General features: G+C 46.0%; 3 protein-coding genes across 6 annotated transcripts in view; 1 reads left to right on the forward strand and 2 right to left on the reverse strand.

Moving 5' to 3' along the window:
- Positions 1–23,217: 23,217 nt before the first annotated feature.
- On the forward strand, positions 23,218–71,655 carry PLCD1 (phospholipase C delta 1). Its single transcript, XM_009275929.2, has 15 exons — positions 23,218–23,317; positions 28,167–28,331; positions 39,750–39,978; positions 44,893–45,022; positions 49,315–49,543; positions 50,673–50,874; positions 52,681–52,825; positions 53,878–54,027; positions 61,229–61,396; positions 63,216–63,372; positions 63,684–63,800; positions 65,641–65,819; positions 66,354–66,486; positions 69,580–69,729; positions 70,107–71,655. The coding sequence occupies exons 1-15, from the start codon at positions 23,218–23,220 to the stop codon at positions 70,196–70,198; spliced, it is 2,346 nt and encodes a 781-aa protein (XP_009274204.1). The 3' UTR covers positions 70,199–71,655.
- Positions 71,656–74,529: 2,874 nt separating this feature from the next.
- Positions 74,530–110,185, reverse strand: VILL (villin like). Its single transcript, XM_009275930.1, has 20 exons — positions 110,150–110,185; positions 97,621–97,702; positions 96,030–96,104; positions 93,812–94,008; positions 92,188–92,296; positions 91,738–91,848; positions 90,415–90,614; positions 90,249–90,327; positions 88,759–88,857; positions 86,296–86,449; positions 85,162–85,262; positions 84,278–84,415; positions 83,565–83,723; positions 82,488–82,667; positions 81,589–81,734; positions 80,682–80,826; positions 79,803–79,991; positions 77,446–77,514; positions 76,282–76,539; positions 74,530–75,002 (listed from the first exon to the last, which is right to left on the reverse strand). Exons 2-20 carry the CDS (start codon positions 97,687–97,689, stop codon positions 74,889–74,891), a joined length of 2,592 nt encoding a protein of 863 aa, XP_009274205.1. The 5' UTR covers positions 97,690–97,702; positions 110,150–110,185; the 3' UTR covers positions 74,530–74,888.
- A 21,475-nt stretch (positions 110,186–131,660) lies between these two features.
- CTDSPL (CTD small phosphatase like) overlaps positions 131,661–142,320 on the reverse strand; it is an 85,224-nt gene continuing 74,564 nt past the window's right edge. For 3 of the 4 annotated variants that reach the window (XM_009275933.2, XM_009275932.2, XM_009275931.2), the window contains 4 exons: positions 139,582–139,674; positions 137,750–137,935; positions 135,681–135,836; positions 131,661–135,480 (listed from right to left, as the gene is read on the reverse strand). In XM_009275933.2, the coding sequence (XP_009274208.1) occupies positions 135,711–135,836; positions 137,750–137,935; positions 139,582–139,674 (405 nt within the window). In that variant the 3' untranslated portion in view covers positions 131,661–135,480; positions 135,681–135,710. Of the gene's footprint in view, positions 135,481–135,519; positions 135,837–137,749; positions 137,936–139,581; positions 139,675–142,320 lie in introns of all 4 variants that reach the window. The other variant, XR_657390.2, reaches the window with a different exon arrangement.

Raw genomic sequence — 142,320 nt, forward strand, 5'->3', positions numbered from 1 at the left:
TTTTTGGCTGTCTCCTGATGTGAGTCAGCCCTTTCACTTGCTTCCAGTTTACACTTCCTGACTTTAAGCTTTTCTTTGTTTCCCACGCCTCTCTCCTGTATCTACCAGTCTGTCCCTCACTAAAACATGTCAGTGGGTATTGCTGTACTTCTGCTGAAATACTTAGGCTGCAATTTCGCTCAAACTGCATGGGATCTTACAAACCAGACACACCCAACATGTAGGAGAAGCGCGTGGAAAATGCATACACAAAGGAGCCAGTCATTCCTTTCTGACAGTGTCTGGACAGATACATCACTCTCGAATTAAGCTGGAAACAGGCTACGCCTCCACGCAGAGATCCAGCTGGAGGGTGCACTGCTGGTGTGACACTGGGACTCTCAAGTGGAGCAGAACAAGGGGCTCATGCTCCACGTTCACCAACATGTTCCCAGGTCCCTGGGTCAGAGAGGGTTATTGGACTACAGAGTCTGACCTCCTTTTGTCAAAAACTATTATGTGTAGCCCAAAACAGTTTACCCAATAACGTGTTTTGTTAAAATTAGTGGTTTTCATTCTATGCTCCATGACTAGCTGGGGGTCCACTGATTATTTTTAAGGCATCTATGAAAGCTAACTAGGAAAGCAGCCTCTGGTTAGATTCACAACCCAATATTTGGCTTCTGCTTCTGAATATGCCTTTGTTCCCCAAATTAAAGAATAAGGTTAGCATTTTCACATTCCAGATTTTTTTTTTCTGTGGTCATAAAGGCTCTTCTCAGCGCTATTTTTGGTAAACGAATCCGTTTCTTGGCACATCGTCTACATGGTGGTGGACCACAGACTTCATCTCTCCAGACCTTAAAGACTTTGCAGTAACAAAACAGATTGATGCTTAATAGTGTTCTTCCACCCTTCAGTGACATCACTGGGGATATTTCTGTACCTCATACCTGCACTGCTGATTCCAGGTTTGCACAGATATACATGGACTACCTTTGTGTGAGCCTCTTGTGTCCTGGAAGCGATCTAGCGTGGCATGGCATGGCGTGGCATAACGCCACAAGAGCTAATTTACACTGCTGAGAATAACCTACTGACTGACTCTTTTCAGGAGGAAATATGGTTCTCTCTTCCCTTGATTCCCTTCTGGGTTTCAGTTTCTTTTGGAAGTTCTCTTTCTTCTTACAGAGCAGCCAGGATTTCTATAGATGCAAAGAAACCTTGAAAGAGGAGGAACTTTGGGTCTGTTCCTTCTAATTTTCTCCCTACCCTTGGGAGCTCCTGTCTGAGATCACCCTACTACTTACTTTTTACCCCCTTGTGACTTATCTGGCTGGACTCATTCAGCCAAACCATGGCTGTCAGAAAACCATGGCTTGGGCCTGTCTCGTGCTGTCCCAGTGCCTCAGTAATTTACCAGGCTTTCCCTCTTTGTCTTGAAATCTTTTGCACAAGAAATTAAACACCTTTTTTCTTACTTTTATCTGGTAAGTTTTTTCTCAGCCTCCTGTCAGCAAGCTTTCAGACACAATGTGTTTGCAGATATTCCCCTGCTCTCCTGGTTTGTGCATTGGGTGAATTAGTTAAAGGGAAAAATGCAAATCATTCTTCCATGCCTGTCTGTGCTCTAGAGGTCTGTAATGTGAAGATGTGCTGAGCGAGGCCCTCGCCTGGTAGAGGACGGGGCGAGGTCTGAATCTTTGGAGTAGAAGATGGAAAAGACCCACCATACGCCTCCTGTATGGTGCAGTGCAATGAGAAACTGCCACCTAATTCAGAAGGAAAAGGAATCCAAACACCCCTACATTTAGGGTTTTTCATGTGGATTTGTCCCCAGCTCTTGGTTCAGCTTTAATGAGAGCATGAGCAAAAATGTGTTTGAAGCAGATGGTGATCCTGACAGGCCCAGATTCAGACAGCTTACATTTAGCGTAAACTGTTGAATCCAGTGTTCCCTCTTGGTCAGCACATTGAGGGCTAGAGGCAGCCACTTGAGAGCACTGGGGATGAAGCTTATAGGAATGTCAGGCCAGGTGAGAAGGAAGTTTCTAAGATGAACCTCAGGAGAAACGCTTTTTAAATTTTACCTTAGCATTGACTTATTTTCACCTCCCTGAAAACTGCTAATTTAGGCCAAGCTCCAAACAGTATCTTTCCTGGCTATGTTGTTTCAGGGTGGTGAATGGGGTGGGTTTAAATGTATTTTTATTCCTTTATCCTCAGGAACTTGGGCACAGACAAATGACCCAGAAAGCCAGCTGAGTTTGGGCTGCATAGCTGAATAAGAACATCTTGCTTTAGTCCCGAAAGATCATCTCAAGGAGACTGTTCACTTTGGGACAACATGAATACGGAGTGCTAGAGCTACCTCCAAAGCCCTTGCAAGGGTAGGATGGGACATAAGTAATTTGATCACCGGCAACACAACGTCATCTGTTGCAAAGAGTTGGAGTGCAAGGAGAGGACATAGGTTGTACTGTCGGAGAAGGGTCTCTGACTGCCATCTTCCAGAGAAACAGAGGGCTCACAGCTGCTGCAACCTGGCCCTGGTGGCAGAAATGCAAAGGAAGTGGCTTGGATTTCCTAAGGACAGCCTGGCCTCATTTTCGATTCTTGCTGCCCAAGTTAGCTCCAAACTGTGCCCTAGCTCCTGCAGACTGGGAGGAATCTCACTGGAAATAGTGTCTGTAGGAGTACGGTCAGGGGAACTCGGTATGAAAGAAAGAATATCCGTCCCACTGGGATGGGAGAGTGTGAGAGGTAGTGGTGTCCTGAGGGCACGCAGAAAAATGTACAGCTGTGTTATCACCTCGCTTTCCCAGTGTATTATTTCATTTTTGCTGGTAGGGAAAGATAAGGCCGGCTCAGCCAAACGAGCAGGCTTGCATATGCTTTTCCATGTGAGCCCTGCAGTGGATCAAAGAAGGTGAGGAGGCAGCTTTATTCACCAGCTAGATGAACTGATACCTGCCTACAGAATCAGCATCTTCTTTTCTGCCCAGGCTAGCAGGACACGTTCAGCAGTACCCTTTACTGTGCCCAGGAAATCATGAAGCAAGGGCTATGTTGTTTCTATTTATCTTAATTTATTGCCATCTAACTGGCCTTCACCTAGGGCACTGAGACAAGGAATTACTCTAGTGGGGAGGTCCCAGAATGACTGTTTTTCCCCCATTATGCCTTGCTGTAAACCGCACCTAATAACTCTTCTATTAAGCTTATTACTTGTGTTTGTATTATAACTTGTCTCTAGGGAGGCTATTCTAGGGGCTAGTTACATGATCTTTTAACACTTCAGGGCTTATTTCTAGCATAAGAGCTTCCTTAGGGTTCTGAGCAAGGAAAGGTCTCCCAAGGGAAGGTTTTGCTCTTGGGACAGTGTTGCCTACAGTTGCCTACTTTCAGGTGCCTGTCATGTAAGACGCCCAAGGATACATAACGCATTTGCCAGAGACTGGCAGACATTGACGCAAGATCTATTGGAGACTGACAGCCTTCTGGAACACAAGTAGAAGGCCAGCTGGGACATCCTGCAGCACTTGAAATGACATTAAGGCTTCTGTGTTTAGGCAGCCAAGTACTGTTTTTAAAGTTGTTAAGTTCAAGGAGCAGCACTTTGCCCCCACAGGAGCACCCGGAGACTGTCAGTGACAGATTAACAATCAAAGTATGGCCTGGCCCTCAGTGCTATAGTTTAGCATGGAATCCATTACAGTGTTAATTTTGACCTGAAAGCAACCGGTTTCCTAATGCAAGAAGAAATGCTTGAATTTTGTGGGCTTCACCATATTTTTCGTGCTCAGCAGAAAGGGTGAATTCTTTTTTTAATTGCACTTGGCCTGAAAAATATACACCCCTGCATCTCCAGAGTGCAGCCCAGAATTATCCCTGATGCATTAGAAAGTGAGCAAAATGGTTCAAAAGCTCATTTTAACTTGGGCTGCAGCTAGCACCTTGGAATTAAAAGCATCAGGTCTGCATCCTCATTGGAGTTGAAGAATATAAGGCATAAAACAGTGAGAACATGTCCCGTCATGTCCAACTGGCATGTTCTTGTGCTGAGACACGACACGGTTGCAACACTTTTAAGTGAAACGGTTCAATAAGCAGCCAAAGTTGGTCTGTTGGGTTGTCTTCTGTTTTGGCAGAGCAGCCCTTTTCACCTGTCATCTAAAGGAGATCCACCACTGATATAAGCAGGAGTGTGTCAGCTACAAGCGCAGTTTCTCTAGAAAAATAAATGTTGGTGGGGATTCTCACCATCTGCTCCAGCAAGCAAGTGGCCAGAGAGAGTGGGGAGCGTGAAGTTTTCAGGATTCAAGGGTCACATGGTGGACACAGGGGTAGCTGCTGGCATAATTTGGACTAGGTGGATAAAGGAAGCCCTGGGGAGCTTAGGTGGGTGCCTGAGGTGCCACAAACTCAAAGGCAAGGCCCAGACCACAGCTTCAGGGTTTTCTTCTCTGGTTCTTGTACGGCTCGCAAGCTCGTAGCTGGCATCCCAATAGTATATATTAATAGCAATCAGATAGCTCTGTGTTTTAATTTCCAGGTATTGTTCCCACAGGCATGTCTGCACGCAGTTGCACAAACCAGGTCTCCTACAATCGGAGGGGGTGTGCGTCTGTCTAAAGGCTTTGCTGGTGTAGGTGCCCTGCAGCAGGAGCAGGAAGGAAATGAGTCATTTAACCTTTTTGCTTTGGCTGCACCAGGCTTGCAGAACTGATGAGGAGGCACCAAAAAATAATAAAATACTTCCTCAATGGGCAACGTTTATGGTTCTTTCTGCACCCTGATATCCCCTTGGTGTTTTCTTTTCAAAAATCCAAATAACACCACTGGCCAGAGGAATGTGACTGTATTTGATTCTCTCAGGAGCATAAATGCATGATTTTGGAAGTAGCAGTTGCACCTTTATAGATAAACTTGAGTTCTACTTTGCACTTAAAGCAAAGTTTCTTTATGTCCCTTGTAATAAAGATAAAGCATATGATCTCAAACTTACAACACTACATCTCTGAAGGGTATTTACTCTGTCTATTTTGAGATACTTCAGCATCTTAATTTGGTCCTCTTCATTCTTTTGAAAGGCTCCCCTCTCTTCAGTGACAGTTTATTGAACTGTGCTCCTAACTTTCATCTTATGAAATGAAACTAGGTACTAAAAGAAGCTAAATTAGAGGTTATGAATACTCTTTTTGAATACATTTGATGAGATTTTACAAATTCATCCTCTTATTCATTTAGGAAATATGTTAATCTAAAAATTAATCTAGTAACAAATTGTCACCTTGTCTGATCTTTTTTTGGAGGTCCTAAATGATTTCAGTATGTGTTTTTCTCTTCATCTCATGTCTGGATTTTCAAAGAGCATGGCTGATTATAAATTAACACCAAAAATGCTGGCCATTCACCAGGACTCTAGGAGACACAGGTATTCCTTGCATACTTTCTGCATAAACATCTGCTCTGGAGATGTTAGCAATTCAAGAACATTTTTGTACTCTGCATGAATTGTTCAGATGGGGGTGGAGGGAAGTCTGATGTCACTGAGCCTGTGTGAATTGTAGTTTTAACTCTTTAGGATCAGAAATAAAAATCCCTGACTTGTAACATCAGTGATTACCTGTGTTGCACACTCTGGAATCACAAGATCCTCATGTGCGGTTTAAACTTGTGGGCGATCTTATACATAATAAGATTTTCTAAAATGTAGGTGTAATACAGACTTTCCATATTTTCTGTGCATTTAAAATTCATGTGAGTTGGCTACACTGAAAAAAGCTGCAATTAGGTAATGGTATGAACAATTGCATCTAATTATTGTGATTATCCCAGTTACAGAGAATTAAGCTGACAGATGAAGTATATTAAAAGGAACCACTATGACATTAATCATCAACCCTCCTCCATACTTAACTTGTATACCCCAGTGCTATTGGCTGTAAAGAAGCAACGGTGCAAGAAAGAAGAGATGCCTGTCAAGCATTCCAGACAGCAGATGACTTGGCCTAATGACTGTGGTCTTTTAAGGTTAGAAATGTGCTTGCTAACCTGGATGTTCATGGTTGTGAAGCTCGGTGTCTCAGCTCCGTTGCAATCTGGAATATATCAGAAGAAGCCATTAATGGATAAAAGTGGCAGGGCCCTGGGACCAGTCTCCCACCGTTCTTCTTTCCTAATAGTGATAATCACTCCACGGAATGTTTTCATACCAGTAAGTCTAGTACGTTACTAGGTTCCCCAATTAGGTTATTGTTTCTCATTCACGCAACGTTAACTTCATATTAAAGGTCAGATTTACTAAATCATTCACACAGTTATAAATCATATGTAGTTGTCTAGTATTGTGTGGCTGATCTGTGCTGTTTACTGATGTACTGAACTGAGAAGTTGATGAAATGTATGCGTGACATTTTCTTTGAGCTTCTCATTCACTGTTAATAGATGAGCTTTTCATAGCTTTAAAAGAAGTCTCTGGGGTCCCCTCCCCCAAAAAAATCTTGCTAATAAGTGATTAAGACTAAATGTACTTTTCTGTACAGCTCTCTGGTAAAGACATCTTCATTATCACAAAATCAAAATATTTAAAGTCAGGGAATTCAACATTAGAAAGCTTACTTAAACCTAAATTTGTTAAAGCATAGCAATGCACAAAAATGACCCTCAGACACTCATAAATCTATCTTGTAGTGGCAGAAATTAGGTAAACAAATATGAAATAAAACTTTCAACACAAATTAAAATTAGTCAGAAGACAAAATTAGTGAGATGTCTAAATCATACCTAGTACTATTGAACAGAGGACAAATTATTTAAGTGTCTCATTTATACTGAAATTCCTAGGGTTATAATGAGCTTTTTAGAATAACTAGAGAAACGTAGGTCTTTTATTCCCAAATCTTATGCACAATCTTGCTTTTTCCTCTATTTTCATATAATTTTTCAGTCTGAAATCAATGTGAGACTTGTTGAGCTGGTAACTCCTTAAGTCTTTAATTGTGACCAATACAGTAATAGATGACTCTTTTGATTGTTTTATTGCTCTATTTGGTGGTTAGAGCTGCTCTTGATTACTTATACTAAGTGGAGGGAAAACCCCTCCAAGTACTTAAGACATACAGAGTCAGGTAGGTGTATTTCTGGCTTAGTAAGTCAAATTTATCTTCTGCTCAAGCAGAAATACTTCATTAATTTTAATGGGACTTGTATGGGATTATGCCAGCAGCAGGTTTAGTTTTACACATCCCAGCATCTGTCGCTTCTTTTTCCTGTGGCCATGTACTAGTCTCCTGAATGGGAGTAACTGTTGCAATAAATGGTTTAAATGCAGATGTATACATCAACATCATTCAGTCTGAAGATACTTTGGCACAGCTGTCTGTGGTGATAAACAAGGCATCTGGCTGCCCTACCCGTTCTCTGAACTTTACGACACTGTGTTGTGTTAATTCCATTCCAGCCTAGTTTATAAACTACAGTGAATTACTTTGTCCAGTGAGTTGTCCACAAATCCAATAATCCCACTGTTTTTGCAGAGTCATAAATCCCACTCCTGAGCCTTTTCCAATTTATCTCTTAAGGGAACCTGATTTCCAAAGGTGCTGAGCGCTGCCAGCTCCTGCTGAGCCATGAGGCTGCTCTTCCCCACGCTGCAATGTGTTTCTTGCAGGTGAAGGACAGCAGCTGCTAGAAACCTGGCAGTGTTGGGAAAATTCACCGATAGGTAAATGTTGGGTGGAGCAGTCTCAGTGGCAGGATCAGTCCTTTGAATCCCAGATCCTGCATAGGCAGGGAGTGCAGCCTCTTATCAACAAGAACTATGTCCACCTAATGAAAGGAAGTACTGATAACAAAAGAGTAATGATACCTTTACAAAAGGTGAGTCATCAGGGTGACTGGAGCTGGCCTTCCAAATTGATATATAGACTGCTTAATAAGAGCCCTGAGCAGTTCCCAAAATGTAAAAGGCATTTACATTTTGCTGTCCATCTATTATTGACTTATTTACATGGCAGTTCAATGTAGAGAGACCAGATGATCTGAGGATGGTAAGACACCCCATCTAAAACGGTAAACAGACTGGGAAAAGACATGAAAAAACAGTTCAATGAACAGCCAGACCATAACAGAAGTATCTGAAAAATTCCAGTCCCGCTTATGCATTGACATGAACTCTATTTAATATGACATTTTCTTTTGTGCTGGTTTCAGTAATCCTCCTGCTGACAAAAAAATAACACGTGGCTACCAAAGCTCCCTGCTTGGGTATGGCTTTGGTCATATAACCCTCAAATGCTTCCCACACTGCTGCTGTGTCACAGTCGCAGAAATCCTGAGTCGTTTTTGCAAAGCAAACAAAGCACCTTGCTGTTGTCTTTGGGAGAGGCGGTTGGGAACATTTCTGTGTGATGAGGAGGGTGTGTGTGAGAGTCTGAAAGGCAGAGGGAGCCAGGAGGCATCTTGTCCATAGGAAATACTTGATGATCAGGCGGTGTAGCATTCCTCTGAGATGAAAAGCTACTCCTTCCACTGTGTACAATTAAACCAACACTGGAGTCATGCTTTCAGAGTGGAGACAGGTAAACCGATTTGCTTTGGGTTTGCTGGGATTCATCGTTCACCGTTGAATTGAACCCTGCAAACATTTTTGGCTTTGAACACTGCAAATGCTCTTTGCTGCCTGGGCTGGGCTGCGTGTGCACAAACAGAGGAGAATGTAAAGGGGTGTAGGTGTGCGAGAAAAGGGAGCTCTCCTTGACTTTGCTCAACTCCAGTTCCACTGATGATTTTGGCAAGCTGTGTAGACACGTGTTGGAGGGTGGGTTACAGAGGGAGGCAGACTCCTCACCCAGCCTGGCTGACATTTAGCTCCTTTCAAGCTCACTTATATGGCTAGAGAGCAAGTGGGTTAATCAAGGTGTGTCCTGGCTTTAGGACTTGTCCCTTGGTAAAATATCATGGCGCTGACCTTGCACTCTTTAGAAAAGTGGCAGCTTTGCTTTGGGAAGGCCATGCCAACCCTACAGCCTGTCTCCAGGCCTAGAAACGCCCTGACTCTTTTTCTTAACGAGCTCAGAAAATGATGGTACGGACAAGAAAAAAGCAGGGCACCGAAAACAGGTTTTGGGGTTTTCTATTAATTTGAAATGTAATTGCCTTTGTCTGATGGTGTGCGCTTTGGTGATTGAGTCTCTTTGGCTGGAAGGTGATTTTGTGCAATGAAAAGGCCTGTCTTAAACAGCCACAGCAAAGAGCTGAGTGTGGCTCAGTTCTTGCTGTCTTTGCTGGGAGGTCTTTGAGCCCGAGTCTGGGCTGTGGCTGAGCCAAATTAAAGGGGCTGTGGAGCAAAATGGGCTTTGTGAGGCCTTTGTGCCTCCTTTAATCAGGATCTGGGGGTACCAGAGTTGTCACTGGCATAAGCCTGAAGCTCAGGACTGAGAAAAGGCCTTTTGTGATAGTCCGGGAGGATGATGGACATATTGCAATATGTCTTCTCTTCCCCTCTCCACCTCCCAGGAGCCTCATCTCCCCACCCTGAGAGCAATTTGGGAGAAGCAGCTCCTTAATTCCCGCTCCCACAGGCATGTTTGTGCAGCAAATCCATATGCACATAGTCCAGAGAGAAGCCCCAAGGAGGATCTCACAGATAACCTCTGGCCTCTTCCTTTTTGGAGATTCCTGCTCAAGAAATGCATCCTCCCTCCACCCCTCTCCGGTGCGACTGAGAAATGGGAGTCCTGGTCCCTCCTCCAGCCCTGAGAGCCCTCTCCTGCCGCCGAGGGGAGGGGAGGGCTGGGAGCAGGATGGAGGAGCTGTGCTTTCCCTCCCTCCTGGGTGCCACAGCCTCAAGGGAGAATTTCCCTTGGAAGGGAAAGGCTGAGGAGAAAGGAACAAAAATTAACAGGTTGCTTATTTTCTGAGTCATTGCCACGCCTGGGTTTCTTTCCACACCTGAGAAAATTTTGCGATGTAGACTTTGGGTCCTTTCCTATCCTCTCCCTCCTGCACTGGCATTTCTAAATATTCCCTTTAATGCATTATTCTGCATATGGGTCCCGTCCTATAGCTCCTACCCATGCAAACAAGGAGAACAAACCCTGTGCATCAAGGGCAAGAAGCCCTACAACAACTGCCTGCTCCTCTCCTTGATTTACATGCCCTTATCCTATCATTTTAATTTTTATTGGTATTCTACTTTTTCACCCCAACCTAGCCTTCCTTTTGGGAAGGTAGTGAGGAGAAGCTTAGGTCCAGGCACAGCCATGGGCAGCCAGGATCCTGACTCCAAGGAACACCGGAAAGGTGGAGAGACACGTGGCTGAGACGCCACAGGGAATTCCTCACATTCCTCTTCAGCCGGCAGGATGATCTGGGGATTAAAATCCATGACAACAAAGGCGGGGGAATAAAGCGGCTTCCGAAGTCTCGGGGAGCCATTAAATGTAATAACCTGCAGTGTGCGGAAAGCTGGGAGACACCAAGCCGGGCTCAGCAGTGAAGTCACTCATTGTGGGTGGTGCACACAGGAGCCCAGGGGGAATAAATCCAGCCCTCCTTGTAATCTATAATGTATTTGTGGAATTCAGGAAAGCAGGTTTTTCTGTTAGGTTTTGTCTTCATTGCTACAAAAGGTGTGTTCTTCCTGCGAAACAATCAGTGCATGTTAACTTGCCTGCTGTAATATCCTGGAGGAGGCAATTTTATCAAGGAATAAATAGAGCTAAGTCAGCATGGGCAGAGTGTATGCGATCACCTCACTCAGTTACCTTGCAATAAAAGAAAAGATTTTACAGTCCTGTTGTTATCTCACTGTAAAAGTTAATTTTTAAAGCAGAGAAGACAAACCTGCAGTGCCTAAAAAAGGTATCGAAATGCCACCTTATGGATGCCGGGACCGATCTGCTCAGAATAAATTGTATGTATTTAACTTCGACCCTTAGCAACAATATTGCTGCTGTGAGTAGAGACAACATGCACAAAGGAGTGCTGTTTAATTTTAATCATACTGAACTCTCCCCTTCAAATCCTGGTTTGATCTCAAAGATCAAGAGCCACAAAACTGTTGTGAGCAAGTTGGTGGATAGAGCTTAGGAGCTGTATTCAGAACAGGGAAGAAGCAGTCAGAAATTCAGACAGCTTTTAAAAAATAAGCAAAGATACAGCAACAGTCGGCTGCAGCGTATCTTAACTACACATTTTGTTCTCAAAATGAACTGCTCTCTTAGGGCTTCCAGATGAACACTGACTTTTTGCAGTTCTGTCACCAGTTTTAAACTTGCCACTCAGCTGTGAAGCTGGTTTAACTGGGCAGAGAGCAATCCTGCTTTGCACCTTGCACCTTCTGGATCTGCCAAAATCCAAACCAGGAAGGAATACAGTAAGTGCAGTGATCTAAAATGGGGATCAGAGACTTGATTCATATGACATTCTTAAACTGCTATATTATTCTTAGAATATTGTTTGTTAGTCAGATTTCTGCAGCTCACAGGAGCCCAGTAGCTCCTTATGTCACTTTGGTTTCATTGTTATTCTGGACATATATTGGTTTCAGCAATGCAAAGGAAAGCAAATCCAAGTGTATATGGTGTGCATGCAGAAATATAGCTAAAAGGACTGTTGCCTTCTGAAACAAGGCTCTGATGAGACCTGTGCTGTGCGATCTCAGCTTCTGGGTGTTTGCTGCAGGATATCACCGGCTCTGATGGTGACTGCTGTACTTTCTGATGAATGCAAGGAATGCAAGGCTGTCTGCGAGTGCCAGGCTTGCTCTGAGCACACATACAACGTCAAGCCCATCAAGGATTTAGGAATAGTGATGACTTAGCCTAGGGTGGCAGAAAGGTGTCAAAGTGCTCAAAGCAGCCAAAATGGTGATGCTTCTGGACATGTACAGAAGCAGGGAGAGTAAGTGTAATGGGGGAAAGTGAAAAATCGGGCAAGGTTTTGTGAATCCTTGTGACAGGCACCATTTCTGCTGCTACTTGCTGTCATCATGGAGAATGCAGCACGGCAAGAAAGAAGCACAAGAAATTACAGAGAGCCGTCATGAAGGGGTAAATGCAGATGATCATCTTAAAATCTGAAGGGATGATGACAGAGAAACTCAGTCTCGCTCGCTTGGCGATGCTCTGTCCAGCCTGAGGCAGTCAGTGCAATCACAGTGGTGTTCACAGCAGTGCAGGGGAGCGATGGTGACGTCTTGGTGCCATCATGCTCTGTGTTACTGTGAAGGGGTTCTATCCAGAATATGGCCTTCATCGTTTCTAGGACTAACATAGCTCTCTTACATCTCCCCTCTTTGCCACAGAGGGCATAGAGATACTGGCTGGTACGTCTCTAAGTGAGGAGCTTATGTTCGGCAGCGTGAGGATGCATTGGGGTGCGATATAAAGAAGAGCGAAGGAGTTACTATAATGCCATTTCCCATCACCACTTTCAAACTGCTCTTCTCTACTTTTCTCCCTTGTGAAAACCATAATGTCCTCATCACTTCAGCTTTACCGGAGTTTCCAGTCTGGCTGACTCATCCACCAGCCTCTTGTACACTCCCTCCAGTACTCTTCCCCATCAGCTGAAAGGGCGACCGGTTTTGGTGGTGTCCTCCGGAAATGCCCCTGCCTCGAGGCTTTTAAGGCTGTGCGAGGAATCTCTTGGGTGCCTCCAGCTGCTGTCCTGCCTGCCAGCGACTGACCTTGCTGCCAAACAGTTTGCCCCTGTCCAGGTCAATGTCTCCTTGTCTGTGGGTTTGCAAAAGGGGTGCTCCTTCCTGGGTCCTTTGGAAAGTGTTTAGCAGGAGATGAGCCCCCCCATGCCATGCGGGTGGCTGTGAGATAGAAGGGTGGGCTTTTGAGGAGTCATGGGGTGAAATCTCTGCTCTTTATTTTCTCCACTTCTTTGGTTTTGTTAGTTTTGTACTAGCACAGAGGAGTTTTGCTATATTAGGGCATTTTTCCTTGAGTGGTGGCAGCAGCCCTATTATTTGTGGACTGTAAAACCTGAGAGCAACGTCTGGGCTCTCAAAGGAGCAGCCCAGTTCCTGGCAGGGAGGGACAAAACAGTCCTAGTCCCAAAGTATTTGTCACCATGTGTCTCCCAGATCTGTCACCATCAGAGAGGGACTTTCCCTTCTGTCGGTGGAGCTGCCGGATTTACAGCTGCTGAGGAGTGAGGGCTTTGAATCTGCCAACAACTCCATCAATTGTTTGCATCAAGAGAACCTAAATAACCAGAAACAGAAATAAAAAACAGCAAAACAGTAACTAAAAACCTCCCCCAAACATTCAAGTAGAGGGAAACTTTATTTTCCCACGCTGGATTCCCCTTCTTTCCCGCTCCCTGTTTGCCAGCATCGTCTTACTACCCTTAAAAAATACCTAATTCAAGAGTAGGGGACAGAGTGGAAGAAATCAGTTCCACTCAGTAAAATCCTCAGGACAGTGCAGTTTTTTCTGCTTTCTGTCTCACTGTTTCAAATGCAGAGCAACTTTTCTTCTGCTTAAGCTCATGCCTCTGCGAGCGTTTGTGGTTATAGCTTCTATTTCTACATTGGCAATTTCTGACCTGTTTTTTTTTTTCCTTGCAAAAAGAAATATGCCCCTACCAGTGTCTAAAAGCCCTTTAGACCTAGACTCCCATCACTGGCATCTGTTTGACACCCTTTCCTTGATTTGGGGACCACGGAGGACAGATTTGCAGCACTCAGTGTCTTCTGGAAGCCTTGCCGGAAAGGAGCGGAGCGTGAAAATGTGCCAGCAACAGGAAAAGAGGCATCGTTGTCAAGCTGCAGCGGTAGCAAAAGCAGGAGGCTGGGCCAGCGGTGAAGACGCCAGATTTCAGCGGGGAGGAGCCAGGGCCAGCCCGGCGCTGGGGCTCGGGCTCTTGGCCTCAGTCGATGCGCTGGGCAGGCAGTGGCGTGCGGATGCGGGAGAGAAATAAATGAGGAGTCATAGCGAAGACGCATTTCCAGCCAAGGGGAAGGAGCAGGCCTCTCCGAAGGGAGCTGACGTTGGGGAATACTGGAGCAGAGAGCAGGGGGAGCCTTGTGGGTCTGGCTTCCACCCTGGGCCAGCGCTAACATCTGGGCACAGCTGTTTCCCGGAGCCCTTTCTGCTGCTGCACATCTGCTTGTTTTGCAGCAATGGAATCGAATGGTACTTTCCTCGCTTGCAACAGTAAGTCTGTAGAAATGTCCTTGCATTTCAGCTCTCTTATCTTGTTCGAGAGCTTTATTTTTCCTCCTCTCTTCTCCCCTCTCCTTTGCCTCCCCATTCTCTCATTTGGAAGTAATGCAGCATTTAATCGGTGTTACAGAGAGAGATGACAGATTTTTCTCTGTTAATGAGGTTAGCTGTGTTGCTAGAAAGGGTGTATTGTCTGGTTAAGTGTCTGCAAGTCCAGAAAAGTTGATCCAAATCTCCTCCCCTTTATGGTGAAACTGAGAGCGGGACGGATGCTCAACTAAGTAAACTCTCTGGGCTCTGGTGAAGACAGCAGAGCCAGGATAAATCACCTCGGCTCAGGGTGTGCCCCCAAGACTCTATAAATGTTAAGTACAAAATAAGTAATTTTTCTAAAAAAGAAATCCTCTCTGCCCTTCCAGCAAGTGAGATTTAGGAAGATTCAATTAGTACCAAGACTGGGAGGCTTGTCTGATAGACAAGGTAATGAAACATCCCTTATGCCCTCGTCTGACTTTAATATATTGCTTTGTTACCTCTTCATTGTATTTTACTTACTCTGATGAGCAGAATCGACTCAGGGCTGTGATAGCTACAGATTGAAATGGGATATTGTGATCCCACAGAAATGGGAAAAATCTACAGTGCTTATTTTTATTTCATGAGATAGGTGCTTTCTTACTATAGATAACCTATAAACAAGAATAAACTAATAGAGCAATAAGTGATTGACCATAAACATAATCAGTTTAGCATTACCAGGAGAAATGTGAAAAGATTCCCTCAGGCTCAAGAAATCTTCCCTCTGATTTTCCCAGATGCTAGAAATCTGACAGGAAGGTGAAACAGAGGTTAATGTTACACTTTTTGTAGGTATCTCATTCTTTATACAGCCACTGGGGAAAGAAAGCTAAGAAATACATCTGGAACTATTAAAATCTTTCCTATTCTGGCCTGTGAGTAATTTTTCAGTGAATATTATTTAGTCTTCTGGGATTAGGAATCAAGAAGAATGCAGTGGCTGTTTGTTAATCTATTTTCTTGTCTCAAGCAGAAAAATACACAAGTGTTGAATGAGCCAAGCTTTTAAAAAAGTATTTACTGAAATTCCTTGACACATAACACACACAAGTGCCAAAGTCACTCTGAATGCCAGACTACTTGGAGAAGAAAAGTTGCTCACATGTTGGTTTGTTAGCAGGATCAGACTTGTGCTATGTAGTTTGTCAGAAATTTCTCAGATACTGTGGTTTATAGATATGTTTTGTCTATGGCTGTATGTTGAAACTCAGTTTCTTTCCTTCAGTTTCTCTCTTTTTTTTTTCCCCCAACATAGGTAGAACAACAGCTGTATTTACCATGTCAGAATTAACCACAGGCACATGGTTCAGTCTCAGTAAAATATCTGACAGTTGGTAGGAGACACCTGAGATATCGTCCAGTAGCAGAAGCGGGTATTACTGTAGATGAGAGTTTCTGAAAAGTTTGTATAGTTTTGTTTACTCTGCATTTAGATGAGATCTGAGTCCTGGGAAGGAAACTGAGTATGCTCCCTTGTCCGCAGAGCCAGAGCAGCTGCTGTGATTTAGTGGTCTGTGCCTTTTATTTTGAATGTGTTTAATTCAGCTGGATGGGCTTCTTGTTGCTTATTTTATAAAGGGTCATCTACATTTAGTACGCAATGAATCTGCTAGTCTCTGTGGGCTATTAATAACCTTTCTCTGGCCTCATGAAGTTGGTTTGTTTCTGAACTGGGAGCCCTTGTGCTCACACAGATTATAGAATAGCTAATTTGTACTATGCCTTATTCTTACACACTGACTTTTTCATCCAAGACACTGTGTACATTGTGCAGGGAATGCCACAGCCCCATTATGGGAACGCCTTATGCCAGAGCCCAGGGTGAGAATCAGCAGGGAAGGGTTAGTAAAACCCTACAAAACAAGCCATTTCCTTGTTTCTTCTGTCAGCTAGTCCTGAGGATTAACTTCTAGGTTTAAATTTCTAAATGAATCATCTCCACCTGCCCTTCTTAGCTGGGAGCACTGAGGAGGCTCCTTCTGGGCTTCAACCTCTGTGGGTGGAGATAATGCTACTTGGGATCAGCTGGGATCTGCTCTGAAGCAGCCGGTAACTTTGACCTCCTTTCCTACAAACAAAATGCTCCAAGCACACCCCATTTGATGCAGGTTATGCCCGATGAGTTATGTGGGAGTTTTTGAGCCATAGTGTTTCCAGTAGTGCGGGAGAATTTGTAATGCTGACGCTTCTCAGTACTTTAAACATGCAACTTGTCCCTTTTTCAGACAGGAGAAGTAAAATTCATTTTGGGTCTTTTTTTATTTTGACACAAAAGCTGTTAAATTTCCAATCTGAGCAATGTCTTTTAGTAAAACTAAAGCTGCAGCTGGTTTTGAGATTGTTGCCAGTGTGCAAAGCCCCAACATCAGGCCCAAAAGCAGATGAGTCGGGGCAAGAAGATGCTTGGGGAAAAATAGATTTTAATGAGGAAATGAAAGAGGAAGAAGGAAATGCCGTTGCTTGGAAAACTGCTGCAGGTAGCAGAGATGAAAGGATACAGCCAGCTACAGGGAAAAGCAAGAGGGAGAGGTATGTGGGGAAGAGGTGGTTTGTGCAAGATCCGGAAACTCAGCTGACTGGATAGGCAGCTCTGGGAGCCAAAGGTGTCGATGATTTCAGAGCAAAGTATAATTTCCTTTACAGGGAGATTGAAATATATAAACAGGTATTTATGAAGGAAAGCTGTAGACAAATACTTGGTGATTTGATCATCCAGGGTGGGATTCAGCTGGCTAAATGTAGGTGTCTGCAAGAAATTTTAGGCTTACAAGGATCTAGACAGGTGAATTGTACCCTGTCTTCTCCTGAAGATAGGAGATATCTTGTTCAGATATCTAAATACTGTGAGACCAGCCCCAAGCCCACACATCTCCTAGGTCCTTACCGTGGGTGGAGGGTCTCAGTCCTTACTCAGTCAAGCCCACCAGAATGGAAGGCTGCAGACCTTGGTCAAACATGGAGGTTTCTCTTTTTCTTTATGCAGGTAGAGAAGATTTTGCCACAGTTTCTTCTAAACCGAGATACTTCCACACCTCAAATGACCCAGTTTAGACAATGTGTGTCAGGAAATTCTCACACCTTGGGCTGCCCCTCACAGGGGTACCTTTTAAAGCCCTGTGTTGAGATACCACACAAAAAGTCTTGTTGGCTGTTTTTGGTTAAAGTTACAGACTGCTGAAATTCCAGATAAATCATTTAGGGAAAAAAAAAGGATTTTTTCCCTAGTTTTGCATAATTCAATTGTGCAATTTAATTATTGCACAAATTTTGCCCTGCTACAGAACGGTGAGAGTGACCTGCATTTCGTCTGTGGAAGAAATTTCAGCTTGAAGAAAATGTTGGGAAAAGCTGTTAAGTGGCCTTTAAAAAATGAAGCTGGGACGCACCTACAATTGACTTTGGTTCTATGAAGAGAACATCTTCATCAGCATGTGCCCAGAAACATGACTTAAGAGTTAGGCAACTAAGCTGCATGAGTGCTCCTGGCTGTTGGTGCTGGTCCTGTCCATCAAGTTGATATCTTTCTTTTCAATTACTTTCTTCCCACTCTTTTCACACCAGCTACTGGAAAAGCTGTAATTTCCTGCAAGCCAGTGTTTGTTTTAGTGCCTCTCACTCTGCAGCCAAATCTCTATGTGCACCGTGATGGAGGGACCAGTGGAAGGACCGAACCAAACCTTCAGTGTGGCTTTGAGTTCCCGAGTGCAATGAACTTTAGTTAGGTGTTTTACCTGGATTTCATCAAAAGCGCAGGGCAGTAGCTTTTGATGGGTCACAGCCAGTGCTGTGCATGGATCCAAGCTCCCTTCAAGTGACCTAGACTGGCAGAAAGATGTATGAAGATTTTCACAAACAAAGGTCACAATTTGAACTGTCTGTGAAATATCTGAGCAGGCAGCCTGGCTTCGTCTATACAAACCAGGGCCAGGGCTCTGCACCGTTTAACTGCCAGCCACATGCCCCAGCGTGGTTTTGATCCACAGCAAGCTAGCACATAGCATGATCTGGGTGATGTCACGGGCCTGCAGTCCTTCCCAGTAGGCAGTCTGGATATAGCCACCTGTTTTGGGGAAAGATGGCTGGGCTGCGTGGACTGATCAGAGCAGAGCTGGAGGAGGGACCATTGTCCTCCCAGAGACCTTGCAGACAAGCCGAGACAGACAAAGGATACAGAGAGAAAGCGGGGTTGAGATATATTGGGCAGGGTGACAGCGCTGATCTCAGTGCACCAGAAACATGCCCATCATATGGCTTCTTGCCAGCATGCCAGTGGAGGAAGGTTTTAGGCAGTGATTTGAAGGACAGCCACAACACGATACTTGGGGAGAACTCCTCCTATATGAAACTTTAAGGTCACACTGCCCCGGCTCAGCAGGACCTCTCAGGCACCCTGGAAGGGAAGTAGAGTGGGCAAGAAAAGCCGATGTAAGGAAGAGAAGGACATTTGCTGATGCTGCCACAGGCTTTGTGGAGAAGCCCATTCTCAGTGTCACCACAAGGTGGAACTTGGTACATACCACAAGCACCGGAGATGCACCCACTGTCAACAAGCAGCAGCATCTTTGGCCAGAGATGCACCAATGCTTATGGTCTCGGCACCCACGTCCTGGTCCCCATTCCCCCGCAGGGAGCAAGAAGGGGAGTGCTGGTGTAGAGGAGCCAATGGCATTTTTTGTTGGTGGTGAGAAACTGCCTGTTCTCAAGCTCTGCTGTGCCAACAGCAAGGCCTGGTCCTCGGAGGATGTGAGGTGTGACTGGGGAGAATAAAGCTGAGAGCAGCGAGTGGTGTCCTGGAGGTAGCAAGGAGGAAAGAGTGAGGTTTCTATGGGTGGGATGTGAGAGGGCATGAATGAAGAATGGACTCCAGAGGGAAAGGCAGGGCAGGTGGGACCCTGCAGACGTGGAAGGAACTTTGCTGTCCTGTCCTTCCAGCAGGGTCTCAGCTGGAAGACAACTTGCTGTTGCTGGGACCACACTGATCCCAGGCACAGGGCTGTTAAAGAGCTGATATAAAAGCCAAGTTGGATATAACCGTGGGGTGATGGTAGATGACAAAAGGGGCCTTTGCAGAGGCACTTCACAGGTAACATCAGTGATTTGCAAAAGCACTGGAGAAACCAACTAAATCCTTGTCACTTGACAGATTTTCTGCTTTTCCGAACAGCAGCCACTGCCCAGTGCTGCAGCTGGTTGTGCTCATTTCCGAGCAGCCACTGCACTGACAATACTTCTCATACTAGGTGTGCAAAAGTAATCCTCAAACTTCATTTACCATCAGGAACTTCGGTTTCTGAGTGCTCCATCACCCTAACAAGTGATGGAAGGTTGTCATGTTAATACAGACCCGCTGAACTACAGCTTTTCCAAACTCTCTTTGATTCTGAGTTCACCTGGATTGAATGGTCTCACGCTTGCTGAGGACTGGGAATACATAGGGGCAGACATTGCAGCTCATTAATGAGCAGCAATACTCTGATTGTGCTATTACCCCATTAAAGCAGCAATACTCTGATTGTGCTATTACTCTTATTAAAATAATTATATTGAATTTCACTGTGAGGGAGCCTGGGAGGGAAGATGAAATTACAGTGTTTCTTCAAAGAACAGCATCATGTAAAATAGACCTAATTTTTTCTTCTTGGTAATGAATACAGAGCAAGGCACAACCTTTGGCCTCTTTAGTGGGAAGATCTCGCCTTAACATGACATTTGTTACTTGTTATGTAACTGCCATAGGCATTACTAGTCATAATAGAGTAATTTACATCATGTGCATGATGCAATGGGGAAGTGGTGAGGTCATCACCAGCACGGATATTTTCATTCCAGTCCTAAATTATCACAAGTCTGGGCAAATCAGCAGCTGACTTCTGTCATGTTGTTTGTGTCAGTGTGGTGTAAAGAGACTATGATCAGTATTAGGGTTGCACCACTTTTGGTGTTGCCCAAACGTGGTGGTGATGGGAGAACAGGTCCAGCCCCAAAGAGCTCAAAACCAACCTGCTTCTTCCTCTGTGAAGTGGTAATAGTGTTTCCTTAGCTCCTTTGTATAAGGATGTGATGGAGATGAATTAATTTTGGAAAACTGTCTGAAGAGCAGCCTGTGCATTAATAGTTTTCTCACATAGCCCATTTCCTACCAGACTCTACAGCCTTTCTATCTCAAGTGCCTGTTTCCTGGATATTAAAGCACTTCGCTAACTTTGGGACCATGTTCTGACATCCTCGTTCACATCGATTTCCATTTGGTCCGTGAGTAATCCAGCTGGAATCGATAGAATGATTAGCACAGCCCTGATCCTGGGCACGGGGCCATGAATAACTTAGCTCATGTGACTAGTGCCATTTATTTCAGTGGGATTGGTCATATGGGTAAAATTGCATGCTTCAGTGTTTGCAGGCTTCGTACCTAGTCAGGTGTTACCTGCAGTGAATAAGGGTTGGAGAATTTGTTCCTAAGCCATTTGCAGGAATCACTTCCTCCAGTGCCGGAGCGTGACGCAGCATCATGTAACATCAATAAGGAATGCCATGTAACCCCCAGTGTCACACTTATCCGTCAGGCTTCACCTATGAGATGTGACATTGTCTTTAAATGACCTCAAGACCACAATACATCCAGATCTGTTGTTTCCCAAAGCAGGGCATTTCTGGCCCAATGATCTCATCTTCATTTTAAAAACAAACTGATTTTAACTGCCTTACACCTCTGAAGCCCTCACAACAGCAAAACTCACACATTGCTGTTTTGGAGAAGTATCTAAACTCGGTGAATGCTGATCCCGTGTTTTGTGTGTGTGCAAACTTCAGGGATAAGTACAGTAAAATATCCTGTGAGGGCCTGGAAAGCTCCGAGCCGTGCTGTCACTGGCACTGCTTATTAGGAATTAATGAGAAAATGAAGCAGAGGGGCTCTGTGTGCTCCCAAATCGATCCTTTTGGGACTCTGGCTGCTGCTGGACAGGAGAGCTGGTGCACAGAAGCAAATTGTTTTGCTAAGGCAAGTACAGGAGACCACTCTCTTCCCTGCTCCTTTAATTAGATCAATCCTCTCCAGTACAATGTGAAATACGGGAAGTACTCAGAGACTGCTAGCTAATAAATATCATCTAGCCATTACATCATGGTGCCCACCTCCTAGCCAGGGCAAAATCAAAGCTCCCAGCTCCCAGGGGAGTGCTACAGAGATTACGGCTCCGACATCCAGCCCCTGTACGTGCAGGGGGCTCAGAAAAGGCTGGAGGTGTTTCCTCAAACACCTACTGACTGCCTGGCTAACATGTTCAGCAATGCCCCATCCAGAAAATGCCTTTATTCTCCTTCGCTGTCTGTGATTTGTAGTTGCTCTGTGTAGATAAGGCGTTATTAGTTGTACTGCTGTTCAAGGGCGTGCAATGGCTCTGCCTTGTCCCCAGAGAGTTTCTTACATGCGGCATATGGCAGTGATTAATGACTCTGATCCTGTCCTTGTGCTGGTCGAATAACCCAGTCCTCTGTGCTTATCTGTGAGTGTTGGTAGGGCTTCCTTCAAAATGCGGAGAAAGAAGGGGAATATGGCTGGATCGCCAGACACCAGAAATAGAGAATATGTTTCTAAAACCTGTGTTGAATATGATGGGGGGCTGGTGGTGGAGAGCCTTCGATTAGGTCTCCAGCAGAAACGGTAACATGTGGTTCGCTGTCAAACTTCCCAGGCATATGCTGGTTCTGCAGTAAGGGACATGCACCCCAGCTTGACTCCATCTCCCTGCAGTATCTTCACCCTTAGCTTGCCTGGCAGGGCAGCAGCTAGCAAAGACAACGACAAAAAACCCTAGTCTGTAACAAGGTCTGTAAACTCACCTAGGATGGAACAGCTTAATAAGTATAGCTGCTGTATTTCACCGCAGAAGGGGTCATGGCTAGGGGAGTGATGGATTTTAGTCCCAGCCATTGCCAGGACAATGGGCAATGGTCATGAGTTTCAGCAAAGGAAATTTATACTGGTCATAACAAACAAATTCTTCACTAAGAACATCTACGTTCTTGAACAGGGATCTAGATTGGCTGTGGAGTCTCTGTCCTAAGATATATCCAAAACTCACCTGGACAAGGCTGTGAGCAACCTGATCTACCTTTGAAGGTGACCTGACTTTGAGTGGGTGGTTGAACTAGAGATCTCCAGAGGTCCATTCCAACCTGAATTATTCTCTGATCCTGTGTAATCAATGACTTGTTTAACCACTGATGGGGGTTTATCCTTGTACCAGATTGCAGGATAAATTTCAATTACAAGAATAAACCCAGAGCTATGCAGAAACACAGGATAAGTGACTCACCCAAGTCATACGGGAAATCAGTGGCAGAGCAGACACTCTCCAGAGTCTTAGGAAAATGCTCTTCTCTAGGTGGAAAAAAAAGAGCATTAAAAGGCAGTTTCCGAGCTGCTTTTGGACTACGTTTGCCCTGGCTAAAAGGTGTTTTTAGCTTCCTCTTCGCTGCATGTCAGTGGGAACGGCTCAGAGCAGCTCTGCACAGAAGAGAAAGGGTGGAGCCAAGCTCTCTGATCCAGGCATTTGTGGGCAGGCAAAGCTGACAAGCCCTAGGCACTGATTAGGAACCACAAACAATATTTGGGACTCCTCCAGCCCCTGGAAATGATGCATAAAAACCCACTGGCATATGACTGTAGGAAAACTTGTTCCTTCTACCTGGGCAGCTGCCGGCGGGCGCCTCAGTGTAATTTTGCACCCAGTGTGTGAAGCTGGTGAGCAAAGCAGGAGGAGAGACTTCCCACGGTTCCACCCCCAGCTGTACTCTGCCCTCCCCTGCCTTCCTCTCCCTGCCTCTCCCGCTGCCTCCGCTCCCTCCTTGGAGCCCTGTTTGACACCGCGCACACCGGAGGCTCCTGGATGAGCAGGGATCCCCGCAGGGGTGGCGTGGCCCCCCGTCCTTCCCGACACCCGGCGCCTCTCCCTGAGCCCCACGCTGGATCATGCAGTGCTTCCGAAGGCAGCCCAAGCGCAGCGTGTCCCAGGAAAACATCCTACGGGAGCAGAGCCGTAGAGTGGCCGCGTTGAACGGCATCAGGCTGGGTAAGGGACAAGTCGGCCAAACCCTCGGCACTTCCACACGCTGGCAGCCGCTTCATTTCTGCCTCTTTTCCCAGTGCAGAGGCAGTGCTCCACCCTAAAGGCAACTCCCAGGTTATTTTTAAACTTCCAAGGTTTCTTTTCCTTTCCTTTGCCTGTAACCACCCGCCAGATGTGTAAACTGCTTTGTTTGAGGCATCAAAGAAAGTGGGACCTCTTTGGCAAAGGGTCAGTTTCCAAATCTCTTGCTGGGCTTTCTGAGCTGTCGCTGGTGGAGGGTGTTTGGGGAAGGCGGTGCCCTTTTCCTGCCTGATTTTAGGACTTCTTAGTGGTGTATTGCCAGTTGCTGTTAGAGCCCGAGGAACCACTCAGAGATCTGCATTCACCAGATGAAAAGAAAGAGGAAACCCAGGGTGTTTCATAACTTCTGTGTCTGGCTATGAACTCATTGCTGGTTCCTGATCTCTGGAGAGACAGCCCAAGTGGATGCGAGTCCCGTGATTTCCGTGGCTACAGCGGGCAGGTGGAAATGGAAAATCGCCATTTACCCACCTGAGTTCTTTGGATTTTCTCAGAAAGGCTTTTTGCCCTTTAAACCAGCAAACCTGAGTTATGTCTCGTCTTAAACCAGGTGGGAGAGGGAGAGCAGGCAGGAGGAGGCTTGTTTTATAGCAGTTGTAATTAACGTGTTTATATCAGATCAGCAGATTTGCGAGTAAGCAATGCAGAAATATGGATTATCATTGTCTTCTATAGACATCATTCTATCTCCTTGGTGAACTCAAAGGCTTCTACTGTGACAGCTATTGTTTGTTTTATTGTGTTTCCTGCTTGCTGTAAACCTGAGATGGATAATACAAAGGTTAACATTTTTGATGTCTTGGTGTCTAAAGCTTCATAGTGCAGTATATTAACTTCATGGTTATTGCAGTGCTGTGTGTGCTTGAGGTGCTCCTACCTTTGCCAAACATGATTTTCACTCTGAACATTACTGCACACTAAATATATTCTGTTTAGAAAGTGTGTGACTGATACTTTGCGAGGAGGGGGGCCTGACCCTTGAAACGCACTCTGCAATTTTGCATGCCAAGTATGTATTTGGTATTTCACAGAGGATGCTAAGCAAGACACAGTCTTGCCACATGTTTCAGGTAGGATTTGGACATCTATTTCAGTGTGGTGATTGTGCTTCTCATGCCCAGTGTTGTTATATAGTTGGAAACCAATATTCTTGTCCTGCTGCGCAGTGTTTTTTAATTTTTAAATGATGTAATTGTATGGTAACTCTGGTTTCTTTCATACAAGTTTCCATTGCTGTGAGATGGAGCTCTGGGCTGCAAACCTCCTCAGCTCCATGGGGTTGTTAGGCAGAAATCCTCAGGAGCCAGTTCAGGCATAAAACCTGAAATGAAGTTTCTGCTGGGAAAACGTGTTTTTTTTCTGGAAAGCAGTTCAAATGACCAACTGAGAGTAATGTCCCACTGGCACATCAGGGGTGCATTTGTGGTTCCTGTATCAGTAGATCAGAGCGTCTTCTGCTCCATCTCTGGCCTAACAAAATGCTGGTGCTTTGCAGATAGGAATAGAGATGCTAAGTGACTCACCCAAGGTCATTTAAAGAGTCTGTGGCAGTGCTTGGCCTGGGCATAGGAGGCAGGGCCCAAAACACTGGCCCTCTTTCTTGGCCAGTTTAGCTGTCTGAGCTTGAACTGCTGCTAGACAGACACAGAGCAGGCCTGAAACAGGCTGTGCCCACCCGGTTAAGGGGATGCCCCTCCTTCCTCCGGGCCCACTGTTGGGTGGTTCAGTCAGTACTTGGGGTCACCACCGGCAGAGGTCAGCTCTGGGTGACTGCTTTCTATCTGAAAGGCCTCCCACATCAAAGGAATGACGGAGCTGTTAGACACCCATGATTAGCCCTCTCGCCCTTTCCTGGCAAAACCCGCCATCTCCTAAGGGCAAGCTTGTCCCCATCCCTTTCCTGGCATCTCTCACTGCCCTCTGACTCATGCTCCCTGCCATCTTTGATCTTTGCCATGCTTTCACCACGCACCGTCCCTCTTCACCTTTCCCTCCTGCTCTTGTGAAGTGCAGTGGCCTCCTTTGCTGAGTCATTTAACCTGGCCTGGTCCTCAGGCACAGTGGCCAAGCATGAGTGGGAGGGCTGCTCCCAACCCATAGTTAGATCCTCTGAAGAGGAAGGGGAGTTTTGACCCACGCTAATGCACTGACTGGGCTGTGCCAGTGAGCAGGATGAAGGGCTCTGAGCTCCAGCTTGTGTCTGACGTGTGGATCAAGCCTGGAGGAGAGGAATCTGCCCTTGACCGCTGCATGTGCCCATCCAGATTTGCCTGCATTACATTGGTGCAGCTCTTCGGCATGTCCAGGTAGCATGACAGTTTACGCATGCTGCATACAGTGTCTGTGTAACAAAACATGCCACAGTTAACAGGGATTTCTCATTACATGCTTATGCACATAGGCACCCAAAGGAATTGATGGTTTTCCTGTTTTCCTCCCCATGTCACCCAAGGATGGCATGTCCTCCTCCTAGTCCCGTAATGGTGCCTTGCATGGTTGGAATCTGAAGAAAGAGAGAGAATGAGGCTGGGAGCCAGAACAGAAGTGTTGTGGGTGAATAGAGAGAAGGAAGATGTTTGTTTCCTCTCCAGGAACCTTGAGGGGTACCACAGCGATATTAGTGAGGCCGAAGTCTGTGGTATCTTCTCTGCGCTTGGAAGACCTTTGCCTCAGAGAGGAAGCCTCAACATCACAACTCAGGAGACCAAGGACCTGTGGTGTCTATCCTTCCTCTGGATCTGTGGTGTCTGTCCTTCCTCTGGATGGTCTGGCCTCTTGCCAACCCCTGGGTATGCTTGAACCTCAGCAAACCCAGGAGGGTGTCCCAGATCCTATAGCTGCGGTCAATCTTTCACCCTGCCGTGCTTTGCAGGAGATGGCTTTTTTCTTCTCTCCGTGAGTTTCTTTCTGAGGTTTCCAGAGGACAAAGCATTCAAATTCTCCTCTTGGGAACCTCCAGACCAGACATGAGCTGAGAGGCCCAGGGGATGCTGCAGCATGGGAAGACACTTAATTAATGAGATAGCTAATTGAATGTAGAGGAAAGAGGGAGGCTACAGCCACCTTTTCAGGATCTCAAGCTCCCACTGGGGCGCTTTCAACTCTGGATGCCTCAGCCAGGCCCAGCTCCGGGCATGCTCCTTGGCATCTGCAAAAGCAGTAAAGTGGTGTAGGCAGCTCATTGAGTGGACACTGGACACCCCTAATATTTATCTCTGATGGAGATCTCAAGTTTTCTTTGGCAACCTAAAATGCTCTCTTTAGGCCAACGTATCCCAGCTACAAACACATGGTGCTGCTTTTTGCTGCTGCCACCATGACCCACCTTGGTGGTCTGCAGCACCTGGCACTTCAGTTTCCTGCATGAATTGTCAGGAGTCTGAGGTTTTGGCCACTTGGATCTCATGCTGGGTTTTGTTTTTCAAGCAGGCCTGAAGTGATGCTTGGTAGTTTATTGCCTTGACCTGTTTAAAAAACAATTCAAGGCAGGTGTGTCTTCCAGAGAAGAGCAAACGCAATGTCACAGGGGAATGCCACACTGCAATATAAATGTTATTGCATAAATCAGTTAACTTGGATTTCTGCTTTGTGAGACCCCGCATTATGTTTACATAGCATTGGGAAATTTCCCATGATGTGAGTGTCAGGTGGCTGCAAGTGGCCAAGTGGTTATCTGCATCGTCAAGATAAGGTTAGCAAAAATCCCACTGAGTTGGGATGTGCTTGGCCAGTACTACAGAGTTAAATGCTGTTTCACCAGCTTTGAACCAGCCTCTCATGCAATGTCAGAGAGATGCAAGGTGCCTATTACAGAAAGCCCAGGATGTGTTTCTCGTGTTTCATGCTCTCACCCTCCCCAGCCCACATGCTCTAGATCTGTAATTAATGGTTGGTTTGAGGGACAGATTCTCCAAGGTATTTAGGTAAGTGGAAGTCATATATTGCTGAGACATTCAAAACCGTGTAGAATGCCAAATCTGTGTTTTCAGTCTCAGTAGATGCCTGTTGCCTCTCTAGATGTCTAAGTGCCTTCCTGAATCTAGCCTACGATATGAAATCTGAAGTTCCTGGAACCAGAAGGTCGGGTTGTTATTATTACTTGGCATTGTGGTGGCCTAGTAGGATAAGAAAGATAAAGGTCCTCTTGGATACTAGCTGGGCAATGAGGAGAACATGGTTGCTACATTATTGCTACCTTATTGATGTGATGCTGCCTGTCACCAAACTTATCTGTGTATGTCCTAAGCTTCATGACACTGATCTTCAAAATTCCCATGTGGGTAGGAGGGGACTGCTTGCCAGAGAAGGAAGGGAGATATCTTTGTGTATTCCTGTTTCCACAAAGGAAATTTGTCACAGAATAGATTTGAAATCACTTGAAAGTTCCTGACAGCACTCCAATTACAAGTTATACAAATTCCTTTCCTCTGCTTTTACTGTTACGTTGTTGGTTTTGTTGTTGTTTTTGCATCCTAACATTAGACTATATTTGCTGGGAAGAAGATATTTTATGTTTGTGAACCACCTGAGAATTATAGTACAAAAGTCTTTGGACTCAATCGAAGAAATCTATAAGGCTCCAGCCTCTTTTGTGAGCATAAAGTGTGGCATGGCAGATTTCTGGGTCTCTGCTCTGCTGTCCTCCCCAGACCTGGCTGCGCTGCAGTGGTCTGTCTATGTCTGTGATTACTGTCCTGTGGAAGGGAAGACCCTGTGTGCATCATTTCTTGAGTTGACTCTTACAACATTACCACTACTGTTTTCTCTGCAGGCCTGAAAGATGACAAGGATCTGAAGTTCCTCCTCAAAGGCAGCCAGCTGCTAAAAGTGAAGTCAGGCTCTTGGAGAAAGGAGCGGTTTTATAAGCTCCAGGAGGACTGCAAAACCATATGGCAGGAATCGAAGAAGATGCTGAGGTCTCCAGAGTCACAGATCTGTAAGTAAAGTTTGCTTCATCACAGGTGTGGGACACTGTGGGCAGAGGTGCTTGGGGTGAACCAGGACCATCATGCTTGCGGTGTGGAGGTAGGGCTTGGAGCAATGAGACCATCCTTCACACCTCCTGTAACACAGAAACTGAGTGATGCTGTCAGCTCTGGAGACAGCTGGGAGGAATCTGCCGAGCCAGGAATAGCCACATTTCCCAAGCTCATGAGCTACCACTTAAAATTGTCGTGGGGTGGGCCGCGCTGGGCTCAGCAGCCCTGCCTGGCTTGTTTCCTCCCCAAAGCAAGTATGCAGCTTACTCAGGTGCCCGAGCCCCAATGCTTGGTGTGAGACATTGCTTGAGCATCTGCGGTGTGGTATGGCGCGCTTGGGCTGTTGGTCTGAGCTCTGCCAGGACACCTCTTTTCTGCCTGCAGCCCCTGGGAAAGCTGGCATTTAAGCCTCACAAGGGAACCACAGAGATGGCAGGAGAGCTCTCTGGGAAGGAAAGCCTGTTTTCATCCTTATCTTGGAAACTCAGAATCTGCCCCATTGTAAAAACTCCAAATACGACATTCACCATTGTATGGACACAGGGAAAACCATTGTGCCAGCACCACCCAGCTTGGGGCCATAACTGGGACCAGGAGCCCAATTGTGCAGTCAAAATGGGATCAGGCAGAGCGTGTATCTGTTTATATCTGTTTATATCTGTTATTTATTCTCATTTGGTATTTTTCTGACATATTTCTCTGTCACTAATCATCAGTCTTGTAAAGCCAGAAGGTAAGTAAATAATGTGGAATATATTTTATGGCATGTTGAAATGTAGAACACGCTGCCTGTGTTATTTACACAATTTTTTTGGTAACAATAACAATTAACCAAATGAAGGGTGGGTCTTCCAAATTACCCCCCTCCCACAAGGAGTGATAAGAGGAGTAAGGTAGCAGGGCAAAACAGGTTTGATTTGTAACTCTGACGGCCACACTCTTCTCACATGACCTTGGGCACCTTATTTAATCTCTTTGGGCATCCTTCCCCACATATTTCCTTTCTCCTCCTCCATCTAGCTATAAAAGGCTTTGGATTAGAGGCTGTCCCTTACTGTGTGTTTGCATGCCCAGCACGGCAGGCTCCTGAGCTCAGCTGGGCTGTTTAGGTACCAATGCAATAACCCATGATAACAACAACAAATGCAGAGGCCTTAGCGAACATTTGGTCCCTGGGAATGCCTGCTCTGCTGAGCTCTGTCCCGTATAAAAGCAAAGTCCCAGATAATGTCTTGCTATAAAATGAACAAGGGCGTGAGTTGAGAAGAATGACTTTCAGAGCTTGCTCTCCTGTGCTCTGAGCCAGCAGTTTCCAAATTGGGGGGCTGAGAGCAACTCCAGTAACAGTCCTGACCCCACCTGGTCCTCTGAAGTAAATGGGAGGGAGTCCTTGTGCTGTGGTTCCAGGGACCTTGAGATCTGCTTGGAAAACCCATTGCTTCCATTGCTGGGGCAGTGGCACGGAGAGCTGGTGCAACTGTAACTTTTTTATATACTGAGCTGCAATAAGAGCCCTGCAGCGAGATCAGATCCTTTGGGCTGGGTGTTGGGCACAGGCTGGGAGTGTGTCCGCGTGGGTGTGGATTTACAGCACTCAGGATCTGACTGGGCACAACCAACATTGCCACACTGCTGGAGATAGAGGCAGTGCTACTGCAGGTGGGAGAACTTGCTGTGCCCTGGGAGTATCCTCAGTGCAAAGTGAAGATGGATAACGCCTCCATGCACACACTCCTTTCCCCAGAGAAAGATTCCTTTTTTTGTCATCGGGATAGCAGGAAGGGAGACAAAGCAGTTGAGGCAGAGCTTGTCCTTGCTGCTCTGAAAAAGCAAGCTCTGGCAGGGCTCCATCCAGGCTGGCTTTACACCCGTACACCCGGCTGGCTGTGGGAGCATGCCTGGTGCCAGGTTGACCTACCAAGCGTGCCGGGGCAGGCTGTGTCACACATGCTCCTGGGAGGATGTGAAGCTATGCCTGCAGTTGTGACACAAGATTTCGGGAGGGTTGGAGGGCTACCTTGGGGCTGCTTTCAACAGGTGCTCTGGACGCACCTGAACCTGGAAGTCAGCGAGAGAGATGAGTACTGACTGTATTGATGCCTGCCCAGTCCCAAGCCATAACCCCAAGGACATCCATTTTCCCATGCCTTTCTCCTCTGTTGGCTGTCCGAGACCTTCCATTCCCAAGTTTTCAGAGTGATCACTGGGTTTGAGTTTCTTTCTTGAGCTTTTAACTTCACCAGGCTGCTTTGTGTTTAGGTATAGAGAGGATTACCCCTGGTTACTGTTGTTTTCTCTGGCGGGCTCTATCACTATGGCTGCCTTCTCATTTGGTTCCATATGTGTAGGTGGTCAAAAAGCAGAGGAAGAGTGCAGGGTCATGATTTGATACTCAGAATCAGGGACTTCAAGGTGAGTCTCTCCAGAAGGTCACCCTTCCTTGTTAACAGACAGTAACTTTGCCCTCCAGTACAAAGCCTTTCTAGAACTGCAGATAAGCTGCCTTTTTTAAGAAGGAAAAAAAATGAGCAGAATGGAAAGTGGGAGGTTTTAGCAGCAGGTCTAATCTTATCTGCACCATTGCTGAGAGCAAGCAGATGGAGGCACCTCAGAGGAGCAAAGTCTGGGTAGGGTAAGGGTTATGTTTTTGTTTGGACAGTTTCCTGTTCTTCCTGTTACTGTTCTTATAATCATGGAGAAAAGCTATTTGTAAACCATTGTGTGGTGCTGCCTAGTAGATAAAACTGGGGACTGCCAAGGTTAGACAGAAGAATCTCAGATGCTTAAAGTTCAAAAAACCCAACATATCAGGGTTGTCACAGGCATAGATGTTGCCTGGATCGGATACACGGGGTACAACCAGTACCTTCCACTGTTATCTTTATTTTAAACAACTGGAAATTCAGATTGGATGCTGTCTTGATAGCTGTATTACCCACTGGGCTTTTTGGGGGATAGGCTGCCATTCCAATATGGTTTCTGCACAGGTAGAACATAATCCATCTTTTCCTTATTATCCATAATCCATTATTTTTCAGTATGTTCCATTCAGGCCCAAGGGAACAGTTTTTTTTCCAAAAGCCCTTGAAGCATCTTAAGTGGTCAGTTTTTCAACAAACATGTTATGCCCTGTGCTTACTCTCTGGTTGGCTCTCACAGAAACATAGGAGTGCTGGGCATGAAGGGCTGCACAAAAGCACCTTTAAAAATCCATTTTTCACCATAGCCTGTGTCTGAGCTGCATACTGGGCCCATAAACACACTGCTGCTCTGTTATCTTAAATGTTGTGTAGAGCCACAGTCAGGGTGGATGCTTCTTTGGCCCATGAAGCTTTTACACATGGGACAGCTTTCTCCCTGGGGCCGAGACAACAGGGTTCAAGTGGCAGGATTAACAGTTTTGGGGCAAAGAAAAGGTTTGTGCAAGGGGGCTGGTGAACAGCCAGTTCAGTCAGAGCCAGTTCACTCCTGAGCATCATTGTGGTGGGAGGGAGGGGAGCCAAAGGAGGCAGAGGGGCTTGTGTTCAAAGAGCAGCAGCCTGTCAGTAACAGTGTCTTGTTTAGTTGTGGTCAAATATCAGGCCTCATCTACGTGAAAAAAAGAGCAAAAAGGCATGTGCTGCTTTCAGTGAAATCGATTTTTGAAAGTCTTTTCTTAAACCAGCTGAAATCCCCAGCGTGAGCTCGCTTAAGCCAGACTCAATCCCTTTAAAAACTCTCTGAACTTGGGGATTTGTAGGGATGGTTGAAAACTTTCCAGTGAAACACCCTTTTGAGCGTTTGGTGGAGAAACAGAATATTCAAAGCCAGAAGGAAAAGACTGAATGAGTTGTTTAGATTTAGGGGTGCTACAGTGGAGCCCCGGAGAAGCTGGTGCTTTGCTGCCTCCTGCACCCTTTCTCTGCTGGAGGCTCAGGGAGATGACGTTTCCCATGACAGCCATGAGTGAGCTTCACACGCTGCACCAAGGATGACTCACTGGGGGTGCGTCGTTGAGTCATGAGCAGTGTAGTCAAGAAAGAAGTTTAGGAGTTTTGGCTGCAATATTTCTATTTCTGGCCAAAAGTTTTACTTAAAATCTACTATTGTTGGGTTTTTTTTCTGTATTTTGGTTAAAAGAATCAGTTCTGGGAGCAATTTACAGAGGTGAGCTAAATTCAGTTGCACAACTGAATGTTGCAAGTGATGATTGTATTATTATTTAAAGTAATGAAATCGATATTTTGATCTAATCATTAATTATCCTCACTATTAAAAAAGCACAGAATTTGTTCCAGTTCCTCTGATTTCCAGCCCAATTATAGGATATTTTTGCATGGTTTAAACATAGTACAAAAGATTTATGTTTATAGCCTACCACCAGTGTTCAGCAGAAAACTTTTTCTTTCATTTTTGAGTTCCTGTGAAATTTAGGGACACCCTTAAAATGCCATGCGATGAACATACCATACCATTTTTGTGGAAGAATGAATGATTGTCTCCATTGAATTAATGCCCTGAACTTGCTTGCAGAAGAACAGAAAGGACATGATATTGCTCTGGGCTTGCTCAAGTCAAGAAGTGAAAACTTTAAATTGTTCCTGATAAGTGCCTAAAGTCAACAGAAAATCTCAGCAACCTGTATGCACACAGCAGGCAGTTGGCTGCACTGACACCTTCCTTCTGGAGCTGGTTAGGCAGTTTCTTTAGGAATCATTGCTTCACGGTCAGACATGTATTTGTCCCTGGAAAAATATTTGCTGATGTGAATGTGTTATGCAAGGCGTTCGTCAGCTGTGAAAACAAAACCGTCTGTCTGTGGGTCTCATTAGTTTTTATCAAAATCACTCAACCCATGAAACAAGTCATTTCAAATGTAGAGCTGCCTGTTTTTTTGATTTAATTTTGAATCAGGCCACCGCATGCATTGCTGGGACAGTTTTCATCACAGGCGGTGTGCTGACAGACATTGACCTTATTCTCCATGGCATATGTTAAATGCAAAGACGGAAGTGTTGAGAGCCTTAGATCCAAATTTAACGGCACTGTAATGGCAGGAGAAGTAGGAACTAGTTACAGAAATAGTTTGCAGGGCCCTGGTTGTGATGTGTGGAGGGAATGTAAATAGAGATCACTCTATTTACATCAATGCCCCAAGCTGTGACGGGTAGATGGAAAGATTGGGTAAAGATCTTATATTAAAAGGTATTTCCAAACAACCTGTAAAATTACATATGCATTATATCACTGGTTGTCAGCTGGTGACACACACCAGCAATGAGGGCAGACTGCTGCTGCTGCTGTGCAGCAGATCTCAAGTTAAAACAACGTGCTGAGCAAGTCAGTGGAGGGGGAGAGGAGAACACATGAGGAATCAGCAGCTGGGACCAAGTCCGGAGGGGGAGAGGAGAAGAGAACACATGAGGAATCAGCAGCTGGGACCTGCAGTAATTCACAACAGGGAGATGAGAGAGCAACGCGGTCAGGACTAAGGCGGCACAGCACAGTGGGGCTCATGCTAAACCCACCCTTGAATCATTATGTTGAAGCATCCCTTAGCGATGAGGGTGATGGATAGCCTTTGGTGTTCCCGGCGGAGGGGGAGAGGAGAAGAGAACACATGAGGAATCAGCAGCTGGGACCTGCAGTAATTCACAACAGGGAGATGAGAGAGCAACGCGGTCAGGACTAAGGCGGCACAGCACAGTGGGGCTCATGCTAAACCCACCCTTGAATCATTATGTTGAAGCATCCCTTAGCGATGAGGGTGATGGATAGCCTTTGGTGTTCCCGGTCCAGGGAGCTGACAGTGCTCCAGCTCCTGCTGATTACAAAGGTCCTGATCCCAACTGCGTTTGGCCATTAGCATCAGCCACCTATGGTGAAACTGAAATCAGCTAAACCGCTTTTTCTGGGGTAAAACAAAAGAGAGAAGCAGCACGCAGTGCCAGTTTGCCCCACGTGCTCTGTGTGTTGTGCAATCCACGTAGTCTCGCTGCAGCCATCCTGGCTGGCAGGGCGGTCCTGGGGTCAGGTAGCAGCTTTCATCTGTCCTTGGCAAGATGCTAAGCCAGCCTGGCTGAGCTGCAGCTGGTGAAGGTGTGATCTCTCTGCAGACATGCAGTGTTGTGTGCAAATATGGTGAAAGCTATTAACAGCTGAGTACATTTCTCATCTGCATTTCCCGACAGTAAACAGAAGTGACTTATTGAGACAATTAGAGTGGGATGGAGTAATTCAGCGTGACTGAATGCCACATTGCAGAGATCACTTGCTAATGACAGGGAGGTAGGATAAGGAAAGGGAAGGATCTGAGGAGTATTTCCCCCAGAGTGAAAAAACTGCCCCCCTCCCCTCATGAGTAAGTCAAGGCCAGCTGTTTTGGCAGTGCCTCCAGGTCTCTATACATTGACCCTCCTCTCCCTGTTTATCAGCAAAGGCACAAGGAAGGAGAAGCGCCTTTTGGTCCTTGTCCTTCACATGCCCAGTGGTTTGCAGGAGATGTGGATTCAGTTCCCTGTTCTCTCTCTTTTCTGTAAGACTCTTGAAAAAATATCTTCTCTCAAAGGGCTGCTTGTCAGACAGGAGGAACGCAAACGGTGATTGCTGTCTGCCTCTGTTCCTCCTTTCCCTGTATTCTTTCGGATTACCACAGTGTTTTACTGTCCATGCTTCCAGCCCAGTCTGGACATTCCACCTTAGGAGCAGTGACTGGAGAAGAGATGGAGAGGCCAGTGGCCACGGCTCATCTCTCGGACAAGTGCTCTAATCATTAGGCACCTTGTCAGGCTTGTCCTTCTGGCTCCTAAACACTTGTATTTTTGGCTGCCCAATGACTTACAGTGCACAAGTGTAACTCGGATGCAGTCCTGAAGCCTGAAAGCTCTGGGGTTACAGCTTTTAGGGTGATGGGGAGATCAAATTTGTGTCCCTCTCCCTACTGCTTCCTGCAGGAATGGTTCTCACGCAAATGGCCATCACCTCTCCACGTGCACGTAGGGCTGAAATTGGGTGTGTCTGAGGGTACCTCGTGGAGGGTGGTCAGGCCAGCCCAGGTCCTGCTGGAGGGAGGTGGAGACCCTTTTGTGCAGGGGCCACTTGAAGGAGAAAACTAACTTCTGGGGCATGGGGGAGCTTTTGGGTCAGGCAGAGGCACAGGTGAGGCTCTGCACCCACTCAGCAAGGTTTTGTGGGTCACTATTTTGGACCTGGGTACTTGCAGTCTCTCTAAGTCTGGTTACAGGCACATCTGTGAATCACAGCTTTGTTTTCCTTTGAGAGGTGTTCCTCATCCTTCTGCATGAGGAGATGAACTTGCAAGTGTAACAGCAAGCTCCTTGAGAGCCATGAAGGGAGAAATCCAAATCAAAAGAGACACCCAAAAGATACATGTTGGTTGCTTGAAAACATCATGGCTGTCAAAACTGGCCTCCTGCATCCTGCGGGTCTGACTCATACCTGCCTGCTAATGCCATTGGTGAAACAGAGGGCACTGGGCTGAGAATTAGCAAGGGAAGAGCACAAGGGCAGTATCCAGTGATGAAAATTGAAAGGAGGATTAAAAAGAAAGTTCTCAACGTCTCTCTGAAACTAGTTCAGACAGGAGTAATTTCACCGGCTCCAGGGAACGCTGCTGTATGTCCATGTCAGTGGGGAGCCTTCAGCTGTGGCACTGGCCGAGCGGCATCCGCAGCAGCCAGGCAGGCTGACCAGGATGTAACCTGTTTGACTCGATGTCTGGAGGCCAGGAAGGGCACAAGCTCCCTTGTGTTGTGCTTCATGTTTTGGGCTTTACACAAACCACGTCTTCAGCAGACATATAAACAGTCAGGAGAAGTAGATGGAAACTTTCCAGATTCTCTTCTGCTTGTGGTTACCTCCCTGCTGTGGCATGATGGGGAGGGAACGCAGGGTGGTTGCAGGGATACGTGATTGATGGGTATTTGCTGTAAGTGTTCTTCTGCTGTGAAATGTCTCTGTCCCCCAGTTATTTCTAATTTCTCCTTGCAGATAGCTCAGCTGAGCACACAGTTGGTTTGGGACTGCTAATATAGTACGCTCACTGTCTGGGAGCAGCTGATAATGTACTCATGCTGGGTTAAGATTTTCCAGAAAAGAGGTAACATTTGCAGATGGCTTGGGCCGAGTCCTTTGGCTTCAGCTTTTTTATTGATAGATGAAAGCAGTACACACAACCAAGCTATGGAAAGCTTTAAAAAGTGTCCTCCCTTACCCTGCTTTTTTAACAGTTCCTGCATTGATAGTTTCTCTCCTTGTCTCTTGCGTGACTACAGTAGACACCAATCCTGTTCTTCAGCCTTGCTTGTACCTTTTCTGCATCGAGGAGCTCTGTGCCCTCTATCATCCTCTTCTCACCATACCCCAAAGAGATCAAGGCAGCCCTTCCAGACACAGGTTTTCAATCTTTTTTTCCTCCCATGCAGCTCTCTTTTCCAGTGGATTCACTTTGCCAGGTAATGGTTTCCAAAGAATCCATTCTAAATTTCCAATATTTAACATCAGATTTTCTAGTCTTGGAAACACTAGGGCGTTGCCAACCCAAAGTTTAGGGATTGATTGCACAAGCAGACTAGCTAGCCATTCTGAAGGGACAATAACTCTTATGAGCCAAGCAGTGGTGAGCAGTTGGCAGGTGATGAGGAACAACAGGATGATTCTTCCACTTGTGCTGCCATAACCAGAAGAGACCGGGAGTGGAGGAGAATCATCTACTTATGGATTATTTGCATGGCACACGTCTGCATCTGAGATGCTCAGCCTGGACTTCCGTTCTGGTCCACTGTAGCCATGGATTAAGGGTATGATTTATCCTACCCTAAAGTTTTTGTCTAAATAGGACAGAACATTTGTGTTCCAAAAGCTTCTTTTTTTTTGCATTGGCTATAAAAGGAGCCTAAGTAAACTTTACACTTTTTGACTGAACTGACTCTGTCCAAACATGATAGCATCCTTTACATTAAGGGTGTAGTTCTACCTAAGGCACAATCACTATCATTTGCCCAATGTCCTAGTTAACAGCAAAATCACCAGCAAGGCTCTCCATTAGCAGCCCAGCTGCAAGGGAATTGCAGCCCGTTTCTTTCAAGGATGGTTTTAGTACTCAGAACCATAAACTTTCACTAAATTGGCCAGATACTGTAATTCCACAGCAACCCATCCCAACCCAACCTTTTCCTCCCCTCCGACTGATCAACTGTTGGTCTTTACGAAGTGATAATAAAAGACCACACAAAGATAATTGCTCATAATGGTCAGGGAGGAGCTTTGCCAGCTCCAGGAAGGTCCTTATGGTATGTTCTTGTATAGGAACCAAACCAGCAAAGTGCTGTGGAAGATGTTTGACCACCCCAACATGTGGTGAGAATTTAAAGCAAATGTCAAGTGTTGGTTTTGGAAAGTCACTGATTTTTGAAGACTGAAGTTTTGGGTGGTGGTTTGTTTTTTTTTTCCCCCAGCAGCTGATCATTATCACAACTGCCCTGGGAAAAAAGGAAAGTTTTCAAACTCTAATGAGCATCTGATGAATTTTGGATGATCCCAGGGCAGCCATGCTAAAAACGTGCAGGGTGGATATCGAGTTGTGTTTTTCTGCAGTGTTGACTCTGAGTGAACTGGACACTTTAACGGTGAAATTGCACCAATTTAAATGAAGGAGCAGATAAAATGGATGTTTAAAGGCAGGTTTCTCCTAGTCAGCAAAACAATGGGGATATTTTACACTTGCGTACTGCTTTTCAACAAAGCTCCTTCAAGATAAGCACAAATAAAATCGATCTCACACATCTGTGACATAGGAAATAATTTTTACCTGTAATTTACAGTTTGAGGTAAGGATAAGTTAAGCCTTTTTTTTTTTTTTTAATTCCTGTAATTATATCTATTTTTTCGCACGCTTGTTATAGAAGATGGCTGAATCTCTCTGCGGTGTGTTGCCTTTTCTATGTGTGCCCTGAGATGGTATTGGTAGATGTTTGCAAAATGTTAACTGGTCTGTCTCCCACCCAAGAAAATGCAATAAGATTTTCTCCGTTATGGACTCCAACACTGCTTGCAAACATTTTTGCCATCTATTGTGTGTATCTGACCTTTCTTCAGTGTCAAGTTTCTCAGCAGTCAAATGTGATTAAGCGGTTTCTGCCCTTTCCTCTCAGTCCTTTGTAGATATATTAAGTGGCCCATCAACTCCATGAAAGACAAAAAGAGGCTGTGCATGCTGCTGGGAGCTTGCCTGATTTCAGCACAGTTTGAGGGCATCTGCATGCTCTCAGGGGCAATGTAGGGGTGTCTCCATTACTTACATTTGTTTAATAACGTAGTCTCTTGAATGCACTGCTCTTTCTGGATTGCCTTGTGTGTGCATTTTGCAAACTTGGTGTGACTTCCCGGCTCATTTCCACTAGCTGAAGGGCAGAGATGGAAATGGGGAAGGATGGTCTTGAAAGCAGTGTTTTGCTTTCTTACAGCAAAGAGGATCAAGTCCACCCTTGACAGGGGTGAGGATGGAGTATGGGTGACACCAAACTGCTCTGAAGCTTTACCTCCCTACTTTGCACTGGTGTGACTGAGAAGAGTATATGGGATTTTAAATTTTACTTTCTCACTTTTTTGCAAACTAAAGAATTACTGTTTTGGTCCCTGCCCTCCTCTTACTGAAGTCACCTCTCATTTTCCTGTGAGGTGATGTTCACAGGGAGGCACAGCTCCACTCGCCCCACTCTCAGATGGGGGCAGAGATCAAATCAGGGATGATCCAAGGACTGGAACCAAATTCTTGGCAGTGATTTGTATCTCATAAACATGTTGTCACAGTATGGCATCTAGTGCATATTCTGCTTCTTTGTTAAATAAATAACATGGGGAAAGGGGGGGGGGGTTGTTGGTTTTTTTTTTTTTATAAAAAAAAAGAGAGGGGGAGGGGGGGGGGGGGGTGGGGGTTTTTTTTTTTTTATAAAAAAAAAAAAAACCCACCAACACCCCCCCCCCCCCCCCTCCCCCTCTCTTTTTTTTTATAAAAAAAAAAAAAAACCCCCACCCCCCCCCCCCCCCTCCCCCTCTCTTTTTTTTTATAAAAAAAAAGAGAGGGGGAGGGGGGGGGGGGGGGGGTTTTTGGTTTTTTTTTTTTTTTTTTATAAAAAAAAAGAGAGGGGGAGGGGGGGGGGGGGGGTTGTTGGTTTTTTTTTTTTTAATTTCTTGCTCTTTCTGCTCCTTTTGATTTGAGCTTTCTTTAGTACCAAAGTTTGGGGAAGGGGGGAAAGAGAATAGAATCCTCCAGAGGTTGCAGAAAAAGGAGAAAGTAATTTCTTAATATCCCTCACCAAGTAGAGATAAGGCTGACTGAACCCCTGCTGACAGCAGGCTCTGCTTTCTTTCCACAGTCTCCATTGAAGATATTCGGGATGTGAGGTCAGGCCATAAAACAGAAGGTATGGAAAAATATGCCAAGGATGTCCCAGAGTATCGCTGCTTTTCCATCATTTTCAAAGACCAGCGGAAAAACCTGGACCTCATTGCGAGTTCAGAGGATGATGCCAACCACTGGATCTCTGGCCTTGGGAAAATCATAGCCCACAGCAACTCCATGAACCAGAAACAGAAACTCCAACAGTATCCTTTGCCTTATAAAGTGATTAATCACGCACAAAGATGCACTTGTCTTTCTCTGTGGGTGGAGATAGTAGACTAACCCCCTTTTTTCCTATTGGCCCTGGGCACTGGGTTTCTCTCACCCTGATTTTGCACCCAGGCAAACTCCCTGGTTTCCAATGCTTTTTCCCCCTGTTTTACAGTGATACAAGCAAGAGTGGATTCAGGCTTAACATAGCTCCTTAAGCAAAGAATTGCTTCTTTCAGGGAGCTCCAGATAAAACAATCATTATTTTTTGTATTCTTCAGGGTCCTGTTTCACTTTCATTGCCGTAAACTCCAGGACAGGCACTTCTTGGCAAGGCATGAAAAGCCCATCCTGTTTATCATGTTTCTCAGTAATACGAGGCGAGGGAACTGATTCTGCTCTTCTGACTGCCAAATTTACTCTGGGGTAGCTCCACTGACTTTAGTGAAATTACTCCTTATTTGCCTCAGCATGGGAGGAAGTTTTGCCCTGAAAGAATTTGCAATCGCTCTAGTGACAATGCAGACATTGGAAAGGAAAAGTAGCAGAGCAGGAAAGGAGAGTGAATTAGTTGTGAAAAGGAGAGCGAGTTAGTTATTGGGTGAAATCCTGGCTCTGCTGAATTCACAGGGAATTTTCCCCGGGGCTGCATTTCACTCAATAAGTTGCTTTGCAACCACAGGTCTCACATCCATATAAAAAGAGAGAATATCTGTGGGTGCAGTTTTTGATGGGTTTTCTGCAGTCCCTGTGTGTCTGAGGCCCTGACCGTGACATATGAACCTGTCACCCTGATTTGACAGAGCCACAGTAGTAATAAAATATTAAGTTCCTTTAAGCTTCACAAAGATAGGCATCCAGCTATCAGAGAGGAAACCAGATAGTGCTCTTAGTGGGAGCAGGCTGCATGAGCTTCATGCCTTGTTCAACGTCAAAGCATCTGTGGAGAGGAGATGCAAAATCCTCGGCTGGGGAAAATCACAAAGTTGGAGTCTGAGCCTGAGCAGGCATCAGGGAGTCTTGCCCTCAGTCAAGGCTTCACTGCATGTGGGTTCCCTGCTGGGTAATAATGTTCGGATGATGAAGGAGATGGCACATAAATACTGAGCTTTCATCAGGCTTTACTCTTCTGTGGATTCTCTGAAGTCTAATAAGCACTTGCACAACCATAGTGCTGTTCGTTTAAAGGAATCAGACTCCATTAGTTCTGACGTGCATGGGATGCTGTGTTTATCTCCTGCACTATGAGTGTCTTTTTGCATGGTTTTTCAAGCTCTAGGCTGTAAGGTCATTCCTCAGCAGTGTTACCAGTTGTGTGTCCGTGGTGGTAGGGAGCAGTCCCTAGACAAGTTGAAATCTTGAAACTTTGGTGCTGTTGGAAATGTTGCACCCTGGCAGTTTTCCTTTTAAATGTGAAGGCTTCCCCCACCCCACAGTGTGTGGGGAAAATCTGGGCTACAGAAAGTTGTCCCTGGAATGTGTCAAATTGAATATATTGCTGAAAAACTTCTCCATAAGAAGAGACAAGATTGCTAAGGGGGGAAAAATAACAATGACATTTGCAAGGGAAGAAGGCTGTAAATTTCCAGCGTGGAAAAGTGCCTCTCTGTCTTTGGAAAGCAGAATTGAAGCTAAATAGGGTGGGTAGGCAGGCCGTATTTCTGGAAGAGTAATTACCGTGCAGTGCTGGCTTCCAATCTGGGATTGTCTCAGGCCGTTTAACGTAACCTGGAATTACAGAACAGCATGATTTCTCATTTGAAATTTGATGATGTTTAATTAAAGCCTGGGATTTTAAATTTAGTCTGTCTTCACTGGGTTTGCTTGGCAGTGTGGGCTTACTCAGATCTTCCTCAAACCTCAGAAGCGTTCTCTGCATCTGTGAGCACAGAAGGGGAAGAGTCAGTAGATGAGGAGAAGAGTTGAGTCCCCTGCCTGTCCCTCAAGACTGGAGAATTGCCTTGCAGTGTATCTTTTCCAGCCTCCAAAACCTTGCAAAGCAAGTAAGGAATGAGCAAGATTTTGAAAACAAGTATTGAAAGCAAAAACCTTGCTCGTTTCAGATGGGATTTGTTCAGTTTATAAGATGATGGAGTTCTCTGTGGTAGCAAGGGACTCGATTTAGTGTCTTATGTGTCCTTTCCAGTCCTGTATTCCTACAAAGATAAAACTCTCACATACTTGATGAGTACTTCTGATGTTCTTATACATACAGTGCTGTTTTATTAAGCCTCAGATTCAACCCTGCAACAAGCTGGCATAGGTTATTTAGCAATTATTGCAGGTATGTGTGCAGGGAAGACTTTAGACCAGAAAATAGAGGGGACTTTTCATTTGAGTAGTGTGGCACCGTCTGCTTTGATTCTGGGATTTATGTATGAGCTTTTCTTCTGGTTGGAAATCACTTACCAGAAGTTTTGCAGCATTTCTGTTCTGAGCACATTCATGGGATATCTGCCAGATAGTTTCAGTCATCCCTCTCTAGTTTCTAATAGAAAGCTGGTAGCCCTGAAGCTGGCAGATCCTTTAAAAACAAGAGGCAGGAAGCAGGCTCTCTCTGGATGTATACAGGAATGGGAACAGCTTTTTTCTAGTCCACCCAGGCCCAAATAGGCGCATAAGGTGAAAGGAAGACCCACAACCAGGGCTGCAAAATGGTGTTGGCATCAGATGAAAAGATTTTAAGTTGAACTGCTTAGTTCATCCAACTCCTCTAAGCTCTCTCAAACCTGAGGGGTTCCAGATGCATGGGGAGTGGGGGTGTTTTGCGGACTGAACACTGCTGTTTGCTGACAAAACAGGCTGAGACCCCCGTTGTCTGTAGCCTCCTTTTTCTCTCTTTGCTGCTTGCCCTTGCCGCGAGAGGGCCCACTGTGTGCCTATGCTCTTCGTGGGCTCTCTGATTTCTCTCCTACGTTGCTCAGCCTCCCTGGGAGGGATATAACAGGAAAGCATCCTCCATTCACAGGCAGGACCCGGGCATACTCTTTTGCAGATGCATTTACTGCCCACATATTGCCTTCCAGAGTCGACTTTGGATATATGCATGACCTCTGGGTGCTCATGATCAGTGGAAATGACTGCAGACTTTTAAAAAAAGGTGGGTTTTTTCAGTGGTTAGAGCAAAAAGAGTAGTTTCTACACACAGTTAGTGTTATCAAACCCTGCTGCTCACCTCTGGCTGTGACAGACTGGATTTCCTCTTGGCTCGCTAGAGTTGCACGTTGCTCCTGACTGTTATTTTTAGGGAAGGCTGTGAAGTGGAGCCGAGGTGCGGGAGTCGGGTATGAATGGGTGGCACTGCCGCTGGTACCATGTTGACATGCTGAGGAGATGCTCTTTGGAGCGCAGCTGGTGGAGGGGGTGTTCTCCACCCTGGGGTGGATGGTGTTGTGCTCTCAGCAGAGCATTGTCTGCGCATGGGAGCTTCATGACTCAAACTCGGTTTTCTGGGAAGAATCAGTCCAAGCCAGACCCTGGTTTAGGGCCCTGGAGTGTCCTTGGGAGCTGGGGAAATGTAGCCTCTCTTTATTTTGGTTTCCGTGTCTAAAGAAGGGGAATATTAATATTACCAGGCTAAGATGGATGAGGTGTGAGGTCATTGCTTAGCACCTGCCAAGATTTTTAAAGACAGAAAGTTCAACTTTCCATGAGACAAACAATACTTACAAACAGTTTGCACGTATCTCCATAGTTCAGAAATATTTGAATGCAGTGTTAGCTGTGGTGAATACTCTGTTTCAGGGTTATGTCTACAGCCCCTAAGGCTGTCAGTTAATGCCCTTTTTTGAGGTTATTTTGAAAGGCCCAGTTAAAATGTTATGGTACTATATGCCTCAGCTGGTATTTGCTAATCCTGAGGTTTACTCTGCTTAACATCCAGATTGGGCATTTTTAAAAGATTTTTTTAGAATGAGTTTGAAGCAATGCTTCCTATGCAAGACATGGAAGGTTACATTTGTGGAGATCAAATTGTTACTTGGATCATTTTTCTATTGAAAAATAGGAGATTTTTCTGGATGCCCTTTCTTATTTGACAGTAAAGCAAATTAGAGAGAGTCAGTTCCATGATGCAAAAAGCATGTTTTTTTGTTGTTTAAAACTGCAAGGTATCTCAACTGTCTAACATTAGTTTTCCATGAGGCTGAAAGAACAGTTCAAATTAACTAGCATCACATTAAGAAGATAATTTTTTATAGTAATTACTCCAGATCCATAGATATACTGAAGTTATTACAAACCAAGCTCTTATGAACTATTATCACAGTACAATACAGTAATAGATTCTGTGCATTTCACAAGAGGAAGCCAAGACCCACAAAGTTTGGTTTGATTCTGCTCACAACGAAGTTCTTAAGACATATAGGTAGAAATCCCTAAATAAATACGGAAGCTGAAGGTGAGTCAAAAAATTAATATTAATGCTTCTTTTGGAGAATCTCTGTTCAGTATTCACCTTGATATACTGAATATTGATCAAATTTGTAACAATGAGTTTACCAGGCTCCACCTGGGAGCTCTTTTCATTCTTCCTCTATCCCCTTTCAACAATCTGGAGCAGAATGCACTTTCTGTCATAAAAGAGAAATCAGACTGTTTCTGGCTGTGGCCAGAAACTCCTACAGGGTAAAGACAGCTGATCCAGCCTCGGCCAGATGGTGGAAAGCTTCTCCCGGGTCATGATCGCTTGTATTATGGTGCATTTTGCTTCTGCCAAAGCACCATTTTGCTCTTTCAGAGCAGAAGGTGAGGTCATGTAAGCTGTTCAGTGGTAGCACGCTGATTTACAGCAGCTGGGGAGGTGGTTCAGAGTCTTTAGAAGAGATTTCTCCCCTGCCATTAGCAGCAGAAGGGTGATATTTAGGCTAGGCACTGACCTGGAAAGATTTCCTTACATCATTCTGCAGCTGGATTCATACCTGCCTGCGGAAAGCTGATAAAAACAAAGACAACAAGATGAGCTTGAAAGAGCTCAAGAACTTCCTGAAAGAAGTGAACATTGAAGTCGATGACTATCATGCCAAGAGGATTTTCCAGGTAATGAGAGCAAGCAGATAAAGTATTTGCTGTTGGCTGAGGTCAAGGTCTCCCACAGCTTTCAGCTTTGGTTCGAGACCTAAGCTAAAGTGAACTTCTAGCATCTTTTCTTGTACCGAGGAAGGACTCTCGGTTTTTGGTGCTCAGCGGATTCCCACTAACAACTAAGTTAGGCCAGCACAATGCTTTTGATGAAGGTTTGTTAAGGTCTTTCTTTACCATTGATGCCCATTTTTGCCAGGATTCAGAGAAGATGAGATGCAAACATGGATAATGTGAGAAAAAGGGAAAAGCACAGTTCAAGTGCACTTTGTGTCCCAGGTGTTTCAGGAGTTCTGTGTGCCACAACCACATGTCAATGCCTAAGTCTGGCTGAAATTGGTTTGGTTACAATTATGAACCCAGATCTGCACCTTCTCAGAGGAGGAGGGTGCCAAGTGACAAAAGTGTACAAGTTGTAAAGAAAAAGAAAGTGCAAATTAGGGAAAAAAACCCCAGATTCATGATAGGTACATAACATTGCGCCCAAGCCTGGACCAGTCTGGTTGATTTAATAGCCCAAGGCATCTTGTCAGGGACATGCACTTCTAAATTCTCAAGATTCGGCTTGCTGGCTGAGCCTATCAGAAGATAAGAAAGGGATGAAAATTTCTCAGTTGTTAAGCTTTTGTTTCTCTCTAAAGAAACCTTCCTGCTGAGGTGAGATAAAACATCTGGATAATTTCCAAACTCCCATCCTGTCCAAAGCAGGATTTGAATTCGTGGGTGGGCAGTTTCAGAAATGCTTTTTCTGATCAGCGGTAAACATGTGGGCGGTTTTGGGCACCAGGCAGTTGTTCTCCTGCTCCTTCCTGTAAGCAGATAGCAGGGAAGGTTGGCAGGATCTCACTAGGACCTTCCCTCAAAGTAGGTATAAGTTTCCTAACCCTTGCTTTATGGAGGTCTCTCTGGTAACTCTGCAAGAATTGGGGGAAGGTCATCAGCAGATCTTAAAGAATTTCGGCTTGCGAAATCTTCCAGATGTACTGCCCGCTCTGGCTAGCATATCCCATGCTTTATTCCCTGCTCAGGAAGACCCTAGAAGAATAGCAATAAGGCTGGGATTCCTCTGATTGAGTTAGATGTTTCCACTGCAGACATCTACGTTGGAAGTAGTCACCAACACTGACACTTCCTTTGCAGTCTGTGTAGGTCAAGCCAATAATGGAGACGAGGGTGCGATTCACCTCATCCTAAAGCGTACATCTCACATATGTCAGATGAATCACTCCCTCCATCTTCAAACATCAAACAACTGAAAAGACACCCTTTTTTTTTAGAGGCGCAGTCTCTTCTTCATTGAGTGAACCTCTTCTGCTATTGCAATAGTTACAAGGGAGCTCTAGGAGTGGAAACTTGATGAAGTTCCATTTTCTTTTTGCTTAAGGACTCCAAGTAATTGCTAAACCCCTCTAAATGCAGGCAGCTAGTTGAAGTACCCTCATTAGGCATGTAATTGTTATAAATTTCCTGTATAGCCACTGGAAAGAGAGGCTCTTCAGAGGTTAATTCAGATCTCTTGTGGGCTGAATGGCCTCCAGGAAGAGTCTGTCTTGCTCCTAAAGCAATTACATTTTCAGTTTACATACTGCCTAAACTTAGATGGACTGAGAGACATTACAGCATATTAAAAGGGTGATCTTTTCTGTCTTAGTGAGTTTTTCTTCATTCAGTCACAGGAAGGAAGGGTTGTCAAGGATTCAAGAGAGAGATACAGGGCATGTTCTCACATTATTCTTGCTTTTCATCACATAACTCTGTGTCCACATCTAGGTTTTAGACACACCTCAGTAAGACATATGCAATGCAACCAGAAACTATGCAAAGCTCCTCTAATTGCTCGCTTCATTTCAACCTGAATGTTAATTCTGGTGCATCAGAAAGGTTCTGACTTTTTCTGGCAGTCCAAGGATCATTCAGGACTCATGGTTCATGATCCATACAAGTGAGGTAAACCACAGTATTTTGGGTTGAGATTCTCTTTCTAATTTGGAGCTCTTGTAGCCCAAGCAGAAGGAGCTCAGTTTTATACCGTGCATCTGATCTGTCCTGAAATATGACTATGATGCCAAAGCTATTGTCCTATTTCCATCACAACCTTGAATGGCCACTAATGAACGAACTTCCCAAGGCACATCAGTTATAATGCCAGTTTTCTAGAAGTAATATGTCATTTTCCCTGTTATGTCTTAAAGAAGAAAACGTCTGTCATTCACGCATCCCTGCTGTCTCCACCAGTTGGTTTCCCTCTTTATATTCCTTCTTCAGTTGCTAAGCATCATGCTCAGCTTAGCTTGTGAGATCTGCCAAAGCCACAGCACAGGATAACACAGATGTGGAAGACAGCAAGGAAAAGACAGTTCCTGGACTGCTCAAAGCTAATTTGAAGGGGTCTGTAGTACCGAGCATGTCCCATCCCTGAGATGAGCCCATAGCTTTTACCCAGCAGATTCTGAAGTCAGGACAAGTTGAACTTTTTACTATCGGTTCAGTTTGTGAAATGCTGTGCATCATGATCATTTCGTTTGGTTTTATATGTGCACCATAAACTGCTGGTGAAGGACTCCAGTGGAGTATTTGTAGGAGAAGAAAGTCCCTCATTATCATCTTGCTTGGGGCACTGCCAAAGCCACCGTGGCCATTACTGAGATCATTAGCAGAGTTATGTTGAGATTAATATGATGACTGGTTAAACTGAGACATGCATTTTGGTCATAAAACCCAGGACAATAGCTCTAGCTGTCATAAGAGATAAAAAATGGATCTTTTAATTAAATTCCTCTGGTTTGACAAGTTACCATCTGTCAGCTAAGTTGTAGTAACTGATAGCAACTTGTCCATAGCAAGGGTGAAATGAAATGCACCACAACCTCCTCTGAGTGGCCTGGAGCACACTTTCCATTTCAAGTTAAGGCCAGACTAAGAGAAGTTTTTAGGCCAAAGATTAAGTAAGGCAAGCCATGTCCTACAGGGGTTTTGGCATCCATGCCAAAAAGGAGGTTTTTCAGACTGAAATGTAAGATGTGAGTGGGCTTTATGAGATGAGGACACCACTGTTAAGGGTCTGTTTGCTTGCTTTAGATATTGAGAGAGAGGGAATCATCATAATAACAAGGCATTAACTAGAAGTGGGTTGATTGCTGAAATTTGCAGGGAAAAACACTTGGAAGTGGTATAAAGCTCCCTGCCATAAGGGATTCCTCTGAGATAGGCACTTGCTTTCCATTGAAGCTTGTTTTGCTCAGCCCATATTTAATGCAGAGGTTTACATCCCAGAGATGACTGAAAAATTGTTGTTCACCTCTCCATGAAGAATTCTGTCAGGAACAAACAACAAAATTAATATCAGGATTTGCCACAGAAAAATTGAAATTTCTGATGACAAATTGAACCTGGGAGTATTTTAAATAAACTGGAAATATTTCTTGTTGGAAAAGCTGTTGTCCTTCATGGAGGCACTAACTTAAATTCCTAATCTTTCATTATCAGTCAAGTCCTTGACTGTGGTGCTCTGTCAGAGCTGTTATCTAGTAGAGAAGTTCAAACCACAGAGGAACGTGGGGGCATAAAGAACTTGAATTACAGCTCTTTGAGAAGCTGCTATCTGATTTGAAATTTTGTGGAGATTTCGTTACTTGGTGGTTTTTGAATGAGAATGGAAAGAGGGATTTTTTCATACCTAAACATGCACATGTTTAGCAGGATTTTTTTTAAAGTCAGTTTTGATGCCATCTTTGCAACCAGCCCTACTACTAGCCTTGACAGTCTCTTGAGGCCTGAGCTCAAACCCACTAAGATCAAGGGGAAAGCCCTTTTCACTTCACTTACTGGATTTTAGGCCATGGTCCTTGTCAATAGTTTAAGATGCATTGAGTTAATTGTTTCCCTATATTCCTCCACCTCTTGAGATCAAGAGGTACATTTCTCTTGAGCTTTGATTTGTACTTAGATTTTCAGGAGCTGTCCTTTTAACTTATGGTTTGCACAGAACACAGTGCGGTGGAGCTCAAGGCCATGCCTGCTGCTTTTCAGCACACTGATAATATGAGTAAATAATAATAATTGTAACTGTTATATGACTGTTGGCCTTGTCAATGAGAACCATTGTCATTGATCAAGTGCTTCTCATTCACTGGCCAGTAACTGTTTCCAATTATTTTGTGTTCTGCGTTGTGTAGCCCTGGTGCAGATTACGGCTGGCATATGCCAGAAGGAAAGAAGGTTTTCACTCCTTCTCCCCTCTACGTTTACAGCACTGTGACAAGTCCAAAACAGAGGCTCTGGAGGATGATGAGATAGAGGAATTTTACAAGATACTGACAGAAAGGAAGGAAATAGACAAGATCTTCCAAAAGTACTCAGATGCAGAAGGGTTCATGTCCTGCCAGAACCTGGTGAGGTTCCTCTATGAGATGCAGCAAGAAGAAGATGCTGTTGTTGCTGCCCCTGCCTTAATTCAGAGATATGAGCCCAATGAAAGAGGTAAGTTGGAAACCCTGGCTGATTTTGTTCAAAATTTTGCTTTCTTGATGAATTATGAATTGCTTTGCTGTTGCTTTCTTCTGCAGCCATGTGTGTCATTTTCTCCTTGCAGCTGCTTCTAAAACACCAGCCTTCTAGGGCAACATTAGCAGCTTTTAGACAGGAGGGCACAGAAGAGCCTGGGAAATACTCGTCTTCAATTTTGGCTTGGGTACACTGAGCAGCTGGAGAGGGGTGGACATGAAGTTGGCTAGAGGGTGATGAAATTCCTGTGGGAAAGGCTCTGATGGCTTATTCAAATGACAAGACCTCACGTGGCTTTGCAAGGTTAAGAATGTAGCAATATTTCTGTTCTCCAGAAGCAGGAATGAAGGCGAATCTTTTTGAATGTGTGTACCTGAAAAGCCATTGGGTGATGAAATCTCTGAGTAGAGGGCCAAGAAGGTGACAGCTGTTTAGCAGAGCAATCACAGTACTGTCTTTCTGCTCAGAAATTAAGTGAATCACCAGTCTGGAGCTCCTTGGAGGACATGTTCAAGAAATGAACAGAGAATCATAGGCTGGTTTTGCACTGTCCCGGTATACCTTCAGGAGAGGGACAATGCTTTGCAGATGTCAGACCTGGGGATTAGATTGAGATCTAGCTTAGTCCCTCAAGATGGGGAGACCCCAATTTCTCCCCAAAGTTGGGTTATTTTGCATTTACTGATGCAAATCATCTATTCATTGGATAATCTAGACAGGATTTATCTGGCTATGTTTAGACATCTGACAATTCCTCTGTGTTGGCATGAAGGAAGCTTCAAGTGCTCAAATGGAGATTTTTATACTGTAGATGTCTAGAGACAAGTGAGGTAAGTGCTGTCTTTGGCACTTTTTAGGTGTTATCAAGGACAGTAAGTGTCATAAAAAGCCGTGCTTGCGAAGGGGTTTTAAAAGCATTTTCAGGCAGATGAAGCTGTCGTCATTTCCTGAACAGCATCAATATCTTTACTGTTAGCTGAATGCCTAGGGAGCATGTTTTGCCTTTGAGATCCTCTGGAGATCAGCAGGCAGCATGGTGAAGATGATGGCACAACCTGGTGGTGTCAGATTTTCAGTATGGGGTTTCTGTCTTTTTATCTGGCAGCCAAGAGGGGTAACGCCATGACCAAAGATGGTTTCCTGATGTACCTGCTGTCCGATGATGGGAATATATTCAACTCCTCCCACCGTAAAGTTTACCAGGACATGACTCAACCTCTCAGTCACTACTTGGTGTCATCCTCACACAATACCTATCTTATGGAAGACCAGATCACAGGTCCAAGCAGCACAGAAGCCTATATCAGGTAATGTATGTGTGTGTGTGTGTGTGTTTGTGTGTGTGTGTGTGTGTGTGAGGGGTTGACCTCTTTCTTACAGAAGACATAGGGTGCATCTATACTGCTAGAAGCAAGAAGACCAAGAAGCAATCTCCCACCCCGAGACCAGGTAATGTGAACTGGCCCATGTTCACGTCAGGGTGAGCTGTTTCTAAACCAGTTGGCCATGCCCCCCTTCTCATGCACTTTGACCTGGGTCTCTGCTGGGCCCCAGGTGTTGTCCATCTGACTGTAAGATGTATAATTACTACATTTGGGAGCAGTTTAAAGTATCTGCAATCATGTGGAGGCTGGATTGCAGCCCTTTAGCATAGTGTTTTCAAAGCATGATGCTGAGGGGATCTGTTGCATGCCCCAGAATATGGCATGAGATCATTTGTGCAAAGGACTTGCAGGGTGCAAAGATTTCTGGGGTAGAGCTGCAGGACTGTGTAGGGAATGGAAGGAGCCAAAATGATGCATACTGTCATGATGTTTATGATCTGTACCGCCTTTTGGGAGTAGCCCCTGGCACGGACTATCCCTAGAACCATGCTGGGATTAATTTTGGAGAGAGCTAGTTGGAGTGGTACAAAAAAAGAGGTGGGATGTGAGCTAATGAAGCAGTGTGGGTGATCAGGAAACTTATGCCTGGTTCCTCTTTAGCAGCTTAGATGCTCCCACAGCGTCCCTGGACAGAACATTAGGTGTTGCCTACTTCTGCCTTTAACGACTGCTGTCTGATGTCTCATGGCCAGATGTTTGCAGTGGCCTTTACTAACTTGCACAACCACCTTATATTACTTCTGCTATGACCTGTATTTTTATCAAGTTAGACAATATTTCCTTATGAGCAAGCCAATGACTACAATTCTGTCTTTGTTTATTACTTATCTGATTCTTGGGGAACAATGGCCATCTATAGTCACAAGCTCAAAAGAGTAGAGAGTGAAACCTGGCACAAGTTGCTTTTCAGTAGCTGTTTGAATTCCTTGTACAGTATCTTAAAATTACAGAATTATGTTTTGGTTGTAAAAAAAAAAATATCCCATGATTCTTATTGCAATGAGTTAAAGGAGTTGTGTTATCTGAAACTTATAGGGAATTACTGTAAAAGAGACAAGATGACCTCCTAGACAGATAAGTCTGTACAGGGGAACCTACGTTTGAAAATAAATTAAAATGAAAGTATGGATATGTAGAGGCAGGAGTTTCAAGTGGAAATGCAGTCTGTAGACTCAGTTTGGGAAACTGGCCCTCATCAGTCTCCCCAGCTATGGCGGAGTTCCCACAGCTCCCTCCCTGACAGCTCTGAGGATTCATCTCTTATGTCTTATCAGATCTAGATGAAGAAGTCACATCATCTGTCTTCTAAGGCTGACTGTCTTACTGTTTTTCTTCCAATGCGGCCACTGTTGATTTTCTCTTCTCTTCTCTTCTCTTCTCTTCACCATCCTTGTGAAAAGACTTGGGGTGCAGTCATAAGTGTCCTTTCTCATCTGGCACTCACTGTGTCTCCTTCTTTGGATAGTCCTTACCTTGGACTTTCACTACCTCCTTTCTCAGATCCCACTGTGCTTTCCTTGCTCAACTTTGAGCTCTCTTTGCTGACCCTGAGCTCTCCTGATCCCATCCTTTCTCCATCTGCTTTCCTATTTTTCCAAGCTCCTCTTTTCTCCCTTGTTCCCTAAACTTCCCGTCAGCATTCCCAGGCAATACCTGTGCCTGATGCACCCTCATTTTGAGATGGAGCAGATGGTTTAGAACCCAACCAGGTCCCTTCTTTGTTTCCAGAGCCCTCACCAAAGGCTGCCGCTGTGTGGAACTGGATTGCTGGGATGGCCCTAACTCGGAGCCCATCATTTATCATGGCTACACTCTCACCTCCAAGATCCTCTTCAGCGATGTCATTAAGGCCATCAAGAACTATGCTTTCAAAGTAAGGACAAGGGACCTGGGACCCTCTAAGATTTCTCATATTGCACAGTCCAAGACTTATAGCAGGTCTCTGCCCTCCCAGCAGAGAGCATAAACAATGAAGACTTCAACTTAGCATTTCTCATGGGTACAAGATGTGTCCTTCTGCCTGGCATCCATGTTCTGCTTTCTGCAGAGGTCCATTCCTGGGATTTGCTGAACAGGCACAGCACTATCTGAGGATGAGTTTGGATCTATACCAGCACAGCTGCATACTGGACCCCATTGCAATGAAAATAACGCCCAATATCTTGAGCATACCTGGTGGGAAATGCAAACAAGCCCATGATTTGTGTGCCTTTGATGTCTCAGGGTCCGTTCCTAGTTTAGAGGAACCCATGTGCATGTGTTTTGGAGGGACTGATGCGAAGGACTGCTTCTACTCTGCTTTAAAAGGAATAAGCATATCTGGAGTCTTGTATGGCAGTGCTGGGCCAGCAGCCTTTAAAAAACCTTGGGTCTGTCCAGACTGACTGGGCTTTCTGCTGTTTTCCTTCAGTGCGCTTGACTTGAGAGCTAGTATCAAGTTTCCTTGGGGGCTATAAAGCAGTGACAATGACAACACACAGCACACAAAACGTCAAGGAGGGGCACAGGGAACCAAATCAGGCCTATGCACAAATGGAGGAAGGATTCATGTCACCTAAGAATTTGAGCAAACCCAGTCATTTCAAAGCCTCCCTTCCCAGTCCTTCCTCTGAGGTGTGCAAGTGGAGAATGGAGGCACAGAGAGCTTCATCAAAGTGCCCCAGAAAGTCTGTGGGAGGCATCCTGACCCAGCCTGCTGCCCTGTCCATTGGATCATCATTTCTGGAAGGCATCAGCAGAGATCTGAGTAGCTACTGCACAGTCAGATTTGTCCATTTTTAACAAATGCTCATTTTAGAGGAATACTAAGACCCTACTGTTGACACAATAATTTCCAGAGAAAACAGCACTGGGGTTTATATCAATTGCTACAGACTGGTGGAATTGCAGACTTCACTGATGATGTATGTTGCTGTCTTGTTCTAGACCTCACCATACCCTGTCATCATCTCCCTGGAGAACCACTGCAGTGTCGACCAGCAGAAGGTCATGGCTCAGCACATGACGACAATCCTGCAGGACATGCTTTTGGTTGCCCCGATCGATGGAAACAAATCCCAGTTCCCCTCCCCAGAGGTAAGCAAGGCCACTCCAGCACATTCTGCCTTCTGAGGTCGGGACAAGAGAGAGGTCTGTCTTCTTGCTGGGTGCCAAGTAGTGGACAATATGCCTGAGGACTGGTGGGAACTGCATTTGCTGAGGAACGGATTGTCTGTGGGTAGCAGTGGAATAAGAAACAGGAGTAGCTAGAAGTAACGTGTGCACATCAAGCATCAAAATACCCTGTTGCTCCTTGTTTGTTGTGTAAGATCTCAGAGGAGACATCCCTGAGGGCCTGGGGACATTCCTGGTCCATTTATCAAGGCCAGGGAATGTCCTTCATCCCATGAGGAGGTTGCTTTTCTGGCTTGTCCCAAGGGAGCAGAGTCCTGAGGGTCTGTCTTGTGTCTTCTCCTTGCACCCCAAAGCTGAATATGACCTTTTTCAGGCTAATCCTCCGAAGCACAGTTAGGTTGCTGCACATGCAGGGAAGATTAGCACCACGAGAAGTGACTACGAAGTGCCTCTGTGTTTTTGATCCAGTAAGACTGGACACTGCCTGATTTCATGGTAGCTCTGTGCTGGCGAATGTAGTATGTGCTGCCCTCCTCCTTTAATGTCTTGGGTGCTCTACTGTGGAGACCCAGACTGCTGATTAGGAAGTGATGGGGGCTGGAAGGATAGCTGTGATTGCTTCCCCCTCAAAACCCAAGGGGAAAACCAGTACAGGTAGCCTAAAACTGTATCAAGTGGAAAGTATCCTCCCACTGAGAATGGCCTGGGGTAGCATGGTGGTGGGGATGATCTTCCTGTGTAGGTGTCCATGGAGGACAAGGGGAGGCAGGAGGCTGCATAGAGGATAGATGCCCCTGTGATTCCCATGAATCAGGGCAGCCATGAAGCTGGGAGCTGAGCTCGGACCCTGCAGGGGGAAGGAGAGATACAGCCTTCAACAGTGGACCACCACTATAAATTCATTAGCTAACAATTAGAAAAAAATGGAAATGGAATCTTGATATGAAAAAAAAAAAATTCCAGAACAGAAGCCAAAATGAAATGTTCATCTGTTTCTACTCTTTGGGTTTGTGTTTTCTTTCTTTCTTTTCTCTTAAGCACTTTGTAGAAACAGACTTTTATGTGGATAGCTGCAGTTCCCTTTGAATTGCATTTCTTTGCTAAAGAAATCATTTGCCAAAAATTGGATGAGAATGCCTAGCCAGAGCTGGAAGGAGTTTGTGGGTGGGATAAAGCTGGCAGTCAGCAGGGGAGAAAGGAGAGTAAAATGATTCACCCAAAATATCTTCTATATTTGTTCTCCCTCTCCCTTTTTCTCTTTTCCCTTTCTGACTTTCCCCTTTTGTTTGGGAGTGTCATGCGTTGCTTGATACAGTGCCTAGCACAGAGGGAAGCTGATCTGGCTTGGTCCCTAGGCACCAGTGCAATAAATGAGGATGAATCATAATTTTTAATGGTGCTGCTTCAGCAGGACCTTTGCACTGGCACAGACAAGTTGCCTCTATTTAAGAAGTGACTCTCTCAAGGTGAGGATCTACCCAGCATGGAGGCAGGTCTCTGCAGGCTGTTACTGAGTTGGAAAAATCAGTGTCTTCAGTGTCACCTCCTGGCTTGCTATTTATCCCTGGTGCAGGATCAGGAAAGCTGCTGATGGCTTTTCAAAACACAGCCTTGTGACCAGGGGAATGATATGAAGAAAGAAAGGAGAAACACCAGAGAAAGAAATATGTGATGTGTGTGTAAGGGAATGACCGCAGCTTCCCAAAGATCTTTTTCCCATTCCTGTGCTTGTCTAACCTCCTGCTCTGATTGCCCAGATGGACACGTGGCCCCAGCTAGAACAAAAAGGCCCAGATCTACCTTAGTGAATGGATTTGGGCTGATACGCTCCATTGGAGGGACTGATGCATTTAGTTTCAAGGAAGAAAAATTGCCAGTGTAGCAAAACCTATCCTTTTCACTCTGGTACTTTTCCTCTGCCTTCCTGCTATGTGAACTAGGAGAGTGCAAAGGGCTGAACTGCTGATTTTTTTGGTGGAAAATACATTGAAGCTGAAACATTAAGGAAAAAACCAAACAAACCATAATCATCTTGAATTTTCCACTTCCTTGTGAAGCTGGCATGGGGAAGCCTGGGACAATGTACTGTTTTTTATATTAGAAAAAGGGTGGGATCTGTCACTGGGAAGAGGGCTGAAAGGCTGTAAATAAAAACAGGTGAAGCATTGCTGCAGATTGTGTTAGCGGGGCAATGTCAGTAATTAAAGGAAGATCAACACAGTTTGGATTCATGCTAACGATTCATACTGCAGCCCAGGGCAGGCATCTGATTTATTAGGCTCCATTCAGGAACAGTGTTGAGCTACACAGAGCATCTAAATATCTCCCTCAAGCTTCTGTCTTTAAGTCCCAATAGTAAATTAAAGGCCTGTAGGACGAAAGGCCAAAAGCCAAATAACAGCTCCAGGTATGCCAGGGTTGTAGGGAAGAGCTGATCCAGTCTCTGCTGCTGATTGCTTGTTGCAGGCCCTTCTGCCCCACCTCTGATCTCCACAGGCATCTGCCAGGGCCCCTTCCCCCTGTTGCTGCATCCCGGCTAGAAATGCTGCAAAAACCCAGCCCTGGAACAAGACTAAAACAGCTGCCAACATCGCATGCAACTGTTCAGCGTATGAGGCATATATGAAACCTCTCCAACTCTTTGTTGCTGGAATTCCTTGTTTACAACGACAGTGGCTTTGGGTTTAACAGACTTGTCTTGGTGGGTGACCCTTAGGACCATGAGCCCCCCAGTTGGGAGCCCCAGTGCAGTGGCAGGGGCCTCTGCCATCCCACACCTCCACTGTTCCACCAGCTGTCCCATCACTCACATCCATTGCAGTGTCCAGTCCCCCTATTTGACATCACTTTGAGCCGTGCAGCTCAGGAACCACTTCCAGTATGGCAGTGGCAATGCAGGGCTCAGCACAACTGATCTGAGTAGCAGGGTGGCTGACATGCTCTGCCCTGTGCTCATGGCAAGGCAGCAAATGCCTCTAGATTTGTCTCAGCTAAGTCCAGACTAGGTTCAGTCACAGATCTCCAAGTCAGCAGTGGACCCTGGGAGCCGTCTGCCCGGGAGGGTTACTTTTGCATCATACACTCAGCGTGAATGTGGCTTCAAATCCCTCTGCCTTATGCCTAACTCCACATCTATGCCTTTCTCCAAGGTTAGCCCAGCTTGTCAGCCTTGTCTGCAGTGCATCTTCTTGACTGAAGTTCTTGAGCTGTGTTTCCCTCAAATCCTTCAAAACCTCCTTTGATAATGTGTTTCTTCCCCTTTTCTAGAGACTCTTTTCATCCTCTGGTGCCACTCATTGTTAAACCCTGCAACACTTCAGTTTGCAACTAGGCTGAAAGACATACACAGGTGGAGATGTGATATCAATTAGTGCATCTGGTCTGCACATCTCATTATGAATGTGAACGTGTTAATCCTCATGGCTTCTCAGAAATCTGGGGAGATGGATAATCTTCATCCTGAGAGTGGGATGTAAGGTGGAAGTGCTCAGACCCTGTATATCCTTGTACGTGAGCACTTCACTTTGGGCTCCTTTTGAGAACTAGTTAATACAACCAGGGGAATTGGAGGTGTTGTCCACCTTAAGTGTTTGTCTAAATAGACAAAAAGAATCTCACCCTGGGAGTGTTTAGTTCTCTCTGTTGACTCTAAAGAAGGTGTTGAAGGCACAGAAAGTCTGATGAAGTGGATCACTTTACAGATGTTCCGCTCCCACTGAGATGAAAACTGGATATCAGACATTGCCATGGCTTTCAGGTTGCTAATAGGGGCAAGAAACTTTCAGGTAGGATAAACATGTATGCAGATCTTTTAAAATCCTCTGCTCTTTACAGCTTTGCTCCTTCTGATAAAATCAGCAGTGCTTTCGTTTAAGATGGTTGCCATGTCCCAATTCACAGACTCACTTGCAGAGCTGAGCTTGTTCAGCATGCAGTAGAAAAGGTGGGAGAGCAGAGGAGCTCCACTTGTGGAGAACTAAGGCAATGTGATTTACAGGGCACGTGAGGAAGGGAAAGAGTTGCATCTACTCCAGGAGGCACTGAACTGTATGTTCTCAGAAGAGTCCAGTGTCCTTGTAGCCTTTCCAATTTTCTTAGGTTGTATTCAACCTTGGGCTTGCCACAGGCAGTTGGAATAGCTTTATGGTCTACTTGGAGAATATTTATTGAGTATTTCAGCTAATGCTTCTTCCTAAGACAAGGGATCTGCTCAACAGAGCTGAACTGATGAGCTGAGTGTCTTTTGCCTCAGGCTAGAAATACTTAATATCACATGAAGGGGAACCAAGAGAGATAGAATAAGTGCATGTGTGTGTTTATGTCTGTGTGTATCAGCTTATTTAAAACCTTGTTAAAGAAGATAAGCACTCAAATTTAGGACTTTGCTTCCTAGCACCCATATTAAATGAAGGAAGATGATGTTTGGGACTGGCAGCTTCTGCAGGGTGGATTCAGTGCAATGCTACTATAAAATAGCACCTTCTGCAGGAAATGGAGATGAAAATGCTCTGTTTTGGGGTGAGTCTCACCCCTCATTGTGGACGAATAAGCTAATGCACCTCCTCTGGAGTTAGGTGGCACATGGACTGCTCTCCCTTGTAGGCACGGTGGAAGTCATGCACAGGGGGAGATACTAAACCTCTGCAATGCAAAAGGACTCCAGAAGGGAGCCAGCCTCTTAGATTTCAAGGCCAAAGGGGACCTCCATAATTGCCCTACGGAGAGTCTTGTATAACACAGTCTGGGCTGAGCAGTGTCCCTGTGCTGATGGGAAGCATCTGCAGCGTATCCAAAGCTTCCCAGAGTAACCACAGTCTAGACAGCATAACAGCAACGCTGAGGACCCACTGCTGGCAGCCCTGGTATGGGGTGTGGTGGGGAGACAAGGTGGAGGCCGTGTTGCTGTGCCTTCACTGCTGATGTTATTCAGCCATCTAAGATGGGTTTGTGCCAGAAATTACACCTCTTACTTGCTGGACAGGCTGTCCTGAACTGGACAAGCTTAAAAAGGGCTAGTAGCCCTACTGGTAATTAAGAATCAAGGAACCTGCCCCAAATACCTTATCCCTAGTTCTTTACTGTTGAGCTGTGAGATGAGGTGGTAAGGTTTCTTATGGGACATTAGAAAGTAGAAGCAGATAATATATTATATAGCAGCATGCTATCTGCAGCCTGCGAAGGACAAGAGAGACTTCTCTGCTCCCTTCCCCGCTGTCCCCAGTGCAATCCCTCCAGGCTTGTCCATTCAAAGTATTGACAGGAGCATAGAAACTCACACAGAGCTGGATTTCACCTTCTACCAGTGGGTGTTGTGGAAGGACAGGGAAGAGATGGATGTTGAGGGCAGGAGGGTGGTTAGAGACATGCGAGCAGCAGACTGAAGTGACACTCTGAAGATGAGCCGGCTCATCTCCCAGCCATGGATGTGAAGAAGCAGGTCACAGCTCTGCCTGGAAGAGGGCTGAGGGGCTGGGAGGATGGAGGATGGTCTGGGGACGGGGAGGAGGATACTGCTATGCTCTGACTGCTCCTTTGGGCCTTTTCTTCCACTAACTGGTACATTCCTTCCAGCTGCCTTTGTGTAGCTTTTGAGTGACAGGGAAAGTACCCCAGCGTAAACAGGTCATTTGTGGTAGCTGAAGAAAAATGCTCCTGGCTGCTGCCTTGGGTGCCAGTGTCAAATTTCAGCTCAAACCAAGCTTCATCCACAGCTTAGCTGGGTGGTGAGGAGCTGGACTGGTCTCTGAAAAGACGTGATGCAATTTGCTTGCACCCACAAAGGGGGAGTAATGTTCTTTGAAAAAGCCTGTGTTGCTTTATAAAATATCCTTGGTTTTCCACAGTCCTGTCATTTGAGAATGTTGCTTTTGCTGTTGTGGAAAGGGCAAATACAGGGTGTCACTGAGATGGGGGGAGACATGCTACGCAGAGTGAGGGGTTGTATTGGCTAATTCTGAGATTGCATTTTTCTGGAATAACTAGCACCCTCCAAAGCCAGGACTACTGAACACATCCCTGTGGCAGCAAATCTCCCACTGGCTTCACTGGAAGCTGCAGGATCTAGGGGTGCTCCTGGGCTGAATCAGCTGATTTTGTAGCATAATCCATTCACTTGAAGATTGCACCCAGGCAGTCACCCTTCTCAGTACTGCTCCCTGCTGCCAACGTCGTTGCTGCCTTGTTTGGTTTCAGAGTCAGCTCTCTCCAGGCTTCAGCCTTCCTCCCACAGTCAGATCTTGCACAAGAGATACATCTTGTGTATCTCCACCACCAGGTGTGGTGGTCTGCCAGCAACCATGCGGTGTTGGTGTGTTCCTTCACCTGACGGTTTTATGTGGACTTTGAAAGAGGCTGGAGAGAGTTGATTCAGCGCAAGAAATGTGCTCCTTGGATTAGCTCAGCAGCCAGCTGTGTTACGTTGGCACATGCTGCTGGTTATGAGAAAATCTTTTCAGAAGAGGAGTTATCTTTGGGAAGGGTCTGGGAACTCTTCCTTAGGCTGTAAACACCCTAAGGTTTCACCTGCAAGATCCCTTACATATTAAAATCCCATGTCTGCTATGCACGAGGTACCTGTCCAGAACTTAATGGACCTCTCTCCCCATCAAAACGTCTAGTGGAGCAGAGGGCTGCACTGCTTCGGTCCCTGCATGGATACTGGTTTCCCAAGTTGTGTGTGTGTTTATAACCATACATTGCAGAGACTGGGGTAGATTAAGTAACAGGGCCACTCGGAGGGGCAGAAACAGTGCCGCCAATAGCTCCCATGATCCCTGACCTCCAGGCTTGGCCTTGTTTGCTGAGCCACATTCAGTTTTGAAAAAATAGTATATTTTTATTGCCTCTAACAGCACAACAGTTTAAGTTGTCTAGTTGAGGGGGTGGACAGCTCGGTATCAGAGGGGAATCAGTGGGCTGTCGGGTTTTCAAACTCATGGCTTGTGGTCTTAGAGGCTGGCCAGAGGCAGGGCAAGGCCTCAGTGGAAAAACAGACTTATTTTTACCTGTATCTATGGACAGATATCTGTGGATATCTATCTGATGCAACTCTAAAAGGCCCTGGCCCTGGTTGCAGCTGAGGAGCTGTTATATCCTTGCTCCTTCAGGGCGGGCCAGAACCTTTTCTAATCACCAGCTGTTTTGTCCACTTTTCCTTGTGCAGCAATTGAAAGGGAAGATCCTTGTGAAAGGCAAGAAGCTGAGCAGGCAGGAGGACCCCACCGGAACAAATGGGAACAACAACCTGGAGGCTGAAGATGTCTCTGATGAAGATGAAGCAGCTGAAATGGAAGATGAATCTGTAAAGACTGAGATACAGCAGAAGGGGAAGGTAAGTAAAAGAAGTAACTGAGTCCTGAAAAGGGGCAGACCTGGAGAGGCAGAAAAGATATAAACAAGATCTTTGCCTATTGCAGAAGGCTCTGAAGTCCTGCATCAGGAAATCCCGTCTTGTTAGCCTATCCCATGACTCATGCTGGGAAACCACTTTCTAGGTGGATTTTGTACCATGCCTAAAAATAAAGAAAAGCAATTGAAATATACTTTTAATATGTTCCCAGCTAAGACAGTCTTCAGTGTGGTTTCAGCTACTCAGCCGGGGATATATAAGGGTGAATTGTTGAAATCGCTGGAGCTAAGGATCCTGGTCCTTGCTCAGCTTAATGATCTCTGTCCCAAGCACAAACAGAGATCTTGCAGAGTCAGCCAAGCGTGAAGGTTGGCTTCTTTCCTTAAAATGAGACTGGAGGACACTGCAGCTGGGGCAGACCATGTAGCATTTATGGAAGCAGTAGAAGGGCATGTGTTCAATCTATCTCTGTCTGATTTCCAGAAATCTATTTGTCATGGGACCATCGTGACTTTGTTTATTACTGGAGACTGGTGCTTTTCTAGTCATGTTTTGGGACATACCTGCACACTCACTGGCCATTTTTTTCTGACCCGGGGAGGGAGGGAAGAGCTATGGATCTATGAGGAAGGGGTGGCCGGTTACCAAAGCAATTGTGATGACTATTTCTGGGAGGAAAAGGCTGGCCTTCACACCAGTGTTTTGCTCCCTCATGTGAGGACATTAATTTTTCCAGACTGCAGGTCATTGTGAAGGCCATATCTCTTATGGACCAGGTTCACAGGTGATTTAAATACATTAATTCCCACTGATGGCAAAGCTGATTGATGTTGCCTCTGGATCTGGTCTGATCTATGCTTCCCCTTGCTGATTCGCTCACTCTTTGAGGGTCTTATTTCTTTCTCTGAACTGTAGTCAATGTGTATAATTTTGAAGACTGTCATTTTCTTTTCTTGTCTCTGATGGGAGCTGGTGGCTCTCACTTCACCCTTGCACCAATGAATGTGGCTGTGGAGTAGGAGGTATCAAAGCATTCTGAGAACTTCCTAGTTCAAGTGAAAAAAGCCCAAGCTCTGTGGAGGGCAAAACATCCTTCCCTTCCCCTTATTTCCAGGTTTGCATGCTTGGGACCAGAACAGTATGGAAAACTCATTGCTAAGGCTCTGTTGTAAAGTTTAGCAACCGGAGACAGCCATTGATGCTGAAATACAAGTGATCATGCAGAGAGCAGCAGAAAGGGTATCCCACCAACAAAGAGAGAATCCATCTGGAGAACATCATGCAACAAGGGTGCTGGGACAGCAAAGCATATGTTATGTGAAATCCTCTCTTAGCTCACCAATATAGGCTGATTGGGTTGTACCTGTGTTTGCAGCCCTAATCACTTGTGAGTTGTGATAGCCAAGCTGAAATATTCATTCACATAATAACATGCAAATAAATGCAGAAGGAGGGATGGCGCAGATGAAATGAAATATTCTTGGTAGTAACACTTGGGAAGTCAGTGGTGTCATTGAACAGGCCAGGATGGGCCTGAGCGGGCAGTGATGCTCTGAGAGGAGAGATTAGCACTCTCCATGCAGAGCAAGGGACATGGCAAGGGCAGCCTGTGCCTTTTCCACCCTCTCTCTGCATGGGGGTGCCACTGACTGTTGATAGTGTGCATCCTTTTCATGTGAAGACAGTGGAGAAGAGAAGCCCCAGGGGTCCTGGGGCTTCATGAAAATCATGAAAACATGATTTTCACTTTTGAGTATGACTGCAGAAACTCCCCATAAACCTCTTGCTCTCCTGCTTTTAGAGTGACACCCTGAAGCTGGCCAAGGAGCTGTCAGACACGGTTGTCTACTGCAAGAGTGTCCATTTCAATGGCTTTGAGGACCCCAGCCATCCTCGGGCTTTCTATGAGATGTCATCGTTCACAGAGAGCAAAGCTCTGAAACTAGCCCAGGAGTCTGGTATGTATGTTCTGCCCTGGCAAAAGGCCGTCCTCTGTCCCAGTCTCCCATAAAGGGACAGCTAGTGGTGGTTAAGCATGAGGAAAAGGCATGCCGAAAGACATGGGCTATGATCTCTTTGGCCATGCATGTCACAGAAACAGTGGGAATAACTTAATGTCATAGACGCTGTTATCAAGAAGGGCATTTTATACAGGTAGTTCACACTCAGCCAGACTCGCTAGGCAGAGGAGCAGTATATACAGCAGCATCAAGAAGAGATAAAAGTAGCCCCCATCACTGAAAGGGCCATTTTCTTCTTTTTTTTGTAGGAACCAGTTTTATTCATCACAACATCAGGCACCTGAGCCGGATCTACCCTGCAGGCTGGAGGACAGATTCTTCCAACTACAACCCCATTGACTTGTGGAATGTCGGCTGCCAGATCGGTGAGTGCAACTGGGAAGTTGGAGAGGGTCAACCTGGTTGGCTCGCTTATGACCTGGCTGTGTCAGGGCTTCAGCTGAGGTAGATGTGTGATCTCAAGCCATTTGCAGGCAGAGATGCTCAGTGGTCGCTGGGAGAGATCAGCTCTTCAGGCAATGCTCAATGACTTTTCATAGACCATTTTCTGGCCCACCTCAAAACTGTTAGGAGAGCCTTTCCTGAACATTAATGTGCACATCCCTGCAATTTCACTGGAAACAGTTATTGCCATTTAACAAAGGAGGAGGGAGCCAGGAGCTACAGTCACTTACTGAAAAGCATGCTGAAATGTCTGGCAGAGATGGAAGTCAAACTCAGCTCTCTTGAGCCCTAGAGCAAGGCCATAACCATAAGGGCCAAGCCATGGCCTGAGCTGTTCCCTGTAGTCAAAGCAGTGCATCATACCTACTCCCAGGGCATTGAGGCCCCTGATGGTATATTGATGTCTCAGAGATTTGATGAAAACGAGGGTCCCAGAGCCTGTTAAGTGAATTATGTTGTAGCTCTCATCCAGGAAACCTGGTGCAGTGGTAAGTGGGCAGGCTGGTGACGACATGCTTGGCTCTCTTGGTGATGCAGGATGTTGGAGATGTCCCAGTTGTGCCTATGTGGTCCAGTCAGACAAGAGAAGCTGCAGATGCAGGGCTCCCTGGCCACCAGCCGTGTAGACCTGCATGGGCTGGATGTGTCTGGCAGCATACGAACTCGCTGCGTCCTGCAGCCCCCATGGGGGGCACAGGTAGCACCCATTGGCCTGTCTCCCCAGCATTGAGTCCCTGGGGAGGCAACATCAGGTCCCTCAGGGTACACTGACAGACCTGCATGCCTTATCTGACCTGAATTTAGTATTTGGGCAAATATAGATTTTTCAGAAGCCCTGAGTACTTGCAGCTCCCAGTAAAACCAGTATACTGCAGTTACTAAAGTCTTGCTTGCAGGTGGAAAAACAGGGGAGTGCCTTAAAATGTTTTCGGCTTTCAAGTATTACAGGGTATGTAGGACCCAGGACCAGGCTAAATTACCATCTGTCCTAGAGCTCTCTTGGAAGTTCCTAAAGAGGTTAGCATCACCCTTGAGAAATCAGTGGAGTGCTGAGGTCCATATACGCTCCCTATGTGGTATTAGTGAGCCTGTTCACTGAGACTGCATCCAGATTTGACATCAGTGCTTTTAAAAAGACAGTTGCAAATTGGAAAGAATACAAGAAATCTGCCTGGTGTTAGGACACCAGAGAGGCTTGATCTATTTTGGGCAGGGGACAATAAAGAGATGATTTGATCACAGCTTCTGTACTCCTGCATGAGGAGTTCAAACAGTGAGGAGCTCTCTAGTCTAACCAAGAGAGGCATCAGTGCCCCTCAGGATGGCAAATGGAAATAGGCATATCTGGGCTGGAAAGGAGGTTTTATAATGAGGCTAAGTAGCCAGAGAAACAACCTGAGAAGGATTTGCTGGCTTCACTGCAGGAGATAACTCCTTCAGCATAGAAATGAATGGGTTTATCTAAAAGATGCAGTTGCCCAACCAGGTGACAAAAATTCAATGCAGGACACTTTTTGACCCTGTGGCAGGCAGGAGGACAACTGAGATGGCTGTAGTGGCCCCTCCTGTCTCTAACATGTCTGAATGCAAGAAATCCTCAGGGGCAGCAGACTGTGAGGTCAGAGTTTATCACTGCTCTTTGAAGCATGGAAAAGCCAATGTTTATGTCCATGAAGTGCAATTTCATGTGAACAGAATTAGTATAAAAAGACTCCCATTGATTTATCTGAAAGTGACTGAATTTATTTATTTATGTTGCAGTTGCCCTAAATTTCCAGACAGCAGGCACAGAAATGGATGTCTACCAGGGTCGGTTCCAGGACAATGGGTTTTCTGGGTATGTCTTAAAGCCGGAATTCCTCCGGGATGAGCAAACCAAATTCAATCCAAAATCCATCACAGAAGGAACATGGGGGACAAAGAAGAAGCTTCTGCTTAAAGTAAGAATAGAAGTCGGAAAATGTCTCAGTAGCATCCACCTTCAGGGGGGGTGTGTAGGTTGTACCTTCTCCTTCTCCTGGTGCTACCTGGGCAATGTTATCCTAACCCTACTCATGTCCCACTGCTGGGGTCTCTGCTTCAGTCCTGCATGGGCTTTCATCCTCCAGGGACTTACCACATGTTTAATGTTTGGCAATAGGAGAGGTTAATGACAATATCCACTGTCATTACAGAAACACACAAGCAGACATGCAGTCAACAGTCACCACTGTTGTTCCAAAGTATCATCTGATCACTGTGGGGACAGTTAGAAAAGTTGCCTGCCCCCTAGCCAGCTGGCTGGGCTGGAGCAATGTTCATTAGGTGCTTTGGCTCATGACACCTTCCTCTGAAGGATGTCACAACGCTGGCTCTGAAAGACCAGCACCAGCTTGTCACAACAGGTCCTCCACGCCTGGAGAAGGAGAGGGAAGTTTGCCAGGGAGCCCCCCCTCCTAATGATGTCCTGACCTCTTCCTCTGGTTCCTCCACAGATCATCTCTGGTCAGCAGCTGCCCAAGGTGAACAAAAGCAAAAACTCCATCGTTGACCCTAAAGTAACAGTAGAGATCCACGGTGTCCAACAGGATAACAACAAGAAGCAGACCAAAGTCATTGAAAACAATGGTAAGGGATTTTCTTCCACGCTGTGCTCCCCTGGGGCACTAACACTATGGTTTCATGTAGCAGAGTATTCCTTGCCAAGACTGCTGCCCTGTGGCCAGACCTGCCCAGGTGCACCCAAGCCTGCCATGCTAAGCAGATACATGAGATGCTGTTGGCCTACTTCAGTGCAGGGACCCTGGTTATAGACTGCTGGTGGCATGAACTAGCCCCACAGACTGATGTCCCCATGGAGAATTACTTGCAGAAGTTCTTTCCTCTCTTCTCTCTCTAAGATGTTTGGAGACAGAAATTCCCTACAAAACATCAGCGATATGAGTTGTTTTGAGGCTGGCTGCCAAATTTGCAGAGCTACAGCTTTGGAAGTGCTCTTTACCTCCATTCAGTTGGACTTGACCTGGGATGCACGGGTCCCCACCAAGATCTTCCCAGAGAAGGCTTCTTGTGTGGCTGATTTTATCCTGAAAGTGGCACAAACTCACAAAAGACTGAGGTTGCAAGGGACTTCGGAGGTGTCTGTTCCAGCCCCTGCCCAAAGAAGGACCATCCTCAAAGTTAACTCAAGTTGCTCAGGGTATTGCCCAGATAAATTTTGAATATCTCAAAAGATGGAGATTACCCAGACTCTCTGGGCTCTCTCAAGTGATCCAGTCTTTGATTGACCTCATGATAAAATAAGGTAACCCTATTCTTAACCAGAAGTTCCCCTGTTGCAGTTTGTGCCCATTATGCATCAAGCTTTTGCTGTGCACCTGTGAGAAGAGCCTGGCTCTATCTTCTCTATTAGGAGGTAGTGGAAGATGGCAATAATAACCCCCTTAGCCTTCTCCAGGTTGAATAACTCGACCTCTCTCCGCCTCTTCTCATATGGAACATAGTCTGTGCAAAAGGAGAACATTTCCTGTAGCTCAGAGCCTCCTCACAAGGCAGGGACACTGCATCTGCTCATCTTCTCTGCCAAAGTGGCACTGGTGCTAAATTAACGCACATTGCAGCAATGTTACAGGTTAGGGGTGAAAGCCATAAGCCCCCGTCTCCAAAGAGCTGGGCCCAAGCCTTACCCAGCACTGACCTCAGAGATTTCACGGACACTTCACCTCCCTGTGGACCATTTCTCATCGGTCAGACATGCCTGTGATTTCCCTCCGTGCAGTGAGGGTCTGAATACTGTGGCCTTCAGAGATTGTAGAGGGCAAGTTCAGCCCTCTCTCCTGTGGAGTAATGAGGCAGTAGGAGTCTGAAAAATCAGCCCTCGCCCTCCTGCTGACAAACACACACGTACATGTGTATATAAACACACACACACACACACAGAGCTTTTCTGCGTGGAGTAAGAGCCACGTGCTAGAAAGCTGGTGCATATTTTCCTCCCTGCTAACAATGTTTCCCTTTTCCTCTTTCCTGTTTGAGTAAATCTGGCCCAGCTCCTAAAGCTCACGGCCATTTCCATCACCTACTATGATTTTTATGTCTCGAGTGAAAGCTGTGTAGGGAACGTTTCAGACCTGCCAGGCCTGTTCCTCAGGGCTGCTCAGCACACCCAGCCCCACAGCCAGCCCTTGGCTGGCTGGAGTGATGCTGGAGTGATGCTGGAGGGATGCTGGAGGGATGCTGGAGGATGCTGGAGGGATGCTGGAGGGAGTGTTGCCCAATGGAAAGTGAATCAAACCATGAAAACATCAATGTTGGAAAGGGGCAACTGCAGAGAGGAGGTTGCATTTCATGGGTTGAGGTTTCAGATATGACCATGCTTCAGCAGCACACCTGGTTTGATGCTGGTGGGACTGAAGCATGGGCTGTGGGCACAGATCAGGCCCCAGCGGTGCAGCCGTGGAGCTCAAGAGGCTGTGGGAAGCTGTTGGCTCAGCAGCTCTAAGCATCTCACTATGGCTCCCATGGATGTCAATACAGTGAAACCTACTGTCCTAGGGCCAACGACTTTCCCTCGACTTTCATGATTTCTGCTCCCATGGGATCAGCAACACAGTTTTCCCAAGGATGAAGGGGGTCAGGAGCAGATGTGTGTTATCTGAACAGTCTAGCTGATTTAATCCCATGAAAGTCCAAATAAAGTGCACCAACCCAGCACAGGTATTTTGCTATGGCACTGTCCACAGGCCCATCTCGGCACCTTCGGGGCCAGCTGAAAGATCCCTGCCTCCTGCCGAATTGGCCGCAGACCCTCCGTGACCAGCAGGCTTGAGCTGACGTTTTGCTTTCCTCGGTCTTCCACTCTGCAGAGGCCGGGCCGATGGCAGCAGGGTTTCAAACAGGATGTCCTCTCCTCCTGTTTGTTTCTGGGGAGTGGTTTACTGAAACTGCAGAGAGCACCCGCTGTGACCTGGAGAGAGAGCACTGAGCTTGCTTTTCATCTGTTATCTGATGTGACAGTCTCAGTTTTGTTTGCTTTGTGAGTCCGGATCACAAGATCCTTGTCCGTAACAGAAGTGGGGCTAGTCTGGCTGTCTCAGACACTGGCCTTATACAGGGAGACATAAAACATTTTGTCCACAGACCTGATGATGCTTTTTGTAATCAGAAACTCCTCATTAGCCTTTCTTGCAGACAGGGAAACTGAGGCACAGGGTGGTGACAGATGGGCATACCTCAAGCACTCAGTGAGGCTTAAGGCCCCAGAAGGCTGTCACAACACAAAGGCGCAGCTCTCCTCTCTGCTCCCCCCTGGTTTAGGGCTGTAAAAATTTGCAGCTGGTCCAATGGCAACCAAAGACATCCATGTATCAGCCAGTGAGAGCCTGTGGAGCAGAGCTGAGTTCACCTCCCTCCTGCTCCTCGCTGCCTTCTGGGACCGTGGTGCTGAGGTCTGCAATGAGCAGCCTAAGCTGAAGGATTTATTAATACCAGGTAGCAAATCAGTGTCAGAGCTGGGAACAATGGTCTCGGCACCTCCTGAGACCTTTGGCATGTGTCGGATTAGGTTGGCAGTCAGGCAAAGTCTCCACCCATTTGCAAGCATCTCTGACCTCCATCCTTATCTGCCAACATCTCTGACCTCCATCCTTGCTTGTGAGCATCTCTCACCTTCTTCCTTGTTTGTGAGCAGCTCTGACCTCCATCCTTGTCTATGTTGCCCAGGCTTTAACCCAAAATGGGACGAAGAGTTTACATTTGACATAGAGATCCCTGCACTTGCCCTGGTCCGGTTTGTGGTGGAAGACTTTGACATGTCGACCAAGAACGATTTCATCGGGCAGTACACCCTTCCCTTCACTAGTCTGAAGCAAGGTAAGGGCCTGCTCCCTGTTCCTCACAACCACTGAGCCCTCTGGGAAGCTCCAGTGTCCTAGATGAGAGGTCCAGACCCATCACACCTCTGGTCAGAACAGGTCGTCTCTCTGGGGTATGGGCAAGATGATAAATGGTTTATTGGGCAGCTGTTAACGCTGTCTCCGGGGAAGGGATCCCCTTGTCACCAGTGGCCTCGGGCACGTTACATTACCAATGCTCAAAGACATGCCTCTCAGACCTACCTGTTCTGTGGGGTACTGGGAGCAAAACGCTCTCGGAGACAGGGAGATGTTTTTGCAGGGTCTTGGCAAACGTTAGCGAATGTTTTTCCGACTGGACTAAAGGCCACTTTCCATCTGTGTCTCTGCTTCCAGGTTACCGCCACATCCATCTTCTGACAAAGAATGGAGACCCGTACTCCTCCTCCACCCTCTTTGTGTACATCGATATCCAGGACTGTGATTAGCAGCTCAGCTCTTTCAGGGCACAGTGAACCTCGTTGCAGACCTAGAAGGAATTCAGCGTGCAAAGTCTGCCAATGTCAGGGTCCCGTTAAATCGCCAGTGCCTTCTCTGGAGCAGCACACGGTGCCCCATAGGACCCCTGATGTGAAATAGCCATCGACCTTCTCCCTTCTGCATGCTGGAAACATCCTAATGCTGCTGTTGAGATCAATCCTTTTGTACCTGTTCGACCAATCCAGCTGTGTTTTTAGTTCACTTTATTTAGTGTGATTTTTTAATTCTGCTTTTAGTGAGAGGATAGGGACTCCTTTTTAGCAAAGTACAGCTCTTGAGTTGGGTTTGGTCAGACATCTGGACAAAACACCCAACATCTGTGCAAGAAAATAATCCACCCCACCACTGAAATCAGTGGCCAGATGCCAGGTGACTTCTTGCAACTGCAGATGTCAGCCATCTTTCACCATATGAAGTCTGAAATGGGGACACAATTCTCCTCTTACCTGTTACAGATTAAAAAAGAAAGCTGCACTACAAAGGCCCATGTTATATCACTCGACTTTCCTTTTGTTTTATAATAAACATTATACATGAACACTACTCTGCCTGTGTGCCTGGCTCTCAGCCAGGTCGCTTTGCATTCAAAGACTGGCTCTTGTCCTGTGAAGGAGAAAGAAGCTGCCGAGCGGCAGGTTTCCCTCTAACCCAAAGTGAAACCCACTCAAAGGGACCTCAGAGAATGTCATTTGCCGATGACAGTGGAAATACGCTCAACTGACAGTAGGGCTTTTATTTAATGCAGTAGAACTTACTTTGTTTCTGTTTTTATAGAAAAATGTCATTTTTTAACACCGAGGAAGTTAGAAACCGTTGTAAATGTTAGCCTGGTCCCAACAGTTGCACTGTAGCGGTAACCTCGCACAAACAGACAAGAGTGTTTTGAACAGCAACACAGTATTTATGGCAAAAGGTGTTTTTTCTTCAAGTACAACTACAGAGTTAAGGGAATATTGTTGAAATGAAATAATATATATTTTGAAGTGCCAACTATGTTACTAACAATATGTTAGACTATTAAAAGTAAAAAAATCTGGAAAAGTCCAATTACTTGTCACTATTTGCCTCTTTGTCTTACTTGAATGCAACACGCATGAAGTTGGAGATAGATGTTCTTAATTTCTTAAAGCTATCAGTCTTTCTGAGGTTTTTCATGCCTAGCGATGGAGAGGACGGGCTGCTACCAAAGAGGTTGATGTCCTTTTAAACAAATTCCAGTCCACTCACTCCCCCACCTATTTTTGAGTCCAAGATAGCCTGGATTTAGTGATCCTTGGGCCCACTGCAAAACTGGGTTCCATTTAGTCCTACCTGGAGTTTGTTATGATGCAGTAGTCGTTGCTGGACACATTGATTTTTTCCTCTTCACTACAATATTGTGCGATGTTGTAAACCATTGCCAGATTAAATGTGAATTATATCCACAACTCAAAGGCTTATATTGAATTAATAACCAGCGGTTGAAAGAGTTCAAGAGTGGCAGAGGCTGCCGAGGCAGAACGGGCTGTCCTGCAGTGACACGGGCTCTCTCTCAGCTCACCTCTGGGATGGGGCATGTTGTATCAGGAGACTCATTTGAAGGCCAAGGCTGGAGCATCCTTGACTCCAACTCAGGGACAGTCTGAGTTCGGTCCCTGCTCCCAGGATGCTCTGAGCATTTTGTTTTAAGGAGCCATGGGATAAAAAGCATGAACAAAGGATACCCAGGACTGCCCTGTACTATGCAGGGAGCTTGCACCACGTGGCCTGAGGGCAGGCATGACCAGAGGCATTCCTGCCCCCTCACTCGTGTTGGCACCAGCTCTTGTGGGGCGAGTTGGATCAGCCCGCTGAGTTGGCTGAGAACAAATTATTTGCATTTTTGGTGCTGCAGGATTAGATTTCAGCTGGATTACGGAGCTAAACTGGCCCTCGCCTGCCTTCTGTGGCCAGCACTAGGGAAGTGGGGGACAAGGAGCAGGGAGAGATGTGAGGGCAGGAGCAGGACCACACTGTCCAGGGTCAGGGTGGGCTTAGATGCACTACACAGAGAAGCTAGGGTTTCCTCTACCTGTTGTGCACTTAAATAAAAGTAAGCAAGATTCATGGGAAGCAAGAACATCAGGTAGGAGAGTTGGGGGAAAACTACTGGAGCCAGGTGGGAAAGTTGCTGAAATGGAGGTGGGATGGACCAGAGCATGATGGACAATGCTGCAAGGTCTCCTCTCTCCCCAAAGGAAGGGACATAGTCCATGCCATTTTCAAGGGACCTCATCTCTGAGCAGATCAGGAAGTTCTGGAGCCCCACTCTAGGGAAGAGCTCTCATGAAAAGAGCAGCAGAAACAGGACATGGCCCGCCAAACACCACAGCAAAAGCGACAAGCGGCATGAAAGGCAGGACATGGGTGAGAAGCTTTCCTTTAGAAATCAGAGGCAGAGAGTAAAACCAACTCTCCCCATGAGAAGAAGAGAGCAGCAGCAGTTTCCAACAGGCCCAAATATCAGAAGGATCTACTATCTGTAAAATCCCACGCTGGTTTCCGAGTCCTGACAGGAGCGTTCCATTCATGTGTGCTGGTAAGCGTCATGGCAGCAGGAGTGAAAGCAACTTGTAGGGAACCATCCTAATCTCCCTAATCCAACTGTATTTCCACCGCTCTCCGTTTGATTGCATGATGCTCGTTAGACCTACAGTCATGGCTGATAGGTGGAATCACTGAGTTTTATTGAGTAGCACATGCAATTTGTTAATTTGGCAGCTGGCAGGAGCACACCGCAGCGGGGCGATGCAAATATTGTTGCTTCCAGCAGTGGCAATAAAGGCTAAAACAGGGATAATGTGCACTGATTGCATCCAGCATGAACACAACAGGAGCAATCATGAAGGTAGTTCGGCTGATTTGTGTCTCTGCTTGACTCTTACCTTATTCTGCACAGGGGGGTGGTTCAATGGGTTTTGGGCTGGACCCTCAAGCAGAAATGGGATGAAGTGGTGGCAGGAGCATGGAGGTAATGATGGGGTTGTGGCTTATTCGAAGCAACTACCAATTCTTAAACACAAAGATCTGTCCAGAAGACCCCATCGCCTGGAGGTCCCTGCCTCCAGCCCAGCCAGATGGTGACACTTCACCACTATTGCATGGTCCAGGGTGTTGCATGAGAGGTCTTCGCTCCTCAACTAACAGCTGCCTGCAGCTCCTTGGCTCCATCCCCACATCCCTGCATCAGGGTGGGCTGTCAGGCCAACTGCTGAATGGCCAAGTTCCCCTGTTCTTGGGCAACAAGGGGGCTTCAGGAGCAGGGTACATGGGCATGGGGAGACAAACGGTCCTGGCTATGTGGTGTTTGGGAACAAAGGGGGCCTCACCTCCTCAGTTTGTTCTTTTCTTTTCAAAAAAATCCCCAATCCCTTCAAGGACCAGGTGTTTGAATGATCTGTGGCCCTGCAGAGCTTTTCTCTACTGCTGGTCTACCCCACACACTGATCAAGGATGCTTAGAGTGATGTTGCTGTCTGTTTATTTGGAATCACCAATCAGGTTGGAAATGGGGTAGAGCTGCAAAACCACATCTTCTGGGTTTATAAACGTATGTGTTTCTTCCTTTTGTTTACAGCTGTATCCCTTAATCACTGATCACTCTCATTTCCCCCTGCCTTCCCCAATCAGACTGAGCTCGCAGTACGGAATGGGCACTCTCAGCCCCACGGACAGCACAGGGATGGAGCCCTGATAAAACCTTCAGTGGGACACACTCTGCCTCAGGTCATACCCAAAACCCTCCTGGCTTCCTCAAGCCTCTGGTCTGCAGGCAGGTGGACTCTTATGATCACCTGCACCTGGTCATGCTCAGGGAGGCCAGGTGAGATTGGAGATGCTGTCTGAATGAGAAAAAAATAGTCTGAGTCTTGTCTGACAGTCCAAATCAACAGCTGTGTCTAGCCCTTAGTCTCATCATCCTCTTGAAATAGATCAGCTAATAAATACGTTCTTAATAAGTGGGGTTTTTCCAAGCCAGGTTCTCATTTGTTTTACCTGCACATGGCTATGCATGTCAGTCTACAACTAATTCTTGCTGTGCTTTGGCAAGTAGTTTCTCTGCAAGGTGAGAAGGGACAGAACTGTCTTGTGTCACTCCATGGGCTACCCCATCACACGTCTGGCTACTCCATTACCTTTTTCCTGACCTCAGGGCTCCCCCTCTGTCCTCCTAGGGCTTCCCCTTCCTCTCCCCACCCAGAATTTGCATAGCAGCTGCAAGTGGCCCTTGTTTTGCCTAATTTTAAACTTCTACAAATGAAAGAAGATCATGACCTTGTGCGCGTGGCAATTTGCAAAACGGAGAGGAAAGAAGAGGCTACAATACGGTTGTGTGACACACTCTTGTCTTCATGGCTATCAGCAATAAAGTGTCAAAAAGAGGCAAAAACATCCTGCAAATTCATTCCTGCAAAAGGTTTTGCCTCCTTAGGTTCAGGGTTTGCAGGGAGAAAGGAGCCATCCCCCTAACAGTGGCTGTTGGAATAACTGCATTGGAGCTTGGCCTGATTGAGGTGTTGGGTTGGGTTCATTGAACAAACATCTGTACTCCTTCCCTGCAGCTCCTAAGAGAGCGACGGTTGGTCCCAGAGTCACTGGATGCCGGATGGCCCCTGCGGTCTCAGAAGAGTCCATATTGCTTCTTCTCATTCTGCTGCTTCCATTTGGGCATCTGGTAGAACTCGTCCTTGGACTTCCCAAAGATGTCATGGAAATCGGTATCGGAGAGATAGTACTGCAGTGGGAGGAGAGAGCAAGGAGAGGTCACCTTTGGCTTTTGCAGAGGCTGGGACACCACCATCGGCTGCATCCCTTCCTCACTGTGCCAGTGCTGACCCCTGACTCCAGGCCAACAGCTCCTGTCCTGCTGCCTGTCCTCGTGGTGGGAAGTAGAACGTCCCAGCAACTGTTCCTCATCCTGCTTCTCAAAGCACCAGGGGAATAAAAGCCCGCCAGCACAAAGGGATGCCCTGGTTTTGAGGGGTTAGCATGCTCTGGCTGGAAGTTGGTCCCTGCTAATCATACTGAGGCCAGAACAATTAATGGTGCATTGGAGAACTTCTGCTGGCCAAAGTTTTGGGTAGTTTCTTACGTAGTGATTCACAGTGAAAGCATCTCCCCCTCGCTCAGTTCCTCCCCCCCCCCCCCAAATATTCCACTGAAAATGTTCAGTCCCATTGCTGGAAAGACAGAAAATTTTGTAGGTAGCAGGCTCATCAGTGATACTGAGAAAGATCCTGTGGGAAATGGAGGTTGAGTTTTCCCCGGCATTTTGGGTACAAGAAAGGACTCACGTACAGCCCAGCTGAAATACAACCATTAGCACATGGGCATTGCCACGGGGCAGAGCTGCTGGCCCGGCCATGGATCAGCTCTCTGGCTGCGGGCGTTGGCCTTTGCCAGGAGATCTGGGGCAAGATATTGGTCAAACATGGGTTGTAGGGACTAGAGGGAATCGGTCCCTTTGTCCCCCCCACTGGCTTGCTTGGACTCAGCTACGTCGCCAAAATCCTTAGGCTGATCAGAAATTGGAGATGTGACGTCCCTCCCTGTCCCTGGATGGGCTTTGCTGAAATGCAAGCATTCTAACAAAAAAAAAAGAGATCCCTTCTGGAAGGAGTTTCAAATTAAAACAAACAAAGCAAAATGCAACTCCTGGCTTCATTCTCAGCTGTATCACCTTGTCTCGCAGGAGTTATACTTTTGAGTCTCTGTCCCTCCAAGGACAGAGGATGGGTGGCAGAATTAAACAACTCTACCAGAAGAAAATAGTTTGAAAATTAACGATTTAAAATTCATTTTTCTTAAAAAAAAAAAAAGATACTTCAACTAGGGTAAAACTACCACAATTTCCTCTCACATGAAGCTCCTGCTTTTTGATGAGACCTATGTGTCCAGCTAGCATCTCCCTGAGCCTGAAGCAGGACTTAATAGCCCAAAGTACCAGCACACTTTTAGCCAATGACTAAGTTCCAGGTTAAGCTACCAAGGCATCAAACCAGTAATGCTGTCACCTCTTTTTTAGTGGGATCCACGCCTTCTGGAAGTTCATCCACCGTCTTGTTCATCAGCACCTCTCGGGAGTAAATTTCTTCACCGTTAGGCACCAGGGAAGGGCTGCTGTTGCTGTTGTAGTTACCGCTATTGCTGTAGCTGTTGCTGTCACTGTGGTTGAAGTGTGATTTATACTCTGGCGAAGCACTTGCCATACTTGAACCAGCCAAGTTGGTCATGCTGAGGGTTCTCTTGTTCAGGCTGATGTTGTTAAGGTCCTGCCAAATGGAGGAAAACATGTCAAGGCAAGAAGGTCTGGCAGAGCAACTTGGGGGTTATCCCAGGACCTTTCTCTCTGCTGGGGTTGGGGGGACTGTCTCTGGCACAGACTATCTGTTGGTCTCTTGCTCCAAAGCGGCAAGGAGAAACTCCGAACTAAAACATTAGTCCAGCACCTCCATCAATGTTACATCTTGACGTTAGGACTGCTAAAAGCACAGCACTGATGAGAGCCCTTAGAAATAACTGAAGATACTTACTGTAGTCTCATTTTTCTCACGATAACAGCAGGAGAAGGTGTGTGTGGGAGGACAGAAGGTGAGATTAGGTATCTGCCATGTCTAAAACATCTAAATTACCTGTGTAGCCCTCCCTGACTTGTCCTCTCTCCTGGTTCAAAGCCCCTGACACTTTCTTCTGGCCTTCCTCCTGCCCCTGTCCAGGGCAGAGCCGATCCCATTTGACAATCGTGTTTGGGACTGTTGGGACCTTGTTTCCTCTGTGTTTTGTAGGATCTCCCATTGGGCTGTGCCCTTCTTGACCAGGGGCCCCTTGTCCGGGGTCTCAGGGGCCACAGCACTGCAAACGATACAATGCTTAACTGCACACTCTAGCTGCACATGCTTTTATTTGCATGTGTAGTTTAGAAAGCAGCTGGCCAGTCTCCTGCCCACAGATGCCTCTGCGCAGGACTGGAAAAGGCCCAGGAGATCTGGGTATATTTACGGGTTATTAATCATGTCTCCCTCTGCCTTCCACAGAGGAGCGCAGCTCTGATCCTGACAGCCTGAGGTCCCCATGCCTGCTCTGATCATTATGTCCTCTCCTTTGTGTGAACAGGCTGGGGGACGCGGTGGCGTTTAAACCCAGGCGTTACCCACCCATATGGTCGAGAAGCAACTCACCACTTTGATCTCGGCTATAGCCGACACATCTCCTAAGCTGTTCTTCATCTCCTCATAGGACTTGCCATCCTAAAGGTAAAGAGAGTTTTGAGAAGCACGGGCTGCCTTTAATTAGCACATGCTCCTGTTCTCTAACGGGGTCAGGAGATCACATGAATTTTAAAGCCCAGTGGTGCCCATTGAGGTGGCAGCTGGCGCCTCCTGCAAACCCCAGCTCCTGGAATCGGGAGACTGTGCCAGAATCTGAGCTTTCACTTGAAAACAAAGAAACAAATGGACTTTAGCCTTTGCAGTTGTACAGTAACAGGTGAAAACAGGAAAATTAAAGACTTTAGAGAGCAGAAGGCAAATAAAGAGAAATCATATTTACTGCTGGATTTAAATCTTTTAAATTTTAAATGAATCTTGCAATGCATGAAAATTTGGGGTAAAATAATATTCCTTTTTTTTTGCTTCCCTGATTCATTTAGCTAAAGCAGCAGATTTTTCAAAGCCTCAGTCCCTGACTTCTTGTAATTTGGTGCTATGTATTACCAGCTACCTCTTATTTCCTGAAAAAGGAATATACTAGATATATTGGCAAAGCTGATGACTGTGTTTTCCTAAGCAGCCAGGAGATGTCAGTTCTTAACAGAACCATCCAACAAAGTTCCCCAACAAGAACAAACAACATAAACACATGGACTGCAGAGCAAACAGATTTAGACCCAAAACTGAGCAATGAACACACACACCAGATGTTTCTGGGATGTCAACAGTTTGGATTGCTTGTCTGTAGTTGCTGAAGCTGCCTACAGGGGATATTTTTAGAGGCACATATTTTATGAGCTGTATCCTTGTTTTTCAGCAGTTCCTCAGAAAAAAACAAGTTCTGACCTTTGTTCTAAGCATCAACAGTGTTTTAAGGGTCAGTGCTCTGGGAGTTGCTGTCTTATCTGTCCAAATCCAGCTGTCAAGACAGGCTTTCTACCACCACACCGGTTGCAAAGAAAGACGATGCAAACCCAGCCACAGGAAAAAAAATAGTCTCTCTGTATGAGATTTCCTGCAGTGTGAAGTCCCCCGGGGACCTTCAACCCATTGCGCCGGCTGTCCCCCCTGGAGGCTCCAGCATGGGACTTCACTCACAGCCCTTTGGGCAACCAGAAGATGGGATGATTGCTTGTGAACCGGCTGAACGCTGATGTTCATAGAATAAAGCAGGAGCGAGAAGGGACGATCTTCTCGGTGGGGAAGGGTCTGGTAAAACACCACCTGGGAGCTGAGCTTTTCCCAGCTGCCCATCATCTATCTTTCTTTTTTTTTGTTTTGTTTTTTTTTTATTAAGCCGTGCACACCAGTGCCATCGGGTGGCAGGAATATAGGTGCACAGCCTGGCAGCATTGCTTCCACTTGGCTGTTTGCTATGAACCGATACTCTGGCTCCACTAACCACCAAAGCCCCTCCAGGATTGTCCTTTATTCCCAATACACTCTGTGCTGCAGCACCCAGCCCCCAGGCTGGCTGGACCGGCCGGTCCATGGTCTGCACGGGGTTAGTGCATTGCTCCTTCTTCCATCCAACCATGCTGTGCACAACCAGGGTTGGAGACTGGGTCCTGACAACACGTGGTGGGGCCCCATGCACTGGCCACGTGAGCAAATCTCTGCTCCGCGTTAGACTCCTGAGTTGATTTGAAGCCTGTGTGTTTGAAAGAGGAGAGAAAGGACCTCTCTCTTTACCAGGCAACTCCTGGGGCAGATTTCTATTTCTGTATAGCAGAGAGCTGGTATTTGTAAATCACCTTATGAGAAGAAGTTTTTTTTGTAGGGACCAAGGGTGACCTTGCTCAGGAGCTCCTGGGCTCTGATGGGCAGTCTGCAAACCTGAACACAAGACCTGTCTGCTCGCATCTTTCATTTTGCCAGAGTTTGCCCTTAAAGCTGGGTCATAAATTTTTCTCTGTGGCTGCATTTTGAAAAATGAACATTTTTTTTTTTCAATTTTCTTTATGATGTGGGGTGTTTCTGTTTTCAGTCTGAACTTGATTTTACTACTAGCTGCACCAAGCCACTTTTGGCTGAAATCACAAACCCGATTTGGAACCTAATATTTTTTAAAATAAAAATGTGAATATTGTAAATTCAGGCACATTTACTTATATTTGCAAAAGTCTCAGTTACACCAAACAGGTGGTGAACTTTTTGCTGGCAAAGGAGTAGAAGCTGCTCAGGTAGCACCAGGAAGCCATGAAGCTCAGGACATGCCATAGCGAGGTTTCGCTCCATGCACCGTAGAGGATATGTTCACTGACAATAACACCCTTTAAGCACCGCTGAGCACGTGTGCACACCACAGGGCTTTACCAGCAACTTACGCTCCATTTGTAGGGGTCCCAAGCGTTGAACCATCCTGTGAAGTTGAGGGGTTCATAGCCCTGCTTCACCAGTATTATTGGAGTTGCCAAGTCTCTCCCTGCCGGATGGGTCTTGAGATACTCCTTAGCCGAGGCAATTGCCTCGTTCCTCTCGTATGTGTTGGAGGCTTTGCCAACCCAAAGGAAAATCTGCAAGGAGAGAAGGTGTTGAAGATCAGCAAGTAGTTAGGATCTGTGCAGACACAGCTGTTTGTTCACCCCTGCCAACTGAAGCAGCGATAAGACAGGAATTGCTTTTTCCCAATAGTCCCCTGGGACTTTGATCCCAGATTTCCTCCCAGCCAAGAAGGATTTTGCATTTGAGACAGGTCCAAAGCATAAATATTTCAAAAAAAAAAAAAGCTCTCACATGCTTCAAGGTAGCTAAACTCAGTCCTTGCATGGCCAAAAAATCAAATGGCCTCAGAAAGTAAACCCCTCGGAGTCAGTTTCCAATAGTCTAAAGCAAGTCCTCGCCATCGGTGCTGGGAAAAGAGGGGAAGGGTTTCTGGGTGCCAACCCCTTGTATGAGCTGGCAAAGACTGGAGCAGGTCTAGCTCATCTTGCCTCCTTGCTCCACAAGGCATGGACCGGGTGTCTCCGTTTCCTCCTTTCTGAAACAGGGCTAGCAATACTACCTCAGTCGTGTGTTTTGTACCTGGGTGAGAACGACTGGGACATATGTCTGCTTGTCTGACCAAGCATCGTGAAGGGTTTGGAGATGGGACAGAAAGCATATTGCCCTCGGTTTCACATTGAATGATGGATTCAAACAAATCAAGCCATAACCTGTTTGAAAATACGTCTGGGGGAAAAGGAGGAGGAGGAGTCAGTGCTGACCTCTTCCCATGTGTCTAGCAGCATGACATCATCTTCGTCCAAGTCTTCCTGGCAGAAGCCCACCACCTCTGTCATGATGAATCGACCCGTCTGGTTTGAGCACTCGAAGAGGCGAGGCTGGTAGTGTGTGATTTGCTCTTGAAATCTTCCTCATGCATGGCAGGGAAAGAAAAAGCAAGAGAGATGGAAACCTTTCCCTCGTGGTTTACTGCAGGGCCCTGCCGCTACTTGTCATGACCTTGATGGAAGAGATGGGAACATGGCAACGCTCATCTGAGGGCCTGAAAGTTGGGCAATGTCAGGTCTCAGGGGATTCTCGAACCATTTTAACAATTTTTAAAGATAACTTTTTGTCCACCCAAAGAGAGCAAAAGCAGAACCCTTCTCTCTTTGTGGAGATGAGCCTGCTGTCAGGTGAAAGCCACATCAGACCACTTGGTTGCAAAGGAACACGTCACCTGCCCAGAGGGCTAGAGAAATCCAGGTTGTTCAAAAGCAGGTTTAGTTTCATGAATCTTCTGGGGCTGCCCATAAAGCTAATAATGGCTGGAAATGGAGCATGTGGTTCACGTAGCCCTTACGACAAGATACGGGATGGATTTACTGTGGGGAAAGGAGGGTGTAGCATACCCTTGTCTGCGGGGTTTGGATCTGGAGCTCCGACTTCACAGAAGTCCTGACCCAAAAACTACTAAAGAGACATCTTGGTGTGGTTTCTGACCAAGCTTTTGGCGATATCCTGACCTGGTGCTCCCTCTGGTGAGGACATGGTATCAAAGTGCTTACTCACTTTCCAGCAAAGTTTTGATCCCTTGATTAATGTTGCCTGGTCATGAGTAAGGGATCCTTTGATCCCTTGATTAATGTTGCCTGGTCAAGCCCAGAGGAACAAGCAGGTCACTATTACCTCTTTTCACTGGCGTAAGGTGCTTTGCCTCCCAAGGCTTCCCAGAACTCTGCTGGCTCTTGTCCTTCCAAAATGGTGTGCTTGTCCCGTTTGGAAACGATGTCAGCAACCATTTTTGCCATCTCCCTCTCATCTCCGCTGCATCCCTGTGTTCAGGACATAAGATTGAGGTGGAGTTAGGGACAGACTGGCAAAACTTATCTGTGGGGAAAAGCTGGCTTGGTCCTACGCTCCTCTGGAGAGTTTTAGACCTGCTTGAATGCTTTTGAGGGTCTTATCTGAGCTGGTCACTCAGAATCCATTTCTAGTCCTTGAAGGGACATTCAGTGCAGCCAATGGCATCTAGAGCAAAACTCATATAATCATAGAATGGTTTGGGTTGGAAGGGACCTTTAAAGATCATGTAGTCCAACCTCTCTGCCATGTGCAGGGACCTCTTTCACTAGATCAGGTTGCTCAAAGCCCCATCCAACCTGACCTTGAACACTTGAAATGATGGGGCATCTGCAACTTCTCTGGGCAACCCTTCTGCTTCGGTTTGATCTACCATCTCATCCTGAAACACATGACTAAAACAGGATAAATGAATATGCTCTAATCCTGGCTAATTTCTTACAGCTGGAGAACCTGGGGTGCTTTATTCAGCTGAAAGCTGTATGAACATCTAAAATGAGGTGAGGTGAACCCCAAGATGGGTTACTTCTGTAGAGAGAGGGCTGTGTTACTGCTGATCCTCCACAGACAGAGTCTTCTCCTGGGTGCACCTTCCTCCATTGAAATTAAAGGGCTACTTGCCCAAGGATACACGTCCACAGCTCAGTGGAGGTAGGAGACTCAAGCCCCACATCAGCAATTTCAGCTTCCTTCAGCTGCCTCCCCTGGACTCACTGCGGTCTCACCTTCCCGCACCACAGGTAGCAGACTTGACTGGTCGTCAGCAGGAAGACATCATTGGAGTTGAGCGAGGAGGCCCGGGCCGGCACCTCCGTGGCCTTTGTGTTCATCTCGTCCGTGCCCCTCACCTGGAAGAGGCGGATCGCCGGCTCGGGTGTGCTTTTCTGAGCCCGGCTTGTGCCGCCCTGCAAGAAAACAGAGGGAAGGATGGTGTTGGGAGGTGAGGAAGACACACAAATCCAGGGTGCGACTGGTTTGAGGAAGAAGGCTTTTGGGCTCACAGACCTCCGTGCTACTGCAACGACAGACCATAGTCCTGCACAGAGCAGGTGAGGAAATCCAAATACCTTCTGGTTCCAGGTCACAATAAACCCCACATGTTATAACTTCCACATTTCTCCCTGATGACTCTGAGTCTTGACCAATTCCCATCAAGATGCTCAAGTTCAATATGAGCAGATCTTAGTGTCTGCAAAGCATTTGTCATGTAAACTGGGCAAGGCAGCTGGACTCGGATTTCCAGCTGCGCTTGGCTTAGCTGAACATCTGCCATAGAAGCTGTGTGGTGGGACCAACATTGAGAGCTGAGGGCAATCCTCCTCTTCCCCAGCCATTTGCAACGTCTCCACCACAGATGTCAGCAGCCAAAGCAGCAAGTGAAGCGGGTTAGTAGTTAACTTGATATAATTCAGGCAGGGATGATTCAAATCATGTAACTGTTTGTAGGATATTTTGGAGGACCCTCTCTGGATTGTGCTATCTGTAATTTACAGCAAAATTGTCTTATTGTAATTCTGCAGAATATTTTGGAATAGAGTTGGAAAGAACATCACACATTAACGCTGGAGCTCAGGGGTGGGCAGCTGAGTCCGGGTCAGTCCAGGACTGTGTTTACACATATGGTGTTCAGACGATTTGGGAAGCAGTAGAAATGTTCCACCACTTCCATCTGCCAGCCCATGCAGACCTGGCAGGCTCCTTTCCTGAATATCAGCCCATTTTTCTGGACTATTTCCATTGCAACTGCCAAGCCACCATTGGTCCTTGCACCTTCCATTGCCCACGCGCGCAATCCACGTTACCTCGTAAATGACCAGCTTGCCCTTGAAGATCGCCAGGAAGTGTGTGGGCTCCTTGCCCATTGTCACGCGCACCTGCACAGCCTCATCCCCATGCTTCTTGTCCAGCTCGATGGCATTGAGGGCACAGGCGGTGATTTCATCCACAGAGGCATGGCGACCCTGGGGAAGAGAGAGATGGCACGGGCAACGTGATGAGGTGAAGGGTATAAAGCTCTGCACAATGTAACAGCTTGCCAATCCCAAGCCCTACATACAATATCATGAGATCAGAGTTAAAACTACAAGATGTTTGAATTTCATTTGCATTCTGGTTTTGGAGCCTCTAGCATCCCCTTTTCAAAGCTTTTCTCTGCATTCCAGGGGAGGAAAATATACTTTAAAAAGGAAAGCAGAGGTATTCAAATACTCACATGACTCCAGGAGCTGAGGCTTTAAGGGACGATCTGAAAGACTACAAAGTTTGACCTCAGCACTGTAAGCCCCATAATCCTTCACTATTTCTGTCTGACATTGCTGGCTCTCTGATGCCAGATTGGGCTCAGAGCGCCCATGCTGCCTACAAAGCACAACTTGGGATATTTGCAATGGACAACTGATGAGCAAAGAGCATGTGAGTTCTTCTGGATGCTTGCGATTTTTGCATGTAATTGCTTCCTTCAGTTTCAGGCTTCCAGCAGACACAGAACAGACCCTTCTGCTTTGGTTTGACCTACCTGCCACATGTAGAGCACATAGTGAGGCCTGCCTGATCTCAGGTAGGTGTACAGGACCAGGTAGCAATCACCCCCGTAGAACTGCCCGTATGTCTTGGGATTCACTGGCTGCATTTGCAAGTCCTCAATCCTCCACACCTAGTGAAAGAAACATCTTGGTGAGCAGCAGTGAAGTCAATGTGAAGACAAAGCACAGCCCCTTTACTAGCAGACCTCTGAAGTTCAGGTTTTTAGTTGGAAAGATAACCCTTCCTCCCCCTCCTTGATGCCAGCCTATGTTCCCTCAGCTTGATTAAGTGCTTGCTGGCAAAGTCAGGTCTCTCCGGTGACTGTCACAATACATGTGCCATTAATGGACTTTGAGCAGTCGGTGGCCCTCAAGGAGGAGCAGCCTCCAGGTCCCTCTCAGCCCCACAGCCCCTCTCTCAACCAGCTCCATCTTCCATGGGAGACCACAAGAATGGGAGAGGGGCCTCTGCTCTGCACAAGTTTGGTTGATATGGAGGAGACCACAAGAATGGGTGGTCTGCACAAGAACTCTGCTCTGCACAAGTTTGGTTGATATGGACCTAACTGGGAGACAGTGTGAGAAGGGGGTTAACTCTATCAGTCTCATGACCCCCACACACGGCAGGAGAGGAGTCATCCTAGTGACTGCTTTGCTCCACTGGTCATGGGTTGGAGGAGAAATGCCCCTGAGCTACTGCAACTGCTGCATCAGTTAGAGTTTGCAAGCACTTTGCTTTGGCTGCAGCCATGCTTCCTTGGGGAGGGTAGGTGGGCACACCTTCACAGCTCCATACAGCTGCTGTGTGTGAAAAGGCAGAGGTGTTTGGAAACACACTGATTATTGCATCCTCTGTCAGCAAAAGGAGCTCGCTCACCTCTATCTCCCCGGAGGCATCATCTACCATTCTCTGCTCAGCAGCTAGCTCCGGTCTGGCGTGGAGCTGAGTGGTGTCAAACTTCACCTGCTCCACCTTGGCTGCATGCACCAGCAGAATAAAAACAAGAGCCCAGTGAATGCCCAATACAAACCCTCTGCATCACCCTCACGCACACACACAATCATTATACATGCAAGAAAAACCTGGTCCGCAGTTGCAAAAAGCCAGTCTTGTCACCAGTAAGCCAATGTTGATTTTGGAATATGCAAGAGCTTACACACTCCAGTGTTGATCTGTTACAGGCTGGCAACTGGCCATATAGCGCGTTCCAGTGATGATTGGCTGGTAAAACTATTAGTTGTCTCCTGACTGAAAATTCATAATTGTTTTCCAAATCTATACATATTTCCCTCCTTTCAAAATGTCGCTTTCAGAAATAAAATGGCCGCATTTTGCCAGCTCATGATAAAGAGAGAATTTATGGACAGCACAGAGAGAGACAGAGGTGGAGAGAAAAGAGAGAACTTGCAAGGGAAGGAAATTTGCGTCTCCTAAGCTACTATTGATGGAGCCACTCAGCATCTCTGTCACCATCCCATCATTCATCAACAAGTTCTCTCTCTTCAGTATTGTTTACTCTTTGGGGTTAATGCATTGTAATATTCCCTTCAGCAGCGTGATAAATTGAGGCACCGTTTACACCTGGTGTAAATACAGAATAATTCCATTGACATCAGGAGGGTCTTGGGTGGATGCCAGTGTAAATGAAAACTGACTGTTGTTCAACGCTTCTTTATCAGGTTTGGCATTAGCCCTTCATAAAGAAAATTAGGAAGCTCTGCGAGTGTGAAATTTTGCATACAATTTTTCAGATGAGAGTGATCTTCTGCCAAAATTTACATTTGGAGTAAGTGGCAGTTTGGTTCATGTAAGAAGCCTCAGGAGTTCTGAACGTTGTTCAGTTCCTGAATCCTTTGCATCTACTGAAGAAGGTGGAAAATACAAGGCATGAGAAGAGTGTGCACTAGATTTTCAAGATACTGAAGGCAGGAGACAGTTAATGTGAATGATGTTCCCTCAGCAGTTGCTTAGTACAGGAAGGAAAGCCAAATTCAGGACAAACATGCTCACCAATTTTGCCAGTAGTGTAGACTTTGCCCAGTCCTTGTGTTTCGTCCTTTTCTGTCCACCTCTGGAAGAGCTGTTTAAACATGGCTGACTCTGCTCCATCATTGATCACTTCAATGTTGGTGGATGAAGGATAGCCTTTGGCTTGGATAAAACCCTAGTGGGGTTGAAAAAGGACATTAGTGGGGGGACACCGAGCTTTTTACAGACATGAGAAAAGGGATGTGGACCTGAACCAGCCCAAAAAGTGAACGCCCCCCACTGAAGACAGTGGCATGACCAAGGGCAGTATTCATCCCAAGACTTGCATTCAGACTCATAAACAGAGGTGTCTACAAGCTCTCACTGTAGTATCCATGTTTATGTCTGTATTTAGGGGACTGAACCCTACCCCTAGAGGCTGGTCACCTGGATCACATCCTAAACTTAATCTCTACATGGTTAAACCTTAGTCTTGAAGAAAATCTCACTCAATGGGTCTAATGAAAAGCCTCCTCCTCTATCTCAGACACCTCCATAGATGGCTTCTGGTGGATGGATCTAGGAGTGGAGGGGAGGGAGCAGTGATGGGGTCCACCCATGACCCAAGAGCCTAGTTCCGTTCTTTGCTTTTCTCTGAACTTTTTGTCCCTCTCTAAAACAGGAAGACTGTCCTCCCTGTAGCATGATAGAGAGCATGCATGCCAAGATAGTGAAGGGATGGAGGCAGCTAAGTACCCCAGAGCATGATGTGTGTTCTGAAGGGACTAAAGTCTCAGAAATATCTGGGGTTTTATCTTTTTTTTCCCCTAAAAACAAATAATTTCTTTGCAATAGAGTACTATTGAGTTAAAAGACTACTTCAACAGAGGTACTTGATACAATATGAGAGGGAAGAAAATGATCTGTGCTCTGCCACAATGCCGAAGTCATTGTTCAGTTTTGGGAACTGCTCTTGTGTTTATCTCAGCAGGCTCCAGGATGACCTGGAGGTACAGTGCTGACAGCCGTGGTTTGGGGAAGGAGCCTGATTGTGGGCTTCTGAGCATTCATCTCCTGCTGTAAATACTGCAGCCACACACTACCCCCAGGGAAAAGCAGAGCAGATGGTCTTCCCATCCCTCCCACCTGCCACACTGAAAGAAAGAGATATCTTTTGTTCTACATGTGTAGCTCAGGGCCAGAATTTGCACAGCTGATTGCCTACTAAAAAGCATAGGAGTTAAGCTTCTGAAAGGAACATAGAGGACTGTGAGGTAAGTTTTAAGGAAAACTTTTTCTAAGCTTTTCTTCTCCGAAGCAATAGGTGCAATCGGTATTGAAGCTGGGTGTCTCCAGGTAAGACCTTATTGAAGGTGGGGCCACTGAAGTTCAGTATCTCCTAGTAAGATCTCATTGAAGATGAGGCTGTTTATGGTCTTCACGTAAGTGAACAGATGAATTAAAAGCTAAGTTCCCTTGTAGCCTTCACTTCAACGTGCCAACTTGTAAATAAACTACAAAATGCCTTACTCGCTCAGGCTCCCTTGAGGCTAATTTTTTTCTGAAAGGAAGTGCTGAGGCATGCTCTGCCGGAAAATAACTGCATGGCAGCTCATCTGGAGGAGCGGCATAAGTGCCAGGGCACTATGCTGGTGTGTTCTACCTTAACATGAGCCCTGGTCTTACCTCAGGTTGGCCAATCTGAATTAATAGCAATTAATAACAGATCTCTTTCTACCCAGTGGAAGAGCCCTGTATCATCTTCGAATTCACACGCAAAACCTGGGCCCAGACCCATTGGTGTTGCGAAAAAGACTTGTTGCCTGTAATGGACTTGTGGTTGAGGGCTGTAGCACCTACATAAAAGGTCTGGCTTTTCCAGAGAGCCCAAGTAATCGAGTTCCCCGCTGACTCGCCCAAGGTGTTACTCTTGGTTGGGAACACAAGAGATGCCTCTCAGGGTCAGAGCAGTGGTCCGTGCTGCCTGGAACAGTGGCATTAAGAGACGCTGTTTAGTGAGCACACTGAGCTTGGTGGCTGTCTTCAGTGTGATCCCTTCACTCTCCCCAGCATCCACAATATTGGGTCATGGATGTTAGAGAGGATATAAGAGCCCCTTTAATGTCTGTTTATGGACCTGTTGACCAGGACTTTGTCTAATCCCATCTCGACCCTGCTGATACTCTCTGCCTCCACCATCTCTTGAATCAACAAATTCCAGAAGTCCACCATTTACTGTGTAACAAAGTATTTTCTTTTATACTTTCTTTTCTTTAATGAATTTCTCCCTAGTTTTAGTGGCAGGTCTCAGTTCTAGTGCAATTTGGTGACTAACAATTTTGTGTTTATGTCATCACGCCTCCCTTCCTTAGATGTATAACTTCTCTCTCTGTTATTACACAGGCCAGCTCCTCAAGACCTACACTTAATTGTAATTAGTGGACAGATCTAGATTAGCACTTAGTTAACCTCCCATGACATTGTTTGCACTATATTACAACTCACCACAGCTCGAGTGAAGGCTGCTTTTTTCTCTTCCAGGCTGGAGGCTTTTCCTCTCCAGACGTAAATCTTAAAACCACCTTGGTCTAAAATGTAGCAGTCCTGAGGTGAAACAGAAAAAAGAGACGTAAAAAGCTCTGCGCATGCAAAGGTCCTCATTTGTGACCCACTCAGGTTGGATCCTTCTTGAAGATTTAGATTAGATGCAGATCTAGCTCATTTCCTTGCCTTGCAGAGCTCTAACCCTGGTGCAACCATTAGCAGAGGCAACAGAGGATTAATTTACTGTGGTTCATAAATGGGCTACAACTACCATCAACCCTACAGTGCAGGGGTTCATGGGTACGCTGACTTTGCGAGCACACCTGACCCAGGCAGCTACGCTTTAACTGTAATGAGTTAAAATATGTATTTTTCTTAGGCATTGCTCAAAACTGGCCATTACCATCTCATGAGATATGTTCCCAAACCAACAAAAACACCAGCTCCAAAAGGCTCCAGGAGAAGTGTATGCTGAAATATCATCCTCGGCCTGCTGTGCTTCAGCACTGCTGATGGTGGTGCTCATTTATGCCAAATCTGCTACTAAAGGAGCAGGAAAAGGCCAAGTTAGACCTCTTCTGCATGACTGTTTTGTGTCCCCGATCCAGAGCTAAGTGTTGCATCGTTGTGAACGCAGCAGGATCCCGAACCAGAAGGAGATGAGATGGCCGCCAGGTAGCCTGTCTCCACCGCAGAGAGCTGGTGCTCTAAACTGACAACCCACTGTGTGACCAAAGGCTTCTCGTTTGTCAAACTGAACTTTGACAAGAAAAGCAAAAGCTTCATACGTCTGTACAAGGAGACTGAGATTTAACACTGGCTGACACCAGGGTGAGTAAGGGAGCTGGAGCCTTGCAGCACAACACTGTTTCGGAACAGGCTGGTTTGCATTGCAAAGAATTAAGGATGAGCAATTCTCTGCCAAATTTTAGCCAGAAGGATATTAGGAAAGCCTCTGTTTTCTGAAAGCCTTTGGACAGAGGGTCTGTAAGGAATCTCCTTCCAGGGTGGGTCACTGAGACCAGCCACTTGCTACAGCAGGAAAACATATCTTCATGATTTTGTGAGCAGAGTATTTATTTGCTCTGAATTCTGCAGATGGTGGGCTATCCCCGAACATCAGGTATTAAGAAGCCTAATTTCCATCTGGAATTTATTCCTGGCCAGCAGCTCTCCTTGACTCTGATTGCCAAGCTAATATCATCCTTGGCTGAGAGGGTCAATTTGCCATCTCTTGTTAAAGTAGCTTCAACGCATCGCCGACCTTTGGCCACTGAGGTTGTAGTAGGGCTAAGCTGTCCTGTTTTCAGAGGACACCTGATAAACCTGAGTGATGAAAGGGCTGATAATTTTCAGGAAACGGGGTATCCCATCGAAACAGGTGCTCAGCTGAAAATAAAGCAAGCCACAGCATCCTTTTCTCTCTGTAAGGGCTGATGGCTTTATCTCACCTCGTGCTGGAGCAGATCCTGTGTCAGGGGCCGGGTGGCTATCTCTTGTACCACCAGGTCATTGTCCTTCTCGTAGACACTGAAAGACAGAGTCACCGAGCCGAGTCAGGCTTCACAGCACTCGCCGGGAGAAAGGATAGGGTTTGGAGCCCATCCCCAGACTTACTGGTAGAGCCGGACATTTGCTTTCTGCAGCTCATCTGCTTTCGCATCCGGGATGGCGTCTCGGAGCTCCCCGCGCCTCTCACCCAGCACCATCTTCATGATCTGCATGAGGTCTGGGGAGTCTTTCTCGTTGTCAATGATGCCGATTTGAGCGCGGCCGCCTCTTTCGCTGTCCCTGATGCTGCGAGCCAGCGCAAGACCCTGCACAAGGATCAGCAGGGGGTAAGTGCTGATGCAGACAACAAATTCAGCAAGCCTCAGACCTAGAGCAATGACTGAGCACCGATAGTCCAAGCCAGATTACCACAGCTTTCTGAAGCTTCTAGTGTCCTTCAAATTTAGCTATTAAAAAAGGGGATGTGTCTATAACGCCTGCTTATTAACTAACTTTCAGGAAAATATTGCTTATTATAGTCACTATTGGTGCTTGCTCCCACAGGGCACAGGCACGTGGTAGCCACAGCAGGTCTGGCCTATGTGTGACTGTACATAAGCAGGTCCAATGATCTTGTGAGATGGTCTGGAAGAGAGACGCACGCATGCTGAGGACAATGAGGCTTTCTTTGTCTCTTCTCCACTCTCCATGGGATCTTCTCCTCTAGCTGTTGTGTCCTGGAAAATCGCCTTACCTGTGAAGCTTCCCCCTCTCCTAGCTCATCAGGTGACACCATGTGAAGAGCAGACCCGCCTGCTTTTTAATGTGTACAATGACTGGCTATGAGTTTGGCCACCAACTTTGCTGATGACCCATTGATATATCTTGCTTTATTACATCTCTGTATCTTGGTTCTTCTAGCAGTAAAATAAGGATAATGACCCCTTTGCAAAGTGCCTTGAGAACTATGGGTCTGACCTGTCAACACCTGGGTTATGTATTCCTACTTGTCTCATACTGAGCAAGCTGGAATGATGTAAAAAACCATTAAAATTCATGTACCCCTGGTGTAGTTACTGCAGCTAAACCTACTGGTGTTGTTGACTTTTTAGTCCTATGTCATGCAAACTACAGGGCACAGAGGGATGGAGATGGACCTCCCCAGAGGGAGCTGGATGCCTTTCTGGAGCCGGAGCTAGTGATGTGCCCACAGCCACCCGTGAAACCCAAGCTGAGACCAGGTCTGAATTGGAGCAAAGCACTTCCCTGGGCCTCTGATACCAGCAGATGGGCAAGTAGAATATTTACCATGATTTTCTCTGTTCGTCTCTGTGTTGCTGGTTTTACTGAGATCTTCACTGTGCAAACATTGAGCGGTGTTTCTCTACCTTTTTTTCCAGGCATCAAAAAGTACCGCTAGTAAACTAAGTGGCTTTTGCCTTTACTCACCCTGGATTTCTCAGCAATGCTGCAGTTGGGTCCATTCCACTGAATCAGCACTTTCCCAAGGTCCAGCAAGAAAACATCACCCTTATTGAAACTGTCCCAGGAAAGCGCTACCTGTCACGGGGAAATGAAAGCGTTCAGCAAACTGGGGAGGACAACAAGAGCTGCAGGAGACAAGCAGGAGACAAGTCACAGCCGTTGCGAACTTGCCTTTGGGGATGTAACAACTGGTCTGCAATGACATGCTCATTTTTCTAGCACTCAGCTATTCACTGAGCCCAATGGCTTCTCTCACGATAATACCAAACCCCCGAGTGAGGTCTTGGAAACTACACTGTAGTAGGGGTCCTTGAGCAGAGATGAGCTATCCAGCAGGCAAACCTGGTCGAAAGTGAGCGGAGGAGGAGAGGCAAGGAGAAATGATCCACAAGGAGAGTGGGCTCTTCTTCTTACCTCTGTGGCTGACACGTGCTTCTTCCCCTTGACATGAAGAAGACGCTTGATGTTGTACATATTGGTCTCCACATGCTTAAATCCTGAAGCCACTCCTCCCTTCTTGTAGCTGTTTTGTAGCAGAGAATAAAGAGTTAGACCTGGTTAGAAAATACCTTCCCCTCTATCCTCTGAGAACATCTCATGCTTTTGGTATCAACTAAGAAATCTAGAGCCAATATAATCTCCAAGTCCTAAAAATGGAATGTCAAATGCTGTGTTGCCTCACTCTACTGTTCATAGTCTCTGGTCAGGCCATGACTCCTCACGGTGTCCATCCACCTGGTATGGGTGTTGTGTTGCTGTTGTGCATCTTGGGAGAAGGTGTGTAGATGAACAGGCAGGTCAGGGATGGCAATGGAGACATTGCCAAGGAAGTCCCAGAGCCTTTTTTACATTTTTTGGGCAAGTCTAACCCACTTCTACATATCCTAGACTATTTTAGAGAACAGATCCAATGTTCATACTAAAGTAATAATTGATACAATGTAGTTGCCATTTAAGGGAAAAAGAGACAATTGCTGAGAGTCTTATAGTTTTTGCCATGTGGCTAATATATATATTTTATCATAGCTTGGAAGAAATTGGCAAACGTGGTCAGGCATGCGAGTGGTTCACAGTACTTTAGACTTATTTGGCCCAGTTTAACATATCCACGGAAGGATGCTCTGGTAATTAGTCCACCTGTCAAGGTGTCGAAAGAGCCTGCTTTAATTTCTCATTCTGTCTCAGACTTCCTGATTGACCTTAGGGATGTGGTTTAGACCAAGATGAAGTCTAACTCATACTGATTTCAGAGGCAGATAGGTTTCCAAATAGACTTCTAAACCTACATGTTTTTGAAGGTCTGACTTTTAGTCCTTTGTTGTCCCTTACTCATCTTTAAGATGAGGGTAAAAGCATTTTTCTGTCTCACAAAAGGCCTGAGGAAACTCATGAGAGGTTGTAGAGATGCACAATACAGAGGTATCAAAAGCCAGACTGGGATATAGGGTATTGACTGAGGATGGGTCTTCATCTGAGTTTTCTTCAGCTGTTTAAAAGCAAGGCACTTAGCGTGTTTATTGCCAGTGAAGGTCCTCCTGGAGAACAGCTATTGGAGACACCTTCCAAAGACCCCAAAGTGAGCAAAGACCACAGGATTGGATTCAACAGTATCTTTTAGATGGCAGACGTTCAGAGTCAAACTTTCGTTCCACTACAGGAATATTATTCCCAGCATGAGCCGAATAAGCACTTCTCTTCAAGAGGGATATTAGTCTGAAGTGCCCTGAATGGGCATATTAATCTAAAGTGTGTGGAGGAGAGGAAGGAAGACCCTAGGGTGAACAAAAGGGAGGTTAAGGTGCAATTACTGCAAATATCTGGGAAAATGACCAGTAGAACAGAATGACATGGTTCCAGACTCCATACTTATAAATAATTCTTTCAAAGTGGGAAATTTTTCTTCTGAATTTTGACCAACTTCAGTGCTGATCCATATTTTTCAGATTTTTGAAATGTTGATGGCCCTGAGATGTAGAGAAGCAGAGGGAACCCCAGGGACCATGACCCACCTTGTTGCAGGGTATTTTACGCTACTCACATAATGCCATTGCGGAAATAGCTTTGGAAGGTCTCAGACTCATGTCCCTCTACTTCCCGGTGCTGCACGGGGTTCCCCCTGAGCGCATTGTCCAGCTGGGTGACATACAGGGCCACGGCACCTTGCTCATCCTGAGATGAATCCTTGCCAATCCAGTAATGCAAATCCACAGCGGAGCCGCGAGAGGTTCTTTTGGTCTGGAAGAGGTGAGAAAGATGAGTCAGGATGAAGACACAGCCCATACGTGTGTTTCAAATAATATCACTGGCCAGGGAGACCTGGCAAAACCAAGTGACCGTGGAGCCCTTTCCCAGGGCCTTTCCCAGTTCTGCCTTTCTCCCGGACAAGGGGAGACAGGCCAGAGCCTTAGGATGCTCCCTGGGAGCCCAGCCTGGAGCCAGGGACCTTATTCAGGAGAGCATTTATAGGTTTTATGTACATATTGAACTGAAGGATGTTTCTGTCTGATATTCTTTTATAACTCTTGTTATCAAGGAAAACTGAGCACCCGTGCAATTACAAAAATTAATGCATTCAACCTGTCCTACTTTTGTAGCTTGATACTAAAACTTAAAGGAGACTCTTCTCATAGATCACCTTTTTGAATGTAATGTACACTGCTATTTATTTGCCTGGAGACACTATCTTTTCTTTCCTGTTCTCTTTCTCATATCACACTACATAGTAACACAAACTGCCTCTGAAGTCCTGCTGACTTGCAAAAGAGACGTAACTCCAAATGAAGCTGAGCCTGTGTGTGCATGCTGTGATTCACCTTATTACAGAAAAACCCAATAGCCTAGAAAGAGGAGGCAAGCGATCTGAGAACAGGTGTGCTTATCGTTATGAGTTGTGCCAGTTATTTTTCAGCACCTGCTGTGTTAAACCCTATCATGGACACCTGGGAAATGTAATAAAAGCTCATTTTATAAACTGGATTTGACACTAAGTTCTGTTTATTTGCTTTGTGCAGTGATACCACAGTGAAACACAGTAGAATAATAAAATACAGCTCAGTTCCTTTAGGCACAGATAATTAATTTGTGGCAAAATCACTCAATTTAATACGTTGCTATTGAAGACGATCAAAGTCCTGTTGTCCTGCAGACAATCTTTGGAGAGCCTCCAGTGAAGATGCAGAATGCAAAGTCGAGTATTTTTACCCTCTTGTCTGTAGAGGCTTAGGAGAGTACTGGGCTGATTAAGGGTTCTTCTACCTGGGGAAGCTATTGTAACATAAGCTGAGCCTGTGAGCAACAAAATCTATACTGATATCTACAGTCAGCTCCTTGCAAGGACACTCATATTCCGCTCTAAGCATGCCTTTGGGTGGCTGCTACCAAATCCGTTCAGCACTCAAAAGGTGGCATAAAGGCATGCGCATGGTGAATTAGAGCAGGAGATACATTCTGCGTCGCTATCCCAGCCTGCTTTTCCAGCCTGATGTATATGGGATGTGCATTTGTTTATTGTGTGATAGTGGAGGCTTTGCCGTCTCTTGACTGACGGAGATGTTTGCGGGAGGGTCACTCAGACCCAGGAAGTGGGAAATGCTTCTGGTTTCCACCGTATGGATGTCCTTTGATACAATGGGGCCTGGATTGCTCTATGCAGATGAAGAGATCTGGAAGGAATTCTAGGAGATGAGTGCAAAACATCTGCACATCTTCTGGCTAGCCTGGGTTCAGCTGGTTGCAAGTAGGTCTGGACCAAATTTGGGTGGGACAGATGAAGTGTCCTAATGGGGACATGAGAAGGGCTGCAGAGCCTCTCTGCTGCTTGCGTGATGCAGGGTAGGTGGCACACCTCCATAACCCACATCATCTGCTGAAAATGAGACCCTCCAGTTGACCACCTCTCACATCCCCAAAAGACTCCCATAAGTCATGCAAATGTGGGCCTTGATTTAGTTTGCCAGGAGCGTACTGGCCATTTTGCCATGTCTGGACATGACTCAGCTGATTAGAAGATAAACAATTTTAATGAATTACTAAGTTAATGGTTCCTCTGGACTTCTGATTTACTAAACATGCAGTGTTGTTGCAACAGCCACATTAAATTCAGGTGCGTGATTAGATGGTGAACGCACATGCACAACCACTTTTACCCACAGTGCTGCTCTCACCAGTGAGGATACCCAGCATCCAAGTCAGAGCTAAACAAAAAGGGTTGAACCAGTTGCCTACCAAAAAGACCAATGTTTGTCAGCCTTACTTACGTGCAGAATTATGTAACAGTCCCCTTCAAAAAAAGTCCCATAAGCCTTTTCAGGTACAGGAACCATCTTCATATTCTGTAAGAAAATGAGTGTTAGGGTCATCGCTAGAACTTCAGAGCCAAAAGTTGGTGGGTGAGAAACAGGACAGCTGGGGTGCACGAAACACTGAGGTGACAATTAGGGTTTGGAGAAGGAAGAACCAAGGCTGTGCTCATAGGCTGGGAAAAGCCACTTCTGGGGGAAATCCCAAAAGTAGTAAGAGACGAGAAGGGGCAAATGATAATGCTGCTTGGCCAGACTGACAAATATATTTTACTCTCCTTGCCCCTCTGCAATCCTGTAGGTCTAGAGCAAGAAGACTTAGTGGTCAGGTTGAAGTGCTCCAGAGCTTGCATTTGTAGGGAATTTCCCAGGGGAGTGAGCACACCTCATCCCAGTTTTAGTTTTGGGGCGTGGTTTTTGCTCAGTACCCGTAAGTTCAAGGTTAACTTTCAGAGCTTTGTTAGAATAACCACTTTGCCAGGGATTCATAGCAACTAGCAGTGCTGAGAAAAGACAGACTTGAGGACACTGATGTGTCCCTCACCCCTCCAGACCTTAATTGCATACTTCATCTGGTACAAGTGCACAATTAACCAGCCATGCCAGCCCAGCATACGTGCCTGGATGTGCCACCCACCAGTACACAAGCAGCTCCTGGGCTTGAGCTGGCTCTGTGGTTCCCTGGAATTAGAGACATACATTCTTCTGGTGGCCTGACTTGTTTCCCAGCATACCAGCCTGACCCTTGTGAACCACACACATGTCTCTAATTACAGATCCTCTGGAAAGAAGCTTAGTACAGTGCTTTGGAGAGAAATAGAAAGGCAAAGTCCCTGTGATGTTTGTATCATAGCTGGGACCTGTAGAGGGCCACCAGCACTTGGAGACACGTGTTGGAGTCCCTTCCCACAGCTCCCCCGAGTGGACTCTGGACCTCATTTTAAGCCCCCTCTCGTTGCAGGGGAATGTTCCTGGTGAATTGGGCCAGAAAAATGCAGAATTGAGCACAGCCTGGCTCCAAACCAAAAGCAAGGACCGCTGCAAGCAGAAGGTGACCTCGCAAGCTGCAGTATCTCTCCCTGCAGTGACCCATTGATCAGAGTGGGAAAGGTAAGGATGAAGTGCAAATAGACTCCATGCCTTTGCTGCAAAAATGGGTGCTTTCCCCATGGCAGCTGCTGGTATAGACTAAGGTTACCTATGCATAACCCCTCTTCTTGGTGAAACAGGTAGTTCATTTCTGATGTGCTGATGCAGCCTTGCATTGGTTCCTGAAGGGGGTGAGAAAGCCTCCAGTGCTGGAGGAACAGCTTCAGTCCCACCACATTTGTATTTCCTTAGTCAATATTATCCCTGTTTTACAGACCAGGAAACCAAAGCAATAACATGTTAAAAGTTGCACAGGGACAAGTTGGGTCTCCTGTTTCCCACTGTATCTTATGTGTAACACCCTCTTTTCCTACGCAGATTACTTCAAGAATATCTCTTTCTTGAAACATATACACGCACACATGCAGAGGACATATGCCATCGTTGCCTCTTGGCGTACCTCTATGCCCCATATTTGCAGTCCCAGCTTTCTCTCGATAGTTGGGAGATTTGTGTCACCATCTGCCATCCTGCCGTCTGAGCTAGAAGGAAAAGGAAGAAGACAAAACAAAATAACTCTATAATTGGATACAACAGTAAGTGTGCTAGTCAGATGGTTCCTCTTACCGTCAGTGGAGGTTTAATACAGATAATCTGCACCTTGAAGTGTCTCTCTCTCTCTGCTGACTTTGAAGAGAGCCCATCTGTAGTTATCAACAGTTAGGTGGGATGAACCCCCATTCCCAGGGTATCCATGCTCATGGGATCCAAGCAAAGTGTGGGATCACAGCCCAGCAAAGACTGGATAGGATACCGTTGTTCTGGTGCGGGATTATTGCTCCCCTATTTGAATAGGTGGAAAGGATTCGCCAGGGTGTTGGACCTGACATCAGTACTGCTTTGTTCCCGCCATGGCACAAGGGGTGGCAGAGACAATGGTGGACCTCCAAGAGACCCATGCCCCCCTGGAGCAGCCACTAGAGGACAGGTCAGGTACCCTGGGGCACTGAGATCCTAAGGAATTAAGCTCTTCCACTTCAGGAGGAGGTTCAGGTCTAAATTAAGACACCTGCAAGGTATGTCAGGGCAGGGCACCAGGCTCTCAGCTCTGTAAAGGTCAATGGAGACATAGCCAGCGCAGCCAACACAGCATATGGAGGGATCCAACTGATGACCCAGATGTCTACTTTACACATAGCTGAGCAAGTCCCCAGGCTCTGCTGCCTGTATGGGGAAGAAGTAGGTTTCAGTTGCCCACACAAAGGTGTCTGGGGACATCTGAGATGGTTTTGGCATCTCCAGCTGCTCCTCTGATGGGTAAAGGTCTCTCATCCATCCTCTATCATATCTACCAGCTGTGAAAAGAAAAAAGGACTACTCTGAGCTATGTTCCCCGTTCCTACTGCTTGGATAGCTGAGGTTTTTTTTGCTCAAGAAGCAACTTCTGAACCCGGTTTGTTTACAGGGCAACCTCCTGAAGCAAATCAAACCCAAAGCCAATGTATATGAAAACACTGGGTTACATCCTAGCAGAGCTGGCTGGCCCATGGGGCACGACAGGTGCCTGCTGAGCAGCTCGGCTCCAATGGAGCGGCCACAGGACAGATTGTGTTTGTGTAGGGGCAAGACCCGTATCCACTGTTCCTGTATGAGTCAATCCTGCTCACAAATCAAAGCCCAGCTTCGAGAGAAAACACGGCTCACTGATTTCTGTGTTTTGCATTCATTTTCTTTGCCGGTGCCCTCCCCTGATTTGCATTTGCTCATGACAGACTGAACGATTGTACTACGTTAAAAACAACAGCAGCTTGACTGACTGCATTTTCTCTTCTCCGTCTCTGGATGAAAAGGCTGCACTGATTGTAGGCCACGGCCTCTCCTGCACTCCTCTGCTCAGCTGTAGGAAACCGCCTACGAGAAGGAACGGTGCTATGGCTGCCTCAACTCGGCACAACAACTGAGCCACAATAAGATGAAAAATAAAAGAAGCATGGCACAAAGCCATGGAAAAAGCTTCTTCTGAAGGAGGAAAAGAACAAAGACAGATGATCGCCTGCCAGAAGGCATGTTTATTGCTCGTGTTATGAGAGCATGGAGAGACGTGCTGCACTTGGTACCATAAAGTCATAAGAAGCGACGGTCCTTCTCCTGAAGAGTTTGCACACTAAGTAAGAGCACAAAAATTGCTGTTCTAGGCAGGAACATTGGTGCATCCATATCTCCCACAGCCCAGAGCTGCCAGACCTTGGATCCTTGCACAGGCAGTAGAGAGATGCAGGTACCTCCAGGGATGTTTTGAGCACAGCCCCAACACCTCTCTGCTAACTGAGCAGGCACTCACAGTCTGGCAGCACTCGGTAGCAGGAGTCAGACATGCTCACTCCTTCCTGAACACAGACATATCTGAAGGACTGTGGAAGACTGAGTCCATGTGGCCTCATGTACCTACCAGGAGTGCATTCAGCAACTTTCATCTCCCTCTCAGGTTCTCCAGATAGCTTCCAGGCAAGAAGACAAACAGCATGGATTAAAAAAGGCATTTTTCATCTCAATTCCCAGAAAGGTAATTGAGACCCACACAGATTAAAAGCCAGATCCAGGAAGATATTTCAGTGTCTACAGAGGAGTTAGACACTTTTCTGAATGGGGTCCTGATTCACCTACTGTGAAGTCCAGGGCTATCAGGAACTGAAGCCAAAAACATGATCCCAGTTCGGATCTTTAACCAAAAGACCTTTCCTTTCTTTTAATATGGCATTTGAAAGGTCCCTATCAAAGAAAAACCCGAGTGAAACCTCCTTCCCTCAGCTATCTTTTTAATTTATTTAGGGTTTTTCCTTCCAGCATCAAAACAGGAACAACCTGAAAACAAAGCCAGTAAACACGTTTATATGTGAGGGAGAATTCAGGGGGGGTGAAGTTTTTTAGAAAAACTGACACTGCTCTCTGTGGAAGGCAGCAGGCGTCTTGCTCGCCTCCGAACAGCACAGGAAACCGGCAGCTGGCCAGCTGTGAGACACAGCTGGCTCCCTGCTTCTCCCAGCATCCCAACCGCTCCCGTCAGAAAAGTTAACCCAAAGGATGCTGAGATTTCTTTGAGTGCAGACAGCCGTGTTGGACAAAACCCTCCGAAAGCCAGCAATGCTCTACCGATTCCCACCCAAACCTCTTTGACTCAAAACAGGGATCTTGGATCTCCTCCGCTCCTGGGGCTTTTTTCTCCACCTGAAACCTGCCCATTAGTGCTGGTCCCCACTTTTCCAGGAAATGCTGTCCCTCCCTTCGTCCTTAGTCATTAAGCTGGGGGGGGTAGTGTGAAGCACAGTCAAGGTTGGCTGTTTCTTTGGACTTCCCAGCTTCTTTCGGCTGGTGGCCAAGTTAGAAATAATAGGAATATGACTTATATAATCAGACAGCTCATTTCATTAATGATTTAATGTGGGTTTTTAATCAGATGATCCCATAATTCAACTCCTGCCCAGACACAAAATCCAGTATTTATGGAGTGAAAACTTCCCATCTGTGCTGAAACCAGGAAGGGCAGAAACTTTTCTAATTTAAAAAGAAAAAAAAAAGGACGTTAAGAGGCTTGGGGTCACTGTGGGGTTTCAACAGCAGTGTCTGGGTCAGTTCCTATCTCAATCAAACCAGTTTTGCTCAGCGCTAGGTGAAACGCAAATTGCAAAGGAGCATGAGTCAACTGCCTCTGGGGCAGGAATTCATTGGGAAAAAACTTGTTATGGGGATGGACGTTTGCTTCCTTGTACACAGACACAGCTTTACCTGTGAAGGGGGAAGAGAGTCACTAAAGCAGCTGTAGCTCACCTCTTTGCCTCCACATTAGTAACATGCAACTACCCCATTTCCACCTCCAGGGCCAGCTACCCTATTTCCACCATTTCCAGGGACTCTCACGACCATAGAAAGAGGAGATAAGTTCCCACCATGAGCGGGGGCTGAGAGGTGGCCACTGTGTAGCAAAGACCAGCGCTGGCTTGGAGCTGCTCTGCTGTGTCATCACCACTTGGTTGAGATGCTATAAATTAAACTGCAAAGAGCAAATGCTGCTGTTGGGTGAGAGAAGAGGACCTGGAAACCAAATGTCCGTGGCTGGCATCTTGGCTGGATGTCACAGTGGGGACAAGCTGGAGCCTCCAGAGCTAAAAGCAAAGCCTTCCCTAATGCAATCATAGGTAACAAAGCTGGTGGGTGAGGGCAGATGGGTCTCTGTTACATCCTCTCCCCTTCACGGCACTGCCAAAATCGCAGCAGTGCTCCTGCTTGCTAAATACGATCCCCATCCCTTCTCCAACCAGCACAGCGTGGGGAAAAGCTTTGCCTTCAGGAAGGACTAGATGACTAATTAAGTGTCAAGGTCACTCCCAAGGTCGGTTAATGAATAACAGTTGGGGTGGAAGTGCCAGCAATCACTCCTTCATTTTGATCAACCTGGTGAGTGTCGAGAAAGCAGACCTAGCAGGACATTTCTTCAGGCAGTCTCGGGCTGTTTGGGTGGGGACGGAAAATAAGGACTCAGAAGGGGGATAGGAGATCATTTCAAACTCCCGCAGTACGGTCTGAATTAAGCCTGATTTGGCTTGTCTGGGTTTTGGCGGCACACTTACTGGGCTGTAGTCACGGTAATAAAAAAACCCCAGTGAAATGACTAATGCTCTGTACAGCTTTGGGAAAATAGGAAGCAGCTGTGGCTCCAGCCTTTCCAGGCTGAAAGGCCTAATTATTGGGAATACTTGGACTGGCATTAGATGAGGTAAACCAGGGCTGTTGAATTGCTTTCATTGTCTCCATTATAGTTGGGCATCTGGGCCCAAGTAGGTGCCATTTTTTTGTTTGCATAAAGGATAGCAGTTAACTCTTATTTTGCCCAGAGGAATGAAATTCAACGTTGAGTTACCTTGTGTGGCTCATCAGCTACTGCTTGGGACCGTTGCTTTGAACGGTGACTGTCCCTAGCGAGTGACTGTCCAGAAGTACAGCACTCAACCAACACAAGCTGTCTTTTATTTTCCTGTTGCAAGAGGAGAAAAAGTGGCTTTTATCACATGTAGGATGAGAGATGGGGGGTCCAGCAATGGGGCTTGTCTTCTCTCTCATGTTGTCACACACTCAGTCACGTAATATCCTCCTCCAATTTTTTGAAAGGAAGGCAAAGTTTGCATAGGTGAGAGCACCTGCGACATACATATCCATATGTGTACGTGTGTGTTGGTGACAGCTCCTATCCTCTTGCACAATCACAGGAAGGGTTGCAATCAGAGAAGCTGAATTGCATTACCCATGTTGGATGTGCTGGGACATGGGGATGAGGCAGGGAATGGGATATGTGTTTTGGGGGGTGACAAAAGAGGGAAAAGTACAGCTTGGCTCACCCTCCTCCTCTGGGTCCCGTGAGGTCCAGGTTCAGGAGCTCGCTGTGGCCAGCATGCCAAGGAGAGGGCTCTGCACAGACGCTCCCAGATGACCACAGAGAGCACTTCAACCTTCTTGGAAAGAGCTGTTGCCTGGCAGCTAAAATTACGTAAACCAGGCCTTGAAATAAGATGCTATTTCTGATCACGGTGGGCAATTAAATATTGGAACAGCTCATTAGGGAAGCTGGCAGGCTCGCCCTTACTTAATGTCTTTGAAATGAGACAGCTAAATGGCTGGGGTGTGCTCTCTTGGCTCAGCTCCTCGGGGGTCTGTGACTGTGAGCCCTGTTCAGGTGCTGGACTTTCAGCAAGCTGCGCTTTCCCATCGGTTTGGCATTAAGGCAATAACATGGATTGATCCTCATGCTTCAGGGCTTCACCCAGCCACCTCCACAGGGCAGAAAAGACCCCCTATCCATGATACCAATCATCTGGGTGGATCATGAAAGGAGTTGAAGGGCTTTTTCAGTCTTCTCTGAAGTAGAGATGGATGAAAACTTGAGATGGGGCATCGGACAGGGTGAACTAAGATTGTGAAGAAGCTTCTTGCTCACCTTCTCAGGGTCAATGGCTCTGGAGATAAGAAAGGACTTCACTGGGTTCAGATGGGCAGGTTTTCCCTTTCTCCATGAATGGCTGCCAGGGATCAGCAGATCATGTCTCGTCCAAACAGCTACCTGCCATCACAGGCAGCTGGTCTTTTCTGTTCTTTGGTCATGGGGCAAGGCCTGGGGTGCTGAGGACTGAGATGCTGAAGTCTGTTCAGAGTTAATGTGAGTGAAGACTTAGCGGCCTGGGACTAAGAGGAGACTCACTGAGATGATTTCATGTTCTTGATGGCCTCTCAAACTGGAAGTGCTCTATACCCCAGGAGAGGTTTGAATTCCCTGTTTAGTAAATTCAAAGGATGCACAAACCTGGATCTACCGGTTTGCCCTGTCTGATGAAAGCTGACCAGTCTCCCCAGGACCCAGTTGCTGTATCTCTTGAACCCTGCAAATTTACTCCATCTCCAACCACCGTCCCAGGCATTACCAAGAAGCAGACCTTCAGCTTCGTGTGTCTTTCTATAACCTGTGCCTTCACCCCCTGTCCATTTCTGGCATCTCTGACTTAGTGGCTTACACACAGTCTTTCTGAGAAACCCGCTGGTGCTGTGAGCCTTTACCTTTCAGCCCCTTGTGAGCCACATGCAGATGGGCTTTGCATTAATTCTCCAAACCTACCATTGCTCCTTGCTTAAAAGGAAGGAGCACAAGGAAATACTAGGTTACTGGGAAATAACCACCTTCCCAGTTGCAACAGCCCTCAATCTGTATCTCATCTGTGTCTTCAAATTCCTCAGAGGACATCTGATTTAGAAGGGCAGGCAACTCACAATTTATCTCCTCTGACTTTGACTAGTCCCTGCAGTTGTCTTATTTCCACCTGTCATAAATTCTAGCTCAACACCTCGCTCCATCCAGAAAATCTTGCTCATCTCTCCACACCTCTCTTTATGACCTCCTTTGTCCTCTCTATTTATCTCACTGCTGGTAGCTTTCCAGCAGTCTGATCTTCAAGCAGATGGTCTTGGGAAACTGATTTGTAGGAGCAAATTTTTCCCAAACTGCTGCCATTTCTGAATCCTCCCTCTAAAATTTTAACAACTGACTATTTTTCCTGGGAACAGTAGAGCTGTATTGTTCCAGCAAACTTCTCAACAATGTAAGAACAATGTACTGACAATTAAATCAGAAAGCCTTAACACCAGCCACAACTCCCAAGTCATGCAGCCTGAGTTTCCACATTCATCACGCTGGATGCAGAGCCCAGTGCTCAGCAGTGACTGGCGCTGGAAAAGGGAGAGCAAATTGGCTGAACATGGAGGCTGGCAGTTCTTGACTGACTGTTCTCCTGTGGAATCCTTCTTCCCCAGGATGTCTTTGAAAGCAGCAGGCTCTCCCAGGCAGGTAGCATCTCTGCAGGGTGAGGGCAGCCCTGTTAGACTCAAAGCTTTCAGAAGCAGCAGCGGAGTCTGAGCTGCAGTAACTTTCCCCTGAGATCAGTCCCAGCGACCGATAACAAACTCTTTCGGCACAAACCCACCTCTCTCTCAGGATCCGTGAGAAAAAACAGTGGCACAAGAAGCTGTTAAAAGCCTTCCGCGTGCAAGCGCCTTGCAGCAGCATGGCCCCTGGAGTGGTGCCAAGTGCATTATTTTCAAATAATAAAATGCAGCTTGGCGCATGCCTGCGTCAGAGGTATCCATTCCACCTCCGGCTCCTCCTCGTGAGGTTACTGAGTCAGTAACGGTACAGAGCCGTCCCAAGGGAAAGGCAAGCATGAGGCTTGCCAATTCGTTACGAACAAATCTCTCCTTTCTTTCATCTCTTTCTCCCCTGGTGAAAGGGAGAGATCACTGGCTCAGGACCGGCACTGTGTCCGAAGGCAGGGCTTCGTGCCACAGGGAGGGCAGGAGATGCACGCAGAAGGAAAACAAAGCTGAAGCCATTTTAATTCCTCTTCCTGGTTTCCAGAGAAGTGGTTCAGGTTAAAAACGTTCTCAGAAATTAACTTCTAACAACTCACCACCTCCAGGAAAAAAGTTATGATCCTCTCCCACACCAGCATTTTAAGGGAGCATTATTTAACCTAATGACTGCAGGTAAGTAAAACCAGAGCTGAGACATCAGGGAGGAGAGTGTGTGTGTTTGGTCACGGTTACAAGAGCTTCCTGAGCCCTGGGGAGCACCTGCACTTCAGAAGCTTACGGGAAGGGTGTGACAGCTGGAAGTTGAGGAGAGACCCTCAAAAGAAGGCATTTTCCCAGCTGAAACTGAGGAAAGCCCACTGCTTCCTATGCAGGGTTAAAAGAGCGTGGAGGAAGCTAGGACAGGGGGTTAGAGGCTGGGATTCATCCACCCTCACTCGGATGTCTTAGTTTTAGGTGCTTAAGTCTGAGGAGGACGCTCCCCGGGTGGTTCCCCTCATCCTGACATTGGGTCTAGGGCAGATCTGGTGACTCTCGGTCAGGAGGAACTTACTGTCCCCTTGGCCTATGGGGCAAACCCCTGGGTGGAGATCCCAGCTTGCCACACTGCCCTTCACCTGTCTCAGAGCGTGGGAGCTCAGCCCCATCCACCGTGCCCTGAGAACCGGCTTGCCGGATCTGTCAGCATGAACCGAGCCAAATACCACAAACAAACCGCAGTTAAACCCAAGCACCAGTGCCCACCTGGCCCATCCTTCTCAAAAAACAAGTCTAAGAGTTACGATTTTTGCTACTGCATATAACAGTTTTATATCTATTGTAAGAATGCACGCATGCATATAAGTGCATATATGTATGTGTACAAGATAAAGAGGATGTTTTTCCCTCATCCACTGTTTCACTAGTGCAGTTGAACAAGCCCTTGCTATCAGGACCTTTGTTTGATGGTGATGGAGCAGGGGTGCTGGTCTGGGTCCGCTCAGACCAGCTGGAGAACCGGTTCCCAGAGCATTGTCTTCCCAGTAGAAAGTGGCGAGATTAATATTAACTATCAAAAGGAAGGGACCGTTCCAGTTTTGCTCCGGTTCATACCTGCAAGCATCACTCCAAACTTGGGAAGAGAAACAGAGGACTTCTGGAAAAAAACAGGTTTACATTTCGGATTGCAAATGAAATGAACTGGACCTAAGCATGGTGCTCCATAGGGGACTGTGCATTTCCATCGCTCACCTGACGAGATGCGACACATTTATTCAGGGGGAAGGTTTCTTTCTCGAGCTGCAAAGGAAAGCTCACCCTTTGTGTATGTTAGCTGACACACCTCTGCTGACAGACACCTAAATTACGTCAAAGTAAGTAGGTACCAAACAACCCAACCCAGGCTTCCACTGGGACTGGGTGCTGAGCAAAGGTGTGAGTTGCCTTATATGAGCTTTAAGGTCTTTGAAACAGAGCCAGACCTTCACAGGATCTTCTCTCAAGGGAACACCAGCAACACACGCCTTTTTGGTAGCAGTCACCCACACTAGTGTTATCCTCTAGGCTTGCGTTCAGCACCGCATACGTAGTGTGTTTACCACCGTTTCACCCAGCCCTTCCAACCCAGCGTGGGCTGTGAGGTCACTCTTGGTCCTCCTGTGACTTTGTGGGTGCCACTCAGTCTCCACCCGTGTCTCCCCACTTCAAGTGATTGCTCCTTGAGGAGCACCATCCCACCCTCAAGAGACCCTGTGGTTGTGTTTCCTTCCTGAGATGGCTTTTGGTGGCTATTCTCTGTTGTGGTAGGAAAGGGGTCCAGGGAGACAACGGGGCAAATGGAGATGGGGTGGATTACTGGGAATGAAGGGCAGAGGGACATGGGGCAATAAGGGCAGTAACTTTGCCCCTGTGGTACCATGTGCTGTATGATGGATGGTGGTGGTGCATCACGATATTGTGAGCTAAACCCTGTGCTGCCCAGCTCTGGGGCTCCTACACGCCTGAGCACAGCTCTCTGCCGACATGGCACAGCAAGGAGCAAAGCCCCAGCCCATGGGGCCGTGCGTCTGGCACTCGCTTGGCATAAAAAGTGAAACCCAGTCCATGCAGGACCACAGCACGCGAGTGCGGGAAGAGCGTGCAATCCTCTCTTGGCAGAAATGAAGGCCGGCTTTGAGAGAGTAGCATGTCAACCGCACAAAGTCAAATGAATAAAACGTCCCTGCAAATACAGCAAACAGCTTTAGATAGTCATTCATCCGGGACCGTCTTTTGCACCCAGAGCTGCCAATGGGAGTTTTGTCTGAGCACAGGGAAGGGAACCAGGCATCTGAAAGACTGGGATGGGTTGGGTTTGCTCAGACCCAGACAGCTATTTCATAGAAAGCAACAAAGTACAGTAATTCAGGCTCTAGCACCCCCCCAAAGGGAAGGTGGGTATCTAGATAGTTTCTATCACCCAAAAAAGAATATGATTTCTAGCACTGCTTGTTTCTTACCCTGTTCAGCTGTTTTTGTAAGAGCAGTTTTAAATAAAGGGCCATCCAGAAACCTATTTTTTCATCCCAGGGCATGGCAACAGGGCATTTTTAGGTGGGAGAGGTTGGCTGCTCTGAATAGCTCATTCCACAGGAACTGCCCGGGATGGAGCTCAACCATGCAATTTAGCATCCCCTATGTCTCATGTCTTTGATGTGGATATAAGGTAATAACAAGTTTCACTGTTACTGTAACCAGCACTGCCTCAGATAAGCATGAATAGGCTCAGATAAAGATGAATAACAAATGGTAGGATTTCTTTTTCAAGCAGAGGTCCTTGAAAATCAAGGCAACTGAAGCAAATGCACATCATCTGATGTTGGAAATTAACATTCAGAGGACTTTTTGGACTGAAGGATGCCAAAGACTTAGCGACAATATTCACCTCTTTCTGCATTCCTTTTACACCCAGAATGGGTGGAAATACAGTAGAAATGTATAATCATCCAGGATAAATCATAATTAGGCCCACTTACAGGGTTGTATTATGTGGAAAGGGAGAGCATGAGAAGAGAGGTTTTAAGGAGTAGTAGGAGCACGTATCCCCTTGTGACTGTACAATCTGTTTCTCTGAGGGGTCAACAGAAGCTGAAGAATATATGTGAATAAACAAAGAGCTGGAGCAGAGATATTTTGGGTGTGGGGTGTCCACATTGGAGTCCTTCCCCGCGCAGTTGGACATTCCATACATAGAAAGCCCAACCTGTGGATTTGTGTCAGTCCCAGAGCAAATTTCAGGAGATTGCGAAAGAGCCCATTCCCTGTGATGAAGGAGGGACCTTGAGGAGGGGTGGTGGTGGCACGTGCGTTCCCCAGGGTGGCTAAAATGGAGCTGGGCCAGGTAGCACAAAGGTAGAACAAAGGCAGCACAAAGGCTTTCACTGTGCCCCGAGCTCCCCTTCATTGCACAGGGCATTTCAGGGCTCTGCTTCCAAGTGGGCTACCATGTATTTAGCATTATTTAATACTGAGGGAAGGCTTTTGGTCCAGCAGGACGTGCCCGGCACAGAGCAGAGCCCCAGCATCCTCCAAGCACAGGGCAGGTGTCTGAGCCGGTGTCCTCCTTGGGATGAATGACCACAGCATGGGCGGTGCTGGAGGACCAGGCTGCAGGACAGATCCAGCCTGAAGTCAGAGTCCGTGGTGCATCTTCTCCACATCACGTGTCCCACACCTCCCCAGGGGGTCCAGAGCAGAAAAGGTAACAACCTCCATGCTTAAAATCCAGAAAAACTTGCGCAGCTCCACGGAAAAGATCAGGAGGCACCATGAGGATCTTCAGCATCCTGGGCCATGCAAGAGCAGTGATTTATTGCCTCAGCCTAACCACAGCTCCAAGATACGAGAAGGCAGGAGACCAGGATGACACTGTTTGCGGCCATGGCACGAAACCTTTGCTCCCATCTGGGAGACCTTAGCAACTGTTGCCACAAAGTCCTGCCTAGGCAATAACGTCATGAGACCTACATGTCCCCCGGTGGGAAGGGAGCCGGAGGAGGAAAAGGACAGCCTGTTCATGCAGGGAGGAGGAGGAGGGGAGGCTCACCTGGCTCTGCTAGGAGGAAGGCGAGGGAAGATGGTCAGGGCTTTCCTGATCTGCACCACGACGGCTAGTGCCCGTCCTTGCATTTGCTTCCACCCGGCACCTCAGCCCACGCGGCAGGGAATGGTAAAACCCCGCCGAAAAGGGAGGCCGATGCTCTCTGACTGTCTAATCTCTATTTTGCAGGCTCTAATCTGCCCATTTAGTGGTGGTGTGTAAAGAGCACCTGGATGATTCACCACCTAAGTGCTGCTCTTGTGGGGCCAGTTTGCTTCAGCTGTTGTAACATTTGTTTACATCTGTGCAAGGGTAGCCTTGAATAAGTGCAAACCTCCCACAGATGCTAATTCATATCAGTTCTCCGCTGTGTTAAATATTTATGTTCTTAATAGGCACGCCTAAGAAAAATACCGGCAAGTAAGCCTGCAGTCAACTCCATTACAACTCAATTTTATCTCAGTGCAATTTGCATCTCAAACGAACAGGATGAGAAAACACTCTGTACTTACAGAGCAAAACAGCCCAGCAGCTCAGCCATTAGCAGATCTATCGATTAGACGACAAGAAGACCTATCGATGAGAACTTACAACGACTTTTTGTCACTGCCTGGACCCCTAACCGCATTGCAAAGGCAGGCGAGCTTTACGCAAATCCCCACAGCAGCAAAGCATTAAACAAACCAGGCCAAAACAAAACGCCGTTAATTGTTCGTTGCCTGAAATCAAAGCCAGCCTGTGCAGAGAGCTAAACGCAAAGCATGTGTCCTCGGAGCTGATACGTAGCCCGGCTGGGTGCTCGGGGAGCTGATAGCGCTGCTTGTTCCAACCCCAAACGGTGCTAATCAGGATGGGCTCATTGCTTTCAGTAAAGACATCCTGGCTTACACCAGCTGAGCCATTTTTAAAAAGTATGAAATCTATTAATTTTTCTTTGTTTGTTTCTTACTATTCCACGGAACAAAAGTCATCAAACTGTTCTGGCCTTTAGAAAAAAAACTAAGAGGGGTGCAGGGAAGCTGCTTACCTTGCTGGAAAGCGTGCTGTGTCCTTGCAGGTCTCCCTTCTCTGCTGAACCCAGCACTTTCTCTCCTCTTTGGTGAGCTAGGTTCAAGGCACTTTTGTTTGCTGTTCTGCTACCTTGTCAGCTCGGGAACAGCAGTGTTCGGTAATTCAATCCTCTACTTAACCACAGAGACACTCCTACTCGGAGATCACACCCATTCCCGGGCGCACGGAGGGACAAAGAGGGAGCCGGTGTGAGAGAGTTTCAACCAACTCACTGTTTGCATCAAATATCCACCAACCCTGCATTCAGGGAGCAATAATGATTAAGTGCTGCTTTAATTAGAAACCTGTTTTGTCCGGATTTAAAATTGCAGGGGAGGTTTTTCCCCCCCTCTTTTCTCTATCTCTGCTGGACAAAGTGAGGCGCGGTGCTGCTCTGTGCCACATTAACGCTTGGGCCCAAGAGTCCCAGCTCTAGTCCCTGACTCTGTCCCGAATTTTGGCACAGTTGGTCTGAGGGGAGAGGTGCTCGGGGCAGACAGCCTGCTCCTGCGCTCCCTGCGAGGCCGAGCTGGGTCTCCCTGTGCTCGCAGGCTGGAGCCCTGGGGGTGCGTGCAGCCCAGGGCGATGGGGAGCAGGGATGAGGATTGCCGTCAGGATTACCGGCTGAAACGGGGACGTAATGGAGCATTGGAGCGTGCAACCGGGCTGCCCGCCCAGGAGAAAAATAATGCTAAACCAGAAAACCCCAGCGAAGCTGGCAGCGTTTGCTGTAGCCGCCTTCTGCAGCAGAAAGCTGTGTATGTGGATACTCATTGCGATATCGTAGCTTATCGTTAAGAAAAAAGTATATGCAAAGGTCGGCTGTCGTATGCAGCTACCCCCTTTGAAAGCTGCCCCGATGCCACCGGCAGTGGGTGACCTGAAGACAAACCATCACCGCTCAGTCCCAACTGCTTCCGCGTGGCCTCTGCATGGTGCTGCTCGCTGCCGGTGGAGGGAACATCCCTCGCTGGAGAGGGGTGGAGGCACCACTTCTCACCCTGTCGTCACCAGGCAGCTCTGCCTTCGGGGGACCCAGGACAGTGTCCAGCTGGGTTTTGGGGACGGACACTCCATGACCACTCTGGACTGGGAACCATCCAAGTCCTTCCCTTCCTATATATTAAGCTTCTCTTGCCATTTCCTTAATTTCTTAGATTAACCCCCAAAACTTGAATATAGATACGGATCAGCTCATCAGCGAAACCAGGTATCAGAATAGGTTTAAACCAACACAGTTTCCACAGATCTAGTCCACTGGCCCCAAGGGACCTGTAATGAGAAGAGCGCCCAAAATATCCATGACATTAGCTACAGACCAGTCTACCACTAATCACAGTTAGCTGCAAATCAGGGCGCGGGTTGAACCTGCTCATTCAGCCTGGCTATGCCCCTATCTGAGAGGAACACCTCAGAGATCTTAGTTTCATGGTTGAAGATACAAAACTGACTCATAGCAAGCATTTTATTCCTTAATGTCAGTAGGCTACAGCTCATAAAACCCGTAACAAACATCACCTTTCATTTTTCATTCTTTTAATTTCTGAAAAATCATACTGAGTCTCTTCCTCTGTTGCAGGGGACAGAGGAACCATGTTTCGTGTCTTCCTCCAGCCCACAGGAGATGGGGACCAGTGGCAGGACCTGCTTTTATCTTTGGCATCAACCCCAAGCCCACTGCTGGCCCAGCGGTGAGGGTCATACACCAGCAGCTGTGGTGGGAGGCATTAGAAGCTGGGATGAGGACACCTGGAGACCTCAGAGGATCGGCACCAAACTCCATCGTGCTCTGCTTCCCCTTTTGCCACATGAAGTCATTATCCCCAGCACCAAGGGTTTAATTAATAGCTGCTGTGCGTCCGGGTCCTTTTCAGTGCTGATATATGCTGATGTAAACCAACCCGTCTCCATGGCTGCGGCTCCATGAATTTGAGCTCTGGGATGAAGCATGTCATTCTTATACCCGCAGCTTTCGTAATACACATCAGGGTCATGCACAGGTGATGTTTGAGCTGCCTGTCCCCACTCCTTTCCATTGCCACAGTGAAAAAGTAGTAAATAATCCTGGTGAGCTTTTAAGGAGCCCAAATCTGTAGAAATATATGTAAAGCAGTTTAGAACAGTCAATGCCGAGGGAAAAGAAAATGTTTGTCATAAAACATGGGCTCATTTAGTGCTGAGCTGTAGGCACTTTTGCTTTCTGCTAATTCTGGTCATGCCATGGGATTATAGAGCAGAAAACATTATTTCCGAGCAGTTTAACTCAGTACTGGTGGAAAACAGAATAGCCTGACTTTCATAACTGAAACATGATCTGGGATGTTCCTGTTCCAGCTATTTTTCTCATGTGCATGACCTGATGCACTCATATTCTGGTCCTAAGCCTTGACTTGGTATTCCCAGAGCTCAAAGACCTTGTGGTTTAACTTTTTTTTCATGCATACAGATGGCAGATGGGGCTGTTCTCAGTGTCCCAGTGCAAGCCTAAGACACTGAAGACATTGTCACAGGCTGATGCTGGGAGGAAGACTCTGCTGAAGTGCAAAAGCGAGGTTTGGCAGCGTAATGGCCCACATCTGCCTCAGCCTCGGCCATCCCACATGCCTGTGGACAAGGTTAACATTGTCCATGGGGAAACAGGCTCTGCCAAGGATGTATTTGCAAAATGACACGTTGCAAAGGTATTTCCACCCTGCTTTTGAGTATGGAGCTCTGGGAGGAAAGAGGGAAGGGCCAAACCCTGCAGATGAGATAACACGGCAGGGGCCTCATGGTTTGGAAAAGCAAGGGAAGGAGGCAAAACCCCCCCCCCAAGCTGCTCAAGACACCAGTGCAAAGACCCATCGCTACTTATGTGAGGTTAAACGTCCTGACTTGTAGCAGACAAAGCATTGCATGAATTTCTGAGAACGTTTCAGGAGAGCTTTCCTTGACCCACAACCAAAGCATGTGACATTTTACTACATGTTCCTCACACAGCCTCGCTCAGACACTTCTCTGCCCTACAAAATCATCATGTCCGAATGAAAATCTACATAGTGCCTCTTACAGGCAGATCCCCACAGATCTGATAGAGGAGGATTGGGCTATAATTTACTGCTCCGCCATCCGCTGTGCTCCTGGGTATGGGGAAAAAGATGAGAAATCAATACATATGCATGTATATCGACCATAATACATGCAAGGACCTCACTTGTTGGGGCTTATAACTTGCTGAAGCAAAAGACCCCCCTGAGAAGTACATCTCAGCCAGCCGTGGCATCTAAACCGTGAGCAAGGCAGGGACGACTGGCAGCCGTGAAGGACTGAGCACCAGCCTCAGGATTTGGCCCAGCTGCCTGCAAGGGGAGTTTTGATGCAGGAAAGTGAACACAGTTTTGCTCTTTGGCCTGGCAGGCTTGGACCGGTGGAGGTCGGGGCTTCGCGTGGATATGGTTTCGTAGGGCAGTGCTCTGCGAGCACCAGCTGACTGGGCAGCACAGAGCTGCTTCTGACAGGTAACAGTGTGCTGGTTAATGGTTAACGGCAGCAAATGGAAATGTCTTGGAACAGGGGAAGGTGCCCGGGCACCGGGGTGAGGAGTGCTCCTGCGCTGCAGTGGCACGGTGCAAGGCTGTGCTGCACCGACAGAGACACAATCGTCTTGAGTGTTAGGGAGTCATTGCAGCCTCCTCTGGTCAGATCGTGTCAGTCGATGGCTCTCAGCACACAGAGAAGCCTTGATCCTGCAAACGAGCCCTTTCAGCACAGCTCTTGGGCAACGCTGCGCACTGAGCCGTGTGAATGGCGGATCCCATGGAGGCAGGAGTAGGATGGGCCAAATCCTCTTCTCCCTATTCAGAAGGAAAGAGTGGCCTTAAGCCAAGGACACAAGGGTAAATGCTGATTTCGGACAGGAATAGCTTTGGCGAGATCTGTAGAGATGCACTTCGCCTTCCCGGAGCCAACAGCCTGCGGCAGGTTCAGACAGGAGCGGTCTCTCTGGCACAGTGGTTACAACATTGAGGCAGAAGAAACCTGTTGCTCCAATTTATTGCTTGGCAATCTTAGTGCAAAACGCATTTTAAGCCAGCCATGCTGGGCTGTGAATTGGGGATATGGGGCTCATGTTTCCTCAGGCTTATGGGGAAAAGTACCTCCCTGCAAAAGAAAAGGAGAGGGCCAGAGATGATGACATCTTGTAGCATGACAGCAAGGTCTGCCAGGGCTTCTGGTCAGTCTTGAACCCCTTTTCTACATCCTAAAATGTCTATAACCCTTCCTTGAAGGTGGGAGGCACAACTCTAAGTCTCTGCTAGGAAGGAGAAATACCTCAGTGAGTATAACTGCACTGACTATAAACATGGGATTTAACAAAACTGATGGAAATGACCATACTGTGCCAGACCTCCCTTGGTCCTTCTGCGTGAGCTCTGGCTGCTACTGAAGGCTTTGCAGAGTGATATACTGCAGCGTGCTTTCTTTTCCAAAATTACATTTGGGGGAATGTGGAGGAAAATCCTCGGGGAGTGTGTTTCTTCCAGACTCCCGCTGGTGAACGAATCCTGCCTTGGAGCAAAAGAGCTACCGTCACCTTTCAGGAGGTTAATCTGCAACTCTCCCAGGCACAGGGTCAGCCGGGGAGGCGGCAATCTCCAGGGGTGGCTGGCCGTGCCAGCGTGCACTGCGTGTGTGGTTTCCTCTGCACCTCCCTCCGTTTGCTCTCATGCCCCGCCACCAAGAATTAGCAGGTGGACTGAGAAAACAGGATAGCTGAAGTGGGACCGTGACGTGGCACGGGCAAACAGCAGCCCTGGCTGCCTTCCAGACAGAGGAGGAATGCAGCACAGGGGCCCCAGTTCGGATCTGGATATATTCAGACCGTTGTTTTATCTGGGGAGACTTCCAGAAGGACCTGAGTCCCCCAGACCCACCACCCCAAGGTCACCGTCAAACCCTACTCCTAACGCTGACGCCAGAGTTTGGGCACCTGATGTTCTTCGGGTTGTTGGTTGACTATCTGCTAGGATGAATGTTTGTGCTGGAAAAGTTTAGATTCGCTACTACTTCAGAAAATTAGCCTGCTTTTCCAAAATACCAAAAAGCTTTAGGGAAGTACTTGGTGGCAATGAAGACTCAGCAGGAGCTGGCCCTTTAGGTAAAAAGATGGAGGATCTAGTGGGGTGAGCTCCAAGGCAACGTGGTGGGCTTCACAGAGTCTAACCATGGGGGAACGACATGCAGGAAAACAGAACGATTGTGTTCCTGAGTGTTTTTCTCATTTTTACATAAGCCACAACCAGCTGAGCTGAGGATCCGGACTACCAGCTGCTGATTACTGTTATTAAATTACAATCTTCTTCTAGAGATCTTAAATCCTGATTCAACCATTCGCAAAGCAAATGCAGATGACTTACAGACTTAATCCCAGGGTAAGGTATCGTGGGAGCCTTGCACTGAGATGTTTACCTGTCTGTCTTAAGACGGTAGCAGGGATTATCGCTTGTTGTTATAGGGATGATACCAGGGAGGGAGCATAGGATACAGATGGATAAGGTTTCCCAACCAGTATCACTGCAGGAACTGGCTAGGAAAGACAAGAACAAACCCAGATCACCCAAGCACCAGCCTGGCAACTTGGTAACGAAGACCAACCTCCTCCTGAGCATCCTGTCGCCACCCTGTCCTCAGCCCTCAGCCATGGTATGGAGCAGATGTTTCCCCTAGGTAGAGCAGCATGTCTACCTTGAACAGGTAGACTTGGACATGAGGAAAAATGTCTTTACTGAAAGAGTGGTTAAACATTGGAACAGGCTGCCCAGGGAAGTGGTTGAGTCCCCATCCCTGGAGGTATTTAAAAGACGTGTAGATGAGGCGCTTAGGGACATGGTTTAGTGGGTGGTGGTGTTGGGTCGACGGTTGGACTCGATGATCTTACAGGTCTTTTCCAACCTTAACGATTCTAAGAGGAAGACAATGAGGAGAGGAAGACAAAAAGCAGAGATGATCAGTAAAAACAAGTATCCCTACAAACGGGGCGGTTTTGCAAATTGCTGTACAGATAGTTAAGAAGTTTCACAAAACCTCAGGGGCTCTCTCGCAGCCCTAATGAAAACCTTATGAAACCCAGCAAATTCCAGCACGCTTTGGTCAGGGTCATCAAGCAGAGCCTCTGCGATTTCCAGCGTCAGCTGAATCCGGCAGAAAGGAGACATTTCGCAGCAAAGGCTGCACAGGCAGGGGAGGCTCAGCCACGCCGGCACTGGTTAATGGGTGTGCGAGCCTGGCGAAGGTTATCCCACGGCAGCCCTCGGGCGGCAGAGGAGTACCTTGTTTGTGCCATGGTGGTGATACCCCCTGAGGTCCAAGCTCCTTGGGACTGTCCTGTCATGGGAATCACACCACAAGCAAGCGAGACGAGGGATTAATGTCTTGTTCTCACACGGGAGCTGAAGCGAACAGAGGTTATTTATGTCTTTTGGGCAAGATTACATGGGAAGTCCGCACAAGAACTGGAAAGTCGACTCGGGTTCCCAACAGCTCACCCCCACCCTGCAGGAGATGTGACCTGGGTTTCTCTCCTGTGGGGTGCAAGGCTGGTCCTTTAGCACCCAGTGAAGCCAACTGGCCCCAATAGTTTTAATGTGAGTTAGGATCACTGGATGCTGAGAGGTGTAGTTGCAGGACACGCCGGCTTTAGTGGCGAAGGCTGCTGGAGCTCTCGCTCTCACCCTCACTGTTTATTTTTTTCAGGCAGACCAGCAGTTTTCACAACTGTGGGAAACCTGGTTGCTCACATTGGTGACCATACCCGAGTGCCCACAAAATAACTCCGTCTTCCCTTGCAAACTTAATTTTTAACCCGTCTCATTTCAGTGACCTGGCTGCACATGTGACTACACAAAGTCACTCTCTGCTAAGGACTGGGGTGAGGGGATGAAATCCTGAAGCCCTGCCCTGCTGACAACACACACCAGCCTCCCCCATGAAATTAGGGTCACAGCAGCTGCCAGTCTTATCTGAAATTGTGGTGCCCAGACGTGGAGAGTGGGGGGGATGTCCACGTAGCCATGTCAAATGGGAACTGTGCCTTGGGAGATGATCTGGATTTTTCTCGGGGACTTTTGGGTTTGTTCCCCAGGTCTTTCCCAAAAATAGAGCAAAAATTTCCCCAAGACAGGTAGTCTGGTAGCTGAGCTGAGTTTACCAACTCCTGTTGTTCACATCTGCTGAAGAAGGCTAATGGATTTCAAATCTTAACAGGCGAAGGGGTGCAAGGACAAACCATGCAAGCTGCTGAGCCCCGGGACCTGCAGGCAGAGCCAAGATCGTGCCTACAGTGCTCAGGGGACAGCAGGTAGCCGGGGCTGGGGCCGGTCCTGCGGTGAGCTATTGTTTGCAGGAATGCAGCCCTGCCTGTGCCAACCAGGAAGGAGCGAGAAAAATCAATCACTCTAAAGGCTGAGAAATTGTCATCCCGCCAAATGTTGCCCCTCCCTGTTTTTCATCGTCCCCAAAGGGCGCAAGAACACCCTCTACGCCTGACGAGCACGCTTGGTCCATTACCCCCGCATATCAGACATCGGTCACGTCGCGCTGCTGGAAGGAGCTCCAATACCGCTGCTGCAAGCACGAGAAGGGCACCGATACTCATCACAGCCTCCGTTCAGCTGATGAATGAAGATCAGGCACTTTGCTAGGTCCTTACGCACTTCCCCGTGTGGCCTACGGCCTGCATGTCATCTCCGCCTACTTCTTGTAGACCTGCCCAAGGATCAGACGTAGGAGATCACATGTAGGGTGGGCTGGAGCGGGCTGGGTTAACTAGGACCCATAGAGCTTCTCTGAGAATGGAAGATAAAGGGCTATTTGAGGGAAACAACTTGGTTTTTGTTATCACAGAAGTTTCAATGGCTGAAGAATTAGTGCACCCACTTTTTAGGCAACATCACAGTCTAGAGAGTTAAGTTGCCTCATCAGAAATGATTTTCAGAAAGTCAAAGCCAGAGCTGAAACCCAGGTCTCTTGTATCCCCTGTACCCACTGGGCCGTATGTCACTACCGTGTTGCATTTAGACCTAAAAAGCCAGCTACAAGCTTGGGTGCCAACAAGCAATGGTGTCCCCCAGCCACCATCAAGCTCTGCATGAAGGGCCGGTGAGGAACAGTGGTGCTCCCCGAAACCCTCTCATTTTCAAGAAAAACCTCACCCTGAGGCTGATATACCCAATTCCTCCCGAGAGCCTTTTGGTGGTTTATCCGTGCAAACACCGACACTGCCTGCAGTTAACGGGTTGGAGCAATGACACCGGCGAGGAGCTCACGTGAGCCGAGAGCCTTTTCCTGGGCAGTTCTGGATACCGTGTTTGAACACTAAACAAGAAACCTGTGTTACTTCTGTGTGGGACAGGACTCCTGCTAATACAAGTGAGAGGTCGTGTTTGGGGCATCCTTGTGCCGCTCCCCGACAGAATTTGGCCAGTTTAGTGTTTCTCCTTCCTATGTTTCCTGGCTTTTCTGAACAGCAGCCCACGTAAAGAGCCCATCCTGCAAAGGGCAGTATTGTCGTAGCAATTTTTGGCACGAAGGGAAAGCATCAGAAGTCACAGAACGGCCTCCCTTACGCCCAGGGCTCGGCTTATTTGAATTAAACATATTATCCAACAGAGCGAATGGACACGAGCTCTATCTGTAGGCATCCGCACAACGCAACAAGCAATTTCACTTCTTACCGAAACCGCCTGGGGACAGGCGATAACGAGATGCCAGGGACATCGCCGCGCACATGATGCCATCAACGTGTACTCACACATGGGCTCTCTGGCCGTGTTTGCATGGGTTTTGCCTCGCCTGGAGTCAGAAGCATCACTCCCTTGGCAAACAGGGAGGAGGAGGAGGAGGGTGATACCAGCCTGGGAGGAGGAAAGGGCAGGGCACTCGCACCCCAAGCAGGAAGCGAGTCCTGGCCCTTGGGGCAGATCTGCTGCACCCGCCTTCGGTTTTAGGATGTTTTCTCTCCCTGGCGAGGATCTGGGCGAGACCAGGACTCGACTCCTCTTTGCTCAAAGATTTACTGGGGAGGACTTTTCCAGACCACATTCCTTCCGCACAGAAATCCAGCTCCAGAAGATCGTTTTGGGAGAGGACCGCAAACGATGCCTCCAGGGTTGCATTCCTGGGCTGGTGGATGAATCATTTTCCAGTCCCACAAGGGAAAAGCCCATCTCTAACAAATCGAAGGCCAGGAACCCGTCGAGGGAGGGGATTTGAACAGGATGGACTGGTTTCCAAGTTTCAGGCCGTGCGAGTGAAGCTGAAGGAGAGCAGTTAGCACTGAGCAATGCGCGAGTTTGCACATCTCTGCCGGCCGTGGCAGCTGCAGTCTTTGCTTCCTCGGCGGGAGGCTGAGTGCACCACGGGGATTGCTGCTCAGACAACCTGCCCCGAGAGCAAAGGACCTGCCATTTTAAAAGGACTGCACTTTACGCGTAGGAAGTGCATGGTCTAGAGTTGCTTTTTTGCATGAATGACTGACAAATTAGAGATTTCTCAGGAACATTTTCCACTTTACACAGAAAGCGGCGATTATTCAATAAAACCCCACACCCCAGCTCTCAGCCATTTCAGCCAAACTCCAAAATGCTTCAAATCTCTGATGACGCAGGCTATGAAGCTATGTCCTTACATCCCCTTTCTCCTCTCCTAAACCAGCCTTCCCGGCTGGATTACACTTCCCAAAGGCTCCTCTAACGCTGTTTCACCGGGGTGCTTTGCACCTCACGCTTCCTGAAAGCAAAGCAGCACATAAGCATCCTGCCCTGCCACTGGGAGCTTTCACAACACTTGCTTTTGAAGTGAGTCCAGATGCATCCATGCCAGAAAATCCCAGCTGCAGACGTGTACCTACAGAAATGCACGGTGCTTTGTGGTCCCAGAGGCTCTGGGGTGGTCAAGGGAAAGAAGCATCACCTGCAGCACGGTGATGGTGGCAGGGTGCATGCTATGTTTGCCCGGATGAGGGGTGTCCCCGCTTACCCCAGGGAAATACGAAGTGTGAAAGATCCTGAAGGGGCCACACAGCTCACACAGCCCGGCCACATTTGGAGTCTGCAGACTCGTATGCTGCCAGAGCCTGGTGGCTGGATTTGTTCTTCAGTTCCTCCACTAAAGGGAGTTCACAGCTCCTCCAGGTATCCTGCCTCAGCATTCTTATTAGAATAGAATAGAATAGAATAGAATAGAATAGAATAGACTATTTCGGTTGGAAGGGACCTTCAATGATCATCTAGTCCATGATCATCAACTGCATCATGCGCCCTTATAGCTAGGACATAGCTGCGTGATAGTCCTAATACATTGCTGAAATCTTTTTTTTTTGTTGCAAAAACAAAAGACATGACACAAGTTTGACATCCTGCTGAAAACCAGGCATTTATCCTGACAAGTGACCTTCTCCCTCCTCTTGAAGAACCTCTCTGCGTGCTGCTCTCCTACGGGCCGTGCTTTCCGTACTCTCCCTTCTGTGGCTCTGCCAGCCCACTTTATCTATAATTTCTGCCTTAGAGCGCACTGGCACTGACCGCAGCTCTGATCAAAGTCTCTCTGGCAAACAGTAGACCAGCAGCAATTATTTCCCAGATTTTACATAACTCTCCTTTTGAATATATTCCTCGAATGAGACTTTTTTTTTTTTTTTTTGGCAATGGTTTGTTTTTTTAAACTTGTGGTTGTTTTTTCTTCAGAATCATGGCGTAAGCGATCCAGAATTTGTCATCCACCACATCTCCCCGCTCTCCTTCTCCAGCATGGCTCTCTACAATGCAGTCTTCTGTTCTCTATTCATATATTTGATCCGCTTGGATTTATCATGCAGGGACATCTCCCTGCTCACGTCTCTAATTTTAATCATCACCGGGAAAACTCACCTCTATTCCTCATGGTGTTTCAACTGCAGATCGCTTCTCCATGGCTTCAGAGACCCATCACCTACACCGCTTCCCTGGTTCGCCCGGGAGACCATCAGTCAGGTGCGACTGTATCCACAGCCCCACTGACAACAACGTAATTTTGCATGGAGCTTCCCTAAAATAACAGCGGTGTTTAAAATAGCGACTCTCTTTTGTCTTCCTCTAGCACAATAATTTGATTCACTAAAGGCAGTAACCAAAACCATGCAGGAAAGGGTTCTCCCTGGGGGAAACTGCATTAAGAAATGATCTTTGGAAAGCCCCACCAAGCCCACCGAGCTTAAGTAGATGACTTTGAGACAGGAGGGTTTATTTCTTTCCACAGGGCTTTGGGCATGACTAAAGCAATTTCTGCTCAAATTTCCTGCAAGCAATGAGCTTTGGATCAGGCGGGGGGAGCTGAAGGATGAGCAAAGCTATGTTACATGCCACTGGACAGGCAACGAACGGAGACAAACATCGCCTGGAGCAGATAACAGCAGAGAAGACACTGACCTCAAGAGGATATGACTTTTTGGCCATTGCCACCCAATGACTTGGGCTGACCTGCGATGAGGGAGACTTCTCCCACGACTGTTTTTCCCAGCAAAAAGCATCTGACGTTATTTTTCCTGATCTTGCATGATTTCCAACTCAGACAGCGAGCGTTTTGTTGAAGTGCTTTGAAGTTGCTGCCTCCGTTGTAGATCTGAAGGCAGCTCCGGTACCTGAGAGCTTACGCTTCCCATCCTGCCACCTACGTTAACCCGATAAAGTCAGTCTCCCCTCCTACCTTGCCACTGTGCATTTTTAAATAGAGCATCAGGATAAGCTCTGAAGAGACAGACAGGAGAACAGGACTGTGCCTTCACACAATTTATAGGCTTGGATTGGGACCATTTAGAAATCAGCATCTGTCTCTACTTCTTTTCCTTGAATAGTGGTTTAGGCCAGCTGCAACTTAACATTGAACGTTCAGAGGCCAAACAGAGCTCACTGGTACTGTAGCAGCCTTTGTTTTCCCATGTCTGTGTTTGTTCCATTATAGTAGTGCAGCTTATTTATAACAGCCCTTAGACCAGCTCTTGAGGCTGTTAGCAGATGAAAGTAATTAGGCTGCAGTTTCTGCTCATTTAAGGAAAAAGTGGGAATTAATAATCACAGAACTGCTTTGAAATTTGAAAATGCTATTAAAAAATTTGACATTTTTTCATTGCTCTACAGCTGGCCATAAAACAGGAGAGGTGAGCAGAAAGTTTGTAGGAATTGACAACTTTGCGGTTTGTTTTGATAAAAGATTGGCATTTAAAAAAGCAACTCAGAGCACTTTCACCCGGCTCTAATTGCCGTCATTACAGAAGAACCAGCTCTCCAGAGCATGGAGTACAGCAGTTGGAGGTCACAGCAGGTGACTGCTCCTGCCCCTTTCCCGGCAGGGTTTTCTCAGCAGTGCCATGGCAGGCAGGATCTCTTCTCCTACAGTGAAACCTCTGACGTCCCAGACCGAAGCTAGAAGTCTCCAGGAGCAAACACGAATCCCCCCTCCACCAAAATGACCCACTAGAGCTCACCTCGCACTTGTTCGTCTTCTCCTCTTGAAGGAAAGACGCTTCCCTACAGCAACTTAACTATTCTATTGTGTCAAGATTGTTTTATAAGCTACAGCTGAGGCCCAATCATGACCCGGGTTTACTGTGGGTCATTTACATTGCGCTGCTGTTCCAGATTTCCAGCTTCTGCTGAGAATAATTCATCAAGAGCAAGCCCCTACCATGAGGCAAGAGATGGGAGGTTTGTAAAGCCTGGTGGACGGGCCACCTCAAGGTGATGTGCCGCGTCTGGCGTCGGTACCTGTGGGGAAGCAGAGACAGGAGATGGTTTGTGGTTTTATACCAGGATGCAAAGAATTTATTTTGATCAGTGAACCCAAGTTGTTCTAGCACTTGGCTGTTACATGAGCACAGCCTGGGTAACTCGGATCCAAACCAAAGCTGATGCAATGGCAGGATATAGAGACACAAGCAAGATTAGGCTTTTAAGAATACTCTTCCCTCTTGACTTAAGTCCTTCAGCTTTACCAAGGCATAGGCCACTGCATTGGATGTGGTTTCTTGTAGCCAGTCTGGCCCCACACCACAGCAAACATCACGGGGGCTGGAGAGGGTGTGCTGCAGAGCCGAGAGGGTGATGCTCTCCTGTGGAGATGAAGAAGGGTTGCCTACAGTTGGAGGTGTCCTTCCTCCCCCAGCCAAGGTTAGGTGGTTTGGGCTGCAAGCCTGTATGGGCCTGTAAATCAGATGTGCCTCAGTCCACTAGACTGACAGCATTTTATCACCAACAGCCCCTGCAGCTGTGAGTACCTGGGTGGAGGCCACGTGGGCTCAGAAGGTACTGGAAGGGACAAGGTTGTGGACCATGGAGTGGGACATAGAGGACCCAGAGCCCGTGTCCAAGCTCTGCCACAGGTCATTTACGTGATCTGGGATGGTCTTTTCTCTTCTCTCCTACACCTCCACTTCCCATCTGTAAAATGGGTACGTTGCCCCTCAGTGGAGCTGAGGAACATGAAAAGGTGACTACTTTCTTCTGCTCTGAAAGCAGAGACACCTATAAACCACTTTGATTTCTCATCCCATTGACCAGCTCGGCAGCTAACCTGTGTTTCATTTCCCTCTCGGTTAAGTTTCATCAGATCCTGAACCACTTCATTTGCTGGAGCACTTCTACACATTTATCAAACCGCTCGTCTCGCTGGAGGATGAGCTGCCATTCTCTTTAATTACAGAGGTTCATAACGATCCAATTCCTGCTTCACTATTATCATGCAATAGTTCTCGGGGGATATGTGCTCCAAAGCTGAAAAAGATATTAGGGAAGGGAACCTGCTATTATGGCTAATTAGTTGCTCTGCGTCAAAACTTCCGTCTCCAGGCTGGAGCTGATACCCATCTTGGTGGTGAGATCCCTAAAAATGGGTGAGAGCATACAAAACTGGTGCCTGTGCAATCTGGCCTGTCAGAGAGCACATCAAATTCCTTATTTGAAAAACATAGCAAGAAAGCATCAGAGCTGACAACCCGGTTACAAAGAAGTAGTTAAGAGAAGAACCTGATTTTCTGTAAAGTTGAAATTTAGAAAATCTAAAGCAGCCAGAAAAGCTGGTTCCCTTTGCTGCCTGTAGCTGACTCACCACAGGCAGATGAAAAGCATTCATCCCCCAGCTCCCAAAGCATAGATTTTCAGGAGAGCCAGGGTGATATGGAATCAAATGAGACAAGGCTGCAGCCTTTACAGAAGGTCTAAGAAAACATGTTATTTGTGGATTTTTTTAACGCCTCGGACAATGGGAACTCATAATTTCCTTCCTTTCCGCTGGAGTGAAGGTGAGAAGCGCCTGTGCCCCAGCAGCATCCAAGCAACTGAAACGATTCAAGGTGAAACAAGATCTTGGAATGATCAGAGCCACATTTAGCACCAAGTCATTAACTGGAGCCTGACCTTTTCCCTGGCACACGGTATATCACTGTAAAGGTTGGGAGACACCTCTCAAGGAATTTTTCTCCTTCTAGTTTAAATTCTCCATATTACGTTAATCGAGTTGCACTATCATTCTGCACCTCATGGGGAATACGTATTCGCAGATAATCTGATTTTTGGAGCACAGAGTACGTCTTTGTTTTGCTAAGAGAGATGCAGGCGTTACTTGCAGTAGCGTCCCCTTAGCCCCAGTACCCCCAGGGCCCCGCGCGGCCGGAGGCTGCCTGTGATGGGCAAAGCTGTCACCTAGAAAAGCCAGGAATTTGGCCCAGGCAGGGATCCCAGCCTGGGACTTAACTTTCAAGGCAGCCTCCCCTTCACCACGGGAAGGCAGGAAAACCTGCGGTGCTTATTTAAATACACAAGAATGACCTTTTTCACTCTTTGCAAGGGCAGTTTATATTAATAAACATACTGATTCGAGGCTAGAGCTGCGCCTTGTGGAAATATTCGGACGGCTGTAAGAGGTTGAATTAACCTTCAGGTTAAACACAAGTGATTCACCCCACGGTGCGTCATGGTCCTCGGTGAAGCCAGACAGGGTTTGCTTCTCTCATACGCGTCTGGAAACACCCATCAGCATCTCTTGGCCCCATGTTGTCTCATTGGTGAATGCTCATCTTCCCTTCTAGTAATGCTGTTTCTCTAATCAAATGGCAATATGTGCAAATTAAAAATATTCTGACTGAATGAGAAGAGCGGTTTCGCTCCCCAGAATTAATGAGGAGCGGGATTGCAAGGGGTTTAGCGTGACCTCTAATCCAGACGTTTTGCACTTGGAGAAGTAAAACAACCAAGGCTCGGGGAAATCTGTTCATTCCTCTGAAAGAAGGGGCAAAAGAGGGGGGAACAACCAAGCCAGAAGCAAATAGCGTGTCCACGGTGAGCTGGAGGGTTCACAGCAGAGCTGGGGCTGATACCCTGGCTGGATGAATCCTGATCGGCTGCTGGAGCTGCAGAGCCCTCCTCCTTCACCAGGACAAGCAGCCACCCCATTCCCGGGGACAGCCAGCCAGGAGGTGGAAGACGACACGTGGGAATCGTAAAATCAAATAACAGCCCAGGTTGGAAGGGACCTCAAAAGATCATCTGGTCCAACCTTTCGTGGGAAGGGGAGCCTAGATGAGGTTATCTAGCACCCTGTCCAGTCACATCTTGAAAACCTCCAGCGATGGGGACTCCACCATGTCCCTGGGGAGGTTGTTCCCATGATTGACCGCTCTTCATTGTAAAAAATTTCTTTCTTATGTCAAGATAAAGCCTCTCCCGGTGCAACTTGTACCTGTTGCCCCTTGTCTTCTCCATGACTCCCGGTGAAGAGAAAGCCTCCGTACTCTTTGTAGCCACCTTTTAAGTACTGGAATGCTGTGATGAGGTCCACCCTGAACCTTCTCTTCTCCAGGCAGAAGAGAACTAACTCCTTCGGTCTTTCCTCATAGGGAAGGTTCTTCCAGGTGGGAAGGAGCACGCAACGAGAGCAGAAAGCCAAGGCTGCAAGGGAGGCTTACGGGTTGCAAAGCCGCCTTCTCACAGCAAACAAGAGCGTGTTGGGCATGTGAAACCAGACGACGCACTAACTAATGGGGACACGCAGCCCTGCAAGTGTGGTCCATTCCCCGGCAGATGCAGCCTTTCTGGCCCGGCCTCACACCCTCCCCTCGCCCGGCTGCCGTCCCCCCTCACCCCCGTGCGCTGGCTCAGGTCTCGGCCGCGCGGCGGGCATCACGCATGGCTCAGTGCACACGTGCTGGCGGGGAAGCGGAAGAGGAGCAGGGAGCGATGCCTCGTTACACACCTGCCAGCTTGGCACCGGGTTTCTTTCCTCTTTTTTTCCCCGCCTCCTAGAGACTTAACATTTGTCCACAGTTCTCATGATGTACTTCAGCCAAATCCCAAACAATTTAAAATTTTGTTGCTTAAAAGAAAAAAAAAAAAGGAAAAAAGGAAAAAAAAGGAAAAAAAGGAAAAAAAAAGGAAAAAAGGAAAAAAGGAAAAAAGGAAAAAAAGGAAAAAAGGAAAAAAAGGAAAAAAAAGGAAAAAAAAGGAAAAAAAAAGGAAAAAGGAAAAAAGAGAAAAAAGAAAAAAAAAAAAGGAAAAAAGGAAAAAAGGAAAAAAAAGGAAAAAAAAGGAAAAAAAAAGGAAAAAGGAAAAAAGAGAAAAAAGAAAAAAAAAAAGAGGTTAGCAGCAAAGCTTTTGGAGGAAAAAAGGTTTACCACACTAGGGAAGGTGTAACTCCTCAGCTATTTGAGAAATATTGATGTCTCCATTTTTCACGCGCTGATCATATGATTCTGCATTTTCATGGAAGAAAAAAAATAATCAGTAACTAAAATTATCATGAATACTTACCTGCCCTGTATTCAGTTGTGGAGACACCCGTTCCTTTTCCAAAGGAAACTCAGTATTCGTTGGGCAAATGAAGAAATTGCCTCTGAAATACTAAGAGATTTTTAACTGAAGGAAGACATTATCTGTGGACCTGTGGAGTGCAACCCTGGCGGAAGATTCAGATACCAAAGTCGTGGTGATGCTTTTACTTGAGATAATGTCTTTTAAATTTGCTTTGCGGTGCCTTTAAAAGCCAACACTGCACAGCTGCACCATCTCGTGGTGCGGCCGAGCCCTGCACGGCCAACCCTCTTCGTTTTTGTAAGACTTTGATCGTGGATGTATAAAAGCCAAGCGTTCCCACCGCCAGGCCATGCCACAGCTTGGCCCACCGCAGTCCAGCACCGCAAAGTCACCCCGGACCTCCCCCAGCTCCCGTCCCATCTGCCTGCTCATCCTCCTCCCCAGATGCAGTAGTCCAACCATTTTCCAACCGCAACCATCATCATCCCAAGTATTTGTTCGCATCCCTCCAGTTACTTTTTTGAGATCTATTCAGCAGATTAGACATCAGGCCGGTGAACTATTATTCATCTGAACCTGCCGTAACTGAATTACTAAGGTGTGTTACAGAGGATTCGGATGAGATCAAGGCTCCACTCACTATTTAGAGAAAATATTAAAAGGAAGGTTAAGGGTCACAGAGCTACATACGCCCACGATGCAGAGCCAAGGGCAGGACCCGTACGTGCTCAGTCTTAGCCCTACTCTTACACAGCATGTGGCCCCACTAAGCTAGAAATGGGCTCAGGTCTTGAGAAAAATCCTCCTCTTTTCTTCTCATAAATGCATTTGCTCACAAAGGAACAAAAAGGCCCGACACCAGACATTATGCCTGAAAATTTCAGGTGCTTAAAAACATGCATAAATTTTATATGTATCTACGGTTCTCAACCTCTCACGGTATGGCACGTAGTAACCAGGTCCTTAGGTAGAGATTAGAAAAAAAATTCTAAGAACGTTTATAAAATTATTTTCCTATTAAAAACACACATGAAAATAAGGCAGACTTTCGTATTTCAAAGAATCATAGAATTGTTTAGGTTGGAAAAGACCTTTAAGATCATCAAGTCCAACCGTTAACCTAACACTGCCAAGTCCACCACTAAACCATGTCCCTGAGCACCACATCTACACGTCTTTTAAATACCTCAGGGGACAATGACTCAACCACTTCCCTGGGCAGCCTGTTCCAGTGCTTGACAACCCTTTCGGTGGGTTAATCTGCTAGCACGTGCTTAATTTACACCAAACTTTTTCAGCATGGTACTTACATGCTACTGTCCGAAGACCTAACTCGGAGACATGTGCCAGATAAAAAAGCAGCGTTGCATTGTCACCTTGAACCAATTGAACACAAGTAAAAGGCAGATCCCCCCGGTTCCCTCCAGTTGGCTTAGAGTATAAATGTTGTTTGACTGTAGACTGGTCATCACTGGTTAACTCAAGACCCGTATGAGGTCACCTGCTCAAAATCACCACTGATGGGTGTACTCACAACAGGCATTTCCAAGTGCTAGAGAAGACAGTTGCCACTGTAACCTGGAAGAAAAGGCAGTGACGTGCCCTCCTGATCTGCACTCAGGCCACCCCTTACCTGTGCAAACCGGGGGCAGCCAGGTGAGGAATCAACCTTCTGCTTTACGGGGTGCCCTTGAACGCAATAGGAGGGATGCTGCACGCAGGAACTCAAACCGGGTTGTATGGGGAAACCCCGGTAGTCCGCGTCACCTCTCTTCTCCCAGCACCTTATTCCCCCCCAGGAATCCAGGATCTTGCTTCTTTCTCATCTCGAGCTTTGTACAGGCTTCGGTGGCTTTGGAAGCAGCAAGATTGTTTAATTCAAATCTCAGCAGGTTAAAAAAAGAACGGGAACTGAACCTACCTGCCAAATAGTCTGCTAGAGGAAGAAGCCATTAACTTAGCAGTCAAGGCTTTAATCTTTATTAAAGCCCAACAAGTCCAAAGAGTTGGGACAGGAATGGAAAGAGGAGAATTTTCTGGCCCGATTCTTTAAGTCTTTGCTTTTCCCCCTGGTATTTCCCCCAAGGAGAATGGCATACGGAGGGGAGAGGGGGATTTCTGGGGGCAGACCTCAACTATATGCATTATCAGACATGAAGAGGATGAAAAAAAATAACACAGTTTATTGTCAAACCGAATCAAAGCATGGAAAAAAACCCCACAAAGTTACACTGTAAAATTTATCACAAAAGCTCATTAAAATCTGACAAAGAAAACAACCCACTGTCAAGCCAGTAACTCCTCCAACAACCCTCAGACTCTTCGAGTGCCACATTTATTGAAATGCTGGGAATTCGTAGGTGGTGTACGTTGATTTGTATGAACAAAACGATCAACCCCCATTATCAGCAAGACCAGTGGTTCTTAGAGGGGGTGACATGTTTCTGGCTCAACGGTGACTCCTCTGTTCGCCTTCGAGTAGCAACAGCCTTGTCCTAGCTGGAGTCCAGCCCGAGACGACGGCTAAGGCTGACGGGGGCCAGCTGCGTTTCGTTTCTTTGTCCAGCATTTTCCTGCAATTTACTTCCTGATTAAATGTGCCTACATCACTAAATTAAAAGGCGGTTGCAAAATTAAACGATGCCAGTCGCACAGAGAAGAGCGGTGGGAGGTACGATTGCAGCACAGGGTGCGCCAAGGTCCAGGGGATACAGCTAAGCTGACACAGCCATCACCTCAAAAATGCAGTTTGTTGCCGATTTAAGCGATGACCAAATCTAACCTTTCTAAATCGCTGTTTGGGAAGGTGTGTAATTGCAGATGCAGACCTACTCTCTATTAAGTCCAAGATGTTAGTGCACGTCCTGTGCTTCAGAAGTGCTGATTAATGTGGCATTACGCAATTACAGGACAAGCTGCTCCTCAGCACAGCTCCCTTCGAAACAGCACTTGAGAAGGCTTTAAACAAAACACGCCTGGAAGCTTTTCAAGTTTGAGTTTGCCAACCTGTCAAAACGAATGTATTACCCAAAGATCATTTATTTTTCCAGTAGCTCCAGCAGAACCAACAGAGGAGTCCAGGAGAACTTTGCCTGGTCTCCTGCCAGCATAGCTGGGTTGGTAGGAAGTCTGGATGGCGAAGGTTGCTTGCCAGGAAAACTGCTGGAGATTGCAGGATCCCCTGGAGCTGCAGCCCACCTGGAAGAGCCCTATCCCATCTTGCATGGAATTTCAGAGCGGTTGGCTTTCCTTCTGAGTCAGAACACAATAAAAAGGGGAAAAAAAAATATTGGAAAGCATATATGTATATAAACTATGGTGTATTCAGTTTTCAAACACTTACTTTCAATCAGCTAGGATAGAACAACAGTATCTTTCTCACCGCTGTAAATGATCTGTTTTATGAATTCTGAAATACTTGTTTTACTGAATGAAAGGCATCTTTATCCTAAGTAGCAGCTAAGGAGATTGGTAAAACTAAAAAAAACCCAAAAAAACAAAAAAACAAACCAACCAAAAAACTACACCCCACGGGGGGGGAAAAAAAAAAAATCAAAAAACTCAACCCACCAGTACAAAGTAAAAGCAGTCTAGGTCATTCCAACTGATCATAGGAATAACTAAAAAATATTTTTAATTGCAACTAATGTGCTATCTTGAGCCAGCTGCTTATTCTAACAGGCCTGAGGTTTTCTGCTCGTAAAGCATTAACAATATGTGCCTTTTCCTAGAAAGGAAGGCTCTGCCTAAGTCTTACTGTGTCAGATAAAAAGTCCCAAAATAGACTTTCCAAGCAAATAAAGTGTTTTATTCAGATATTTATTTGGATATGGCAGTGATTTTAAGAACAGCTATTCAAGTAGCTGAAGTAAGCCCTTCAAAAGAAGTCACACAGCTTTGAGACTTGAACAAATTATTGTATGATCTCATCCAAGAGATCTAAATAGCTGGAACATCTGCCAGAGTCACCACCAATTTATTTAGCAGAGTTCATCAGTAGTTCATCAGCTCTGTTTGCACAAGCAGGTGCCAGGGCGGTCAATAAGGAGTCCTATACATGACCTAAAAAGAGGAGAGGGGGAGGAGAGTGCAGAGATGAGTGATTTTACTATCTAACACGGATGTGCATTAGCAGGAATAAAGTCCCTGTCAAATTAGGGCAGTGACTATTACTGAAGGAGAAGTGCGGAAATTCTTTTTCCCAGAGAAGTATTACATGCACAAGTAACTATATTGTTAAAATTTTTTATTTGTGACAGTAAAGAAACCATTCAATACCTGATTGACAACACTTCTCTCTCCTGAAAACACTCATATGGTATCTGTAGTGTTTCTCAAGTATCGCTGGATTGTTCATTGCATTAAAGTGTAAACAGCTCCATTATTAGAAAAAAAAAAAAAAAGAAGAAAAAAGAAAGAAACATTTCCATTGCTTACTCCTGTTAAGAAGTTCCCAACAGATCTTTAACAAGAAAGAAAAAAAGTCAGCTGGATTTTTACAATATAATGTGAAACAGGAAACTGACAGCTGGTTTTGCATAGTTAGCCCAGAGATTTTTAAGCAACTGCCCCACGCAAAGTCTCACCTGCCCTCCTCGCCCCACAAAGGCGTAACATCACAGCACCTTGGAAATCAGAGGCACAAACTTGTTTTTGTTTTACAAATAGGGCTGTGCGGTACTGTGTTTTATTAGTTTAAAAAGAATCTGTAAAACATAGGATTATGTGTTTGTAAATTATATAGCTACAGATTTTTTTTTTTTTTACACTGAAATTTCAAAAGCTGCAACATCAGTACACACCAGTGTCATTTAGATACTTTATTGTCCCCAACCAGTCTAATCAAAATCATGCTGTGAAAAAGTGATTGCATACACTGATAACCAAATCTCTTCAGGTGTCGAGTTTCTTCCATGTATAACTTTGCTGTTTAAAAAAAGATTAAAGGGCAAAACAAATAAGACAAATTATTCTTCCAAAGCTACCTAAATGAACACAGCAATATTGTACATTTGCTACGATCTTCCATTCAAAACCTGCCACGCTTCCTGGTGGTTAACAAGTATTCTGCGCACAGCCCTAGTTTACAAATGGCAATTTAATCGTAACACTTCAATTGAATTTCAAGAATCTAAGGCATCCTGCCTTACAGCTTAATTTAAAATACCTATACAGGCAAAAAACCTTTTTTAACCCAACATAAAAGGACAACAGAACTTCAGGCCAGGCAGCATTTCTTTAGCTGAACAGAATGACCAACTGGAAAAGACTTCTTAATACTTCTATAATATCCAGAAAGAGAAATGAAAACCAGGGTTTATAACAGCCCTGGTGACCTGCATGCATTAACTGCACTTCAAAATATGCAAAAGATTTAGGAAACAAGTATTTTTTCCTATTTTAATTTTTAAAATCTTGTATTTAAAATATAATCAGATACCCGTATTGCAAATTTTACAAACATTCCGCTCATTATCTGACTTTATGGACAGAACTATATTGCTTTGTTAAAATCTAGAAACTCTAAATATATAGCGTATGTATATTCACGCAAACTTAACACTTGACATTTCAAGTACAACGATAGTGTCAAAATAAACAACTATGACAGTTTGATCCCTTTGGCCAAATTTGAATACCCAGGGAAGTCCAAACCTGACTGCAGAGCACTCCAAGTTTTATTTCAATGGGAATGAGTTAAAGAAAAAAAAATCGTCAGAAGTTATAGAAAATACTCTTAAGATACTAGCAGAGATCAAAACTGTTGCCAAGTTTTTCGCCTTTGTATTGTCACCAAGTGTCATTTTAATGCTGTACTAAGTTAAAATAAGGTTGGGTTTTTTTAAAAATTTGTGGATTTCAGGAGCCAAAATAAAAAATACAGAACAAGTACGGTTGTACAGAACATCATCAGAACCTTTCTTCCAGAAGCTGGTGCAGAAGTTCAGTTGTCCATTATATGTGGATTTTAAAACAATACAAGACACTTTAATAATCAACATTCATTCACAGACTTAAGGCAACTGGTTCATGAAATCGCTGCTTTCATAAATGCAAACTAATGACATGGTTCGTCTCACGTGCAACAGTCCACAACCGTTAAATGGTAATGTCTCGGGGGGGGGGGTATTTATTGTCTCATTGGAAGATTGTTTGGTCTAATGCTAGCGAGAAAGTCTTTGAATTTTTTCAGCCATTCCTATCATACCTGCACAACTAACTACAACCTGAATACTTCCCTGCAATATGTATTTGAAGCCTAGAAGCTACAAACACAGTTGAAAATACTGCTCAGAGAACAACTTTTTGGCAGCTTAGTTTCATTATTCTGAAGTCAAATACAAAATTAAACAATCTTAAACTGAAAGTAAACGTTAATGGACTAACCAGAATCCATACGTCCTTTTTTTTTTTCTTCCCATTTTTTAAACAACGTAGGTTTTAAAATTTGACAGTTTTGTCTTTTGTTGTGGCACAGAATTATACAGTACTAAGGTAATGCCAACTGGTAAGAAAACAAAACGGTGATGCCGTACAGACTCACGAGTGTCACGGGACCGCCTCCAACATCCCTCGCTACGAGACACAGCGAGCAGCTGGTGCACAGCTGCCCTGCAAGGGGGCAAGTCATCTTTCAGTTTTATACTGCACCTACGACAATCTACTCACTGCCTGTGTAGGCTGGCCTGTCCTTCTATGAATGAACTTGTTAAGCTGCTTCACCAATGTTTTAGACAAGGATGACAATCCCAGTCCGTCGCAAAAATTTTTTTCCAAGTTGTCAAGACTTTTCAAGAAAAACAGAAAAGGCAAAGGGGGTCTACTATTCAGAATTTAACACAAGGCTACTTAGAAGCACCAACTACTTCATTTAGTTTTCTCTGATGACAGCCAAACATAGCTGTAATTTTTATGCTTGTAGATTTCTGGTCCGGAAAAATAATTGAAAGGTGACACTGGAAAGGAAAAAAAAAAAAAAAAAAAATTGGTGTGCCTTGTTCTTCCAAGGCTTAAACTATTTAAAAGTTATTCTTTTGAAAGGGTACCCATGACACTACAGAAGATGCTAAGCAGGTTCTCAGATTCAGAGATGAGACTTACTCAACTCCAAAGCTAAAGGACCACTTTTAGTCTGGGCTAGTAACTTCTGCCCTTCTAGCAAGACTCAGTAAAGCTCCCCATCTGTACCTTACACCTTGAGGAAGAAATACAAATCAGAGATGTGGGAAAAATACTTTTTGCATTTTTACATACCAAAGAAAGGAGAGGGCTTCATCCCAATTGGAAAAAAAAAAAAAAGTATTTAAAAAAAAATCCTTTGCAGGTCACCTTTAACTGAGTTCTCTGGTATATCAGATACCGTAGGACTAATACATAGGGGTGGGTTATGAAGCCTGCATTTTACTTATTGCCCAAGTTTGCAGCTTACAGAAAATGTTTCATAGCACAGGCACAGTGGCAAAAACAGTGTAACAGCCGATGGTCAACTCCATTTGGTGAGTATACAGTAGCAGCAATTAAAAGAAAAAAGTACTCCAAACAGCTCAACGCAGATCCAGCTTACCCAGATGGGTTTTTTTAAGAAAAGAATCTTAAACTAATAAATAGACCTCCTCCCCATTCTCCCAAGATAATGGTTTTCCAAAAAATGAGAGGCATGGCAGTTGTGCGTAAGCAGAGACAATAGAACTTCATCTGTCTAGAAGAAAAGGTGCTTTAGATCTATTAGCCACCTTATTTTCTCAATTCCATCATTCCCTAATACTCAAACAACTGCAGATATGTTCAAAACTGTGCCCAAAATCATATCGGTGAAACAACCATGTAATTAACCCAAATCACCCCTCCCACAAATGCTTAAACCTTCTGAGCATGACAAAATGTAATACAACTTAATGTCATTGTGGAGACAGGAACCCAGCATCTTTGTTTCAACTTTTTCCTTTGTTATATATTACAGTGCTCTATAAAATTTTTCCTTTTTCCTTTTAAAGCATTTAGACAATACAAGACTAAAAGATGTCTGGAAATACGTCTTATACAAAAATGAATTTTTATCTTAAAATAACATTCAAAAAGGCACTTCATTCTGTAAGAAAAAATTCAGAGTCAGGTCAACTGCTCTAAGCAGGGGGGTAGAATTGTCTGCATAGTGGGAGGGGAAGAAAGGGAGAGAAATTCAACTGCTGAAATACAAGCTTCTTTTTTGGCATGTTTTAAGAAAAGCTGATCCAGTAAAAGATGTCCATTTATGAAATTCATTAAAAGAGTTCCATTTAAAATAGCTTCTTTTTTTTTTTTTTTCCTTTTAAAAAGAAGTCTGAACACATGACCTTAGGAGTCAGGCTTCTGAAGGCTTAATAGCATCACTCATGATTGTCCGTGTCCAATGTAACAGGAAGATCAAGAGTAGCACTTCTGACAGGGGTGACCTCCCCAAAGCTTACATTTGAAAGAGCTGAAAAAGATGGAGACAGCCTCTAGCAACTGCAATCTAGCAGCAGAAGTCAGTCAAGTAGTCTGAACACATGACCTTAGGAGTCAGGCTTCTGAAGGCTTAATAGCATCACTCATGATTGTCCGTGTCCAATGTAACAGGAAGATCAAGAGTAGCACTTCTGACAGGGGTGACCTCCCCAAAGCTTACATTTGAAAGAGCTGAAAAAGATGGAGACAGCCTCTAGCAACTGCAATCTAGCAGCAGAAGTCAGTCAAAGTTAAGGGCTACCTGTTGCAGAGTTTATGAAGCATACTGTAAACTTCTTCCTCTTTGCTTAGTCCTTCAAAGAAAGGAATAAGATCTAGCAGCTCTGTGTCTGTCATGTCATCAAACCAGGACTGCACAGGCACCTGAAACAAAGCAACCAATAAATATTAAGATGACTTTATGATGTGAAGAACATGTGAGTTTTGCCTGTGTAGATGTCCTGTAATACTCACTGCCACCACAGTAAGGCAAATTGCTAGTCATTAGCATTCAAGCGGAGTACCAGGTTCAAGTCCACATTTTCTAGTATGCAACATCAACCCCAAATCCAACTGTAAAACAGCTGACATGCAGCTGACCTTCTCCTACATGTCCAGGTAACCTACATGACCCAACACTGGGCAGCTCAATTTGCTCCGCCTCCTTGATATTCACAATAGACTGGAAGGAAGATGCAGGTTATGAAGCTGTACTGACACTTCATTTACAAGCAAGTCTTTTTTTCCCCTCTAAGTATTATCAGTGTGAGTCACTAAACATAGGCATGCAGCAACAACCCCTTCTGGCATGAGGCTGTGGAGGAAATATTTAAACAGCGAGTATAGAACAGTTCTCTGATTAAAATATAAGACCTTGAGAGCGGGTTCAGAAAATAATGCATATAATAACACTTCTTAAGTATGTGGGCTGGATTTGGGGAAGGAAGTCTGTGTATCTTCACTATGGAAGTATACAGAGGTCTTTTAAAGACTATCTTGGATCTTGTTACAAGCTCTGGTTTCTGCAGAGACTCGAATATCAGTTAGCTAACAGCACTTTTCTATACATGATTAAACCACTCTGACAAGGCCCTTAATTTCATCTCCCAAATTTCTACAGCTCATTATTTTCTTGGCACTGAATTCCGAGATACCAAATGACGATCTGGATCAGGTTTTTAATTTTAACCATGAACATAAATTAGAGCTACAGCTCCTGGTTATTATAAATAGCAACTTTAAACCATGTATGGCACCAACCAGAAAAATGTTTTCACCCAATCATTTAGGGCATCACAGTGTTAGGATCTGAATTTAAAAGCTGATTGCTGCAAGATAAATAGCTCACATAAAAAAAAAAGGTATTCTGGAGAGGCAGGACCATGCAAAACAGTGTTCCTGATAAAAATTTCCTACGTTAATTTTAACAGTTCACAAAAAAAGGCAGCCTAAAAACATCAAAGAAAACATTGCACAGCCTGGTTGTTTAAAAGTCAGTAGATCTAAGGCAAGTTGCAGCTTGCTATCCTGGCAGCTACAAAACAGATGTGAGCATCTGTACCGATTGCAGCAATGGATGGAGCAAGTGCCAGACCATTCCATCGTATTTTCTGGAGCCGATACGAAACATACAGTGAAAACACGCATTGCTTCTAATTATTCTCCCTTCAAGTACTGTTGCCTGCTTTTTATCCTTATTCCTAAAACTTGATGAACTTGTTGACTAACATTTCTAATTACGAAGCGAGTTTTCACAAAAATACTTAAAAGGAGAAGCGTAACAACACAACAGGATCTTGACTTTTTTCTTCCCCTTAGCCACGAATACAGAACTCTGATAGTAACGAGTAAAGCATTAGTTATCTTGTCTAGTAAAATATTTTCATTCGCACAATGAAAAAAGATGGCAGTACCAAAAGCCGTTCAAGTAAACCATCCTTTCTGTAATCACCACTCCAATGAACAAAAACTATGCTGGAGGGCAGCTTCTCTTTTTAGAGCTAGGTTAGTTACTCAGGTTCTACACCGCCTGGTATTTCTCAAAACTGATGGACTTCATGCCAAAAGCTAAAACTGAAAGCAGATGAACAGTCATGACTATGACACACTGTCAGGATCAGTTTGCCCTAGTCCTTCACTATTTGGCAGTGAGTACTAGAACCTACCTGCAGTCTAAGAAAATACAGAAACTAATACAACTTAGCGTTCTGAAAGGCTATTTTCTGAATCGGAAAGTCTGGGCAAGGACCAGAAAGATAAAGTTACGCTTGAGTACTTCAAATACTAAGAAAACTTACTGCATTTTCAGGATGGAAGATGTAAGATGCAGGAGAATTATCTACTATAATAACTTTACTCAGCTCACGTCCCAGTCGACTCAGATCCTTCACGTAATTTCCTCGGTGGAAAACACAGGATTCTCTAAAGAGCCTTGCCCTGAACACACCCCAGCGATCCAGCAAGTCAGCTACTGGGTCTGCATACTTAAAAACAGAAGTTAGAAACATGAAGTTAGCAGCGTGCAGATAAGGCTAATTCACAGAACTATACAAAGAAGGGACACAAAATAATTTCAGATGAAATGCCCTTTCTTCATTTTCTTCCCTGCTCCTTGTTAATTAACTTACATGCCTGCAAACCTGAAGTGATTAATAAAGAGATAACGCAAAAGTAGGACGGTTATCGTTCTACGGAAGGCTAACTTGCACTCTAACGTTTTCTGTGATTTATTGATTAGGTTTTATTCTTAGGGCCAGCTTATAGTTACCCTAGGAGTTACCTAGAAGTTGATGGACCCAGTGATCTCACCTACCATTATCATAAAACCAGCCAATGCTAACAGAAAATCTATATGAAGCCATTTCCACAGCCGATTCATTTCCATGTGCCTCGGAAGATAAACTGCACTGAACGCATCTCAGCTTGATGGAGCTTTTTCAAATGATGCCCTTGGAGCAGCTGGGTCAGTAAGAATCTTAAGATTACCAAATTGCATAATTGGGCCATAAAAGATCAGACAAAGATGTTACTGGGAAAAATACCTATGTACAATACTGGGAAATTCTCATTTTATATATAAGATGATACTTTTAAGTGAGGCACAGCTTAGAATCCAACAATTGATATAAACTGTCCAAGGAAAAGTATCCAAATAAACCAGAACATGAAATAACCATGTACTTGAAAATGGTAGTTATAACGTATTTTTGCAGGATAGGAGTTACCATTTTCCTATATTTTAAACTGAGAAACAAAACTGATGTTGAAATCAATCATCTTTTGACTAAGAAAACTGCTAGACATCTAACTGCAGTATGAAATTGTTCCATTATTTAGGATTTTCATGATGTGACTGAACAGAACATGGTAAACAGAGCGCAGGGAAGAATGCTCTGGTAAGAAGGCACTACAGCAGATCAGACAGGGTCCTGTCCCCTACCACCATCTCTGCACTAGGTTGGAGTAAAAGCTTACTATGCTAGAGTATTATTTAGAAATAATCAATATAATTTTACAAAAAAGAGAGCACAAATACAATACACAAAGAAGTGAAGAATTTAAGATGTCTACTACTGTAATGTCTACCACAAAACTACCTATGAGCTACTACTGCTACTGGAGACCAGAGGGCACAAAATATTCCTGTTGATGTTTCAAGCTTTACAAAATGTCTAATTTTCTAACTCCAGATTGTTCTGTCAAGGTGCAATTGCAAAAATGTGTTTCCAATTTTCAGATGCAGTAAATTTCTGAATCACTGGTTGATCACGTAGATAGCGTTAAATACAGTGTATTTTATTTCATGCCCAGCTTTAATATACTGCTTTACTCACACGCTATTTGTTCTAATTTCTCACTATAACCATGGTAACTCGTAAGCCTTTCATATTGGCATTATGAGCAATGCATGGAGGCTACATTATGAGACAAGCCCATATGTGATGGTGTTACCATGGAAACACTTACCCACACACTAGCAGACAAAGTACACACTGTCAGACAAAGAAGCAGAAAAGAAGGGGAAAAATTAAGACAGTACCAACTGTGGAAATAATTATCCATAGAAAACCCAACCAAAAGTCCACTGACCAGCACAGTAAGGGCTAATGAGATGAAGAGAGGAACAAACCTTGGCTAGACTGGCTGTGAAGAGTACACATTCAAAGAGCTCTCCCATCCTCTGAAGAAACTCATCCACATGTGGTCGTTTCAATACATAAACCTGGAATGATAACGACTATTTAGGTCAAATGGTGTTTAAGGTAAAAGGAAAGGGAAAAAACCCCAACACGCTCCTGTAATCCTAACACCTGAAGAAACAAAAGTTAACACGGAAGCAGTTCAAATGAAATGCTGAAAGGAAAAAAAAGTATACAAGATAAAGGTAGACATCCAATAATGAGAAATTTGAATGCAGGGGCTGCCAAGACCCATGCTGATTATGCAATTGCAAATACTGTGCATCATCTGGAGTGATGCTTCTTGAAAAATCTCATTAAAGGCAAAGAGAGACAGTAGGGCTTCTCAAGAAGTGAGGATTCAGATCTCTCAACCGAAACGATTTTGGTGCTGGTGTCTTCAGTCCCGAAGAGCTTTACAGAAGGAATAAATCCGATGAAACCTCTACGATGACAGGAATTGCACAATAGGGAACTGTTTTCTTCCTGTGGCTAATTCTTTCATTTTTTAAATTCCAGGCGCTAAGTACCGTATCTCACTATGGACAGTTTTATCAGTCATCTGGCTCTGCAGGGAGCTTTCACCAAAAATCTTCATAGCACCATGCAGAATCTCTAGCAAATGCTGCTTTCAAATTTTAGTGGCAAAGTCTACAGCATCTTCTACTGTGACCTTGCCATAAAGATGGTAAATACTCAGGATCCCCCTCCTCTTGAGCAGCTTGGTTTCAGCAACGCTATATTGCCTTTTTGCACTGACAACCATACAGGCAGCTTGGCTGCCTACTGTCAACAACGTGATTAACAAATATTAGAGCCTCCTTGCCTTTCCTTTCAGAGCAAGCAAGATGATTTGTGTTCACAGAAAATACCAAGATAAGATAACTGCTGCTCAGAAAGCTTACAACTAGCTCACAATATACTGGGAAGCTGAAGAGGGGAGTCTCCTTGAAAAAATATTTATCTATCTTGTTTGCACTTAGATTAAAAGTTTGAGAGAAAACATTTACAGCATTTTATCTTCTTCGTTTGGCAAGTAATTCTAAATACTGAAAATTAAGTGGAGAAGTCTGGCATATAGCTGAATTCAGGAAGAATTGCAAGACTGATGCAATTTCAGGAATTTCTTTCTTTGATATGTAGAACTAGATTAATTATATGTCTTTTACTAGATTAATATTAATAAAGAGGTAAAAAACGTAAGGCACCCAGAGAGAAAGCCTGAAAGAGAAAAATACAGAAATACCAGCTTGAACTGAAATGTAACAATTAAAGCCTTTAGCAAAAGAAGAAAATAAGTTGCGCAATAGGGACTTGAAATTGAAAACCTAAATCTGAAAGCAAAGTTTTTAATAAAACATATATGATGGAGCTGTACCTTAATGACCAAAGCAGAAATGTTAATTACTCTTCCACTTTACTTTAGCTCATAGCATAAAGACTTGATCTGCTTTAAGTTATTTCTATGAAGCTTAACTAAACTATTTCTGGCCCCTCAGATTCAAGCAATACATTCAAACTTTGATACAGATAACAATTTATAACCCAGATTTGTTTTTAAAACAACCACAGCAGCACTTAACCAATAAATTAATGTGACATTTTATGAGTTAAAGACAGTTAACAGATGTACTTCAACACCGCTCTCTTTCCAGATAACTACAGCAAAGTTTCCTGTATTTCACTAGGCATAAACCAAGTAATTTCCTCTCCTGTAACAATGCAATTATTTTTTCACTTAAATCTTACTACACAAAGTTGTTCTGTAATATTTCCTTTCCAAATTACATCTTCAAATTTTTAAAGACACAGGTATAAAGACAGTTGCAGTCCCTCTGCGTTTGGGTACCCAGAAAGGGACTATCCAACTTGCAGTTACAAGAGGAAACATAGCAAGTTTGTGCATAGGATGCAAGTTACTCCTTAACTCTACAGTTCTTAAGAAGTTCTTAATTCTTTAGCCTTAAATTATATTCCTACACTTGTTTTTGAGGGCACAAAAGGGACACCCCAAAGTCTTAAAGTCATTCTTGGATAATTAGTGCTGGAATCTAGTACTAGTTTCCCTTTTAAAACCTAGTGTTTTCAGCCACAGCAAAAGAAGTCTCCTCTTCGCTCTCCATCCCTATCTATGGCTCTGTCGGTGAAGTATTTCCACTTGGAATGTAACTACAAACTCCAAGCCAAGGATATGAACTTTACTGCTTGCAACATAACCCACCTCCTCCATAAAGAGAGCATACAGTAAATCAACCCAGTAGCTACAGGCTGAGAGCTCCTTAACCACAGGCTTGTGGACAGGAGTGGGCTTATAAAAGCAAGTATTTGCAATATGCGCTTTTTTGGCAATTTGTAGGTCTCCTAATACTGCAGCTAGCCGGTATTAGCTGCAAGCACACAGCATTTTTAAGTTGTATTGTCTCCATCCTGCAGTTTAGATCTCCTGATCCACCACAGAGCACCCTCAACCTCCTCTGCTTGAGTTTCACTTCTTGTTTTGCCTTAAATCTTACCTATTGGGCTCTGGCCAACAGAGTCACTCCTCATTTTAAATGCCTTATTAATAATAAATGCAATCTCTTAGGATGAGGTCTCACCAAGTTTTTCCCTTAATTCTCTCCTTCTCTAAAAAGCCCCAACTCCTTCCCCCCCTCCCCTTTATTTTTCTTTCTTTCTTTTTTTTTTTTTTT

The sequence above is a fragment of the Aptenodytes forsteri genome, unplaced genomic scaffold, assembly GCF_000699145.1.
Source record: "Aptenodytes forsteri isolate BGI_AS27 unplaced genomic scaffold, ASM69914v1 Scaffold80, whole genome shotgun sequence".
Lineage (NCBI taxonomy): Eukaryota > Metazoa > Chordata > Aves > Sphenisciformes > Spheniscidae > Aptenodytes > Aptenodytes forsteri.

Excerpts from the sequence above, each read along its gene's own strand:
- VILL (XM_009275930.1), bottom strand. The coding sequence starts at position 97,689 with ATGGCAGATGGTGACACAAATCTCCCAACTATCGAGAGAAAGCTGGGA. Across the intron at positions 85,263-86,295 it reads CTACACTACTGGCAAAATTG|CCAAGGTGGAGCAGGTGAAG; the intron begins GTGAGCATGTTT and ends TGGTGCATGCAG. Across the intron at positions 83,724-84,277 it reads ATGTGCTCTACATGTGGCAG|GGTCGCCATGCCTCTGTGGA; the intron begins GTAGGTCAAACC and ends TCTCTTCCCCAG.
- PLCD1 (XM_009275929.2), top strand. The coding sequence starts at position 23,218 with ATGCAGTGCTTCCGAAGGCAGCCCAAGCGCAGCGTGTCCCAGGAAAAC. Across the intron at positions 39,979-44,892 it reads CAGAAACAGAAACTCCAACA|CTGGATTCATACCTGCCTGC; the intron begins GTATCCTTTGCC and ends ATCATTCTGCAG. Across the intron at positions 54,028-61,228 it reads CCCAGTTCCCCTCCCCAGAG|CAATTGAAAGGGAAGATCCT; the intron begins GTAAGCAAGGCC and ends TTCCTTGTGCAG.